Source organism: Podarcis filfolensis (assembly GCF_964270895.1).
Source record: "Podarcis filfolensis genome assembly, chromosome: 8".
NCBI lineage: Eukaryota > Metazoa > Chordata > Lepidosauria > Squamata > Lacertidae > Podarcis > Podarcis filfolensis.
In genome coordinates, this window is record NC_139611.1 from 84,532,613 (window position 1) to 84,675,013 (window position 142,401).

At 47.6% G+C, this 142,401-nt stretch overlaps 4 protein-coding genes across 13 annotated transcripts in view; 2 read left to right on the forward strand and 2 right to left on the reverse strand.

Annotated features, from left to right (window-relative positions):
• Positions 1-22,502, reverse strand: part of SPRED3 (sprouty related EVH1 domain containing 3) — a 40,845-nt gene extending 18,343 nt beyond the window's left edge. The window contains exon 1 of one of the 4 annotated variants that reach the window (XM_083627583.1): positions 22,447-22,502. The gene's annotated coding sequence lies outside the window, so the exon portion shown is untranslated. The other 3 variants (XM_083627584.1, XM_083627585.1, XM_083627586.1) reach the window with 3 other exon arrangements.
• A 4,574-nt stretch (positions 22,503-27,076) lies between these two features.
• GGN (gametogenetin) lies at positions 27,077-37,077 on the forward strand. 2 transcript variants are annotated; one of them, XM_083626970.1, is made up of 4 exons: positions 27,077-27,189; positions 29,383-31,679; positions 35,180-35,382; positions 36,896-37,077. In XM_083626970.1, the coding sequence occupies exons 2-4, from the start codon at positions 29,397-29,399 to the stop codon at positions 37,026-37,028; spliced, it is 2,619 nt and encodes an 872-aa protein (XP_083483096.1). In that variant the 5' UTR covers positions 27,077-27,189; positions 29,383-29,396; the 3' UTR covers positions 37,029-37,077. The 2 variants fall into 2 exon arrangements, with proteins under 2 accessions (XP_083483096.1, XP_083483095.1); XM_083626969.1 differs by having other exon boundaries at positions 27,173-28,015.
• A 1,332-nt stretch (positions 37,078-38,409) lies between these two features.
• Positions 38,410-46,696, reverse strand: PSMD8 (proteasome 26S subunit, non-ATPase 8). The gene is made up of 7 exons (XM_083627866.1): positions 46,359-46,696; positions 44,448-44,520; positions 43,400-43,502; positions 42,926-43,091; positions 41,044-41,144; positions 39,782-39,890; positions 38,410-39,111 (listed from the first exon to the last, which is right to left on the reverse strand). The coding sequence occupies exons 1-7, from the start codon at positions 46,530-46,532 to the stop codon at positions 38,974-38,976; spliced, it is 864 nt and encodes a 287-aa protein (XP_083483992.1). The 5' UTR covers positions 46,533-46,696; the 3' UTR covers positions 38,410-38,973.
• On the forward strand, positions 46,658-94,754 carry CATSPERG (cation channel sperm associated auxiliary subunit gamma). 6 transcript variants are annotated; one of them, XM_083626859.1, is made up of 32 exons: positions 46,730-47,787; positions 48,291-48,976; positions 49,290-49,817; positions 50,684-50,920; positions 51,519-51,572; positions 53,608-53,752; positions 54,973-55,099; positions 55,611-55,680; positions 56,502-56,657; positions 57,029-57,200; positions 58,877-59,014; positions 60,060-60,125; positions 61,711-61,821; positions 63,089-63,139; positions 70,675-70,804; positions 73,553-73,664; positions 74,780-74,944; positions 76,042-76,160; positions 77,900-78,113; positions 80,493-80,555; positions 81,095-81,278; positions 83,325-83,452; positions 84,238-84,318; positions 84,583-84,639; positions 85,940-86,096; positions 86,228-86,291; positions 87,898-87,996; positions 89,152-89,250; positions 90,451-90,543; positions 90,957-91,056; positions 92,937-93,063; positions 93,856-94,754. In XM_083626859.1, the coding sequence occupies exons 3-32, from the start codon at positions 49,812-49,814 to the stop codon at positions 93,984-93,986; spliced, it is 3,456 nt and encodes a 1,151-aa protein (XP_083482985.1). In that variant the 5' UTR covers positions 46,730-47,787; positions 48,291-48,976; positions 49,290-49,811; the 3' UTR covers positions 93,987-94,754. The 6 variants fall into 6 exon arrangements, with proteins under 6 accessions (XP_083482989.1, XP_083482988.1, XP_083482985.1 ...); XM_083626860.1 differs by lacking the exon at positions 48,291-48,976 and having other exon boundaries at positions 46,804-47,058; positions 49,742-49,817; XM_083626863.1 differs by lacking the exons at positions 48,291-48,976; positions 49,290-49,817 and having other exon boundaries at positions 46,658-46,760.
• The last annotated feature ends 47,647 nt before the right edge of the window (positions 94,755-142,401 follow it).

The following is a 142,401-nucleotide window of genomic DNA, read 5'->3' on the forward strand; positions in this document are numbered from 1 at the left end:
GTGATTTAAATCGTGATTAAAATCAATTTGATTTAAATCAAATCCGCCCTGTAAGGATAGTTGTTGGGATACTGCCAGGGAGATAGAGTCCATCTGAAGCTGCCAAGCTCGGTGCCGGACGATCCATCGACCTCTGGTAGTCACGCAGTATCAGCTATTTAGCGACACTAAGCCTGTGGCTTAGAGCACACTATTAACAGCAGAATTCACACAGCAAGAAGTTGCACAGCATGAGAGCAGAACATGCATATTTACAGTTTATTTGGCGTTGGTCATAACAAAAGAAAACATGACCGTCTGCTCCGACTGCTCAGGCATAACAGACAAAAACGAAAGGAACATATAACATAAACATCCTGTGAGACAGGAACTTACGCAGGGTGTTATACAAACATCCTGCACCCTTTTAAGGTGGAACGGAAATATCCTAACATCCTCCCCCTTTCCGTGTAACCTGTAGTACCTGTGGTTCAACCCAATTGCAACCTTTGTGCGTAAACCTTCAGTTGTTCTCTGTTAACAACCTTAGACAACAGATCAGCAGGAATTTCATTTCCTGGCATGTAGGACACCTGAATAAGTCCTTTCTGAATACACTCTCTTGCACGATGTAGCTTAATCTGCAAGTACTTGGTCCTTTGCTTGCAACTCTCCGAGTTCAGCAAAGCCAAACAAGATCTATTGTCTTGATACACTCGTATAGGACATTTCACAGAAACCCCAATGTCCTTAAACAGTTGCATCAACCATTCACAATCCATGAGTGAAAATGACAGAGCATTGAGTTCTGCTTCACAGGAACTTAGGCTAACTGTTGTCTGCTTTTTGCACAACCAGTCAAACAGGCAGTGGTTGTACATGTAGCATACTCCAGAAGTGCTTGTACCATCCGTGGTGTCACTTCCAAAACTTGCATCTGCAAAGATTTCAAGACCTCCAGTCTTCTGACTGGTGAACCTCAGCCTGTAGTGCATAGTCCCTTTCAAATACCGGGCTATGCGCTTCAGAGCTTTCCAATCCTGAACAGTAGGATTGTTAGCATGTCTGCTAAGCAGGTTAGTGCTTACAGCAATGTCAGGTCTTGAACATCTAGCAATGAAATTCAACTTGCCTAGAATGCATCTGTACAGCGTTGTGTCAGAAAACGCTTCAGCAGTACTGTCTACCTGGTAACCTGTCACCATCGGTGTGTCTGCTGGGTTTGCATCAACCAAATTCAACCTGGTTAATACATCAGCAATTTTCTGTGTTTGGTGTACCAGAAAATTACCTGCTTGGTCCCTCTCCACCTGCAGAGAAAGATAGTTGGATACCTCACCAAGATCCTTCATGTCAAAGTGCTCCTTCAGCTGAGCTAGGGTGCTTTGGTAGAAAGCCTGATTCTTCCAAAACATTAGAAGATCATCAACAAAACATAAACAATACAGTTTGTTTTGCCCCTCCTCCTTGACAAACACACACGGATCAGCTTTGCCCTGGTGAAAACCTAGAGAAAGCAACGTTTCAGTGAGTTTTGTGTTCCAACACCTGGCACTCTGCCTGAGACCATACAAGGATTTCCGCAGTTTACAGACCATTCCCTTCTGTATCTGCATCCCGTCAGGTGGAAGCATGTACAGCTCCTCCCCCAAAATCCCGTACAAAAAAAGCTGTATTTATGTCATGATGGGAAACATGCAGTTTCTCCTCCGCAGCGATCTTGAGCATCAGCCGAATGCTCTCATATTTGACCGTGGGTGAGTAGGTCTCGTGGTAATCCTGCCCTGGTACCTGTGAAAAACCTCTGGCAACCAATCTGGCTTTGTGTCTGATAACCTTGCCATTCTGGTCTGTCTTGGCCTTGAAGACCCATTTGCTGCCAACTAGTCTCATCCCTGGGACTACCGGTACCAGCTCCCAAGTCTGGTTCCTGTTCAAGGAATCAACTTCAGCCTTCATGGCATTAAGCCAAGGCTCAGCATCTTTAGAGGTTAACTCCTGGACCTCTTTGAAGCTTGAAGGTTCCCACACCTTCTCTGAGCTACTAAGAACAGCAGTTGCCGTCTTAGCAAACTCATCAGCAAATCTCTTTGGAGGTTTGCCTTTGGTTGCCCTTTCAGACCTGCGAACTAGACGCAAGTCTTCTGGACTCATCTCCTCCTTCTTAGGAGAAAAGTGACCAATGGTGAACAGTGGTTCTTCCAGTTCATTGTCAGACGCATCAGATGGTCTGACTGAGGCCTTTGCGCTCTTGTAGTCTGCTGTGTCATCACTGTCACTGACAGCAGCAGCAGCGCCGCCCACTGAACTGGAATCCGAACTCTGATCATCATCATCATCATCATCATCATCCTCAGTTTCCTCAGCTTTCTCAGCATGATCTGCTTTCTTCACATCACCTTCATCCTCCTCTGGGTAACTCTGGAAAATTCCCACATTTTCCCCCCACTTAGGATTGTACTCAACACTCCTTGTGAACTTTATGGATTTTGAGTTAGTCATCCATACTCTGTATGCACCTTTATCGTACCCCATGAACAAACCATGTGCCCCACGCTTCCCAAGCTTGTTGCTTTGTGGGGTGTGTACCCACATGTCAGAACCAAAGATTCTCAAGTGCTTGGTGTTAGGTTTCTTACCAAACATTTTCTCATAGGGAGTGCAGCCAATAGGTGATGACAGTCTGCGATTAAAAGTGTAAACAAAATTCGAGAGAGCCTCCCCCCAAAACTTCTCAGGGAGGTTGGCATCATGCAACAAGGTTTTTATTCCTTGCAGCAACGTTTGATTTGCTCTCTCCGCAAGCCCATTCATCCATGGCGATCTAGGCGTTGACAAGTCATGCTGGATTCCCTTCTCAGTCAGGAAAGCTTCAAACTGCTGAGAAGTGAACTCCCCGCCCCGATCAGTAAACAGACAGCCAATACGTTTACCATGAGCATTCTCCAACCAAGCACAGAATGCCTTGAACCTAGGAAATGCTTGCAATTTCTGCTCGAGCATAAACACATGAATGTACCTGGAAAAAGAATCAATTAGAACCATGAAGTACCTTGCTCCTCCCAAAGAGGGCGCTAGAGGACCTACCAGGTCTGCATGAACTAACTGGTAGGGTTTGGAAGCCTGCCTGCTAGACTCCTTGCCTTTTGGAGCAACCTTCACCTTGTTCTCTGCACAAGATACACATTTCATGTGAAATTTACAAGGTTTGATGTCCAAACCTTCAACCAACTCAGGCATCTTGGCTAGCGCTTGCCAAGAGAGGTGACAAAATCTGCGATGTGCATCATGAATGCATCCTGCATGAAGAACCTTGTTAGTTTGTGCAACACAACAAGTATCAGCATTAGACACAGCAACATCATCATAAGTTAGACAGAACAAACCATCCAACAACTTTGCATGCAAAAAGTCCTCTTTGCCTTTTCTGATGACACAGACAGTCCTCTTGAAGGTAATTTCAAAACCACGCCCATTGAGCTGTGGGACACTAAGCAAATTGTCCGCAGCTCCTGGAACAAAAAGTACATCTCTGATGGTAGTATGCAAACTTGCAAGTTTCACAGTCCCAACTCCTGCAGCTTGCAAAGTCCTTCCATCAGCCAGGTGGATCTCTCCATCTTGAGGTGTGAAGGAGATGAACAGATGGCGGTCTTTGGTGATATGTCGCGTGCATCCTGAATCCACAATAAACCTGCCTTTGGCTTTCGGTGAAGCAGTGCCAGCAAACAAACCCTTGTTTTCCACTGGCGTGGGCTTTTGCAGCTTGCCCCCCTGCTCCTGGCCATCAGACTTGCCTTTAGCCTTTGGTGAAGCTGTGCCAGCAAACAAAGCCTTGTTTTCCACTGGCGTGGGCCTTTCACCCCCCTTCTGCTTCGGGCCATCTGCAGGCTTTTTCCTTTGTTTACTTCTGGCCTTCCGGCCTCTGCAAAGTTGACCTTGGCTCCCATGGGAAACAGAGCTCTCAGCTGCCGACTCCTTGGCTCCCCCTGGAGGCTGGAATGCTGCCTGGGATGACATCACAGTCAGCTCCCCCTGCAGCTTGCAACCGGTGCCCTCGGCATTCCTGCATTCACTCGCATTCTGGGAAACAGCCAGGACCTCCGATGCATTCAAACTCTGGGCTGGGATTATTGGCTGGTGGGCCTTTTTCAAAGCATCCCACATATTACGTGCCGTGAGATTTCCAGCAAGCGTCTTTATTTCCTCCAGAGAGACGGATAAAACTATAATATCCACGGCCTTCAAATTCTGGCCCTGCCATTTCTCTGTCCGAGGAACTGGAGTGGCTTCTGATATAGTATGCCAGACTCCAAACTGACGCAGCAAACTCTCACACCATTTTGCCCAGGTCTCATAATTTTCCCGATTTAATTTTGGGCACTCAGCAGCTTCAGAGGCTTGGAAAAACTCCATTCCACCTCTTAACATCAGCCGTGAGTCTTCTTCACTTCAGAGACTCCTTATCTTGGCACCCATAAATCACGAAGCCTGCTTGGCTCGGCTCCCAGGCCAATTAGGCCAGCCGGACATCAAAGACGCTGCCGCGGCAACAGAAAAGCCTCTTCTTTCGCTTTTCCAACATACCTTTCAGCAGTCTGTCGCAGTCTTACTCTCCTGCAAGTGCCGTGAATCTGGGCCCGAAACCTGTTGTTGGGATACTGCCAGGGAGATAGAGTCCATCTGAAGCTGCCAAGCTCGGTGCCGGACGATCCATCGACCTCTGGTAGTCACGCAGTATCAGCTATTTAGCGACACTAAGCCTGTGGCTTAGAGCACACTATTAACAGCAGAATTCACACAGCAAGAAGTTGCACAGCATGAGAGCAGAACATGCATATTTACAGTTTATTTGGCGTTGGTCATAACAAAAGAAAACATGACCGTCTGCTCCGACTGCTCAGGCATAACAGACAAAAACGAAAGGAACATATAACATAAACATCCTGTGAGACAGGAACTTACGCAGGGTGTTATACAAACATCCTGCACCCTTTTAAGGTGGAACGGAAATATCCTAACAAGTTGGTTGGCATCCATCTGTCTCGGGAAGAGGGCCCCTTTGGGGGGTGAAGTCAAAATGTTGGAAGGTTTCAGCACCTGAGTCTGAAAAATATACACTTCCAAGTGCCAAAAGCCAGGGCAAAGAGATGTGACGATGCTGATGGTTTTATAAGATTGTATTAAAGCTTTTTCATAATGCAATGCAATGCAATAAGCATAATGAGAGAAACTCATCTAAATACAAATAGAAACAGCAAAAGAAAGGGGAATGAAGAGTCATTTTTAAATGTATAGCTTTTCCCACACAGAAACAGGTGGATCCTCTCTGCTCTCCCCAGTGAGATAAACCTTTCTTCTTCCAGTCTCTCACCCTGAAATATCTTCCCTTCAACAAATGAAACTGATTTGTAAAAATGTTACATGGGGGGAAAATACGAGAGAGAGAGAGAGACATTGCACACACTTTTGTAAATCAATAAAATCTTTAATAATAATAAAAAGAGAGTGTCGTGTTTTTAGATCATGGGTAGGCAAACTAAGGCCCGGGGGCCGGATCCGGCCCAATCGCCTTCTCAATCCGGCCTGTGGACAGTCCGGGAATCAGCGTGTTTTTACACAAGTAGAATGTGTCCCTTTATTTAAAACGCATCTCCGGATTATTTGTGGGGCCTGCCTGGTGTTTTTACATGAGTAGAATGTGTGCTTTTATTTAAAATGCATCTCTGGGTTATTTGTGGGGCATAGGAATTCGTTCATCCCCGCCCCCCAAAAAATACAGTCTGACCCCCCACAAGGTCTATGGGACAGTGAACCGTCCCCCTGTTGAAAAAGTTGGCTGACCCCTGTTTTAGATGATTCAAAATGCCTGAAGTAAACAGTTGCAACCATGAGAACGGCCCTGTAATGTAGGTCAGAGTCATGCCCCCTCCAAGCTGCATGTCGTGAGGAGGAACCCTGAGGATGGGAGATTGGCTCGCGTTGATGCACAGAATCAGGCCACGAAGTGTGCTGAAGGCAAAGGCAGAATTTGCATTAGGCACTTCGTAACTCAGCTTCTGAGAAAATCAATGACAAACCTAGACAGCATCTTAAAAAGCAGAGACATCACCTTGCCGACAAAGGTCTGTATAGTTAAAGCCATGGTTTTCCCAGTAGTGATGTATGGAAGTGAGAGCTGGACCATAAAGAAGGCTGATCGCCGAAGAATGGATGCTTTTGAATTCTGGTGCTCGAGAAGACTCTTGAGAGTCCCATGGACTGCAAGAAGATCAAACCTCTCCATTCTGAAGGAAATCAGCCCTGAGTGATCACTGGAAGGACAGATCCTGAAGCTGAGGCTCCAAGACTTTGGCCACCTCATGAGAAAAGAAGACTCCCTGGAAAAGACCCTGATGTTGGGAAAGATGGAGGGCACAAGGAGAAGGGGACAACAGAGGACGAGATGGTTGGACAGTGTTCTCGAAGCTACCAGCATGAGTTTGACCAAACTGCGGGAGGCAGTGGAAGACAGGAGTGCCTGGCGTGCTCTGGTCCAGGGGGTCACGAAGAGTCGGACACGACTAAACGACTAAACGACAACAACAAGAAGAATGTGTGCTTTTATTTAAGATGCATCTCTGGGTTATTTGTGGGGCATAGGAATTCATTCATTCCCCCCCCCCCCAAAATATAGTCTGGCTCCCCACATGGTCTGAGGGACGGTGGACTGGCCCACGGCTGAAAAAGGTTGCTGACCCTAGTCTAACCCATCTTTTAAAACCTCTTTTTTTTTAACGTATCTGGGGAAAGCAGGGCTTGAACCTGGGACGTTCTGCATGCCAAGCAGGTGTCGCGCTTGTGTCTTGGCCGAATGTTAGCAAAAGGCAGCTGGCTTTAGATGTGCCCCCATCACAGTCACTGGAACAGCAGCCTCAGCTGCCGAACGTTATGCAAACTCTGGTCTAATCTGATTCTTAAAGCAAGCAGATGTTTTCTCGGTACCTTGTTCGCAAAGTTAATCATTAAATTGCCTGTGGGTGGGGCAGGCTGGGGGTGGGCTGGAGATGTCGCCTTGACTGGAAGGAAAAAGAGGTAGAGGACGTTGGTTTCGATCTTGTGCAAAGAGGCCTCTGGGTGCAGTCGCTGCGCAGCACATCCAGAGACGTCCTTCATAAGAGAGTGTAAGCAAAAAAATAAATAAAAAAGGGAGAGATACGAGGGTGGAAAACTAGCTGAACATGTGCAATAGCATAAATAAAGGAGGCAGGCAGATGTAGAGCACTGACAGTTCCTGTAGGCAGGCAAACCTTCAGACGACTGTTTATTCAGCGTTCGTCCTCATCTGCTTGCACAAGGCTTGCACAGTGGTTGAAACGTACACCTGTTTATGCCCGGAATATGTGGAATTCAACATTTTGAACACAGGTGAAGATGTGTGTGCGTGGGGTTTTTGCAAGGGTCTTTAAAAATGTGGCATCATTATGATTTATTAAATTTAATTGTGGCTTTTTTTGCCACGGCAACTCAAAGCGACTTACAATATTTTAAACGAACACATACCTACGTTAAACCCAGCATTTTTTTAAAAAAACTTATCTAAAAGAGAATTCTGTTTATTAAAAAGTAGATTGAAACACCCCACTTCCAACAAAAGGCCACAGATAATTAAAAGCAAAAGTCCTGATGGGAAAAAAGAAAAAGCTTTTTCCCGGCACCTAAAGATACGTAATTATTATTTTTAACACTGACTTATTGATTGCTTTCTGAACCACCGTCTCACGGCAAAATAATTAAAAACAGTTCGAAACACAGAAACAAACAAATAACATTGACGACGGGACTGAAGCCCTTAGAACCAGACACTTGGGGTCAAGAACTGTTTATCCAGCTGTGGGGAAGCAAATGTCTTTGGCTGCTTCCAGTAAGAACAGGCAACGGACGTCGGATGTTTCTCCTCAACAGGGATGGTATTCCACAGGGCAGGGGCTGCCACACTAAAAGCCCTGCTCCGAGTTACTGAGTTCTTTGGGACTTGCCGCAGAGACTGTGCTGCAGACAACAGATATCTGCTGGTTGATACAGGGTACCGTATTTTTCGCTCTATAAGACTCACTTTTTCCCTCCTAAAAAGTAAGGGGAAATGTGTGTGCATCTTATGGAGCGAATGCAGGCTGTGCAGCTATCCCAGAAGCCAGAACAGCAAGAGGGATTGCTGCTTTCACTGCGCAGCGATCCCTCTTGCTGTTCTGGCTTCTGAGATTCAGAATATTTTTTTTTCTTGTTTTCCTCCTCCAAAAACTAGGTGCGTCTTGTGGTCTGGTGCGTCTTATAGAGCGAAAAATACGGTGATTTGGTTCCGAATTGCACAGGGACTCACGTTAGTAACAACATATACAGGATGTTATATGCCGGAGGCAGTTTGTCCCCCCCCCCCCGGGCAAGCAACCTAAACACTGCACTCTGCACCAGCTGAAGCCTCCGGACAGACCCCAAGGGCAGCCCCACAGAGAGTGCATTGCAGTAATCCACCTATGAGTGCCATTCCCATCTTGTTTGCCTATCCCCAGCTTATGTGGAGAACAGCACATAGTTTTGTAAAAGCATATCATCATCATCATCATCATCATTTTTTTTATACCCTGGCCTCCCCGGCCAGCACCAGGCTCAGGGCAGCTAACACCAGTAAAATTACAGTAAAAACTTAATAGGGGGAAAAAACCAATTTAAAATATAGTGGTACCTCTGGATGTGAACAGGATCCGTTCCGGAGCCTCGTTTGCATCCTGAGCAGAATGCAACCTGCGTCTGCGCGTGTCACGATTCGCAGCTTCTGCGCAAGACGTCATTTTGAGCGTCTGCGTATGCGCGAGCGGCAAAACCCAGAAGTAATCTAGTCGGTATTGAGGTATTGGCCTTCCTACCGTAGGGTGTGTCCTTTTGGGGGGGTGTCTTAATTTTTTTAAGGGTCTTAAAAATATGCTTTGGGGTATCAGGAATTCAAATCCCCCTTCTATTTTGTGACTGAACAACATTTCGCTTGGAAAGTCTGCGTCTGGCGAAGAAGCATATAAGCTGCTTTAGGAAAAGCAAAGTGTTTTAATTTTACCTTCTGCAAAATGCCAGCTAAAACTAAATAACGACAAGATATAACAGAATTGCAAGCACTTGGCAATCCCGTTTTAACGATCTCTGTGCAACTTTGCGCACATTTTTGACCTGCCAGGCAAAAGCAAATCGTATTCATTTCACCAATGATCTTTTGAATTCCCAAGTCACGTTGCAACTTTTTAGCATTTCCCCCCGCCCCCACTTTGAGAATTTGAAAGCTGAAAAATTCAACGTGCACTGCTCTCTACAGTCACACTACCAAAAAAAAGCCGCCTCCCCCCCCCCCCCCGCAAAAAATTGTGACTTTATTCTGCAAATCCGGAAAAGGAGACATGTGCCCCCCCGCAATCTTGCTGGAATCCCAGACAGCAGAACCAATGGCCAGGGATGATGACTATATATGCATGATGAACATCCGCATTATTCATTGAAGCAGTTAAAACATTATTATTTAAAACACCCCAGAAAAGAATTAAATTCAGTAGTGAGTTAAAGACCAGGTGAAAAGACCTACGCAACAGGGTAAAGGTAAAGGGACCCCTGACCATTAGGTCCAGTTGTGGCCGATTCTGGGGTTGCGGCGCTCATCTCACTTTATTGGCTGAGGGAGCTGGCGTACAGCTTCCGGGTCATGTGGCCAGCATGACTAAGCCGCTTCTGGTGAACAAGAGCAGCGCACAGAAATGCCGTTTCCCTTCCCGCCGGAGCGGTACCTTTTTATCTACTTGCACTTTGACGTGCTTTCAAACTGCTAGGTTGGCAGGAGCAGGGACCGAGGAACGGGAGCTCACCCTGTTGCGGGGATTTGAACCGCCGACCTTCTGATAGGCAAGCCCTAGGCTCTGTGGTTTAACCCACAGCGCCACCCGCGTCTGCGTAAACAGAAATGTTTTTAGCAGGCAGGAAGAAAGGCTGCAGTGAAGAAGAGTGCCAGGTGTCCATCGGCAGGGAGTTCCAAAGCGTGTGCACTAAAAATAGATACACAAACATGCACACATGCCAAGGCCCGTCCAGCCCAGCCAGAGCACAGGTTGCCAACTTATGGCGTGGTGGTGCTCTTGTGCAGCTCCCACTCGTCTCAAAGGATCCTGCTTGGAAGGGCTACCTGGTGGTGGATCAGGCCCTTGATTAGAATGCCGCTCGGTTTGTATATAGGGCTGGCGAAGCGGGCGTCGTTTTGCAAAGCATCTACCTGCCGGCAACGCGATGGCACGGCGCCCAAGGACTCTGGTACAGTGGTACCTCTGGTTACGTACTTAATTCGTTCTGGAGGTCCGTTCTTAACCTGAAACTGTTCTTCACCTGAAGCACCACTTTAGCTAATGGGGCCTCCCACTGCCACCACGCGATTTCTGCTCTCATCCTGAAGCAAAGTTCTTAACCCGAGGTACTATTTCTGGGTTAGCGGAGTCTGTGACCTGAAGAGTCTGTAACCTGAAGCGTTTGTAACCCGAGGTACCACTGTACTTGATTTCTCCGCGGCTTTACCTTGGCTGCTCTGCAGCGCCACCCCTGCAGGTGGCCGAACAGGGTCACTGCAGCTTCCAGGCCTGCAGTGAACAGGTAACACAAGGAGCCACCAGTGTAATAATAATAATAATAATAATAATAATAATAATAATAATAATAATATTTTATTATTTATACCCCGCCCATCTGGCTGGGCTTCCCCAGCCACTCTGGGCGGCTTCCAAAAATATATTAAAATACTGTAATACATAATAATAATAATTTATTATTGTACCCTTTAGTGTACCCTTTTATTAGTGTACCCTTTAAAAAGCTGCTGCCTCTGGCCTGGTCCCTTAGCAAGAGGATTAAAGTGGGTCTCTGTCAGCCCCAATACCTGGTCCTCTGCTTGTTAACAGCCCCCCCCCTTGGGCCACCTTCAAAACGTTCTACCTGCTTTTGCACAACACAACCTGAGTCTCTTGCCCATGTGTGATTGCTACTGATGAGGATCAGAGCCCAGAGAAAAACAGCTTCCCAAGCAGGGCCATTTTGACATCCTTCTTGGCTCACGGACGACAACAACGAAACACTGGAGACAGCACACTGGGGTGAAACATCTACGGCTTGCCTCAGCTCCCCAGGAACATCTATCTGAGAATGCAATTTCTCCAAAAAGCTAAGACTGGAGAAATTGCATTCTCAGATAGAAGAGTATCAGGGACTTCTAGAAAACAATGGCCCCAGGAACATCTGGCTGACCACCGCCGGGAGCAGAACACTGGGTTTGATGGTGTTTTGGTCCAGCTCTGCAGGGCCATTTCTAACAACCTTTCAACCAATTTAAGCCTGGCGTACGGCTTCCGCAACGGGATGTCTGTGGATCAAAAAGCAACCCCGAGAAGGTCTTTAATCCAGACGAGAATCCAGTCCTAAGAGGCTAGTCCTCAAGAATGTCGCGGGCTGGCTCCGCACAGCAGTGCTCCTAAACCAGCCTCCACCCTGGGTTTAAAGCATGTGCCACTTGCAGGCGGCAAAATGTGCAGTCGGGAAACGGCTGCGTTCAGATTTATTCCACGTCGGAAAAGTCAGCCGCCCTGCAGAAGTGGCCCTCACCTGTTTCGGAGACTGAGAATTAGTATTTCTCTGAAAAGCATCATCTGCAGACCCCAGACAGCAAGCGTGGGAAATTCCTGGTGCTACTGACATGCGCCTAACTCAAGAGCAGGTTTGGAGTGATTCTGCACCAGCCGACGAATCGGTTCCAAAGGGGGGGGGGCTGGCAGGTTCCACCACCCACCCCTAAAAAGCCCTAACCTGCCACCATCACGCGAATCAAAATCTGGAGCCGCCCATGGATGAATCACCCCAATTTTAGTCGATCAAAGACAGCCACGTACCACCCGAATCTCGACAGAAATGCCCTTTTCGAAATACTGAAGGAAACGGGAGAGAGAGAGAAAATGTACAGTTTGATAAACAGAAGAAAACTGCTTGCCGTTAGAAGGAAAGGCCAGCTAAAGGGGCGGGGGACGACATTTTCCATTACAGCAACGCTTTCAAATGGACATACAGCCTCAGTAACCATATATGTGTGGCTTTCAATTTACAGATTCCCTTCCCTCAAATAATCAGCCAAAGTTGCCCCTTTTTAACACAAACACACACTCCATGTTCACTACACAAAGTAGTTACCAAAGCTTGCCGTCTGGCCAGGTGCCTTGCAAAGGCTTCTCCATCCCCAAGCCCTCTTTTAAATTATTATTTGATTTCTCTTATTTTTATTTTTTAAAGGCAAGGTGCCCCTCTGCACACCCAGTTGTCTCCCCTCGTACTTTCCTCTTTCTGGCATCTTCACACCCCCCCCCCCTGCTCATCACAACCTGCAAAACAATTTTCTTGCGCACATTTGAAATTCTCCCTCTCCCCCCCCCCACTAATTTCTGTGCACTAAAGTATATTTAGCCACATTTTTAAAGGGGTGCCACATATTCATTCTCCATCTCTCTCTGATGAAAAGAACAGCCCAGCTTACTGGAAGAGGAAGCTTGCATGTATGGTAAACAGATTTAAAATACACCCCTGCACAGATCACGAAGCCTGCTGCATGCAGCGATACCAAGGAACAATGCATTAAGAGGCAGAACGCGAAGGAGGGATGAGGAGGCAACTTGCCGCCTTCCTTCTGCTTCAGTGTAACGGCAGCAAGGAGCAGACTTCTGTTAAGAGGCCTGGCAGGAAGGTTTAAGGGTGTAACAGGCTGAATCGCCTGGCTCGCAAGTTGTCCCTGGGAAGAACAGGACGCTGCGGCCTCTATAGCAAAAGAGTAGCAGCTTTTGCTAGATGCTGAGCATCTTAGTTCTCAGAGCTAGGGATTGTTGTTTTTTAAATTAAGAAACAAGGCGCTAGTCCTTATGAGCGCTTGACAAAGGGAAAGGAAAGGAAGCGAGGCTAGTTTCTGTCAAAGAATGACACAAAATGCAAAAAAAGGCATATGGTATGCATATTTTTACAGGCACAGGGTAAACAGGGAGGTGTACTAAGGCTTTTGAGAGCTTGGGGGTGGGGGAGATGATGTACCTTCCACAAACATACGACCTAAACTACTCATCGCATTTGACCCACCGCAACAGATATTTGTCATTTCTCCACAATCCCCCCCCCCAAATCTGTCAACCTTCCAGTTCCAGATAATAATATAACCAATTTATTCCAGCTGCAAGAATAGGGGTGTCACTGCACACTGACTCCAATATATTTTCTGCGGAGGGTTTTTTGGGGGGATTGGCTCCATGGTCTGTGGTTCAGGAAATCCAAACCCGAACTCCCCTGAAACCTGAGCAGCCAAGGCAGGTGTGTGGGTTTTTTTGGGAAGGCAATTTCAACCAGATCCATCCTTCCTTCTCAAACCTTTATATATTTCTGAAGCGTCACAGGACGTTCCAGGAAGCGGTTTCTGTGCCGGAGTCAATTTTAGGAAGCAAAGGTACACAAGACGCCAGAGAAAGTTTTGTGATTTAAAAACCAATACCCAACAGCTTTCTGATTTAGCCAGCTCGAGGTGCAGAGGCTGGGTTGTACCTACGCAACACCGCACAGAAGGCCAACAACCGTAGCTTAGCGAGGATCCCTTGTGCTAAGATAAAATAAAATAAATCTCTCTCTCTTGCACACAATTACAGTCCTAGAGGGGACTCTATGAAACCAGCAAGGGGTGTATATACACCGCACTGAAACCCAGGATTGGATTCATAAGCTGTTCTTTTCCTTGGTGCTGTGTACAACGCTTACCCAGTTGAACTGCGGTCCGGCAGACTCTGTAACAGGCCGTCGTCACCTGCCCCTTTCTTGGGGAGTCCAAAAACTGTTGCCACATCAAGCACCTCACCCACACCCCCTCTGGAAATCACCGTATTTTCCGCTCTATAAGACGCACCAGACCACAAGACGCACCTAGTTTTTGGAGGAGGAAAACAAGAAAAAAAATATTCTGAATCTCAGAAGCCAGAACAGCAAGAGGGATCGCTGCGCAGCGAAAGCAGCAATCCCCCTTGCTGTTCTGGCTTCTGGGATAGGTGCACAGCCTGCATTCGCTCGATAAGACGCACACACATTTCCCCTTACTTTTTAGGAGGGAAAAAGTGAGTCTTATAGAGCGAAAAATACGGTACATCTCTGTGGCTCAGCCGTCCTCTAAAAGAGAATTGGGCAAATTTGGGGAGGACAGGGCTATCGAAGGCTACTAGCCACAATGGCTTAAGAATGGCAGAATTGTAGAGTTGGAAGAGGGCACAAATGTAATCTAGTCCAACCCTCTGCAATGCGGGAATCTTTTGCCCAGCGTGGGGGCTCAAACCCACGACCCCGAGTTCCACTGACTGAGTTGGAGGCAGAGATGCTTCAGAATACCAGTGTCTGGAAACCGCAGGTAGGGGAAGAGTGTTTTTGCGCTCTAAACCCACTTGTGGGTTTCCCCACAGGCAATAGGTTGGCCAATGTGAGAACAGGACACTCGCCTGGTGAGGGCACGGGCCTGATCCGCTGGGCCCTTTCCACGTTCTTAATAATAATAATATTTTATTATTTATATCCTGCCCATCTGGCTGAATTTCCCCAGCTGCTCTGGGCAGCTCCCAATTGAATGTTAAAAACAAGACAGCTTTAAATATTAAAAACTTCCCTAAACAGGGCTGCCTTCAGATGTCTTTTAAAGATAAGATAGATGCTTATTTCCTTGACATCTGATGGGAGGGTGTTCCACAGGGCAGGCGCCACCACCAAGAAGGCCCTCTGCCTGGCTCCCTCTAACCTCACTTCTCGCAATGAGGGAACCGCCAGAAGGCCCTCGGCGCTGGACCTCAGTGTCCGGGCTGGACGATGGGGGTGGAGATGCTCCTTCAGGGATACAGGACCAAGGCCGTTTAAGGCTATAAAGGTCAGCACCAACACTTTGAATTGTGCTCAGAAACGTCCTGGGAGCCAATGTAGGTCTTTCAGGACTGGTGTTATATGGTCTCGGCGGCCGCTCCCAGTCACCAGTCTAGCTGCCGCATTCTGGATTAATTGCAGTTTCTGGGTCACCTTCAAAGGTAGCCCCACGTAGAGCGCATTGCAGTAGTCCAAGCGGGAGATAACCAGAGCATGCACCACTCTGGCGAGACAGTGCGCGGGCAGGTAGGGTCTCATCCTGCGTACCAGATGGAGCTGGTAGACAGCTGCCCTGGACACAGAATTGACCTCCATGGCCTCCATGGACAGCTGTGAGTCCAAAATGACTCCCAGGCTGTGCACCTAGTCCTTCAGGGGCACAGTTGCCCCATTCAGGACCAGGGAGTCCCCCACACCCGCCCACCCCGTCCCCCAAAAACAGTACTTCTATCTTGTCAGGATTCAACCTCAATCTGTTAGCCACCATCCATCCTCCAACCGCCTCCAGGCACTCACAACAGAGTGACCTCAGAGCTGAGAAGGGATGTCCTTGCCACAATGGCTTCCGCAGGCTTCTAGTCCTCATGTCGCATTTTGGGGCCATTCAGAAAAGTCATGCAGGAACCCTTTGCCCAACGACCCTGAGATTAAGAGTCTCTTACCGACTGAGCTACCCCGCTGTCCTGCCATTGGCTCTGGCTCCACATATTTTTGATGACACTGCAAGTGTCCATGTGTCCTTGTTCTTTGAGCCAGTGTAGCTCTTAAGACCTGATGCTGGAGACAGATCGCAGACGGAGGGTTGCAGCAGGTGGACCTGTGGTCTGGATCCCGCAGGGTCTCTTTTTAAGGGCCTGCTCCAGAGTAGGGTTGCCTCTGCTCCCAGGCCAGGGGTAACCAGCCTCCGGATATTGTCCGGCAACAATTCCCCATCAGCCCCAGGCAGCGTAGAAAGCGGAGAGGGATGGTGGGAGTTGGCTACCATTGGATTAGACTCTTAAGTACCTTGTACCTACGGGACCGCCTCTCCTGCCCCACGGAGGACCTTAAGGTCCATAAATAGAAACACCCTAGAGGTCCCGGGCCCTAAGGAAGTCAGATTAGCCTCAACCAGGGCCAGGGCCTTTTCAACACTGGCCCCGGCCTGGTGGAATGCTCTGTCTCATGAGACCAGGGCCCTGCGGGATCTGATTTCTTTCCGCAGGGCCTGTAAAACAGAGTTGTTCTGCCTGGCCTCTGGCTTGGAGGCAGTTTGATTCCCTCCCCCTCTTTCTTTTTTCCTTTCTCCTCCTGGGAAGAAGCTGCATCTTAATGTTTTAATGTTGTATTTTAATCTTGTTTTTTAAGTTTTATTTTAATCAACTTGTTTTTATTATTGGTTGTTAGCCACCCTGAGTCCGGTTTTGGCTGGGGAGGGCGGGGTATAAATAAAATTTACTATTATTATTATTATTATTATTATTATTATTATTCAGAACCTAAGATGAGCCTTGCTGGATGAGGCCAGTGGCCCTTATAGCCCAGAGTCCTGTTCTCACAGCGGCCAACCAGACGCCTCAACGGGAAGTCTGGAAGGAAGACTTGAGTGCGAGAGCATCCTTCCCACTTGCAAATGTGTGCAGAAGAAGGCAACCAAGGTGATCAAGGTCTAGAAGCCAAGCCTGATGAGGAACAGTCGAAGGAGCTGGGTATGGTGAGCCTGGAAAAGAGGAGACTGAGACGAGACATGATAGGTAAAGGTAAAGGGACCCCTGACCATTAGGTCCAGTCGCGGACGACTCTGGGGTTGCGGCGCTGATCTTGCTTTATTGGCCAAGGGAACCGGTGTACAGCTTACGGGTCATGTGGCCAGCATGACTTAGCCGCTTCTGGCGAACCAGAGCAGTGCACGGAAACGCCATTTACCTTGCTGCCGGAGTGATACCTATTTATCTACTTGCACTTGACATGCTTTCAAACTGCTAGGTTGGCAGGAGAAGGGACCGAGCAACGGGAGCTCACCCCGTCACGGGGATTCAAACCGCCAACCTTCTGATCGGCAAGTCCTAGGCTCTGTGGTTTAACCCACAGCACCACCCGCGTCCCCCAGGAGACAGGATAGCTGCCTTCAAATATCTCAAAGGCTGTCAACATGGAAGAGGGAACAAGCTTGTATTCTCCTGCTCTGATGGGTAGAAACCATAGCTGTCAACTTTCAGATTTGAAAATGAGGGATCAGCAGCCTCACCTGTCCCAGGGACAGTCTACGGGATATCTAACAATCTGGGAGAGCAGCGGGAAACAGCGCTGGAATAAGGGAATTTCCCGCAAAAAAAGGGAAGGTTGACAGCTATGGTAGGAACCGAAACAACGGCTTCAACTTGCAAGAAAGGAGATTCTGACTAAACACCAGGAAGAATTTTCTGACAGTGAAGACGGTGGAACAGACTCCCACAAGAGGCTGTGGACTCTCCTTCCTTGGAGGTTTCTAAGCAGAGGTTGGATGGCCAACTGTCATGGATGCCTTAGCTGAGATTCCTACATTGCAGAGGGATGGACTAGATAAATCGTGGGGTCCCTTCGAACTCCATAATTCGATGATTCCCAGCAACTGGGATTCAGAGGCATACTGCCTCTGACGTTGGAAGGAGGACACAGCGACTGTGGCAAGTAGCAGGAGACTCTGAAGCTTAGGATCATGTGTTTGAGCCCCACGTTGGGGCCGCATTGCAGGGGACTGGACTACCCTACAAGTCTATTGCTGATCGCCGAAGAATGGATGCTTTTGAATTATGGTGCTGGAGGAGACTCTTGAGAGTCCCATGGACTGCAAGAAGATCAAACCTCTCCATTCTGATGGAAATCAGCCCTGAGTGCTCACAGGAAGGACAGATCGTGAAGCTGAGGCTCCAAGACTTTGGTCACCTCATGAGAAGAGAAGACTCCCTGGAAAAGACCCTGATGTTGGGAAGGATGGAGGGCACAAGGAGAAGGGGACGACAGAGGATGAGATGGTTGGACAGTGTTCTCGAAGCTACGAACATGAGTCTGACCAAACTGCAGGAGGCAGTGGAAGACAGGAGTGCCTGGCGTGCTCCGGTCCATGGGGTCACGAAGAGTCGGACATGACTAAACGACTCAACAACAATAACGACAAGTCTATGATTCAATGAAGTCGTGGGATTTCAGTTGCCCTCAGCCCCAGGTAACACGGTCCATTGTCAGAGACGATGGAAATTAAAAGTCAAGCCATATTGGGAGGCTCATATTCTCTAGCTTATTCCATGGCTCCCCTACAACATTCGCTGGCTTACGGGGTGTTTTCTTGACCACATACAAGACGAGTCCCCAGTGGGCTTCAGTGGTCAAAGAACTAGGCCCGCAAGGAAGTTCACGGATGCAAATCTCGAACTGCGCCTCTTGTTAAAAAGGAAAGGGGGGGTGAGAGAGAGGAGGGCAGGGCAGCATTTTAGAAAAGACAACGCCGGGTTTCAAAGCACCTTTCTCCCCACCGGAGGAGAAGCTTTTAAAAGGAGGGTTTACGTGCCCTGCAAATTAGAACTCATTTTATCCTGCGTCACTGGGGCTGCGATCGCTTCGCCATCGTACCCATTTCACAGGTGGGGAAAAGGCAGGGTTGCTGGCCGACGGAAAGAAACCTGTGCTGATTAATGGATTAAACTCGTGCAATCAATGAATGGAAGCTGCGTGAACCTGCAGGCAAATAAAACAGATCAGGTTTTTGTTTTGTTTTTAAGGTATGTGCTGCTTTTAGATAAGTCATGTTCTTTCCATGTCTGTGCAGACACCATCTTAGAACAGGCATATTCCCTCTCGCGTGAGTCAGAGAAAACGGGCTTTATGTTCCCTCCATGTTTTTCCTATGCCATCCATGTTGCATCAAGCTGCATGTATTCAGGTTTTTTTTTAAAAAAAAAAACCTATTATGAGGCCCAATTAAGCCAGAATATTTTTTTTTAATGAATCAAATAATTTTAATCGTTTTTTCCCCTCCAACCAATGGATCGACCAAATGTTGCACAGTCCAGGGAAATGCGAAGGGAGGACCAGCCAAGGTTACGCAATGAGTCAGCATTGCAAAAGCTAAGGTCATGTCTACATTGCAAACACAGGGCCAGTTCTGTACCATTTTAACCATCATGGCTCCCCTGCAAAGAATCTTGGGACTCTGGGAACGATCAGTCGGCAAAGGGGCCCGAAATTCTAAGACACCCCTAGGCCCAATCACACAGAATGGCAGAACGTCCCTTGCGGCAAAAGATCCGACTCGGAATCCAGTTTAAAGTCAGTTGTGTAGATTTCCTCCAAGAATCCTGACGCCAACACAAGCTCTTCCCAAAACTAGACAACGACACCAGGACTCAAGACTGAATTTGCCTCCAGTTCCTGACCTGACTTCGACCATTAAGCCATATTCCACCTCTGCGTTCAAAACCGACTTGAGAAACCTTCCATCCTGGTACCCTGATGGCTCTAAACATTTCTTGCACGGAGAAAGAAACACAAAACATTCTCTCTTTTTTTTGCAAAACGCTTCACTACAAAAGAAAGCCCCTTCTCATCCTTTGCCAGAGCAAAACCTACCAACTTTTTATTGTGGGGGACAAAAATGATGGAAATTTGGGCGCAGGAAAATAGACGGGTGAGAAAGCAACACCTCGATTCTTCCCTTCCACACTCCATATCGTGTTTCCGCCTTTAATGGCACAAAAGAGGGGTTTGCATTGTAGGTTGAAGGGGGGCAGAAAGATAAGAAAGGTGAAGGGAATAAATAACCCAGGATCCACACTGTGTCATATAGGAAAATCCCCCCCCCCAATTCCCCCACTTCTATCACTAAGAATCTGTAGCAGAGCTGTCCAGGATAAGGCAAAAGGTATATTTTCTATCCAAAAAAAATTTTTTTGGGGGGTGGCATTGCAACGAAAGTCAAAGACAGGAGTATCAGATCCTCACTGCATATAATATAATGTATATATACCTCTCTCTCTCTCTCTCTCTCTCTCTCTCTCTCTCTCTCACACACACACACACACACACACACAGTGTTTTCAACATACAGGTGACATCACAATGCGTTGCCATGGAAAACGACATTAAGTATTACAAGATCAAAGATGTTGAGGCAAAGTAGAGAGATGTATTCCTCGGGTTTTTTTATGTGGCAAGGGGAAGAAATGAAGAAAAACAGAGGGATTGTCTATTTATTTGTGCGTTTTTCTTAACTGACTTTTTTTTTGAAAAAAACTGAAGCATACACAATCTCCCTTTCACGAAAAATGCACAAAACCAGTGCAAATTCCCCATTTTCCAGCGCAACACATTCCCCCTTCCTTCCCACAATATTCTCATATCCCCCCCCTTTTTTTGTTTTCCAAAAGGAAGGTGGGGGGGGGGGGGAAATGTGAATATATTCCATACAAAGTTTTGTGGGGTTTTTAAAAAAACAAATCCTAAACACGTCCAGTTGGATTAAGGACAAATTTAGAGAAAAAACGACACCATTATTATGAAAGGGGGGGGTGAGAAAAAAAATTATATGCTCTCCTCTCGCCCCAACACACAAATACACACAGCATGCCATGAAATAAATTTGATGCAAACACATCTCTCTCTGGCCTTGGCGTAAGCAAAAAATTTATTCTAGTGGGGGGTAGAAAATAAATCCTAATCTATTCTCCCCCTCCCCTGCAGCCACAAATTAACACGCACATCCTGCAGCCCCCTCTGTATGAATCAAATCCCCCCCCCATTTATAATCACATATTTGAAAGAAAATGTGTGCAAACGGCTAATTCCTTTTTACGACAAATATACAGAGATTTCCACCCCCCTCCCTCCACCAGGCAAGGAAGGTTATACAGTTCACATTTCAAATACATACTTCCAGTTTCAAACCTTATTGCAGAACTGCAGTCTGTTGTTGGTGCATATATTGAAGGAATAATAATAAATAAAATAAAATAAAATGAAATTGTGCCCTCCCCACCCCCACCCCTCCCAAGCCAGGTGTATGTTCTAGGCTGTCAACAATTTTTTCTGGAGAGCTGCAGACCCAACCACCCGACCACCTCTCCTGTTTCTCAGCCCCCTACCCCTATCTGACAGCGCTAGGAACGGGAGGGCTTAAGGAAAGGAACGCGTCTCTATGGCCCAGCCGCCTATTCCTTCAGCCCATCTCAACGGAAACCCTGGGCTGGATTTTTGTGAATGGAGGGTCACATGACCTAGACTCGGTTCTTTGTCCCTGTTTCTTGAATAAACAACAGGTGAACAGAGGGAAATTAATACATGTATAACAGACATATGGATTTTTTGTATCAAACTGTAAGGAGGAAAAATAACAGAGAGGCAAGGGAAATTTCATTTCTACCCCCCCACGCCACTCCTATAACAACACCTCCAGCGCTGTAAAAAAACGCAAAAAAACCCCAACAACACCCAGAAGCGATCCCAGATCCTTCCACTATGACACAGGCGGCTAAACAGCCCCCCTCCCTTGTAGCCCCCCTCCCCACGCATCCAAAACTGACAGGCAAGACATGAGAAGCCCACCGCCATGAATCTTCTAGATCCGCACCCTGCCTTTTTATGAATGAATCCAGATGCAAATGGCTTCGATTCACAAACAAATAGACCCCCCACCCTCTTTTTTTCCGGTGGGATTGAATCCCATTCATAAAAAAAGAGAGAGACCCACCTTCGTCGTCTGAAGAAAACGAAAGACTCATTGAAAAAAAACAACCCCAAAACCCACCACGTATATGGACGGAGGAATATCCTTTTTTAAAAAGAAGGAAAACACAGCTAAAGCTACCAAGCACCCGTTGTTTTTTTTAAATAAAAAAGCAGAGATAAAAAAGATTAATAAAATCACCACCCCGCCGCTACCCTGGCAAAAAGGTTTTAAGAATATACAGATATTTTTTTTTATGAATGGGGGTGATGTTTTCTTATCTTTTCCATCCACCTCTTCCATTGCTTAGCAAAGGTGGGGGGCTGTTAAAGCAACCCACGACATGCCCCCCCCTTGTGATTTCTAAATACACATATTCATATAATCGTATATTTGAAAAAGCGAAATATTTAAAGAGGGAGGGAAAAGATATATAAATATATATATATATAGCAGAAGAATGACTCACTGTGAATCGATGGCCGTTACAGCACGTTAGCTTCGCATATTCACGTTGATGGGACTGACTCTCTTTCCTCCTCCTCCCCCCCCACGCCCTCCCCCATCAATTAGAATTTCATATGCATGCCCAGATATATGCATATATATGCATAGGTTGCAATTTATCATCATAAAGAGGATGACAAATTAGCAGCCATCTTCCACCCAGCTAGGACAAATTAGCATCGTTTCTAACAATTCCCCCCCCCTCTATTTCCCCCTACCCACCTCTGCCTACTGTCCTCCCCCCTCCTCCCCAATCCATCTCGCCTCCTTCCTCCCTGCAGCTGTTAAGAATTGCCTGGTCCAAGGCGAATACTAACCAAAACCTGGGTGCAAGGACTGTGTGTCTCTTACACCGATGGTGAAGGCCAGGAGCTGGGGGTGGGGGTGGGGGCGGGAAGGGGGGGGACAGAATCCAAAGATGAGAAAGGAAGAAGTAGACAGCGGTTTCCACCTGGTCCTAATGCCCTGGAATAATCTGAGAAGAGATCAAAAGGCGGGGGGGGGGGGAGGAAGAGAGAGAGAGAAGGGAAAATGTGAAAGAAATGTTATTTGCCCAATCATCTGTCCCTGGGGGGGTAAGGAAGGGCTTGGGAGATGTGCAAGAGAAAGGTTTGTGGCTGGATGGATGTCAAAGCACACCTATGCACAAAGAGAAAACTTTGTTGTTGTTCGTTTCTGATATAGTCGTCTATCTCATGGGTTTGAGCAAACTGCGGGAGGCAGTGGGAGACAGGAGTGCCTGGCGTGCTCTGGTCCAGGGGGTCACAAAGAGTCGGACATGACTAAACGACAACAACAATCTCAGGGGTCAGCAAACGTTTTTCAGCAGACCTTGTGGGGGGCCAGACTATATTTTGAAAAATAATAATGAACAAATTCCTATGCCCCACAAATAACCCAGAGGTGCATTTTAAATAAAAGGACACATTCTACTCATATAAAAAAACGCTGATTCCCGGACCGTCCGCAGGCCAGATTTAGAAGGCCGCAGGCCGGTCTTCCACTGCCTCCCGCAGTTTGGTCAAACTCATGCTGGTAGCTTCGAGAACACTGTCCAACCATCTTGTCCTCTGTCGTCCCCTTCTCCTAGTGCCCTCCATCTTTCCCAACATCAGGGTCTTTTTCAGGGAGTCTTCTCTTCTCATGAGGTGACCAAAGTCTTGGAGTCTCAGCTTCAGGATCTGTCCTTCCAGTGACCACTCAGGGCTGATTTCCTTCAGAATGGAGAGGTTGGATCTTCTTGCAGTCCATGGGACTCTCAAGAGTCTCCTCCAGCACCATAATTCAAAAGCATCCATTCTTCGGCGATCAGCCTTCTTTATGGTCCAGCTCTCACTTCCATACATCACTACTTGGAAAACCAGAGCTTTAACTATACAGACCTTTGTTGGCAAGGTGATGGTCTATTTGTGCTTGCTGACCGGCAATCACAGCCCAGCTGCTTCTGGGGTGACACAGGACAGAAGGCTGGCTACAGCTTTAGACACGCAATGTTCTGTGTAGATTTCTAGATCTGTATGAATGAGGTGTGTGTGTGTGTGTGTGTGTGTGTGTAAAAGCATTCGCCAACCTGGTGCCCTCCAGATGTTTGAGGCTGCAACTTCCATCAGCCTCAGCCAACATAGTGTGGGAATTGGCTATGCTGATATAGAAAGAAAGAAAGAAAGAAAGAGAAAAAGACAAGGCCTGTTGGAAGAGGCCAGTGGCCCACCTAGCACAAGCATCGTGTTCTCACAGTGGCCAACCAGATGCCTGCAGGAAACCCACAATCAGGATTCGAACCCAAGATCCCTCTCTCCTCCTATGGTTTCCAGCACCTGGGATTCAGCTACATTGGCCAGTAGCCATAAACAGCCCTCTCCTCCATGAATCTGGCCATCGCTGCCTCCTGTGGGAGGTAGTGCCATAGTTTAACTCTGTGCTGCATGGAGAAGCCCTCTATTTTATCTGCCCTGCATAGGAGCCAAATCCTAGGGGCCAAGACTCCCCCTCCCATAAAATATTTGAGCCAGGAGGGCCCTAAAATTGATGGGCATTGCCATTCAAATGGCGTGTCCTGTGATAGATTATGTGGGGCAGGGGGTACCTCCCCCCCCCAATATTTTATTAGTTGGCACCCCTGCTGCCCCGAATCTTCCGACATTTGGCTCCGTCGGATATTCACAACTTGCAGCGTTACCAGTGTCTACCTGGTTTTTTTTTGTACAAACAGGTGTTTTAGGTAAAGGTAAAGGGACCCCTGACCATTAGGTCCAGTCGTGGCTGACTCTGGGGTTGCAGCGCTCATCTCACTTTACTGGCCGAGGGAGCCGGCGTACAGCTTCCGGGTCATGTGGCCAGCAGGACTAAGCCGCTTCTGGCGAACCAGAGCAGCGCATGGAAACGCCGTTTACCTTCCCGCCGGAGCGGTACCTATTTATCTACTTGCACTTTGACGTGCTTTTGAACTGCTAGGTTGGCAGGAGCAGGAATCGAGCAACCGTCATGGGGATTTGAACCGCCAACCTTCTGATCAGCAGGTCCTAGACTCTGTGGCTTAACCCACAGCGCCACCCGCATCCCTCACCTGTTATTTGAAAGGTCCCAAACCCTGCAAATTTTCCTCATGGGGAGTAGCTCCACCCCCTTGACCATTTTGGTTGCTGTTCTCTGAAGAATGACATTATATTATCGGCAGATTTATGTTCAATTACTTCCCCAATTAATCCTAGCATGAAAGTTGCCTATTTTAGCGTCTTCACTGAGCAATCCACTACAGCTCCTATCCTATTTTCTGCAACGTTTGAACTCCAATTCCTACTGGCGCTGCTTGGCTTCTTCAATGCAGCACATGGTTCAGCTATGGAACTCCAACTCCTGCAGGAGGTGGCGATATGGCCACCAACTTTAGCTGAGATTCCTGCATTGCAGAGGGTTGGACTAGATGACCAACTCTACAATTCTGTAATTCTATGCAGATGTTAAGGCTTCAATACCAAGCCAGCTTTTTCCTTGGCTGAACATCTTGCTCGATGAAGAGCAAGACTCAAAAACCTGCTTGCTTTTATTTTGGTGATTCTTGACCGGTCCTATTCAAGGGGCTTTGGATTTTTTTCCAGAACAAAAATGGAACTTTACTCCTTAGCCACGATTGCAAATATAATCGACTCCTTCCTCTGATTAGCTGATTTTAAGAAAGCACTGAACTCCAGTGGCTGTGAACTTGCTGTTGTTGTTTAGTCATTTCGTCATGTCCGACTCTTCGTGACCCCCTGGACCAGAGCACGCCAGGCACTCCTGTCTTCCACTGCCTCTCGCAGTTTGGTCAAACTCATGCTGGTAGCTTCGAGAACACTGTCCAACCATCTCGTCCTCTGTCGTCCCCTTCTCCTTGTGCCCTCCATCTTTCCCAGCATCGGGGTCTTTTCCAGGGAGTCTTCTCTTCTCATGAGGTGGCCAAAGTATTGGAGCCTCAGCTTCAGGATCTGTCCTTCCAGTGAGCACTCAGGGCTGATTTCCTTCAGAATGGATAGGTTTGATCTTCTTGCAGTCCATGGGACTCTCAAGAGTCTCCTCCAGCACCAGAATTCAAAAGCATCCATTCTTCGGCAATCAGCCTTCTTTATGGTCCAGCTGTCACTTGCATACATCACTACTGGGAAAACCATAGCTTTAACTATACGGGCCTTTGTTGGCAAGGTGATGTCTCTGCTTTTTAAGATGCTGTCTAGGTTTGTCATTACTTTTCTCCCAAGAAGCAGGCGTCTTTTAATTTCGTGACTGCTCGATCAATACTGATGCTGGGCTGGGGTTGATGGGAGCTGGAGTCTTTGGGGTGCCAAAGGTTCCCTGTCTCAGCCGGCTTTGGGTCACCTGGAAAATGCATTGCAATGTAGCCAACCTACCCAATTCACTGAAGTTATTTGTTTGGTTGTACAGCAAGGTGATTTTAATCGACCATTTGTTTAAATCGGGCCCAATGCATGCTTTTGGGGGGGGGCTCGCGTGTTGGGGGTTAACCTTGTGCAGTGGTGTAGCGTGGGTTGTCAGCACCCGGGGCAAGGCAAGTAATTTGCGCCCCCTAACCCGTGGATTTGCGCCCCCTAACCCATGGAATTGCGCCCCCTAACCCATGGATTTGCCCTAACCCCAGATGTTGCGCCCGGTGCGGCAGGCCCCCCCTGCACCCCCCACGCTACGCCACTGACCTTGTGACCTTGAGTGCAACAATCCCATGCAGCAACAAGACCCATAGGTCTTGAATTGCCCAAGAAAGATGTAAAGGTATTTTTGTATGCCGCAAGCGCTGCTTGAATTTTAATAGCCAAGAAGTGGAAAACACAAGAATTACCAACTGTGGAAGAATGGCAGATGAAGATGATGGACTTTATGGAGCTAGCTGACCTCACTGGAAGAATCCGCCACCAGAAAGAAGAGGAATATCAAGAAGACTGGAAGAAATTTAAAGACTATTTGAATAAATATTGTAACATTAAAAATTAGAAGTTACCTGAAAGTACCAAATAGGCCTAGGATTAAATTAGGAGTTAATAAATGAGATTTAGAATGTGAAGAAAAGTTAAGAAATTTGACTATAATTGGAATATTGTTTTTGAATAATGATATTGGAAAACTGCTACATTCAGTTACAAGGAAATTCAGATGGGAGGGACCAGAGGAAGTCAAGCAATATGTTTCTGAGGTTGGAAGTTTAATTAATTAATAAATTTGTATTGTTTGTGTTTGTTGTCATATCTTCTGTTTTTATTCGCTTTATTTGTTTTATCTGTTTTATTTTTGTTTCAGTTGTTTTATAGTATGTGTTATATTTGTATGAAACTCAATAAACATTACTGTAAAAAAACAAAACAAGAAACAAGACCCATTTTGCATAGCCGGGCTTGCAACACCCGCGCGCAATTACGCATAGGATCGGTGGGCGGGGCTTCGAGGCAGCATTCTTGACAACCCCTCCCCCCCCGCAGGGGAAAAAGGGGCGGAGCGTCCGTTATATCCGTTGCGGCTCCGCCCACTCGTTCCATTTCCCCAGCTCCGTCCGGGAGCAGCCACAAAGCCAGGCGGTGAGTGGGAGGGGCCGCAATTTGGAGGAGGGGCCTGAGGGGCAGGGGGAGGGGCCAGTCCTGAGTGGGTGGGGCAGACTTGGAAACGGGTTTGGGTGGAGACCAGCACACGTGGAGCACAGCTGAGGGCAGGGCGAAGGGCGAGTTGTGTTTCTGTTTGTTGTTTTTACTCACTGAGTAGGAATCCGACAGAGAGGGTTGGGGGGGAGAAAAGCAAAATGCGCCCTTTTAAGCCTGTGAGTTGGATACAGTGAGAAGGGTTTCTGGAGGGATCATTCGTCTGAGCAAAACCCACGGAGGAGGGATCAAAGTGAAAAGGGAGCCACTTACAATAAGGAAAGAGATCCAAAGAGGGGAGGGCTTTTTAAAAAAAAATAAAAAAAATAAAAACTCATTAAGATCCACTGAGCGTAAATCTAAGGAGGAGAGGCATTTATATTTTTAAAATCCATTAAGAAGTGATCCAAACGGGACAGGCATCTATTAAAAACTCGGGTGAGCAAGTTCTAGGGAGGACAGATGGAAAGGAGTTGCAGGTTTTTTGTAACCCAGTGAGTAGCACCCAAAGTTTGAAGGTTAGCGAATGGGATCCAGTTGGGAAGGATCCAATCAAGACTCGTGCTGTCGTCCCGCCCCCCCTTCTAAGAATGGGATCTAGTGTAGGAAGGATCAGTGCTTAAGTAGGCCATTTTAACAAACTCACTGAGAAGAGGATTTACTCCGGATGGCTCATTGCGCGTACCTGAGAGGACTACAAATTAACCAGGAGGCGGCGTGAATATGAACAGTTTCCCCAAGGCTCCGCCACTCTAGGCAGAAAACTCAGGTATCTTGGCTTCTAGGTGCTCCCAACCCCCCCAAACCCCCAGCAACACCCCCACTTCCTTCTTTATAAGTATTAAGCCTTATTCTGTTCCCCCTGCAGAGGAACTTAGGAAGCTGTAAATGCCAAAGTCAGGCCATTGGGTCTGCCTAGCTTATTACTGACAACACTGGCAGGCAGCAGCACCCCCAGGATTTCGGGGAAGGGGTGTCTCTCAGCCCAACCTGGAGAGGCTTCTGGGATCTGAACCTGGAGCTTTCTTGTAGCTCTGGGAGAGCCCAGATGATAGGGCATGAGTCTCTTAGTCTCAGGGATGTGTTTGTTTGAGCCCCACGTCGGGTGAAAGACCCCTGGACTCGTTGACCCCTGTGGTCCCTTCAAACTCTACCATTTTATGACTCTGCCTGCAGAGCAGATACTGCACCCCTGAAGCAATGGCTCGTCCCCAAAAAGAAATAGATCAAGGAAGATATGTAGTTCTCAGCCAACCGCCTGGAGGCCATTCTCATCTTCTGAGATGGCAGGTTGACAGCTGCCCCTTTTAACTGGCCCTGATCCTCTGCTTTTAAGCATCCGTCTGAAGCGCAGACACTTAGGAAGTAGGGCTTCTCAAGGGAGAAATGCATGGCAAGACCCCGTTAAAAGCCCAGGAACCAGCGCTGTGTGTTCAGAGCGGCGGCGCTGAGCCACTTTAGATGGCCCCTCAAATAGTCTGCGGTTTGTTAAGGGTGCCCACTGTCACTGTGAGTCCCCCATCCGCCTCAGAGAGTGGTTCACCTCATCCCAGGTAATTTGGGGCATCATTGCTGCTTTAAAACAGGAAGTGACCAATGCGCAGAGGAGAACGCTACCATTGGCTACTGGTCACATGGCCGCGTTCTACCTCCAACTGTCAGGGCTGTTATACCAGGGCTGCCTCTGAATACCAGTTGCTGGCAATGGCAAACTGGCCCATGACAGCGGATAGTGATGTGGTGTAGTGGTTTAGAGCGGTGGACTCGTAATCTGGTGAACCGGGTTTGATTCCCTGCTCCTCCACATGCAGCTGCTGGGTGACCTTGGGCCAGTCACACTTCTCTGAAATCTCTCAGCCCCACTCACCTCACAGAGTGTTTGTTGTGGGGGAGGAAGGGAGAGGAGATTGTTAGCCGCTTTGAGACTCCTTCGGGTAGTGATAAAGCGGGATATCAAATCCAAACTCTTCTTCTTCTCTTCAGGGTGCTGGGCTGCCCACATGTTCTGCGCTCAGGCAAAATTGGGGCATCCTCCGTGAACCGGCCCATGTATCTCTGTGTCCCTCACACTCCTTGCATCACCTCCCCTAGCCACTGCCTCCTCCTCACACTGGACTTTTTTATTATTATTCCTAGGATGACTGTATATAATGGGCAATGTCCAATCAGAAGCCACACAAGAATCAGAGACTGCCAAAGACGGGGAGGAGAAGGCCAACCCGGACAGGAGCAAGCCAGACCGGGGTGCGAGCAGCGCTAAGCATGAATTGGGGAGCCGCCCCCCGGGTCTCCAGGCCCCTGAGCAGAAAGCTACCAGTCAGCTGCTGAGCACCGAGCCAGGGGGAGGGGACAGGCCGGCGGGGGCTGCTGCGGAGATGGGGAAGAATCATTCCAAGAAATCGAAGCTGAAGTTCTCCTCCATGTGGGCGCAGAACACAGCCAGTGGCGGGATAAAGGAGGCCAGCCTCTGCGACAAGGACCCAGGGGCGGAGAAGCGGGGGCTGGCTTGCCTGAGCAGGGCGGACCTCCAGAGCAGGCCAAGCTCGGCGCCCGTTCCGCCGGAGGACCCCAAGGGGCCGAAAGCGTCTCTGAGGCCTCCCCCAGCGCTGCCCTCTGACCCCAGGGACTTGGGCGCCAAGCGAGCACCGGCAAAGGGGAAGGGCAAGCCAGAGAACGTGCCCCAGGCCAGGGGCATGGGTGGGCTCCTGCTCCAGCCCGAGAAGCTGGTGGAGCTGGGCCCGGCGGCTGAGGTGCCCCCGGACGTGGCGGAAATGGAGGTCTGCTGGACCCAGCACATCAAAGCCAGCGCCAAGGAGCACTTTGAAAACAAGGGGAGGGTGCTGGAGTCGGCTCCCTCGGCCAAGAAGCAGCCAGCGGGCCCAGAACCTCTGAGGGGGGCCGAGGATGTGGCAGCGGCCGCGGCAGGGCCTTGGCCTCTGAATGAGAAAAGCGCCAGCCGTTCAGCTGTGTCCGGCTGTGTGGCTCCACCTGGAGGGAAGAAGGCTCTTCTGTCGTGGGGGTCTGGGCAGAAGGAGAAAGAGAGTCCCGGACAGAGGGACAGCGCCCCTGGCAGCGACGGAGACTCCCGGGGCCTGGCCCTTGCCTCCCAGTTGCCTGCGGATTGCTCCGAGACACCGGGCAGCCCCGGGGAGAAGGCCCAAGGCTCAGGGAGCGAGGCGAAGGCCGGGGCAAAGGGCGAGGCCCTTGGCGCGGAAGGGGTCAACTCGGAGACCATGCAGGAGCTGCTGGAGAAGGGCCTCAACTTCCTGTACAAAGTGACCATCCAGCCGGGGCAGTGGCCGCCCAGCATCAAGGCGGTCAAGCAGAAGGCGGGCGTCATTTCCTCCGGCATCTCCTACGCCGACGTCCTCAAGCAGTGCCCTCAGAAGAAGGCACCCGCTGGCGCTGCCCCGGCGCTGCCGAAAGCCCTGCACCACCTCACCGCAGCGGGCAAGAAGCTGCCGTCCTTCAAAGGGCTGGAGAGGAGCAACCCTGAGGACTTCTCCTCGCTCAGCCAGCTGTTCCTGGAGCACTTCAAGAAGGTCACCCCGAAAGAGCCCGCTGCCCCCCACGCCCCCAGCCAGCAAGTGGTCACCTTTTTTGAGGAGCTGTCCACCGGCAACACCAAGCGGCCAGAGTGGCAAAGGCCCCGGCCGCCCACTCCTTACCCCCAGCGCCGCAAGGGTCAGGGCCGGAAGCTGCCCAAGTTTGGAACGGCCGTGTCCCAGGTTGTCGCCTTCCTGGGGAGCGACCCCAAGTGCGATTGGTTTGTGCACGACGACGGCCAGGTGTCTCTGGATGAGGCTGCGGCGGGAGCTGAAGACGGGGACAAGGACTGTGCCGACCCACCCAGCCCTGGCGAGAAAGGGGCTGAGGCGATGGGCTCCCCTCAGCCCATTGTGGCTCTCTTGGCGGATCACGAAGCAGCCGGGGAGGCTGACGAGGCTGCCCAGAGGTTGCGGAGAAGGCCGCAGGGCCTGGAAGGGGTCGCCAAGGAAACGGGCCCAGCGAAGCCACCGGCCTGTAATGCTGTCCGGGGCGGCCATTCTCCGCTGGCCGTTCCTCCGTTCCCCCAAAAGGAAGACCAGCCCCCGGCGTCCCTGCTAGGCCCGAGGCCTTGCTCTCCCGGGGAGGTGCTGGAGGCCCCCAGTCCAGCCGCCTCTGCCCGGTGCGCCCCCGTGAGACTGATTCCCGACCAGAAGGTGCCGGCTGCAGCCCAGGCGAGGCCCAAGATCCGGAAACAAGGCCCGTCCACCGCAAAGTCCAAAGAGAAACTCAAAACTTCAGGGCAGCCCAAAGTGAAAGCGCCCAAGGGGAAGGGGCAGAAGCAGTGGCCCCGAGGCTACGGGATGAGCTCCCTGAGGTTAGAGGGTGTCCCCCTCTTCCCGCCTTTCGAAAACGTCGCCAGGCCGTTTTATTTTGGCGAGCCTTTGGTGAGTCTCGTGGATTTGGCTGCTCTTTGTTTGATTCATTGACGGCTGCTACCCACTCCCTTCATTTCTTCTTGTTGTTAATGATCTGTTATGGTTCTTTACATCCTTTCCAACCTGGTTTTGGAACAGGCAAAGCCTTGGGTATCTTGAGGCACTGGTCTTCAACTGGTGGGTCTGGTCCAAGGTGGGTCACAATGGGAGCACAAGCACCATGCATATATACAGTAAAAGGTTAAGAAATGAGTCTCCAGAGGCATGTTTGGGTTGGAAATGGGTCCTGGGTCTGAAAAGGTTGAGGATGCCTGCCCAGGGGTGTGATATATCTGCATTGCCCCAGCCACTCTGGGAGGCTCTTCTCCCCCCCCCCCAACAAACAACAACAACACACAGTGAGACATGAAACATTAAAAGCTTCCCTAAACAGGGAAGGCCTGCCTTCAGATGCCTTCTAAAAGTCAGATAGTTGTTTATTTCCTTACATCTGACGGGAGGGCGTTCCAGAGGGCGGGCGCCACCACCGAAAAGGCCCTCTGCCTGGCTCCCTGTAACCTTGCTTCTCGCAGTACGGGAACCAGCAGAAGGCCCTCGGAGCTGGACCTCAGTGTCTGGGCTGAACATTGGGGGTGGAGATGCTCCTTCAGGTATACAGGGCCCGGCAGGGGTCCATGTTAGGTCTACGAGGGATCTTTTCTCAAACCACACCCACCTGCCCCACACCGAACATCATGTGACATTGCATGTGGGGCAGATAAAGGCATGGATGAGACCGGGAACCCCTTAGCACAGCGGTTCTCAAGCTGTGGGTCCCCAGATGTTGTTGGACTACAACTCCCATCACCCCTGACCTCTGGCCTTGCTAGCTAGGGGTGATGGGAGTTGTAGTTCAACAACATCTGGGGACCCACAGCTTGAGAAAGGCTGCCTTAGCAGAATGGGGCTGGCTCTAGGTCCTGATCCGTTGTTGGGCACTGGGAGGGAGCAGCTTCGAAGTCCCAGACGGGCTTCAGAGGGGTTCTCTCACAGTGCCAGTCAGCTGATTGGTGGGGTGAGGAGCTGCCTTGAAAGCAATGTGTTCAATGCCGCTGCCAGCGCACATTCAAAGGAGCTGGTTCTTGGTACCCATCAGCTGATGGGCACCAAGAAGAGCCCCATTGAAGATATCACCTGACCTCATAATGATGTCAGGTAGGGTTGCCAGCCCTCCAGGTCTGACCTGACGCCTCCAGGTTTTCCTGGCCCCCTCCGGGCAGGAGGCAGGCAGAGGGCTTGAATCTCCAGGTGGGTGGGAGTGTCTTTAATAATAAAGAATTATTAAGAAGACTGTGCATATAGCTTGCAAGCTTCAGCCCAGCTTCAAATTATAGCACAGAGACTCTGCTGTGGGGTCTGACCTCCTCCACTCTCCCAATTAACCTCCATCTCCAGGGCTGGCCTGCCTGACATCACCAGGTCTCAGATTTGGGATGTGAAATCTCAGGGTCCAGAATGCTCCTGACCTGCGCTTTCAGTGCCATCGACCATGGTCTCCTGGAGTGGCTGTCTGAGTTGGGGGTGGGTGGCATCACTTTGCGGTGGATCTTGTCCTGCTTGGATGGTCGTTTCCAGAGGATGATAATAATAATAATTTATTATTTATACCCCGCCCATCTGGCTGGGCGGCTTCCCCAAAAATATTAAAATACTGTAATACATCAAACATTAAAAGCTTCCCTAAACAGGGCTGCCTTCAGATGTCTTCTAAAAGTCTGGTAGTTGTTTTTCTCTTTGACATCTGGTGGGATGGCGTTCCACAGGGCAGGTGCCACTACCGAGAAGGTCCTCTGCCTGGTTCCCTGTAACTTGGCTTCTCGCAGTGAGATGACTGCCAGAAGGCCCTCGGAGCTGGACCTCAGTGTCTGGGCAGAACGATGGGGGTGGAGACGCTCCTTCAGGTACACTGGATGTGCTCTTTGGCCCTATGGAGCCTTCAGTGTGGGGCTCTTCAGGGTCCCATTTTATCCCCTATGCTGCTTAACATCTACACAAAACCACAGAGCTGGATTATCTGGAGTTTTGGAGTCTGTGGTCAGCAATATGCGGAAGACACACAGCTCCACTTTACACCTGCAGGTTTGGCAGTGGACGTGCTGGACCATTGTCTTGCCTTGATAATGGCCTGGGTGAGAGCCCAAAAATTGAAGCTCAATCCAGATAAGGTTGATGCTCTATTGGTGGGCAGTACCATAGACTGGACGGCTGGGAGGTTGCCTGCTCTTGATGGGGTTCCACTTCCTCTGAAGAACCTGGTAGCTTGGGGGGCACTTTTGAATTTTCCGCTGTTGCTTGAATCTCAATTGGTGTCAGTGACGCAAAGTACCATCCATCAGCTTCAGCTGGTGGCCCAACTGTGCCCCTATCTGGACTGGGATAGTTTGCCTTCTGTCATCTATGCTCTAGTAACCTCTAGGTTAGATCAGTGTTTCCCAACCTTTGGTCTCCAGCTGTTTATGGACTACAATTCCCATCATCCCTGACCACTGGGTCTTGCTAGCTAGGGATGATGGGAGTTGTAGTCCAAAAACAGCTAGAGGCCAAAGGTTGGGAAACACTGGGTTAGATTACTGCAACATGTTATACGTAGAGCTGCCTCTGAAGACAGTTCGGAAACGTCAGCTGGTGCAGAATTCAGCAGCCAGGTTGCTCACTGGGACAAGACAGTTTGAGCATATTACACCGATCCTGATCCGACTGCACTGGCTGCCCATTAGTTTCCGGTCCCAATTCAAAGTGCTGTTTTTGACCTCGAAAGCCTTAAACAGTTCAGGACCACAAGACCTCAAGCACCACCTCCCCTGATATGAAACTACCTGGATCCTGAGATCATCATAAGCCCCTTCTCCATGAGGGGTCTGGAGAGTGACAACACGAGAAAGGGCCTTTTCTGTGGTGGCTCCCCACTTGTGTGGAATGCTCTCCGTGGCACCTTCGTTACATATCTTTAGGTGCCAGGCGAAAACGTCCTTCTTCAGCCAGGCCTTGGGCTGATTGACACCCTATGGCCTTTTAACTGTGCCTGTTAGGAGCGGGGTTTTATTGATTTGTTTGCTTGCTTTTTGTGTATTTTTGTTTTCATGTTGTGTTTTTTTATGTTGTAAACCACCCTGTGATGAAGAGTGGTACAGTGGTACCTCGAGTTACATACGCTTCAGGTTACATACGCTTCAGGTTACAGACTCCGCTAACCCAGAAATAGTACCTCAGGTTAAGAACTTTGCTTCAGGATGAGAACAGAAATCGTGCAGCGGCAGCAGGAGGCCCCATTAGCTAAAGTGGTGCTTCAGGTTAAGAACAGTTTCAGGTTAAGTACGGACCTCAGGAACGAATTAAGTACTTAACCCGATGTACCACTGTATACAAATGTAAATCATCATCATCCAAACTGGACTTTCCAGTAAGCTGTTTTGAGCATAGGAAATATGATGTGGAAACGTTTTAAGCAAATAAAATCACTGTATGTCCAGGAAACGCCCCCTCCCCTGGAGAAACCCGCCAGCATTGACGAGAATGCAGCTTCCGCCCTGACTGGTCCAGATCCTGGCGGAGAGGCGAGCGGATCCCCCCCGCACCACCACTGGCCGGCTTTCCAGGTGGCAGAATCATGTTCCAGGAAGTGCTACTGCAAACACCAGGAGCAGAGGAAACTGCCCCAGAACGTCGTAACATGGTGAGCAGGCTGAAGCCTCGAGTGCAAATCCCGAGCAGCTGGTCACAAAACAAACTTGGGGGCGGGGGGAGTTATTATTACTATTAATATTATTAGCATTAGCACCCTACATCTTTATCCCCAAAGGCTCCCAGACTGGCTTCCATATAGCCAATTAAAACAAGACAGTCCCCTGCCCCACAGGCTTACAGTAAAAAAAAAAAAGGAGAAAGCGATAGGGATAGGGAGAGAAGAGTGGGTGGAAATCCAACTCTGGCACCAATTCTTAAAGAGGCACGTGCATGCTGCAAATGCTCTTAACTGTCGTGGCTGCTCCTGAAGTATCTTGGGAACTGTAGTTTGAGGAGGGTGCTAAGAATTGTTGGATTCCCTCACAGGTGTTCCCCCGCCCCTCCAAAGACTACAGTTCCCATGATTCCCTGGGAAGTCAGAATGACCCAAACCAGCTTTTTAGTGTGTGGTGTAGCTATGCCTGTAGCATAATAATAATAATAATAATAATAATAATAATAATAATAATAATAATTTATTTATACCCTGCCCATCTGGCTGGCTTTTCCCCAGCCACTCTGGGCAGCTTCCAGCAGAATATTAAAATGCAATGATTCATCAAATAGTAAAAGCTTCCCTAAACAGGGCTGCCTTCAGATGTCTTCTAAATAGTTGTTTATTTCTTTGACATCTGATGGGAGGGCATTCCACAGGGCGGGCACCACTACCAGAGAGCCAGTGTGGTGTGGTGGTTAAGAGCGGTGGACTCGTAATCTGGTGAACCGGGTTCGCTTCCCCGCTCCTCCACATGCAGCTGTTGGGTGGCCTTGGGCCAGTCATACTTCTCTGAAGTCTCTCAGCCCCACTCACCTCACAGAGTGTTTGTTGTGGAGGAGGAAGGGAAAGAAGAATGTTAGCCGCTTTGAGACTCCTTAGGGTAGTGATAAAGCAGGATATCAAATCCAAATTATTCTTCTTCTACTGAGAAGGCCCTCTGCCTGGTTCCCTGTAACCTCACTTCTCGCAATGAGGGAACCGCCAGAAGGCCCTCAGAGCTGGACTTTAGTGTCTGGGCTGAATGATGGGGGTGGAGATGCTCCTTCAGGTATACTGGGCCGAGGCCGTTTAGGGAACAGCAAGAGTCGAGAGCAATAAGCTGTGTGTGAAAAAGGCCAGTTGTCTCCCGACCCAGATTATCCCGTGCGGTCCTAACTAGCATGCCACACCCAGGCAAGGAGGGGTTGCCGAACTCTGTTTCTCAAAGGCAGAGACTAGCTGTGCTGGCTGCGCCTGATGGAAACTGAACATCCCAAGTACTAAAGGTTTTTACTCTCGTTTGTAAATTTCTTGTTGTTTAGTCGTGTCCGACTCTAATCCATTGAGGCTCATCCTGGGTATTCTTTAACCAGCTGCCCTTTTGCAGTTGCATTTCAATGAAGCCATTGTAGAAGGCCTAACTCTGCAAAGCTCTGCCCCGCTCACCTACGCTTCTGCTTCCCCCTCTCCCCCCCCCATTTTACAGGCTCAACCCTTCCACCAACCATCTGACCGAACCGCCCTGGGTCGCCACCGCCATGCTGGCCGTCTCGCTTGTTGCCGGGACCAAGTTCTGCCTGGACTCTTACGAACAGCAGCACATTGCCAATGAGGACTGAACCCCCTTCCCCAGGCTTCTGCAAAAAATAAACCCTGTACATCACACCAGCTTGGCCTGTGGCTTCCGTTTCGTGCGGCGGGGGTCCCTGCAGTCTGCCGGGACTTCTCCTCGAGACCTGAAATTGGAATCAAACGGGTTTCCAGTTCTGCAGATGGGTTTGGAAACGGGCCACTTTAGAGCTCTGGGGATTGTCGGGTAGATAGCACCTGTGCATACGAGCCCAGCAGAGGCAGCGAAAGTCATATGGCTGGCATGCAACAGAGACCAGAAAGAATGGGGATCTGTCCATTACTGTGCCCAGGCAAGAGGAGATGACAAGTCCCTATGAACCACCTCTGGAACTCCATGGGCTGCCAGCCCTGTGGATTCTATTGGTTCTCCTGGATCTGTTACCAGCTGCAGGGAGTTCTGGGCCAACTATGAGAAGTACCAGAGGTGGCCTTCCAGGTGTTGCTGTGACTCCCATCTTCCCTGCCCATTGGTCCTGGTGGCTGGGGCTTTTAGGAGCTGGAGGTCAACAAAATTTGGAGGGTCTCCCACTCCTCATATATGCCAACAATCTGGTCAGTGTGGGTGCTCAGGGATTCATTGGTTGCGCCCAGGGCAGGTCCAAAGCACAAGCGCTTCTGATGGTCCACACAGCTAATGCTGGCAGGCAACACCTGCTAAGGCCGGCTATAAAGCAGTGTTTCCCCAACGTGGGTCTTCAGCTGCTTTTGGACTACTATTCCCATCATTCCTGACCACTGGTCCTGCTTGTTACGGATGATGGGAGTTGTAGTCCAAAAACAGCTGGAAACCCAAGTTTAGGAAAAACTGCTATAAAGTGAGAATAACCCTACAGGTGTTGTCTTTTGCTATTCAGCGTCTTTTGCCTCTACTGAGCCTGTGGAAATGTGTGATTACGGAGGACACAGCAGCCAGGACAGCAGCAGGTATAAGGGCAAGTTAAGGCTCATCTCAATAACTTGATTCCTAAGTGTGCATGTGTGCCTCACTGTTAAAACTTCCTTTTTTATCAGTTGACAACCGTAATGCACCAAACCAAGGCAACATTTAGTAGTCCAGTTCTGATGTTCCCCTATTACTGCTGGCACCCTGCTCAACAAAGTCACAGGGACCATTCTACTGTAATGTTAAACAACAAGCCTGCTCTTCCCTTCTTCAGCACGTCTGCAGGGAAATCTAGAACATTTTGTTCAGACAAAATGGACAAACCCCTGCTTAGCTTAAAATGTAAGTGGTTGTGTGGCTGTGGAAACTTATACCTGAAACACTACTAAACTATGGTTTTGCTTCATGTCCTGGTTGGGTCTGACTAGCTGAGCCTTCCTGCATTAATAGCTTTCAAGTGCACTTATGACAGTTGGGAAACTGCATTTGTAGAAGAAACTGTGTTTATTTAACTTACAGTCAATCCTTGTAAGTGGCTTGCACCGAAAGGCGACAGCAAGTTACCAAATAAAAACCAAAACCAAAAGTCAGATCGTAATTCTGGGAGGCCAGTTTAACCCTGCGCTGACCAGAAAGCAGAGAAAAGTATCTGTTTCCAGTGCAACCAGTTCCTGGCATTAATTTTGAACAATTAGCAAATGACAGGCTGGTCTATGATGCAAGGAAAGGGGGGGGGGAAGAGGCAATAATATAGGCTATTTCCACCCCTCTGAGGTCAGAAAAGGCCATGAATCACCAGCCCCCACCTCCCTTCCACATCCAGAACATCTCTCCACCTAGGACCAAGGAACCATGTAATTGTTAATGACACAGGGATAGGCACAATTTTTACTCTGGCATCCCAGGAGAAAAAGATGGGGCAAAAGAGCCCCCCGCTCTTCCTATATAAGCAAATTGACTGCCAGCTGTATGGGAACTGGATTACAAATACTAAAATGGGGAGGGGGGGAGAAGAGTAACCCACAGTCCCAGCCCATGGTGGGGGCCCGCTAGACGATCATCTCCAGCTGCCGGGCATATTCGATAACTTGTTTGGCTAGCTCTGTTGAAGGGATGGTGGCATCTTCCGGCTTCTGCTGCTGGCCCGTGAAACAGTAGTGGCTGTTTGGGCCTAGAACCCAGCCTCGCTGTAAAAGGGCAAGAGGACATTATATGAGATTCTTTGTTTTTTTAAACAATGCTACAAAACCATGAACAACAAGGCTTGTTTCTCCAGCAAAGGTCCCTCCCTCATCTTGGCCTTGTAGGAAAGTTGAAAATAGTGCCAATATATTTCACATCTGGCAACCAACCCTTGGGTTTCAGATAGTACATGGGTAAAGGTAAAGGGACCCCTGATCGTTAGGTCCAGTTGCAGAAGACTCTGGGGTTGCTCATCTCGCTTTATTGGCCAAGGGAGCCGGCGTACAGCTTCCAGGTCATGTGGCCAGCATGACTAAGCTGCTTCTGGCGAACCAGAGCAGCACACGGAAACGCCGTTTACCTTCCCGCCGGAGCGGTACCTATTTATCTACTTGCACTTTGACATGCTTTCGAACTGCTAGGTTGGCAGGAGCTGGGGCCGAGCAATGGGAGCGCACCCCGTTGTGGGGATTTGAACCGCTGACCTTCTGATTGGCAAGCCCTCGGCTCTGTGGTTTAGACCACAGCGCCACCCGCGTCCCTCTAGTACATGGGTAGAGGAGTATAAAAAGCCTGGTACACAAATTTCCACGCCCCTCCAGCAGCTACAATGGTTCATTTACCAGAAGTAATGTATTTAACGTTAACTCTGGAAGTCTGTACTCAAATTCTCACCTTCTTGGCATAGTCTGTCATCTTCTTGGGGGTGAAGAAGAGCATGCGAGTGGCCTCATTGAACAGGATCTTCTCATAGGCCTTCTCAATGCAGCTGGCAATTTCATCCCTGGGGTGGGAGGGAAAAAACGGAAGACAAGCAGGTCAGGTCACCCAGACAGAATTCTTGGCACACAACTCGGCTGCTGCTAAGCAGGGTTAATAATAAAAATAAAAATAAAAATTTTATTTATATCCCGCCCTCCCCAGCTGAAGCCAGGCTCAGAGCGGCTAACAACAATAAAAGTAACACAGTTTACATAAAATCACAAATAATTACCGTATTTTTCGTTCTATAAGACACACCAGACCACAAGACGCACCTAGTTTTTGGAGGAGGAAAACAAGAAAAAAAATATTCTGAATCTCAGAAGCCAGAACAGCAAGAGGGATCGCTGTGCAGTGAAAGCAGCAACCCCTCTTGCTGTTCTGGCTTCTGGGATAGCTGCGCAGCCTGCATTCGCTCCATAAGACGCACACACATTTCCCCTTACTTTTTAGGAGGGAAAAAGTGAGTCTTTTAGAGCAAAAAATACGGTAATTGAAATACATTCTAAAATCAATTCAGAATCAAATTAATGGCAACCATTGGGCTAGAGTTCTATGAGGATTACTGAAGGAGAGAGGGGGTCAGACTGTACTTTGGCCAGAGGCCTGGTGGAACAGCTCTGTTTTGCAGGCCCTGCGGAAAGATGTCAAGTCCCGCAAGGCCCTAGTCTCTTGTGACAGAGTGTTCCACCAGATCGGGGCCACAGCCGAAAAAGCCCTGGCTGAGGCCAGCCCAACCTCCCTGTGGCCCGGGATCTTAAGCTCCACTGATGTCAGGAGACGTAGGGAGGTGCTGAATTCTCTCCCCCTGAGACTGATAGGGGATTTCAAGGTGCTTTAAGACATGGCTGGGCTGTGAGGTTACAGGGTCTATAGGGTTTAAAGCACATCACATATACTCAGTAATCCTCACAGCTGCTGTATTGGTCTGTATTAACTACCATATTCCACAAATGGATGGGATGGTGTCACAGAGGCAACTAGGTGGGAACAAGGCAAGTTTCTCAGGCTTTTGATAGGGGTTTTTTTTTTTTTGAGGAATACCAATGGCGGATATATTTCATTCTCAACTCTTACTCCTGGTGTGCACAAGAGGAAATATCACCTGCCCTTGCAGAAGACCTTACCCCATGTTTATAAAACGAGTCTGAGAGAGCTAAGAGAGCATGACCCACCTGACAGTGTCCAACAGGATGTCGATGAAGAAAGCATAACTCTCTGCTGGGATGTTGCCTTTTGCCAGGAAGACTTTATTGTAACTGCCTTCCATCAGATACTAAGGCAGGAGGAAAGAGGAAGAGCACCACAGAGATAAACAATTTATTAGTCACCTTTTCAAGGTAGCTGACCAAAGCCACATACAACTGATAATGTAGCAATCAATACACAATAGAAAGAAAGGTGTGGTCACTGAAAATTTTGGAACAGCATGTTGTCTTAATAAGGTTTTATCCAGTGATAGAAACTCAGATAGCCACCAAATGGCTCCTTAAACCAGGGTTACAGTCATCAAAATGGGATGTCTAGTTGCCATTTTGGGGCCAGGCGCCTGGAAAGTCCTATTTTTAAATACGACTTTTTGGTTCCTGAAATTTGTTCTGATTGTGCTGATAAAATATCACGGATAGAATTCTACAGGATGTGTTGTTAAGTGTGTGAAAAGAGTCACGATCCAAGGATCCCCAGGCATGCACCTCCAGGTGGTGGAGATGTCTGGCACCTGGGCATCTTCACCTGGTCCCAAAGGCCCAATAGCCAGGTGCAAAATGTCCCTGGCGAATTTCCAATGCTGGTTTTATGCAATTATTAATGTATTGCATTAGTTTTTGTTGTGTTATGTCTGGAACTCCCTCACAGAACTCCTCCAAAGCAGCAACCCTCTCCTCACCTTCAACTCTTCCCTTTCCAGGATCCAACCCACCTTTTCTATTAACCCTTTGGCACACCGCTTAGGGAGAATACAGCGGTACCTCGGGTTACATACGCTTCAGGTTACATACGCTTCAGGTTACAGACTCCGCTAACCCAGAAATAGTGCTTCAGGTTAAGAACTTTGCTTCAGGATGAGAACAGAAATCGTGCTCCAGCGGCGCGGCGGCAGCAGGAGGCCCCATTAGCTAAAGTGGTGCTTCAGGTTCAGAACAGTTTCAGGTTAAGTACGGACCTCCGGAATGAATTAAGTACTTAACCCGAGGTACCACTGTATATCACTTTTTCAGCTACACACACAGCTTTAGAATGGGTGGCCTAGGCCCCCTGTTATCTCAGGAAAACCTTCTCCTCCCATACAAGGCTTCTTCCCACAGCGGGTTTTTAAGGTCCACGAACAAGGCTTGCTATCTTGGAAAGCCAAGACTGGCTTCCACAAGAAGCACAGCCTTTTCAGACATAACGCTCTTGTGAGGACTGCAGTTTAGCCTTGTTTCATAGAGCACAGGAATATAGGAAGGTGCCTCATACCAAGTTGGAGCATTGCCCCCTCTTGCTCAGTACAGCCAACACTGGCTGGCAGCGGTCTACAGGGCTTCCAAGAATGAGTTGACTGAACTTGGGACCCTTTGCATGAAAGGAAAGTGCTCCTCCTACTAAGCTAAAGACCTTCCCAGAAACAAGCAGAGTTTTTAAATGCATCTGGAAGGTGCTTTTGTGTTGTTTTATAGCTGCAATAGAAAATTGCTATATTTCATTGTTTACCTGGGGGAGGTAGGGGGCACACAGTAACTAAATACAGTGGTACCTCTGGTGGTGAATGGGATCCGTTCTGGAGCCCCGTTCGCAACATGAGCAGAACACAACCTGCATCTGCAGGCTGCGATTGGTTGCGTCTGCGCATGACGTCATTTTGCACATCTGCACATGCGGTGAAACCAGGAAGTAACCGTTTCTGGTACTTCCAGGTCGCCATGGGACGCAATCTGAAAACATGCAACCTGAAGCCAACGTAACAAGAGGTATGACTGTATACCTCCTCTCTACCCAATTAAGGGCACTTTGCTAGTTAAGCACTTATTCACAGGGCCTGGGAAGGAGAAAAGCAAAGAGAAGGAGAGGCGTCACCTGCTCCAAAGATACAGGGTGCTTGATGTAGACGTTGGTCTGAATGTCCTTGGCTGGCAGCCTTTCAAGCTCAGTGTGGAACTCTGCGACACGATTCTGAGACAGCAGGAAGAGAAGGTTCAAGCCCAGCAGCTGATGCATGTAGGCTGACTCCGGTAACTCATCTCTGAGGAGGGAAGGGGGAAGAGAGAGATGCTGAATTTGTGTTACGGAGTGCTTTAGCCAGAGACACCCGAAAAGGCACAGGAGCAATAGATAATTAGAGCCAAAGGAATGATTTTGCCTCTTCTGCTGCCCCACCTCACGGTGCTCCCATCCCCTGCACATCAGAGGAATTATGGGGTTTTTGTTTCATTGAGGAAAAATTATAAAAAAAATATATCCTGAAAAACATCAGAGTTGGGTTGGGTTTGGGGATAAAAACCCTGATGAGTAAAACAATTATCTGAAAGGGTTCAAGGCAGGGATACTTACTTGTAATCAAAATAGTAGCACTTCAGCTGGGCCATGTACCTCTCAAAAGATGGGATGTCTTTCTTCAAGATACTCCACTGTGCTCCGATTTCTAGAATATCTCCTTGCGGGGCAAGAAGGGAAATGAGGGGCAGAGCATTAGCAACAACAAGCAGGGGAGTTGCAATGTTAGAGCAGGGCAAGCTGATCAAGCTGGTATCTTGCCTCCAAGTCTGGCGAAGATTACTAACAGATTTCTAACAGTAAGAGCTGTTCGACAGTGAAACAGATTTCCTTGAGAGGCTGTGGACTCTTCTTCCTTGGGAGGTTTTAAAGCAGATGTTGGATGGCCATCTGTCGTGGATAGTTGAGATTCCTGCATTGCAGGGGGCTGGACTAGAATGCGCTCTGGGTCCCTTCCAGCTCTTATGATTCTAGGTGGCTCATATAAGAACTGGGAGGGAGGCCTACAACATCTCTACTCCACCAGCACCTCCTGCATCTGCCACCAGGACCAGGGGCTGTGAGAGACAGCAGCAGCAGCCATGCAGTGAGGAAGTTCTGGCCTGTATGGCACTAATATTTTGCTGCTTCAATTGTTGGTTCCAAGGCAGGAGACTCAAGGGGAGAAAATTAATATACACCTTTGCCCCCCTGCTGTAGTGACTCTTGTATCATTGCCTATTTGTCGTGTTTAAAACATATTGTAAACTTCAGTTAGTGGGTGAGGTACAAAAACTCCCAAATAAACAAATAATATGAGGCAGAGCTTAAAACACAACAAACCAACAAATAATGGTACATAGAGAAGGGGAAAGTCTCGTCAAGAGCTTTCTTGCTCTTTTCCTTTGCCCACAGTGTGATTTTGTCACTTTCTCCCAAGTCTGAGGGACAGGTGAAGATGCATTCTTTAAATAATCATCAGAAACAAGGACAGTGGCTGTTCTTGAGAACAGAGACCGTGTTGGCAGCCAAACGGCAAACTTTTGAGGGATGAATTTGCCTTACAGATTTCTCTCTATGTTAGGAGATTCCTATCAACTTTGTGCATGGGTCGGATTATACTCACTTGCCAAGATAAGCTGCTGTTTAGTCAGTTTTGTGCCTGTTGTGGGCAGAAAGTTGAGTTCAAGCAGAGCTAACTGGAACAGAGCAGAGAGAGGGAGAGATAGGTTACTGCTGGGGCTGATGAGATCTCTAGCACCTGGAGGGCACAGGGTTGGCAAAGCCTGGTTTAGAGCTATTGCAGTCTGACTTAACATCTTACTACTGATGGCTGGTGGCTTGAAAAAATGAAGAATTGGACAAATTCAGGGAGCTGGGAGCTGTCAATGGCGATCAGCTAAGGAAGGAAGGGAGCATTCCAACCTTAGAAGCATAATAATAATAATATTTATTCCTTGCCCATCTGGCTGAGTTTCCCCAGTCACTCTAGTACCAGAGAGGCTGCAACCCTTCAAAAGTTGTTAAGACTCCAGTTCTCATCAGACCCAGAAACCATGGCTGATGGGCAAGGATTAGGCACCAGGAAAAAGCTTTATAATCAGGCCTTTGGCATTTAACTATCTGTGGTCTTTCTAGAAGTGGGTGGGATGTTTTAGTGTATTTCTTTCTCTCTTGGTTTTAATGTACCTATGTGGGTTTTTATGGTATGTTTGCTTGTCTGTCTAAGTCACTTTGGGTTATCCTGGGCAAGATAAAGTGACTAACAAATTCAATACATAATAATAATAATAATAATGGGATGATGGCAGTTGAAGTCCAAAACCAACAACTGCATGCTCTCGCTTTCCCAACCCTGCTGTGTACCCTTGTTATATGATGCTTTTGGGATAGTGCATGAATGCTGTGCATAGCTGTCAACTTTCAGATTTGAAAATAAGGGATCAGCAGCCTCGAAAACAAGGGATCAGCAGCCTCACCTGTCCCGGGGACAGTCTATGGGATATCTAACAATCTGGCATAGCAGCGGGGAAGCGGCGCTGGAATAAGGGAATTTCCCGCAAAAAAGGGAAGGTTGACAGCTATGATACTGTGCCGAATTGTTTTGTTTGAAATCTCCATTGAGGCAGCTGGCTGGCTGCAGCTGGAGACCGGATGCTGTTAAGGACTGCCTCAATCACGGCAAGGCTCAGCGACCTGACTCAGCCGAAAGAGAGAGAGGCTCCTAAACTGGTTTTCAGCTCAGGCAAAAACATCTCCGCTGAGTCACTGGCCTCCTCTTCCGGCAGCAAAGGAGCCCGGCACCCAGAGGCTTGCAGGGACAGAGCCACCTCAAACAGGGGCACAGGAAACTGCCCGATGAGGAATGAGGTCCTCTGCTCCATCTAGCTCAGTACTGCCCACACTGACGGGCAGCGATCAGGCACAGAGTTTTCCCCACTCCCGCCTGGAGACATGCGGGCTAAACATCAGGAAGAACTTCCTGACAGTAGGAGCTGTACCACAAGTGCTGGTGGGCTCTCCTTCCTTCGGAGGATTTTAAGCAGTTCCTGCATTGCAGGGGGTTGGACTGGATGACCTTGGGTGCCCCCTTCCAACTCTACGATTCTGTCATTCTAATGCACAATATTTAGGGATGGGTGATCGGCCTCTGTTTTCCCTATTTCATGCCCCAGTCCCCGCTTTTCACCCCTCAGTGCAAACCGCTGGCTCTCCCTGCCTCCCAGACGCGGGTTTCAGCCCTCTCTGCCCGACCTTCTCTCGGAACAAAGGCTTCCCATTCCCCTTCCTCGCCCCCCTCCCCAGCGCCTGCTTCCATTAACCCCCTCATTGTAAATGGCAGTCTCTCCCCGGCCACGCTTTCGCTGCAGCCCTCGAGACGGCATCCCTCTTCCCCTCCTTGCCTCCCTTTCCCACTTCGAGGGCGGTTTCTAGTGGCGCCGCGCCGCCCTCGGCGGGGCTGTTTCCAGGCTCCCCCCCCCCGCGTCGGTTTCTCGGGCCCCCTGCCCGTTTCAAGCGCCCCCGCCGGCCCCCTTGCCTTGAGGCGGCCCAGCAAGTCTCCGCACTTGCTCAGGCTGAGATTCTTGCGGTTCCACTCGGCCCTCAGCTGCTCGTACATGCCCGCCGCCTCCTTCAGCCCCGCGGCGCCCGCGTCCGCCCCGTTCAGCACCGGCCCTCCGGCCGCCGCCATCACAGTCACTCCCGCTGCCATGAATCGGCAGCCGGCTGAGGAGGAGGGGAAGGAGCCGCGGCAGCAGCTGTCACAAAAGCCCAGCGCGACGTCCTCGCTTTGCGGCCGCCCGCGCGGTCTCCATGGCAACCGGCCTCGAGGCCGGCGCGTGCGTCGACGACGCACCAACGGCTCCGTTCCCGATTGGCTGGAAGGTTTTTGGAGCGCATGCGCGAAGCGGAGTAACGGCACCGAGCGAAGCGAGCGGAGGTGTTTGAAGCGGGGGCGCTGAGGCGCTAATTTGGGGAGCTCGATGTAGGGGGGTTTTTTTGGGCGGCGGCGAGGGGGAGAAGGTATGAGCGCTGAGGAGAACGTTTGGGAAGCGTAGCGTCTTGAAATAGCTGTTGGCTTTCAACGTCACCGGGGTGACGTCACTAGTAGGGAGGTGTCTACGTGAGGCCCCGTGACGTCACCAGCCAAGAGGCTAGGCGTATGATGCCAAGCGTGAGAAACGGAGGCCAATGACACAAGCAACCTAGTTCAGTTGCTTGAGAAGTTTATTTGACAGGTTTAATTTGTTTTGTTTTTTTAAATAAATGTTTATTAGATTTTCCACAATGATAACAAAAACCACAAAGCAGAGTGGTACACAAAAACAGAAAAAGAAAAAAAAAAGAGGGGGGAAAAGAACAATAAACAGATAAACAATAACAACAAACTTAATTCTTCACAAATCCAACCTTTTAAGCATCTTAGTTGACTTCCTCAAGTCCCTCCCTTCTGAGTTTCCTTGTAGTTAAAAGTAACAGCTTCCAATATCATTATTAAACTAAAACAATTTCCAATTATAGTCCATCTTATTCACTTTTCTTAACATTCTAAATCCCATTTATTTAATTATAACTTAATTTAATCCTAGGCCTATTTTCTTTCAAGTAATTTCTAATTTTTTATGTTGGACGGGTTTAATTTGTTATTAAACACACAACAGAGTTTATGCCAGATGTAATAGATTGAAACAGGCATTGAGAATGTGGTGCTGGAGTCTCCCATGCTGGTTGCAATGAGCAATTTAATATCCTGGCCAAAGCCACCCTGTTGGGAGGACTTCCAGGCCTCCATGACAACTATGGGGTTACCTGCAAACGATCATTTTCAGCAAGGCACCAAGGAGGGTAAATGACGAAGTACAGAACATGATTGTTAAAGCCCCCACAGCCAGGCCCCCATGAAGAATCCAGAGATTGCGTTGTGTATTATTTTATATACATTGATAGACCCTGAAGAGCAGCCGCACGTAGTGGAATACTCAATTTATTCAGAATGGCATAACCACAGTCCTATGCAAAGTTTCCTGGAAGAACCCAATACAGTGGTACCTCGGGTTACAGACGCTTCAGGTTACAGACGCTTCAGGTTACAGACTCCGCTGACCCAGAAATAGTACCTCGGGTTAAGAACTTTGCTTCAGGATGAGAACAGAAATCACACGGCGCAGCATTAGCTAAAGTGGTGTTTCAGGTTAAGAACAGTTTCAGGTTAAGAACGGACCTCCAGAAGGAATTAAGCTCTTAACCCGAGGTACCACTGTAGTGCTAACTTTTGACTGCATAGCTTCAACGTGAAAAACACATTTGGCTTTAGCAAAAGATAAGCCAGCTGAAATGCAACCTTTAGCTTTTAACTGAAAATACAAACTATCTTACAAATTGACGCTTAAGGTGACACTTAAGGCACGGCTAGCCAGGCTAGAAGCAGCGGTTCAAGTTTTAAGAAGTCCAGCATCGGCAATGAGTTCAGAACTACAGTGGTACCTCGGGTTAAGAACTTAATTTGTTCTGGAGCTCCGTTCTTAACCCGAAACTGTTCTTAACCTGAAGCACCACTTTAGTTAATGGGGCCTCCTGCTGCTGCCGTGCCGCTGGAGCACGATTTCTGTTCTCATCCTGAAGCAAAGTTCTTAACCCGAGGTACTATTTCTGGGTTGGCGGAGTCTGTAACCTGAAGCGTATGTAACCTGAAGCGTATGTAACCCGAGGTACCACTGTACATGGAAGCAATGGTGTAAATTTCATGGGGTGGCATGCTTACCTGCCAAGCTTTGAAAGACTGGGCAAGTCAAGCCCAATCTGGTGAGTGTACAGATGTTCACCATATCTGAATGGATGCATCTGCTCCCAGTGCTGAGTGTTTTGGACCTGGGTGACCCGGCTGTGCCTTTGCTTTCTGACTCTGGTCCTCCACTCTCAGTAGTTGGCTGATGCCCTCGCCAGATTCTATTTCCACACTTCTCCACCCAGCAGGGAAGAATGGAGGTGAAAGTCCTGCTTCCCCCATCCAGAGCAGCTCTAGGAGAGGAACGTGCCTACCCTCGCCTTTGCTCCCTGGTCTCGGGCCTCCCTCTCCCACCATCCTTTTCCCCTCATGCGTCTTGGTCTGCCACTCTACTCCTGAGCCCATCAACACTTTGGGACTCGTGACATGCAGTGGCGTAGCGTGGGGGGTGCAGGGGGGGCCGGCCGCACCGGGCGCAACATCTGGGGGTTAGGGTTAGGGGGCGCAAATCCACGGGTTAGGGGTGCAAATTACTTGCCTTGTCCCGGGTTCTGACAACCCACGCTACGCCACTGGTGACATGTTATGAGAGAGAAAACCTTTTCTCTATCCACTTTCTCCATAGTACTGTGCATAATACTACTACTACTACTAATAATAATTTATTATTTATACCCCGCCCATCTGGCTGGGTTTCCCCAGCCACTCTGGGCGGCTTCCAACTGAATATTAAAAACAATACAGCATCAGACATTTAAGCAGTTCTATCAAGTCACCTCTTGTTTCCTCCAGACTGAAACCCCCAATGCTGGCACCTATCCTCATAGGGGAGTTGCTCCACCCCCTTGATCATCTTGGTAGTTCTGAACTTTTTTCAATCTCTACCATCAGCTTTTTGAAGTGAGGCGATCTGGAACATGTTATCTTGACATTTAGAAGACATCTGAAGGCAGCCCTCTTTAGGGAAGTTTTTAATGACTGATGTTTTAATGTATTTTTAATCTTTGTTGGAAGCTGTCCAGAGTGGCGGGGGTAACCCAGACAGATGGGCGGCAAATAAATAAATAAATAAATAAATAAATAAATATTCCAAATGCCACTGCACCATAAATTTGTATACAACATTATTAGAAAGTCACTTTCATTTTTAATTTATTTTCTAATGGTCCCAAGATTAGAATTTGCCCTTTTCACAGCTGCTGCACACAGGGTCACCATCTTTATCAAGCTATTAGCCCTTGGTCAGACACTGCCAGTTCAGACCCCATGAAAGTATAATAAGTGAAATGAAGATTTTTTTTGTTCCAATGTGCATCACTTCAGACTTGTTTACACTGGATTGCATTTGCCATTTTACCACCCATTCCTAAAGTTCATATAGGTTCTTTTGGAGCTCTTCACTTTTTGTTTTAACTGCCCTGAACAATTTAGTATTATCAGCAAACTTGGCCCCTAACCGTTCACCCTAATTCTCAATCATTTATGAACAAGTTAAAAAGCACAGGTCCCACTACCAGTCCTTGGGGGACTCCATTCTACATCCTTCCAATGGGAGAAATGTCCATTAATTCGTCCTTTGATTCCTGTTAATCAGCTCTTATCCACAAAAGGAGAAGGCCAGTTGTGTTGTTTATTGTTTCTATTTACTTGGCAATTTTTAAGTCTTTGGAAACTGCCCTGAGCACAGTTTCTAGAGTGGAAAGGTTGGCATTCACCTATCTCAGGAGACAAAGGTGTGTGCCTGTTACTACACACAAGAGGTTAAGGCAAAAACCAGCCAAGCGAAAAGGGCCATGTGACATGTTTCTTCCTTTGTGGAATCCTAGAGGAAGGCTAACAGCCCAGAACCGACTGGTTTTGCCTTCTGTTCCTCTGGAGTATGTTCCTCTGGAGTGAATAGCAGCTATTCACTAACACAGGAGAAAGCAAAGGTGTGTATTCAAAGGACAGGATTCACGTAAGACTTCAATATGCTTTTTTGACTCCGTTGAAGCTTACCATGAAATATCAAGCCAGTCCCTCTGTGGAAAGCCCCCTCTTAGGTTAGATAGAATATTGGGAAGAGGCTTGCTTATTTAGAACACCTGCATAAAAGGGTTAATTAAAAAGGTAGGGGATTGTTGTTGTTGTTTTGGCAGGTTCCTTTGCAAGGAGCATCTGTGATGTGGCAACTTTTCGCAGCTACCTTGTCCCTTGTTTTCCTGTGCATGAAACATCTATTTGCATCAGATTGCAAGTGGGTAGCTGTAGTCAACGATTTTGCTGACCTTGGGAGCGACCGAAAGATTTTCTTTTCCCAGCGGGAAATTAAAAGGGTGGCTGAGATCTTCAAGGAACTCACAGACTCAGCTATAGACCCTGATGACAAAAATGCAGTGAGTACAACATGCCTGGGTGTGGGAGAGGAGATCTTCCTTTCCTTCCATGACTAGCAAGGGCTCTTTGGGTTCCATGGCTCTTGAGCTGGAGCTGTTAGGAGGGTGGGCAAGAGGTCACTTAGAGAGCCCCTCGAACCAAGGGCTGAAGGGAAATCAGACAAACAGCAGTCACACACATCCTCAAAAGTCTAGGCTTAACAGAAGAGGCCAGGGCTGATTGCATCCCAGGCAAAGGCCAAGCCTGACTTGGAAGCTTTTATAGTGGAGGGAACCAATGGGCTGCCTTTGTGGGTAGCGTCAACCTAGAGTTTAGGGGGAGATCCCAGTTGTGAGACCCTCTCAAACTGCAGACCTGACCAGCTCACCACAGCAGTGTATAAATCTGGAACTTCTGCTTTCATCCTTGGAGATTCCTAACAGGCACAAGTGCTTGAATCCCTTACGGTCTCAGTTACTTTGGTTTATTTTATTAAATCAACTGTTTTATTCAGGGCTGCTGTTGGCTTTACTGGTATACTAGTCAACCAGAACTTTCAGCTTATTGCTCTTCAAGTGAAAAGAGCTATTGAAATACCGTAACTGTCTCTTTTTACAGAAATACCTGGGATTTCCATACTACCTGAAAATTAATCTGAGCTGCACACTTCAGGTAAGAGAAGAGCCACATGCTTTGTGAGGGCAAGGGATACTTACACATTGTAATTGAAGGGGCACTTTCCCTTGCTCCCCTGTTGCTTCAGCAATGGACAGATTTGCACTATGGAAATAAATTTGTTTTAAGCCACTGCTTTAAAGTGGCATTGATGTTTCATCTGTTGCTGAGATGCATGATAATCTTGTGAGGGTTTTTTTTGGGGGGGGGAGTTGAGGTCAGCCTGCCTGATGCCCATGTCCTTTGTAATTCCTGGGGTCCTGGTTCCACCAAGGATTAAATTCAAATGGAGGATTCCATTGCTGATTTAGCCAGACAAGGCTCATAGTTGCCAACTCAGTATGGTCCTTTGTATAACAAAGGAAGCTTCTCTGTGCCAGAGGACAAATGGATGGGCCTCGCAAGAGGAAAAGAATCCGTTCCGCGAGTCTCTTCGTCTTGTGGTTTTTTCGTCTTGCGAAGCAAGCCCATTAGCGGCTTAGCGGCTTAGCGCTATTAGCAGCTTAGCGGATCAGCTGATTAGCGGCTTAGCGGATCAGCTGATAAGCGGCTTAGCGGATCAGCGGCTTAGCGATCAGCTGTTTAGCGGCTTAGCGGCTTAGCGGATCAGCTGTTAAGCTGCTTAGCGGCTTAGCGGATCAGCTGATAAGCGCCTTAGCGGCTTGGAAAAAGGGGGGGAAAAGGAAAAAAACCCCGCAGGAACTCGCAAGACATTTTCGTCTTGCGAAGCAAGCCCATAGGAAATTCGTTTTGCGAAGCACCTCCAAAACGGAAAACCCTTTCGTCTAGCGGGTTTTCCGTCTTGCGAGGCATTCGTCTTGCGGGGCACCACTGTATTTGGCTGCCAGTAAGACAGACAAAAGCCAAGATAGTTGTGTGAGAGAGAGAGCTGGGCTAGAAGCAGGCTGCTGACATAAGCCAGGGAGTCAGAGCCATGCTTGATTTCTGCTGGAATCCAAGGCTGTGTCTATGGGAGAAACAAGACCACTTGGGGTGTTAATGCTGTGAGCCCCTCCACTGTAGGTTTAGCTTGCATATGTGTGTAAATAAACCACATGTCATAAAGAAACCACAGTCTCCGCTGTCTCTTATTCCAAGGAAACCAAACCCTGGATAAGTGACTGGATTGGAAAAGAAAAGAAAAGATAAGAAAAAGGGCTTCTTATTCTGTGTCTTGTCAGTTACATAAAAAGAATTATTTGAACATTCCCTCCATAATAACAACCCACTTTTCTTCTTTCTTCATTTTTCCAGTCCCTTGTTCCATTTCATTCATTTCTGGCTTAATTTCATACCTCATTTCAAACGCTTTTGGGTTATAAACTATTCTTTTCCAAACTAAAAAAATCTCCTGGAAACCTTGTTGCTGAAGAAGCCCAATGGGCGAAACAAGAGTGTATCCTGAGAACTGGTCTATCATCAGCTGCCTTATTGTTACTAAGTAGTTCTGTTTGTTACACTCTCAAGACATAGGACTATGCAGAAGGATGATATCAGTATGAAATGGCATTGCCAACAGGAACTGTACATTGTAATCGTTGGACTTGACTATCCTTGGACTTTACAACAATAAAAACATATAGAAGGTTAATAGTAACATGATATGTTATTGCGGGATAACATATCACTGCGGGAGGCAGTGGAAGACAGGAGTGCCTGGCGTGCTCTGGTCCATGGGGTCACGAAGAGTCAGACACGACTAAACAACAACATGTTATTGCCATCAGGAGCTGTGCTTTGCATTTTTTTGATATGACAGTTACAGTTTTAGTATATATAATGTTATGTTGCTTTACAGCCAGTTACGTGTGTGTTGTGGTATTCTGAACATGATTGACGTAATGAGGCAATTGTGTGTGTTGACTGTATCATCAAACACCGACAAAATCTGCCATCTTCTCTCCCCTGTAAGTTGCAACACTAATGTAATAGTTGACAGACCTCTGCTTGGATTGAGTCAGCACAGGCAAGTGACACTAGAGTGATTTTGTGACAAGGGCTCTGGGTCAACAAACTTCTTTCCTCCTTCCAGAACTCAGAATGGGCTATTCGGACAGGCCACTACACTGGACTGAGGCCGATTGTGACTGTCACTTTTTCAGAACCCGTCCACCCTGTGCGTCAGAAACAGGAGCAGCTGCAGATCGAAATGAGGGCTGCTCCGTATAGGAATAAAGGTATTTCAGCATGTCATCCCCAAGAGGCAGTGCGGAAGCAGGAAGCACAAAAGGAAGTACCGTATTTTTCGCTCTATAAGACGCACCAGACCACAAGACGCACCTAGTTTTTGGAGGAGGAAAACAAGAAAAAAAATATTCTGAATCTCAGAAGCCAGAACAGCAAGAGGGATCACTGCGCAGTGAAAGCAACAATCCCTCTTGCTGTTCTGGCTTCTGGGATAGCTGCGCAGCCTGCATTTGCTTCATAAGACGCACACACATTTCCCCTTACTTTTTAGGAGGGAAAAAGTGAGTCTTATAGAGCAAAAAATACGGTATCTCATTAGAGAGTAGCTTTCTTTTGAGGAGCTTTGCTCCCTTCGGAATTTTTCAGCTTCAGAAAGCAAATTTTGGATGCCACTAATGGCCACAAATAAGCAGACAGACAGATTGGACCCAGTTTGGCCCAATTCACTTGTGAATTCTCTAAGCTTGCATTGGGGAACCTCTTAATAGATTGCATTGTAGGTTAATTGGCAGAAGGGAAGGCAGCAGTTGGATTTTCTGCCTTGGATGATAATAGCTCATTTCCCTGTTGCCTCCAAATTGTGTGTGTGTGTGTGTGTGTGTGTGTGTGTGTATTGGCAGAGGTCAGAACAAGAATCACCATCCAAACACCTAATTTAAATAGCGGATAATATTTTGTCTCACTCTTCTGCCAACATGAGTATGATCCTGCCTACACTGGGTGGAGCAGGCATTTATTGGGATGCAGCCTCTCCCTACTTCTAGTCCTCCCTCTGTTTAGGCTTTTGGAGGGGATTCCTGCTCTGCCACTGAGCCTCTTGGGCCTGCCGATCAGAAGGTCGGCGGTTCAAATCCGCACAACGGGGTGAGCTCCCGTTGCTCTGTCCCAGCTTCTGCCAACCTACCAGTGCATACCACTGCAAGTAGAGAAATAGGTACTGCTTGCTCCTTCTGCATTGCTCCTTTTTCGTAACACTGCTGTGGCAGGAAGGTAAATGGTGTTTCCGTGTGCTCTGGCTTCCGTCATGTTCCTCCGTGCACCAGTAGTTTAGTCATGCTGGCCACATGACCCGGAAAGCTGTCTGTGGACAAATGCCGGCTCCCTTGGTCTGAAGTGAGGTGAGCGCCACACTCCACAGTCGCCTTTGACTGGACATAACCGTCCAGGGGTCCTTTACCGTTTGACCTTTCCATGCCTTCTCTGCCTCCAGCAAATTGTGACAGTGAGGAAGTTTGCCAAATGTGCTGGTTCACGCCGATGCCCTTCTTGAACGGCACTGTTGTGTTGGATGTGTTGGTGGAGAGCAACGGCATCGGTCTCCCTGTGAAAAACAGAAGGTGAGGGATACGTTTCTAGTTTGTAGACCCAGCAAGAACATTTTCACGCGTGCCAGTATCTTGCTTGTGCCATATTTTGAATGAAACCTAAAACAAAGCAAAACCTGAAACCGTCAATCTATTACAGAAAGAGAACTGGCAGCAAAGCTCTCTTGATCAGCTCAGCAGAACTAGAACCATCTTCCACCAGTGACAGTTCCACCTGGCTGTGTCTATGGGCCAAGGGGACACAGCGAGGCCTGTTCCATCCTCCTGGCTGGAGCCGACTGCCGTGTGGCTCCTCCCCTCCCAGAACTGTTTCCTGGACTGACAGTTCCATTTGGCCATTATGTAACAATTACATGAATGTGTTGGTAATTGAACTGGCTAGTTTCCCCCTCCCCCCCTTTTGTATCAAGTCTCTCTGACAGCAAACCATTACAGTATTTTGAATGGAATTGACAGCTTTTAAGAAAAAATATATAAATGTAGCAAAAGAAAACACATATATTCTTTTTCTCCTTATGTATAGGTTTGCCATAAATATCAATGGCTATGTGGGAATTGTTCAAAATGAGGTGAAGATCAAGATTGGAGAAAAGGTAAAATGCTGGGGTTGGTAGCGATCTCAAGTGGCCTTACAGCCTGCTAACCACTGCTACTTGCAGTCTGTAGATGTGGTTGCATTTGCCTGTGGGGGTTAAACAGAGTTTTAGGATCCCATCTTTGGTAGCAGAAAAGCATAGGAATTAGGCTGCAAAGTCTCCTTTTGAGCAAGTCCAGCTATGAAGTAAGCTGGCTTCCTCTTCCTTACCCTGCTAAACAAAGAATCGGGCAACAACTTGCAAAGTAAGTTTCAAAATTAGATTTACTTACTTTATAATCATGCACTGGCTCCTAGTGACAGTAGCAGTAAAAACTCTGCAGTCTGCTCTTTTCATCTCTCTGCATATTCTTAGAGACTGGGGGGCGAGGCGGGGAGCTGGTTGCAGTGTGTGTGTGTGGGAGATTCCCTAGATTCTTCTGCAGCTTCTTGACCCCCCTCCTCTTCAGCCTCTGCTTCAGCCTCAGAGTCTAAACTGTACTCTGGAACAGACTCTTCCTGCTCACTAAACCCTGTTGCCCCTCTAGCCTCCGGCACCTCCTCCCCGCAGTCTTCTTCCTCTGACCACTCATCATCGTCCCACCACCAGGCCCCTGGCTCTGAGCCTTCTTCCCCCGGGAGTTCCCCGGCTGGTGCCTCCCCCCACTCCTCAGCATCCAGCCAGTCCTTGACACTCCCTGCCTCTGCCCTTATGGGTGGGGTCTGGCACGGTCCCCCTGAGGTTTTACCCTTGGATTCTGTAGAAGGTATCTGTTGGTCCGCAGTGGCTTTGGTGTGATAGACAGACTCTCCTCTCTGGTCCCTTCTTACCAAGCACAGCTAGATTCTTTGAAGAATGTCCTGCAACTGAGAGACCCATCGCGTCCCTTGTGGTACACTTACGGACAAGCCCCCGTGCTCATCCTTGGCGGCATTCCCCGGAGCAAGATTGTCTTCATGTCGGACTCGATGTTTTTGGATTACATTCCAATAGAGGTAAAGGGGAAACGAGCCCTCTGCATAGCGCATCTCTGACATGGCATCTCTCTGTCGGCCGGGGTGGGGTGGGGCTGGAACTCCCCCAATAGTTCACACATGAGCTTGGTGCTGGCAAGTGAAGTTGTAGCCGTCCAACGGTGGTGGACCTTGACTTCGGCAGACCGCATGTTTTGTGCGTAGTGTGTCCCAGGTTAAGTCCCCAGCATCTCCAGTTGAAAGCAGCTCAAGAGCTGACACCCTTAAACAGAGAGGATTCCCATTATAGCTAACAAAGCACAGCATTGTGGGAATTCCTACACAACTCTTAACCTAGTAGGAGCTGAGCCTGTTTCCACCCTTGTCTCTCTTTGTCTCCTTTTCTGCTACAGGTGGGCATTGACAGCTGCTGGATTGGCTCCCTCTCATGCCCACAGGGTACATTCTCCTCTGCCATTGTTGATGCCATTAGTACAGAGAGCACCCTGTTCATCCGGCAGAACCAGCTTGTCTATTACTATACGGGACATTACCCAATCTTGCATGTGAACACCTCTGGGTCTGGTATGTGAGCCTGAGAAGCCAAAAGGCACAGTTTTGTATTGGTTTTATGCCACTTTAACTGTCATGCCTTCCGTTATGGAACAGATGGAATTCTATGAGAGCTATGCTCTTCCGTTTTCTCTGGGGGCAGGGAATCCTTAGTCACGTTAACTGCCGTCCTGCCCTCAACTTGCACTGGCTGGACAAGGATAGAATATGGACTAACCCCTGGCTGTGGCAGTGCATCTTGAAGGTGTGCCACTGTGGAGGGCCCACCCCCATGTAGCACCATGGTTATGCCACAGTAACTGCATTGGCAGCACAGTGCTGACAATGGAAGGGGCAAAACAGCACTGACCGCCAATTAGTTTCTGGGCCCAATTCAAACTCCTCTCTATCCTCTTTTCTATACTATGCATAATTTTATACACCTCTGTCAGTGACAGTCTTTTAGGAAATCACTAACATCATCATGCGGTATTAAGAACAGCACAGTGCTGTTAAAAGCCCTTTCCTTAAAAACAGCCAGTTTCCCAAAACCTGCCAGAATTAAACAGTATTCACCCGATGGTGGAAGGTGGCAAGGAGCTAGTCAGTCTAGCCTCTCTAGGAAGGGAGCTCCAAATTCTGAGAGGTTCTACCAAGAGGGCCCATTGTTATTGGCATCCATCTGTCTCAGGAGACAGCGGAGTGTGCCTCCAGGAGTGAATTCAAACCGCTGTATGAGCAGTACCGAAGTGACCTCCTTGGGGCACAAGCCTGTGTATGGAGGTCCTGGGCTGCCCAGATGACAAGATTCCCTGAGCAAGATGTTTGGCAGCAGCTTGACTGCAGGAGTTGCCAAAAGGAAGCATACAAGGCACCATCCAACCGTCTTAGGGATTCCACTCCAGATTCGTGTGGGGTTCATTCCATAGCTGTTTCTTCTCCTGAAGATATCCCACAAGGCAGTGGAGGTTGAGGATCAGTGTTTTCCTTCTCCTAGATGGGCTACCTTCCCAGGTTGATGAGCCGCATCTGCCCCTCACTTCCCTCTATAGCATGTGCAGAAACCTCCTTTTTGACTGGTTGAGTCCACTTAATCTGCCAGAGTCTGTCTGCGCATACAGGGAAGTCCCTAACTCACTGAGGGCTTGAGACCCCTCACCTGGTTTAGCCAGCCTGTTGAAGATGTTCCCAGGGTGTGACCGCTGTCACAGGTTGACAGCTTCTAGGAGCCACAGGTGAGAGCTGAGTGCAGGGTGGGGACCAAAGTACCCCAGAAGGAGCACGACGTGTCCCCCACCAGAAGTACTATCCCTCTCCTAACACCCCATACACCCCCTCATTACATTATAATCTGACAAACCATCTGGCAAACAAGTCTCCTGTGCCTTTGTAAGGTGCTTAGAGTAACTGATTGGGACTATCTCTCTCTGGAATGCGCTACCACAAGATGTTGTCATGGACTGTCATAAAGGGTATAGATAACTTCATGGAGGATAGCACTGCCTGTGACCACTAGTCGCGATACATGACCCCAGAATGAGAGGTAGGATACCTTTGGATACTAGTCGCCGGGAAACAAAAGGCACAGAAGGGTATTTAACTCATGCCCTGCTTGTGGGTTTCCCAGGGGCCTCTGGTTGCAGGATCCTGGGCTAGGTGGGGCTGATCTAGCTGCCAGGCTCTTCACATGTTCTCTTATATTTCTTTAGAGCTCTGGACACGCATATTGAACCATGTCTGCGTGAGAACCTTGAACCCAGTCTTTTTCCCAATGAATGGCTCTGAATTTGTGATTGCCCTTGGTGGCGGCTGGCAGGAAGGAGAATTCTTTCTTATCACGATTAGAGGTATTTATCTTGCCCCACGTAGGACTATAGGACAGAATGGATGGGGGCTAGCTTGAGGAGGGACATGCTCTTCCGTTGTTCTGTGCAACGGGGTGTTGAGCAAGACTTGAATGGTGTGGTCTCAGCTGGATGATTGATGGACCGTCCTCAGGTTTTAAGCTACGTTGCTGATATGCTTGATAATTTTCAGGTATTATGGTAATTCATAATTGCCTTATTTTAATAATAATAATAATAATAATAATAATAATAATAATAATAATAATAATATAATAATAATAATAATAATAATAATAATAATAAAATTATTTATACCCCCCCTACCCAGCCAAGGATGGGCTCAGGGCAGCTAACAAGCAATAATAAAAACAAGTTGAATGAATACAACTTAAAAACAAGATTAAAATACAACATTAAAATATCAAAACATTAAAACATTAAAATGCAGCCTCATCACAGGAGGAGAAAGAAAAAAGAAAGAGGGGGAGGGGATCAAATTGGCTCCAAGCCAAAGGCCAGGCGGAGCAACTCTGTCTTACAGGCCCTGCGGAAAGAAATCAGATCCTGCAAGGCCCTGGTCTCATGAGACAGAGCGTTCCACCAGGCCGGGGCCAGTGTTGAAAAGGCCCTGGCTCTGGTTGAAGCTAATCTGACTTCCTTAGGGCCCGGGACCTCTAGGGTGTTGCTATTTATGGACCTTGAGGCTCTCCGTGGGGCATACCGGGAGAGGCGGTCCCGTAGGTACGAGGGTCCTAGGCCGTGAAGGGCTTTAAAGGTCAAAACCAGCACCTTAAATCTGACCCTGTACTCCACCGGGAGCCAGTGCAGCTTGTGTTTTAAATCGTGTTTTTACTGTGTGGATGACTGGGAACATTTCCTGACAAACTGAATAAAGAAAGTGGGTCGGTTTGGGGCAGAGCATGACTTCTGGATCATAAGGAGGGTATACATGTGCTGGCAGTGGGAGGCTTTGTCCATTGGAGAGTGGGAAGGGAGAAGCAGTCCATTCATTTTAACCCTACCCATGGTTCCTTTTTCTTTATAGATGGGATTGTGAAGGCTTCTGGATCCTTGAGGGAAAAGGAAGAGACAGTATGTGATTTTGTAAGGGGTACGTCCATTTTGATTTTTAAAACGTGCCTCCCCCTGGGTAGCCTCCACAGTCTCGTGCCACTATTGCGAGCTTTGTAGTGAGGGAGGTAAAGCCAGAATGGGCCATATATGTCTTTGTTTCCCTAATCACAATTCAGGACCCAAAATCCAACAATGTACCTGTACAACATGGAATGCAGCTGGGTTGGGGAGAGCTAATTTTCTCCGTGACTGTTATTTCTTTTTAAAATTTATATCCTGTCCTTCCGAAGGAATCCAAAATCAGCAAAGACAAAACAAAAATCTCTTAAGAACAATTCTAATACAGATGCAGACCAGGAATCGTTTATTTATTATGAATAACTATTCTGGGCATATCTTATATATATCTTGTTTATATTGTAAAGCACCCTGCAATCCTCAGACGGAAGGCAGCCCTGTTTAGGGAAGCTTTTAATGTTTGATGTATTTTAATATTCTTTTGGAAGCCGCCCAGAGTGGCTGGGGAAGCCCAGCCAGATGGGTGGGGTATAAATAATAAATTATTATTTATTATTAAAAAAATAACTGTATTCACTTCTGACAATTATTATTTCATAGAATCATAGAATTGTAGCATTGGAAGGGACTCCAAGGGTCATCTAGTTAAACCCTTCTATGCAGGTAACTAAAGCATCCATAAGAGATGGCCCTCTAGCCTGTCCTTCGAAAACCTCCTTGGAAGGAGAGTGCACCACCTCCTTTCCACTGTTGAACAGCTCTTACCATCAGAAAGTTCATCCTGATGTTTAGTCAGAATCTCCTTTCTTGTAACTTGCACCCACTGATTTAGTTCCATTACTATGGAGCAGGAGAAAACAAGCTTGCTCCATCTTCCATGTGACAGTCTTTGAAATAATTGATTTTGGGTTCGGTCAGTCAACCACCTACAAATCCACCTAACAGTTGCGTTGCCCAGATATTCTCTGCAAGGACAGCATGTGGGACTTTGTCAAAAGCCTTACTGAAATCAAGATACACTACATCCACAGCATCCCCCTGATCCACCAAGCTTGTAACTCAATCAAAAAAAGAAATGAGATTCGTCTGGCATGACTTGTCTTTGAGAAACCCATGCTGGGTCTCAGTAATCAAAGCGTCCTTTCCTAAGTGCTCACAAACCAACTGTTTAATCTTCTGTTCTAAGACCTTTCCTGGTAATGACATCAAGCTGACTGGTCAGTAATGACCTGGGTCTTCTTCCCCAATTTTTGAAGATGGGGACAGCATTTGCCCGCCACCAGTCTGCAGGGATTTAGCATTCATTTCCTCTTCCCAGGAAATACTGGAAATTGTAGTTCCATGGGAACACCACTAAAGATTTCACCCAGTGTACTTAATTAGCTCCACTAAAGGATGATTCCCAGAGTTCTTTGGAAGATGACGTTTAAGCTGGTATAAAAATTAACATATGGGTAAACAGAGACATGGCATAATAGTAGCAGCAATGTGGTCTGTTCAGAGTGGCCAGCAGGAAGATCTGCTCATGCCACGAATGCAAAACCTACAGTGACATCTCTTTAAATAATGCAATTTTTCCATTGCCCCAATCTTCTCCCTTCTAGCTTCGGCGTGCTCCATCAAATGGGCCACTTACTCCTTGGCTGATAACCGGATATATTTGCTGGTGCATGAGACGGGAACAGACAAACACACCATTGTGGTATACTTACTAGGTTAGACTGGCTCTCTTAAGCGTTATTCGTATTGTTTATTGTACTTGAAATTCAACTTGGTGGTGTTAAAAAAATCAAAATCAAATCTATTCTGGCAGGAACCTGTCTAACAATCATGACACAAAAAGAGAAAGGGACAGATAAATAAAGAGTAAAATGAGCAAATTCAGGTGCACTGAAGTTACCCCGCCACATGCTAGAAGTGCCAAAATGTGATTTGGGGGCACAGGGGAATTGAAGGAAAATAAAATAACATTTGGAAAAGATGTTGAAATACTGAGACCCTTTCCACTGCGCTGTTGTCCTACTATATTGTCTGAAAGACATTATAAGGAGCGATTGTGCAGAAATGGTTTCCTGTTCGTGGGTTAAACCACAGAGCCTAGGGCTTGCCGATCAGAAGGTCGACAGTTCGAATTCCTGCGATGGGGTGAGCTCCCATTGCTCAGTCCCAGCTCCTGCCAACCTAGCAGTTCGAAAGCACGTCAAAGTGCAAGTAGATAAATAGGTACTGCTCCGGCGGGAAGGTAAACCGCGTTTCCGTGCATTGCTCTGGTTTGCTAGAAGTGGTTTAGTTATGCTGGCCACACGACCCGGAAGCTGTACGCCAGCTCCCTTGGCCAATAAAGCAAGATGAGTGCCACAACCCCAGAGTCGGCCACGACTGGACCTAATGGTCAGGGGTCCCTTTACCTTTACCTCAGTTTTCGAGCGTCTCGGAAGTCAAACGTTTAGGCTTTTGAACGCCAAAAACCCGGAAATAACTGTTTTGGTTTTTGAACACTTTTTGGAAACCAAAATTCTTCCGGAAATGCATGCTTTGGTTTTTGAATGTTTCGGAACCGTGGTTCCACTGTGCATGGGAAAATGGAAAGTGGCAAATGTACCATCAAGTAAAGATTGGTATGATAAATTAAAGAGCTATGCTTTTCATGGCTGAATAAACCTACTTTATTAGATTTAGAGAACAAAATCAAAGGCACGATATCCGCAGGCAAAAATGGATTAATTTTATCGATCATGAGTTGTTATCAAATGTATGGATTCACTGTATTCTGATAGAAGGAAGCATATATTAGTCCAAGTCAATTGCTGTTGTGCTCCGTAGAAAATTCAGTTACAAGCATAATTTCAGTCCAACTAATTGTAATTACCGGTATACCATCTGTTACATCCTTTTCTTTTCCCCCAAGCTTATGCATAAATGGAATAAAGTAAATAAGTAGGCAATTTTAACATTTGGATGTTTTCTCTGCTCACTTTGCAGACATAAAGCATTTTGAATTTATTTATCATATCCCTGAAAAAGTTCCCAAGGGTAAGTTAGGCCGCAGAATCTGAGACAAGGCAGAATCTGCTGCTACTTGCACTAGACAACACCTGTGCACTCTGTGTTAAGCCACAAAAATTAACACCCGGGGCTCCAAATTTGCTAATAGAATTTGCAGCTTCCACTTCCCCCTTTATTGTGCATTCAAAGGGATGGGGGCGGGGATGGCAACGAAACCCTTGACCCTTCTGATTGCAAGTACAGGAGGATAGTTAAAGGGCAGACAAGTTGGAAGGGGCTTTGAGTATGTATTAATCCTGGAACTCTTTGTCAAAACCCCAAGTTCTGAACTGAAGGGAATTCATAATTGTCAGGGGTTCAGGAGCAGAAGGGACGGATGGAGAGGAATCGGAGGGAGAAGTTAGCGACGATAGCCGACCAAGGTCCCTAAGTCTCTCCAGCGAATCGGAGGATTCACAGAAAGGGGCTCCCGTGGGCAGAGCTGGGGGGTTGCCAAGAGGGGCACCTCAGGAAGGAGGGACCAGAGGGGATTCAGAGAGCAGCAGCTGGAGATCCGGACCAGCTACGCCACCAGAGAGCAGCAGGGGGGAGGAGTTCCAGGCACCAGCGACAGGCAGCTCTCCGGCAGCAGCCACGCCTGCGTCGGAGAGCGAGGAAACGGTAGAGAGGAGGGTCGGAGACAGCGCGCGCGCGCCAAGTTCAAATGTAACAGAGGGAGGCGCAATGAGCAGCCCGGAAAGGGAGCCAGGTCCTAAAGCCCGCCGAAGGGAGGGGGAGGAATCCGAAGGGTCCGCATCCGAGGCATCCAGGAAGGAAGGAACCCCGGGGGGTGGTAGGACCCAGAGGCGAAAGGAGAGACGCAAAAGGTGGAGCAAGGCTAGGGTCTTGAACTGGTGTACAGGAGGCGGAGATTCAGATGGGACTTCGCCGATCTAGGGAATAGACGTAGAGACGCACGCTAAGATTTGGAAATGGAAACTATACTTCAATAAAGACTTTATACCGTTCTACCGGCTAGCGTTGGTCCTTTGTGAGCCGGGACCTAGAGGCAGTCTCTGACAGTAAGTCCCATCTCAAAAAGTTTTCATCAGTTCTCTTTGACTCAAGCGGCGTGTGGGGAGCGAAGCAGGGAGGAAAGAGGACTGGTGCCTTGGGAGCTCACAAGAGTCAAGCGACATGTCTACTGAAGAGCAAATTGCTTCCCTGCAAGAAGCGGTAACGCAGCTCAGCGCAGAGATACTCGCCTCCAGGAAAAGAGAGGATGAAGCGGCTGCTGCATGCCGAGATCTCCAAGCCAGGTTGGACGTGCTTACTAAGCAGGCACAAACGGGGTCCAGATCCGAGGGGATCGGGTTGGGGAGGAGAGGAGGCAGCATTGTATCTCACTTCGATGGGAATTTACAGCAGTACCCCAATTTCCGAGCAGACGTGCAGTTTGCGCTGAAACTGCTGGAAAAAGAGTTTAGAGATGAGCAGGAAAAAGTGGGGTTTATCTTGTCTCATTTGCATGGAGACGCGAAAGCATGTCTGCGCAATCTGTGGAGAGATATGGACCCAGCGCTCCAGAGTTCAGCTGCATTCATTAAAGCGATGGATTCTTGCTTTCTATCGAAAATAGACATTGACATTGCCCGTAAGGACATATTTGGGCTGAGACAAGGGAAAGCCAGCGTGAGGCAGTATCACTCCCGCTTTTTTGCATTGGTCAATGCCTTGGGGTGGGACAAGGAGTCCCCCCCCGTTAGAGATCTTTATTGGGAAGGATTGAACCCCCAAATCAAGGATGAGATAGCGCGGGGGGAGAGACCCAAAAGCACCCAGGAAGTGGTGGACAGATCGCTCGCAGTGGGGGTGAGGCTGGAGGACCGCCCATGGGACAGAGAAGAAGGGCGTTGGGGACGCACACCAGCCAGAGCGCCCTCCCTCTTGCCCAGGGATGTCGCGCGTGCGCAATCAACGCCTCCGCAAGCAGGGGGGGAGGAGCCAATGGAGATCGGCGGTGCTAGAGCTCAATCAGCCACCAGAGCCTTAACACCGGGAGCAGTCAAAACAAAGCAGCCTAGAGGGAACAGGAAGTGTTACATCTGTGAAAGTCCTAAGCACATGGCGAAAGAGTGTCCCCAGAGGCTCCACAAGCACACTGCAGCTTCAATGACAGTAATGGGAGCAACTCAGCAAAGTGAACCACAGCAGGGAAACGAAGGAGTCTGGCTGGAAACAGAAGCACTGGGGGCCAGCCAGGCGAGTCAGTAAAGAAGTCCCCAGAGATTTTGAAGCCCACGGATCCCCTCCCGCCCAAACCAGTGGTGCAGCTCACCGCATCGCTCCAGCTGCCCAGTGGTCTCACTTTAGAAGTGCCGATTACGATTGACTCTGGCAGTAATGCGGACTTTATCGCACTGGAATTCCTTCAACAACACAACATAGCGCTACTGCCAGCCACACTGCCCCTGAACGTTGTCACAGTGGATGGCAGGGAACTGCTAGGGGGGCAGGTGGTACAGCAGACACCACCTATGGTGATGCAAATTGGGAATCACCGAGAAATAATCAGCTTCAACGTCACCCAATTGTCGGACACGCCAGTAGTTCTGGGAATGAGTTGGCTACACAGGCACAGCCCAGCATTGGCATGGTACCAACGCCAACTGACTTTTGGCTCCTCCTACTGTGCGGAACACTGCATTCTGCCTAGACCAGAAGGGGAGGAGGATGACCCACAGTTACATTTGGGCACGCTGCAAGCTGTACCTCTCAAGTATTCTGAATTTTTGGAGGTGTTCTGCGAGAAGGAAGCGGACAAGCTACCCCCCCACAGACCCTATGACTGCAAGATTGATCTCCTGCCGGGGGCGACGCTGCCAACAGGGAAACTGTATTCCATGTCTGAGGATGAACTGCAGGAACTTAGGGAGTTCATAGACCACAATTTGAAGCGCGGGTTCATCCGGGAGTCGAAAGCTGTAGGGGGCAGCCCAGTATTCTTTGTGAAGAAGCGAGACACGCCCCAGAAGAGGCTTGTAGTGGACTTTCGAATTTTGAACTCGAAAACCAAGCCCTCGTCCTTCCCCATGCCCAAAATAGACGACCTGCTCGCGACGGTAAGGAAAGGACGCGTTTTCACCAAGTTGGATCTGCGAGGCGCGTACAACCTGATTCGTGTGCGGGAGGGCGACGAGTGGAAGACGGCCATGTTCACACCACTGGGCACCTACGAATACAGAGTTATGCCCTTCGGATTACAAAATGGCTCTCACTGTTTTCAAGCCTTTATGCATCACGTGTTGGCGGGACTCCTTTACAAGAAGTGCGTATGCTTCCTGGACGACATCCTGATATTTTCTGAGTCGCGAGAGGCGCACGAGAGGGATGTCAGGGAAGTTCTGCAGAGACTAAAGGAGCACAGGCTGTACGCCAAGCTGGAGAAATGCCAGTTCGACGTGACGGAGGTGGATTTCCTGGGCTATAAACTGTCGGACAAGGGGCTCGCCATGGACAGCGCCAAGGTTCGCTCAGTATTGGACTGGAAAAGCCCGCGCAATCGGAAGGAAGTCCAGCGGTTTGTCGGCTTTGCCAACTTTTATCGCAAGTTCATCAAGGGGTTCGCTATGCAAACGGCGGCCATCACCGACACGCTCAGCTCCAAGAAGAAGAAGTTTCTCTGGACGGAGGAAGCGGAGCAGTCCTTTCAGAAACTCAAGCGTCTCTTCGCGTCCGAGGAGCAGCTGCTGCATGTGAATCCCAGCAGACCAATGAGGGTGGAGACAGACGCCTCAGACAGAGCCGTGGGAGCTGTACTGTTGCAACAAGACCAGCAGGGGGACTGGAGGCCGTGCGCCTTCTACTCAAGGAAGCTCAGCAAGTCGGAGCAGAATTACACCATCTGGGACAGGGAGTTGCTAGCCATCCATGCAGCGTTCAAGGCGTGGCGGCACTTCCTTATCGGAGCCAGACACACAGTGCAGGTCCGCACGGACCACAAGAATCTAGAGTACTGGCGCACGGCGAGGTTCCTGAATCAGAGGCACATTAGATGGGCAGAGTTCTTCGCGGACTTCGACTTCAAGATAGAGTACATCCCGGGTGACAACAACATCATGGCGGATGCCTTGTCCAGAAAGCCGCAATACCTCGAGGAGGAGGCACCGTCGGCAGCCAAGCACATTTTCGCACCGGAAGCGTGGGCTTGCGCTTCGGCGACCGTGGATCTGGACGCCGTACGTCGAGCGTTGCAGGAGGACCCCTTCGCGCAAGCCAAGATGGAGGAGGTGCACAAGGGCACGGTGAAGGACGACGAGTTCCAGATCAGAGACGGGTTGCTCATCCGCAAGGGAGCACTCTACGTGCCGGGGAATGACCTCCGCGCGAGGGTGCTGCAGCAGCTACACGACGCCCCCACTGCCGGGCACTTTGGCAGAGAAAAGACTGTAGAACTAGTGACCAGAGACTTTTGGTGGCCCAAGATGCGGGGGGAAGTAGCGGATTACGTCTCGAGATGCGACACCTGCCAAAGAGCCAAGTCAGTGCACAAACCGCCGGCGGGATTGCTGGAACCGTTGCAGACGCCGTCTGAGCCGTGGGAACGGGTGGCCCTGGACTTTGTCACGGATCTGCCCAGTTCGAGGGGAAAGACGGCAGTGCTTGTGGTGGTGGACATGTTTACCAAGATGGCACACTTCATCCCGTGTGCGAAGGTGCCCACGGCAGAACAGACCGCCAGGCTGTTCATAGACCACGTGTTTAAGGTCCACGGTCTGCCACGATCTATTCTATCCGACCGGGGGCGGCAGTTCATCTCGAACTTCTGGCAAAAGTTGATGGGCATCCTGAACGTCAAGATCAATCTAGCGTCGGCGAGACACCCGCAGACCAACGGACAAGCGGAGAGGGTCAACGCCATCATGCAGCAGTACCTGAGATGCTACGCCAATCAGCAGCCTAACACGTGGGTGGACTACCTGCCCCTCGCAGAGTTCGCTTACAACAATACGAAGCACGTGTCGACGGGGGTGACGCCGTTCTTCGCCAACAACGGGAGGCATCCCAGAACCTTCCCAGGTTTAGAGAGAGTGGGGGAGGGGGAGCCGCAGGCAGCGGAAGACTTAGCGTCAGAGTTGCAGGAAGTCCACGAACAGCTTAGGAGGCAGTTGGAACTGGCCAAGCACGCATACAAACTGCAGGCTGACAGACACAGGAGAGTAGGGGAAGACATACAGGTGGGAGACTGGGTCTGGTTAGCAGCGCAAGCAGTGCCGACCAAATCGTTGGCCAAGAAGAAGCTAGGGCATAAGCAGCTAGGGCCTTACCAAGTCCAGGCACAGGTCAATCCAGTGGCCTTCCGGTTAGCGCTTCCGGAGGGTTCCAGAATGCATCCGGTGTTCCATAGATCGGTGCTCACGCCCTACAAAGCACCGCATAGATTTCAGGAGCCAGGCACAGCACCAGATCCGCCCAGAGAAGGACCCAGGGAAGGGGGGTCGCCAAGAGGGGAGCGCATCAACGAAGCCACAGAGATTTTAGACTCGAGATGGGGGGAAGAGGGAGTAGAATACCTTCTTGCCAGAGAGGATACCCCGGCCAGCGCCAACAGTTGGGTGCCGGGCTATGCCTTGGACGAGCCTCTTCTCAAGGAAGAGTTCCATGCCATTTTCCCACACAGGCCCATGCCAGCCGAGTATTTCGACGACTGGCTCTTCACACCCACACTTTCAGGCAGCACGTTCCTGGGGTTCGACTCGGACGAGGAGACGGCACCACACATACGCTCTCCGGAGGGTTCAACCTCGGGTTCTGCCTCAGACCGCTCCTATTGGTGGGATACTCAACCAGAGGAGCAGTGGCGCAGGAAGTGGCTGGGGGGTCCCTGGCAGGCATCACCCTCAGAGGGGAACGGGGGAGAGATGGACATGGACGTGTTGGGGGAGGACGTGGGATTTGAACACGAAGGCAGGGAGATGGAAGCAGAGGAGATCGACGTCGACGAGCGCACGGAGGAAGAGCCAGACCTGCCCGATGTGATGTACGACACGGGGGAAGAACTGTATCCGGCACTCACCCCCGCCACGACGGAGCACCCAGAACCCACACCGGAAGGAGGGGAGGGGGGAAGGGGGGGCTTCGAGGGGGGGATGGATGTCAGGGGTTCAGGAGCAGAAGGGACGGATGGAGAGGAATCGGAGGGAGAAGTTAGCGACGATAGCCGACCAAGGTCCCTAAGTCTCTCCAGCGAATCGGAGGATTCACAGAAAGGGGCTCCCGTGGGCAGAGCTGGGGGGTTGCCAAGAGGGGCACCTCAGGAAGGAGGGACCAGAGGGGATTCAGAGAGCAGCAGCTGGAGATCCGGACCAGCTACGCCACCAGAGAGCAGCAGGGGGGAGGAGTTCCAGGCACCAGCGACAGGCAGCTCTCCGGCAGCAGCCACGCCTGCGTCGGAGAGCGAGGAAACGGTAGAGAGGAGGGTCGGAGACAGCGCGCGCGCGCCAAGTTCAAATGTAACAGAGGGAGGCGCAATGAGCAGCCCGGAAAGGGAGCCAGGTCCTAAAGCCCGCCGAAGGGAGGGGGAGGAATCCGAAGGGTCCGCATCCGAGGCATCCAGGAAGGAAGGAACCCCGGGGGGTGGTAGGACCCAGAGGCGAAAGGAGAGACGCAAAAGGTGGAGCAAGGCTAGGGTCTTGAACTGGTGTACAGGAGGCGGAGATTCAGATGGGACTTCGCCGATCTAGGGAATAGACGTAGAGACGCACGCTAAGATTTGGAAATGGAAACTATACTTCAATAAAGACTTTATACCGTTCTACCGGCTAGCGTTGGTCCTTTGTGAGCCGGGACCTAGAGGCAGTCTCTGACAATAATGATAGCAAGTTATGCAAATATGTGGAGTGGATTCATGGGGTGGTTTTACATTTCTTTGTCATGGTCCCTCACAAAGCAGCGCATAGTTTGCAGAGGGTCATCAGAATTCCCTGCTTAAGGGACAAGTCCCTTGTGTCATTAACGTGTACCTGTTTTCCCCTTTAAATATCAGCTGCAGGAGAGGGGCAGGGTGAGGATCAGGACTCTTTAACTCAGGGCGGTTCCCTTCCCTGGTTTCCCATGTGTCAGTAATGGGGAGCCCCTGGACGGCAACTCCATCAGGCCCATTGAGCATGGCCAATGGCTAGGGATGGTAGGTGCTGCAGTTGAGCAGCACCTGGAGGATCAAAGGTTCCATACACGGGGGATGGAGGTTGTCCAGCAACAGCTGTCAGACCACAGCTTCCTCAACCCTGCCATATGCCACGTTATTACCACAATATTATATTATCCCTCATCTCTAGAGAACCAACCCAGGAAAAGGCAGTCCATTGAAATGTGTCTCTCAGAGAAGCAAAGAATGCAAAACTGTGCAGTTTGCTCCTGTTTCAAAAACTCAAGCTGAATCTTCAAATATGGAGTGGGAATATCTGGGGGGAACAGAGACGGTTTCCACCACTGCATCCTTTTTTCTAGTTACTCTCATAACTGCTATCACCCCCATTTACAACATCCATTGTAGTCAACTTCTCTTCTTTTTTCTGTTGCAGCCTCTGATAAAGGGTTTGTGTTGTTGCTAGGACTGGAGCATTACACAAACACAACCCTTATACCAAGAGGTTTGGCTTTGAACCCCTTCAGTAATATATTTTACATCTGGGGGAATGCTATCTTGCAAAGGTAAGATTCCCCACGCAAAGCCTGCTGGTGTGAATATGGTTCCAGACACCTTTCTGTTTATATTACTTTCATCTTTAGAAAATACTGAATCTAAAGGCGACCAGAAATTCCAAAGAGATTGGAGTAAATTTATTGAGTATTTGAAAGATTATTGCAAAAAGGTGAAGACACTGAAATAAATCTTGTAACATAATGAAGGACAGAAAACTGGCAGTTGAAATGCGCATACAATTTATTAGAAATGGGAAAGCCAGTTGAAGGGAAGGAGGGAAGTCATGTGCTCGGTGGAACAAAAGTATTTGATATGTATTTGAAAGGTTGTTATATTCTGTGTTTTTGAAAAAAACAAAAACAAAAAAGTATGTCAAAAAAAGAGAAAATACTGAATCTAGTGCCCAGAAATCTAAATCTGCACCCTAGTAGCAGTAGACTTTCCTACGATGTCGACCATAATTTTTGCACTCTCTTGGCTTATCTTCAGTTTTCTCACAGTGCTGTTCCTATAAAGCTTGGAATAGACCAAAAACAACAGTATTGTGGCACCTTAAAAACTAACCATTTTATTATGGTATAAGACAGGAGCTGCCAAACTGATCCTCATTCCACCAGTGGTCCTCAAGCATCATTCAGTGGTCTGTGGTGTGTCTGTGGATTTGTGGTTGAAGACGGGAGACAGCTCATCCATTGCATTAATATTCATATAGATTTTATTTGTATTTTTATTTCTTATATTTCATTACAATTTGAATTCTATGGTATTCATATTGTAATGCAATGCAATGCACTACAATATATAAGAAATAAAAGAGCCCATAGAAATTATGCAGCTTCTAGCTCGGTGTATTACAAATTGGTAGCACTAGCAGAAAATGATATTAAAGGCTCTGCTAGGATCTGCAAAAGTTTTCAAGTGGTCGGGGGAGGGGGAGAAGTTGGGGAACTGTTGGCATAATGTTTTGTGGATCACAACCCACTTCATGAATGCATGAAGTGTACTGGCAACGATCGTTTTGCGCGGAAGTTGCGTGTCTAACTGCTGTGTGCATAAGTCCATCTTGAATCCATTCGCCCCCTTTTCCAACCTCTTCCGGATTGCAGCAATTTTTGCTTGTTCGTTAGGTGCGCGTAAAATGGTTGTTGCCTCTGTTACAAGAAAAAACCTGCTCCTTTTCCCTTATGGGATACCCAAGAGCCCATCTAGAGTCATTATGTAGGTTCTTTATCGGTAGGAGAAAATAACAGAGGCCAGCCAGAGAATATTGAGAAGCAAGCAGCTACTAAGCCTGATCTTTATTAAACTGTTACAACAGGGTCCTCACTCACCACATGCAGGAGGGAGGAGGAACCCAGAACATTGGTGTGCAAGCTCTTACATAGACTTTTGAAATTGCCCACCCTGGAGCCCAAGACCACCCCCCTGAAACATCATACATACATCACAGAAGGAGGCGGTCAACAGCAGAAATCCTGTTTGCCAGGGTACTTGATAATGGTCACCTGAATCCAGGTTACAGTCTCACCCAGTCATACACAGATACGCCTTTAAGACAGGATTTGTGAGCAAAGAGACAATGGGGAGGTTTTCCCATTTCCTTTGTCCTTGCAGAGAAACATTTGAGGTCAATTTCGGGAGAGTCAAAATGGTTTCAGAACTTTTTTCCTGTACTGTTTCAGACGTGTGGTTTATATATTTATGTATGTGTTTGCCTGGTCCATTTATGAACATTTATTTTATGTCTTAGACCAGGGGCCAGCGACCTTTTTCAGCCATGAGCCAGTCCACCGTCCCTCAGACCATGTGGTGGGCTGGACTATATTTTTTGGGGGGAAATGAACGAATTCCTATGCCCCCAAATAACCCAGAGATGCATTTTAAATAAAAGCACACATTCTACTCATGTAAGAACACCAGGCAAGCCCCACAAATAACCCAGAGATGCATTTTAAATCAAAGGACACATTCTACTCATGTAAAAACGCGCTGATTCCTGGACCGTCCGTGGGCCGGATTCAGAAGGCGATTGGGCCGCATCCGCCCACGGGTCTTAGGTTGCCTACCCCTGTCTTAGACCTTATACTTCTCATAACACCTCTTAATACCAGCTACTGCCCTAGATTGCTGCTTAGAATCACTTGTTAGAAGGGTTGACTTATTGCATCGTTTCAGTTTTGAGCCTAGCGCAGGGTTGACCCTGACAACCTCCTCCAATATTTACACTATTAAGAAAGGTTGTATGAAACACTCTTCAGTAGATAAGCCAGGCTGTCTTGGAGGGCTCTTCCACACTTCGCTTTTGCTTGTGCAGTGCCTGGAAAGCATAGGTCCGAGCAGTTTCCCGCTTGCTCCCTTCCTTTCCAAGGGAAAACTTTAGTGATAGATCAGAGCAAATGTGAATCTGGAGAAAACTCAAAACTGCCATTTGCTCCGACTGAGCAGTAAAGCAGCAGGAAGTGCAGATAAGCCCTAAGTCAGGGTGGGCCAACTTTGGCAAGTAGTTGGGGTAATAAAGACTCCAGATGACAACTTGAGAAGTGTCCTACCAGTCATAATTAGGCCAGTGGACTGGATTGTAAGGCTAACAGCTGCCCCCGTGTTTGACTTGATACAGTAATGGAAGTAGGTTCACAAGGTGGGCAAAATAATATGTTGTGACTCCTATTTAAATGCATACATTTGTTTTTGCTCCAATCAAAATGTTGTAGGAGGTGGGGATTTAAAACAAAGATCTCTTCTTGTTTTCTTTACAGCAATGACAAGCAGAGTTATATATATCTCTCCAGCTTCCCGGATGATTCCCCCATCAAATATTTCGTTCAGTCGTTTACTGGGGAAATTGCCTTTGTGACTGACCGAGAGGAGGTATGTCTGCTTCTCTTTCTCATGGATCCAGTGGCTGGCTGTTCTAGAGCAGGCATGTCAAAAAGGTCGATCGTGATCTACTTGTCGATAGCGAGGTGTCCCTGGTCAATCCTGGTTGATCTTTGGACCCCCTGATTGATCTCCAAAGAAAGAAAAAAAAGCTCAACAGCTCTGGTCAATCGTCTAATGGTAGATCACTGCCAGTTCTTTTATACTGTGAGTAGATTGCAGTCTCTTGTGAGTTGGACATGCCTGTTCTAGAGGAACAAGGCTTAATATTGCTGAGGAACGTATGATTTCTTTCTTTCTTTTTTCATAACCTTTATTTTGAAATGCAAAACAATACAAACAGGACAAAAGGCATCGGCCAACAGGTACAAAACAGTTACAGAAAGGTAGCCGTGTTGGTCTGCCATAGTCAAAACAAAAAAAAATATTTTTTCTTTCCAGTAGCACCTTAAAGACCAACTAAGTTAGTTCTTGGTATGAGCTTTCGTGTGCATGCACACTTCGTCAGATATGTCTTTAAGGTACAAAACAGTTTATTTAAACTATTTGTAGCCTACCTTTCTGTCCTTGTGGAATTCTCAGGGTGGCTGACAAATAACACACACAGACACACCAAACTAATGAAATTATAGCAGAACAGCAAGTGGCAGTAATAAAGGACATTTTAGGAATTTATGTTAGAGCCATTATATAAACCAAAGATTTCATAGCTTGTAGTGTATAATCTAGCCCTATTCATATTTATTCAGAAGGAAACCCCAGTGATTCAAACAGGATTTTTTTCAGGTGTTGTGTTCCCCAACCATCTGGCTGGGTTGCCCCAGCCACATTAAATAACTACCATACACAGGGCTGCCTTCAGTTGTCCTGTAAAGGTTGTATTGTTACTTATCTCCTTGGCTCAGGGGTCGGATAACTATACCTTCCAACATTTTTCTGATGAAAATAAGGACATGTTAATGCAAGTGAGATTGCTAGTCTCTTAATCATTCTGCTACATTATCAACCCAGCTGTGTGTGTTTGTGTGTGTGTACACACACACACACACACACACACACACAGAGCACTACATCGCTTGAGCATTACTTTCCCTCCCTCTTTCTAGATTTGGGTTTCCAAAGAACTTGGCACAGAGATTAAAAAGGTATATCCATCAGAAGCCTGGGATGTGTACAATTATTTGCAGGTGATGAGAGGCTCACCACATTATAGCTTGACCCTGAAACATTCCATACTCACCATTTTCTATGTCGATGGACATTTGGAAGAGGTGAGTGCATTAGGCTGTGTTTGCCTTGACGGGTAATCCGGGAGGTAGCTGGTTTGAAAAGAGAGCCATGTCACCACTCAAGGCATGTGTGGTGGTGTGGAGGCGCTCTCTTGAATCTGGAGTCACCAGTGCTATTTTTCTAGAAAAAGAATGCCAGAACTCTCCGTGAATGGCTCCCTTGTTCTCTTATACAGTGGTACCTCGGGTTAAGTACTTAATTCGTTCTGGAGGTCAGAACGAAACTGTTCTTAACCTGAAACACCACTTTAGCTAATGGGGCCTCCCGCTGCCGCCGCACTGCTGCTGCACGATTTCTGTTCTCATCCTGAAGCAAAGTTCTTAACCTGAAGCACTATTTCTGGGTTAGCGGAGTCTGTAACCTGAAGAGTATGTAACCTGAAGCGTATGTAACCCGAGGTAGCACTGTAATGACAATGGCACCCATTGGACAGGTGCCAGAACTGATTTCCAGCTGAAAAAAGCCCTGGATGTCACTGCTGTTTATTATTGAATAAATAATAATAGCTGGCTGAGGCCGAGGCAAGGCCTTGGTGAGATTTAATTAGGGGGCACTGGTGGGAGTGCTGATGCGGTCCCCACGAATCCCCAGCCTTGCCATTGCCCCAGCTCCAAATAAGTAGGAGACATCTGATCAACAGCCGTTGTCAAGAGAGCAGCTCCACCCAACTCACCACTGCCGCTCACATACTGATCTGTAACATTTGGAATTGAAAGTAACACTGTGATGTACACTCTTGCTCTTACTGCCATTGCTGTCTTGCTTGGATTCTCATCATATTTGCAAGACAAAGAGCTGGCCAGCTGCTCAGGTTGATGGCAAGGTTTTCCTAGCAGCAGCAGAGCTGCTAGGGCAGTTAGGGACCAAAGGTGGACAAACTACCCCAGAAGGAGCATCATGTGTGTCCCCCACCAGAGATACTACCCCTCCCCTAACACTCCATACACGTACATCCCATTACATTATAGACGTACATCCCATTATGTAACAAAACACTAGAGGAAAGGTGATAAATTTAAAACGTGTTTTGTGTACTTGATTCCTCTAAATCTGTTAACCCGGACTTCTTTTCTTTCAGCTGGTTTATTTGGCGGATACTGCAGATAATGGAAGATTAGTCAGAAGGCAATTCCCTCTGAGTCATGTCCTTACCTATGACCTGTTGATAACAACCCCTAACAAAGAGATGAGACACAAGTGAGTGGAACACACAAAGTGTGGTATCATCACCTTTGAACTTTTCTCAAACATCTGGCAGGGCAGAAGTAGTTTTGCAAAGGCTCTTCAAAGTCTCAGGCCTTCTGTCTCATTCATTTGCAAGGTACCTCGGATCCATTTCCTCTCTCAAATCTTTTTTCTATCCTCTCTCTGCAGCTTTTGCAACAGCAGACTATGGATGATGGGGGCTCTTTACCTTAGATTAGAGGCCTTGCTCAGGTCTCCAGTGCTTCTCCTCAACCAGGGGAAATAACTGGTTGCAGGAGCAGCTAGCAGCGAGGGGTATCATCTCACACCTGACCTCCAGTCAGCTGCAGCAATGTACTTTACTGGGAAGGGGTGGTGATAGCAAGCTTGGCAAAGCTTCTGCTTTCAGCCATGTTAGCTAAGACGATCAACTTTTATTTCACTGTAATTTGTAAGTATTTTTCTGCACACTACTTTGCTGTATTTGCTGCCTGCATTGAAATGTAAGTAAACCTTTTTCATTTATGTAACTAAAAATGTGTAGTTCATTCTCTGCTATGGGGATGAAGAGGGGAAGGTCAGCAGACCACATAAGAAAGAGCTAGAAAGGTAGAACTGCCTAACTCACAGGCTTTAATAAGCTGCAAAATTATAAGTGTTCTTACTCTGCTAAAAAGGATTCACTTTTTTTATTTCTCACAGAAACATGGGATAGGAGGTTTAGATCTAAATCTATGGATTTAATCCTTAACTCATCTCCCACAGTATTATGCCCTGAAATTTTTGGATAGAGGACAGAGGCTATAGAGCTTGGGGGTTGTGTTTAGAATGTTCTTTTTCTATGGGAATTTGCAGTCAAAATAACTTTGCTTGTTTTGGTGAATAAGGATATGAAGGGGTTAAGACTCACAGAGTTCCTGATGACAAGAGAAGGCAGTGTGTGACATCACTTCCTTTGAGTTCTCTGGTGTGATAAAGGCAAAAGGGTTTAATCTTTTCTACTTCCCCCTGCTTCAGAACTCAGCCCACCATGCTTCTGAGGCAGACCTCTGTTTGGTCTCTGCTTCTTTTTGAATTAAAATATGTATTTTGTAGGGATGCGGGTGGCGCTGTGGGTTAAACCACAGAGCCTAGGACTTGCCGATCAGACAGTTGGCGGTTCGAATCCCCGTGACAGGGTGAGCTCCTGTTTCTCAGTCCCTGCTCCTGCCAACCTAGCAGTTCAAAAGCACGTCAAACTGCAAGTAGATAAATAGGTACCGCTCCAGCGGGAAGGTAAACGGCATTTCTGTGCGCTGCTCTTGTTCACCAGAAGCGGCTTAGTCATGCTGGCCACAGGACCCGGAAGCTGTATGCCGGCTCCCTCGGCCAATAAAGCAAGATGAGCACTGCAACCCCAGAGTCAGTCACGAGTGGACCTAATGGTCAGGGGTCCCTTTACCTTTACCTTTATGTATTTTGTAATCTAGAAGTAGAATTGGCCTGCCTTGTTTTCATCACTGTTAACTGCTAGAATCAGGTGCAAGACCTTATGTAATTAACCACTATTTCATAATCTGCAGCCTGTTGCGTGATTCTTTTAATTAAGAGGGAAAGGGAGAAAATCCAGCCTAAATAAATTGCAACAAGGCTACACAGCCTAGTCCCAGATTTTCCACTTTAATGCTGCAAGGGATGGTGTTTTAAGCTCTCCTAACATTTGAACTTTCTACTCACACCGCTATAAAATCCATCCAACTGTTTGTTCTTAGTGGATTAGACTACATCAGATTCGCCCACCTTTGCCCATTTGCTGTTGTGCGCTATGTGAACCTACCTCAGCCACAGGAATTCACCCGGATGGAACATTATTTTGCTATGCCTCCTGAGATCATGGAAAAAACTGGCTTTCATGATGAGAAGTCGCTGATTGTGTACCAGGGACTCGTCTATCAGCTGCTCCAGTTGCACTCATCTTACCACAGAGTGAGGATACCTTTTGTTTATTTGTGTTTCTCTTTTGAGGGGCTGAAAAGTCGCTGGCCTCAGAACCCCCACAAGACACAGGCTTTAGCTTCTGTCTGGCAGCAGAGTCCTCAAAGCTAAGTCCCACCCCCCCCAATCCAAAACAGCTGTTGAAACTAACAACGATAAGCCAGCAAAAAGAAAATTGTGTGAAGGCCTTTATTTTTTTAAAACCAGCTGCCTAAAACAACCAAGTGATTGCATTCTTCATGGCAAAGCATTCTGCTGTTTGCGCCACAAGTGCACATGTTGCTTATGCAAATTAAAGTAAGCAAAATAAAGGTCGCTATCCCTTGGACTTACTATTTAAACACAGGCCTCAGCCAGTGGAACCCCTGATCCAGCATCTATTTCTGGGCACTCAAGCTCAATTGTAACATTCCTGAAGAGCAGGGGTCGGTACGGTTTACCTCGCCTGGGCCGGTTCACTCCAGCAGAGATCCCTCTGTGGGCTGGATTGTGTGTGTGTGTGAGCACGCGCGCCTGCAATTTCTGGTGTCTGCGCAGGTGCGATTTCTGGCGCTGCAGAAGCGAGTCCTCATGCCACGCTGTGCCGGTTTAGCACAGCACGCAGGGACTCGACAAGTGGGAGGCTTGTGGGCCGGTTAAACGACCCCCGTGGGCCGCTTGTGGCCCATGGGCCTTAGGTTGCCTACCCCTGCTGGAGAGCATCCCAGGATGTTTTGGAGAATGCTGTCTGACATCATAGAGGGAGATCCAATGTAGTAGCCCCCCCCCTTCTGACCCTGTCTTCCTCTCTGAAGCCCTGGCTCAACTGGAGTTAATATTTCCTCCATGTAGGGAAGCAGCTGGAATCTGAAGCCCCCCTGCTGCTCTGATTTTTCCTCCCCCTCCTTGGGATAAAAATTTAACTACACATTTGAGCACCTCTAAACTGCTCCCTCTCTTTTCTTGCTAATGGAAGGAAAAACATTTGAAAGCTTTTAAAAATGCTTTCTGCAAAGGTCCCTACTGTTTGCTTTAGTTCAACAGTGTTGGATGAGGCAGTTAAATGACCTTTGGATTTCCTCTCCCCACCCCCCACCCCCGCTTTTGATTACATCCTTCTTGTCCAAGTGAGAGACGCTTCACTCATCATCATAAGCATATAAGAATCTTCTGTCTCCACTGTCTCCTTAAATAGCACAGCAGGCATCCCACTTCCAATAGTCAGAGGGAAGGCCTATGTAAAGTTCTAGCCTCCTATAACTCTAGCGTGTTTCAATCTAATAAGAGCATGAAGGGGTTAAACCATAGGCTAAGCCTGGAGAAGAAATGGGTGACCAAGCCTTTGGTATCTTTCATTCCCCATGTGGACTTCAGTATGTAAGGAGCTCTGAACTGGTCACTCCAGCCTCATGACTTTAACCAGCACCCTTTGTTTCATAATAGTAATTAATAATAATCGTAGTAGTAGTTGTTGTTGTTCAGTCATTTAGTCATGTCCGACTCTTCGTGACCCCCTGGACCAGAGCATGCCAGGCACTCCTGTCTTCCACTGCCTCCCGCAGTTTGGTCAAACTCATGCTGGTACCTTCGAGAACACTGTCCAACCATCTCGTCCTCTGTCGTCCCCTTCTCCTTGCGCCCTCCATCTTTCCCAACATCAGGGTCTTTTCCAGGGAGTCTTCTCTTCTCATGAGGTGGCCAAAGTATTAGTAGTAATACTAGTTTATTTATACCCCGCCCATCCAGCTGGGTTTCCCCAGCCTGCATTCTCTCTAGCATTTTATTCCTCTAACAATAGTTTAGAAACTTTTACCTTCTGTAACTACACAGTGTTTTAAATGCCTGTGCATATTTTCTGACCGCTGTATGGAAAAGCACATGAATCTGACCTTTGAATTTTGTAAGTAAACCTTTTTATGACTTGCCAAACATGTGGTCTGGCTCTGTGCCAGGGAAGTGGGACAGATGGAAAGAGCTTCTAGAAGGGGACATTTTGGGACTCAAAAGGGCATATTTTAAAGGTTTCACAGACTATATTTCTCTCCGGCATGTTTTTGTGATGTTAAATCTCTGCTGGGCTTCTCCCACCAAACTTGGGTCTTGGCTTCCAGGATTCCAACATGCCAGCTTACTATCTCTCATGCCACCGTCTGTCTTTCTTCAACCCCTTCCTCTTAGGAGCTGCCACCACCTGCCACTTCATCCACCCAGATCGGTTGCCATGACCTCTGCTTGGGTGGACCATAGCAGGGAGGTTTCTATGCTGTCCCACACTAAATAAAATTGTATATTATTTCTGCATTTCTAAACAGGTTTTGCTGCTAATTTAGTGATAGTTTCTGTGCCTGTCTGTCTTCAAACTCACCCTTACCAATTCTTTTTTCTCCCTAGGCTTATGCTGACCCGGTCCATGACCCCACATGGAGATGGTGGAAGAACAAGAAAGAGGATGCGGTAAGAACAAAAAATTTGAAAAGCATTCCTTAGAAACAACTGCCCTCACCACTCCATGATTAACATTAACCTGGTCTTAAACTTTCTTTTTTAAGTAAAAAAACCAAAATAAAGTGATTTTGATATTCAAGGAGAGAGAGGAATACTGTTGTGTTTCCTGAAGACACCATTTTTTTTTACTGCTTGCTAAGGGATTTGACAGTCAGCTGATGTGTGATAGACACACATGCAATATGAATCATTTAGTAAAGAAACAGTCATAATTTTGATGTATGAGTGTTTCCTTTTCGTAACCAACATGCTTCACCTTTAACTGCTGCAACACCCAAGTTTGCACCTGAGCTTTGCCCCTGTCTTCACTGTATGCCTTACCTTAGGCAAGCCAATACTTACCAATCACACTGTCAATGGATAGCAATACTGGCCTACTTTCCAGGGCTGTTGCAACCATGACTAAGGTACAGTTTATGGAGCACTTGGAAGGAAGAGACAAAGGGTGGGGGCGGGGAGTGGAAGATGACCATTTTCTTGCTTCCCAGGAATACTACACCTATGTGGCAAGCAACTGGAACACCTCGGCAGGCATCTATGTTGACATGGCCAACTACATCAAGATGTACGAGCAGATGCCTGAAAACTTACTGCCTTCCAAACTCTACCTGGACAAGCACACCGAATACACCTTCTCTCTGTACCTGAGCATGAGAACAACGAAACAGAGCAGTAAGGGGTGTTGAGCTCAGGAACTGCTGTGATGGAGGAAGGGAGGGGTGGATCTGTCACATAAAACACAGCAGTTACAGGGCATCTCCCACACCCAACTGAGAATGTAATGTTGATATCTACTGTGAACTTCTTGTTTCTTGGGCATGTGGTGATATCTAAGGCCACACTCAGTGAAGCCATGATGTCAACACCACCACCCCATAAGGTGTTACACACACACACACACACACACACACACACACGGTGAGTCGTTTAAAAGAGGTCCTGTGGATACAGAGTACACATGTTCCATGCGGCCTCTTTTAAAAGACTCACCCTGTATATGTGGATGTTTTGCTTTTCTTCTGATTTCTGGTTCTACAGTAGCACAGACATGGAACAGAACTGAGGGGCTGGCAGAGGGGATGTCATGGATTGGCTGGACACAGAGGAATGGGCGGGGGGGGGGGGGAGGAACCAAGTGGGGAATCCCCAAGGGAAGGAGGCTCAGAGCCCGGGAGTGGTGGTGGGGCAAGGATATACGATATACGATAAATATACACAATATATATTATATACGATATACAGTATCTTTATTGTCATTGTCCCATACAGAACAATGAAATTGAAAAACTACATAAAACATTCAAAAAGCCCTAAAAACTCTGAAACCCCATTTTAAAATACAATATACTATGATGAGTGGTCAGAGGGAGTAGACTGGGAGGAGGAAGCTGAAGAGGTAACAAGGTTTAGTGAGCAGGAAGAGGTGGTGGCAGAGAGTAGTCCAGAAGTAGAGGCAGAAGCGGAGGCTGGAGAGGAGGGAGGGGCAAGAAGCAGAGATGGGTCAGGCTGGTGAAGAAGCCAGGGTGTCTCCCCCTCTTGCTGTGACCAGCTCTCCTCCTCCCATGTCTCCCAGAACCTGAAGAGGGTGGAGCAGAGACAAACAAGGCGGAGAAGGCTCAGATTGCTTGGGAAGGACCTGGGGCAGGAAGCAGTGTAGGCCACTGTGGGAAGACAGGGACCTTCAGTCCTTGTAACTGCCTCATTGGGGCAAGATCTAACGGGAAGAGTTGCTGTGCTCACTAGGCCTGGTCTCTGGAGCTCTTTGTTTCTCTGAATAAAAAGTTAACTTCACTGACACCATGTGAGTTATTACTGACCTGCTCCTGGCACCCCACCCCAGACAGGAGAGGTCTCCAGGAAAACCGTGATCACAGGTTTTCTTCTCAGCAATGTTACTTATTTACAAGATTTATGTTCCATCCCTCTTCAAGGGATCTTATGGTGGGCCACAACAATTCAAAAAACAATAAGAACAAAATGGAATATACTAGAATAGAAGGGACGCGGGTGGTGCTGTGGGTTAAACCACAGAGCCTAGGGCTTGCCGATCAGAAGGTCGGTGGTTCGAATCCCCGTGACGGGGTGAGCTCCCGTTGTTCCGTCCCTGCTCCTGCCAACCTAGCAGTTCGAAAGCACGCCAAAGTGCAAGTAGATAAATAGGTACCGCTCCGGCGGGAAGGTAAACACTGTTTCCGTTTGCTGCTCTGGTTTGCCAGAAGCGGCTTAGTGATGCTGGCCACATGACCCGGAAGCTGTACGCCGGCTCCCTCGGCCAATAAAGCGAGATGAGCGCTGCAACCCCAGAGTCGGTCACGACTGGACCTAATGGTCAGGGGTCCCTTTACCTTTACTAGAATAGAATAAATAGAATACAGTAATCCTCTGCCTACTAAATACAATATATCAGATCGAATAGCCATGTGACCCAGTAGACAGACAATAGCCCTCAGGCTCAAAGCAGCCTGCTCAAAAAGCCTGGTGGAAAATGAGTCTTCTGCTGGTGCCGAAAGATAACCAACTTTGGCATCAGTCAGAGCTCGAAGCAGAGAGTTTTCCATAGCTGGGGTGCTACTGCCAAGAAGTAAGAGGGGGTCATATCTCACATGGTTGCTGCATGCCCAGCGAGAAGAATATTCATGGCAAGCACCAACATTCTGTTCCACATGTACATGCCCTAGTCTTTTGCATTGGCTGATAGCTTTTTCATTTTGCTTGCAGTGGGGGAGTCAGCAGATGAAAATTCTCTCCAAAACATATGGCTCACTCTCATCTTAGCCCATCCTGAATATATTCATACACATCTACATAGGCAAGAGCTCATCAGCAGAGGTTCAGTGCGATATGTGGTAAGGGCCTCTCAAATCCTAGATGATGAAATGAGGCAAAATCCTCTTTGAAAAGTCAGAAATGCAGGCTTGCTCCGTTCAGCATGTTGAAATGTGAGAAACCTGAACCCCATTCTTATTTTGAGACATATTTGAAACTATGCTTGCAAACTTTTGTTTGTGCAAAATTTCTGGCATCTCTGAGCGTATACAGAGTGCCTTTTTGCAAGTGTAAAGAAGGCCTACAAATATTTACTTTCTTGCGTGCCACCCCAGTCTCTGAGCTTTGTGTGATTCCAGGCGCTTACCCAAGGTTCAGGTTCCTCGGAATGTGACGTCTTTATGTCATATATAGCTTATTTACACACACACACATCCTGAGTCTACGATGGAGGAGCTTATAGCATTGCATCCCAGAAGGTCTTGTTTCTTCCATAACCACATTATATGATTTATAGCCTCTCTTCACCTTAAGGTTCCAGGATGGAATACAAAATATATGTTAAATCACAGGATTATATATCATTAGAGCCAATATAAACAACAGTCAGCAATGTCAGTACTGCTGAGAAGAAGCACCGTGTTATTTAAGGGTGCATCACTGGGAAGCAAACAAAGATTCCTGACATGCGCTTAGAGGGTGGCAAGATTTGTTATTATGAGTATTCTTGGCCATCCATTCTGCACCATTGAGTGGCTCACAAGGGGGAAATGCCATTAGAGAGCTGGTTTCTTATTAAAACTGATTCCATTTTAAACTCCTGTTTCTTTTGCCCCACTGCATCTCTTCGTCCTCACAACAACAGATAGAAATTCATGACAAAGGTGTTTACCCGTATCAGCAGCTGAGTGGGAAGAACCTTCTGAAGAGTTCTTTTGGCTTAAAGGTAAGAAGGCAGTCTTTGCTGAAGTTCCAGGGTCTTGTCTTCTATCACAAAATTGTTGCTCTTGGGCTAGGATAGGCCACCCGGAGCTGTTTCAGTGTACCAAAGGTGGCACATGAAATCAGTCTCTTGCCACATTGCTGCTTGTTTCTGATCTGCTTCTGATCTTCTTGTTTCTGGTCTGTTGAGTTGTACTCCTCTGGTATACAAGTGGCTAGAATTTGCCTTTCCCCTGACATTTGCTTGGCTTGTATTTACTTTCCCCAGGTTGCACACTCGGGAATGAACTGCTACGAGTACACATCCAACGGACCACGGATAAGGGTAAGGGTGGCTTGGATCGCTTGAAGGGAAGATAATTTCTCCCAATTCTCTCCTCCTGGTAGCAGCCCCGGAGGAGGCAGTTGGCACCTGATACTCAGGATTTCCAGTCTGAATCCCTCCCCACCATAGTACCAGCTTCCTGTACCAATGCTGAAAATTTTTGAAAGCTTGTCTGGGAGAAGCTCGGTAATTCTGGAAAGGCAGCTTGTTTGCCATGAATAATCTTCCTCTGGAGCCTACAGCTGTGGGAATTGTTCAGAAGGGTGGCGGCCACCTGGACTGGCCTTGCTTTTGTGCCTTTGTTGAGTGGCAAATTAAGCAAGCCATGTTTTTCTTCTCCAGACTGTGGCATAATGCGAGGGGGACGAGGGGGTCCGTAGTCCCAGGTGCAGAATTCTGAGGGGGCGCAACCCGGCGCCCCCATGACAAGGCCACATGGCTGCCATCTTCTGGAGCCACGGGGAGGTAAGCCGCACCCGAGCGGTGGTGCCTCTTTCTCCTCATGGCCGGCTAAGGGGTGCTCACCCCGGGCAGAACTCCCACCAGCTGGAATCTGGACTTTTCTGGCCTGCACCACTCCTTCCCCAGGGCCTCCCTTGGCTGAGGCATGTGCCCTGCAGCAGGAGCATAGAAGGAAAGCTGCCCGCTCACCTGGGACCCGCTGGCACCTGCCCTTGTGCTGTGCAGCCAAGGACAGGCGGCCGGTAAAAGGCTGCACTTGGCATCTCAGCCTGGTCTCCACTGCCCTCCCCGTAGGCCTGCTGTAGCTGCAGCTCTGGTGCTGCTGAGACACCACCAAGCCAGCCAGGGATCATCAGATGCCGCTCCCACCAGGGGCTCACCAAGCTGAGAGGGCAAACACTGTGACCAGCGGGCAACCTCTGCGAGGAGTGGCCACCGCAGGGGCACAACAAAGTCTGCCTGTTGCCTTCCGTGTGACACCTGTCAGGAGGCTCAATCCTTGCCTTGCCTTGCCAGAAAAAAAAATCCTGCAGGCCAGACTTCTGTTCCAAGGCAGAGGAGCAGAACTAGTACGAAAACATGGTGAGTCCTATCGGGTGTATTCTAGAGAACCCTTCATGAAGGTCAAGTGAAGGTACCTTAGGCATTGACCTGAGGTGTCCTCCAAGGAGATGCCTATCCAAATTATCAATTATCCTCTGCAACATGCAGGGATTCCGCAGCAGAAACAGAGGTGAAAAGGGGTCCTTTTAAGAGAGGGAGTTTGCAATCCAGTGTTCTAAAAAAGAAAGAAAGAAAAAAAGGCCACTTTTCTTTTCCAATTTACTTGCCCCCGCAGGGCAGTTATGTGTCGACTGTCTACATTGGATGTCCCCCAGGCAAGAGGCTAGCTTTTGACATTACTTCCACTAAGAATGAGACTACCGTCAAGAACAAGCGCTACTTCGATTGTATCAAGAAAGACCCCGAGATGCCTTGCTTCTCCTTCAATGATGGTAAGGCTGGGGTGAAGTGGGGTGTCTGGGTGGGTCAGATCTTTGAGGCTCATAGATGAAGTTAATTAAGGAATGATGGGTGCCAGGCAGAAGACAGATAATGATTCCACACCTGCTTGATTCATTTGCAGTGTTTTACCCTTCTTTTTTGATCCAAGATATGGTGACAGGAGACTCGGGACGTTTCAATGGAAGGTAAGGGCCGAGCTGTGCTTTTGATGGCATTTTGTCGCTTTGCTGAACTGAAATCAGTGGACCTCCACTGAGCATATTGTTCAAAGGCCAGGGGGAAGCTAAGATGGAGGCACCTAGGTCAATGCCAGGGTACCCAGGCCTTTGGGGCTGGTATGACCCAAGACGTTTTCGCTGGGGACTTCCAGGTAAAGCTGAAGGCCAATCAGAGGAAGCCCTATTGTCGCTAGGGAAGGACAGAGAAGACTGTTTCTGGTCCCTTCCATTTTTGTATTTGTTCGAAAGCCCATTCCACCCCATGTCCACATTAATTTGCAAATCTGCATCTAGATATATGTTTTTAATACATTTTCTCTCAAAATATGCAATTTGATGCATTTTCTTTTTGAACTGAGAACTGCATCGTGAACTCTGGAGAGGTGTGGTATCTGAAGGATAACTTCTGATCTGCACCTTGGTTTGAGTGGTGTTGCTTGGGTCAGTATGTATCAAAATGCACCAAGAACAAATTCCTCAAGAGTCCCTAGCTGCTATGTGACACCCTTGAAGGCAAGAAAATTGTCTGGCAGGTATACAATTCTACTAACAGTAGACCCCAACTGATCTAGCATCATGGCTAAGGACACGGCCGGGAAACCTCTGCCATGAGCTTAGCTTGGTGGCCAGAGGCAAGTCTTCACTTGATGGGACACACAGGAGATCCATGAATAGGACATCCTAATTTTTTAAAAGGGAAAGGTGCCTGGGAGGATTGTGGTGGCCCACGTACCAGCATGCCCAGAGGAAATGGGTTATTTCGACCCATTTTAATTTGGTTTCAGGCCTAGGAATGGCTCTAAAACTGCCCTGGTTGGCAACCTTTATCAGGCGAGATACAGAAGGAAATGCTCTTGTTGATTTCCCCTGACCTCTCAGTGACTGGTATCCTCTGGGAGTGGGTCCCCGGCTTGTTTGTTGTGGGGGAGGAAGGGAAAGGAGAACATTAGCCGCTTTGAGACTCCTTAAAAGGTAAAGGGACCCCTGACCATTAGAGGTCCAGTCGTGGCCGACTCTGGGGCTGCGGCGCTCATCTCGCTTTATTGGCCGAGGGAGCTGGCATACAGCTTCCGGGTCATGTGGCCAGCATGACTAAGCCGCTTCTGGCGAACCAGAGCAGCGCACGGAAACGCTGTTTACCTTCCTGCCGGAGTGGTACCTATTTATCTACTTGCACTTTGACGTGCTTTTGAACTGCTAGGTTGGCAGGAGCTGGGACCGAGCAATGGGAGCTCACCCCGTCGCGGGGATTTGAACCGCCGACCTGATCGGCAAGCCCTAGGCTCTGTGGTTTAACCCACAGCGCCACCCACAGTACCCACTCCTTAGGGTAGTGATAAAGGGGGATATCAAATCGAAACTACTACTACTACTACTCTTCTTCTTCTTCTTCTTCTTCTTCTTCTTCCTCCTCCTCCTCCTCCTCCTCCTCCTCCTCCTCCTCCTCCTCCATTAACCTTGCTGTGATAGGAGAAATGGCAGTTTTGTCCCAGCTGTTTGTGAATGGGTGTGGGGTTTTTTAACTGTTAAAGCTTGTGCAAACTCACCTCCATCTTGCTTATTCTGCCGGCAGCTACATCTTCAGAGTAATTGGTGGGGGACCATTTTCGATAGAAAACATCAGATACTTCAGTGAGGAAGAAACCTTTAACTACAACACAATGAATGGCAGGTGACCACATTTTTTCAGACTCCCACAGTGCCTAGCATTGTGACCTTAGCTGTTTAGCATCTATGTCTTATTCAAATGCAACATTTTTAGTCAGTTTAAAAGACCCCCATTTGGGACCAGTCTTTCCAAGTCTGCGCACCAGGGCATGTGAACATGCCCACATAAGAAAAGTGCTGGCTTGCCATATGAGAGTGAGAGAGCGCAATTAAATAATCACAGGCTCCTGCGGTCCTCCAACTGCCTATGCACAGAGGAGGCTGATCCTCCAGCCGGTTCACTCCTTCCAGATGATTAAGGTGAAGCAATACCTCAGCAGTGCTAAATGGCCCTACTGCAGAAGCAGCCAATGGCTGCCTTCTCAGAATCGTGGACAGAGGAAACTGTCTCATACTGCAACAGACCATTGGATTATTCAGTCCAGGGACTGGGGACTTGCTGAATTCTGACAACATCTGGAGGGCCACAGGTTCCCCATGCTCTATAGAGCCCACTATTGCCAGTGCACTCTGACTGGGAATGTCTCCACAGTGTCTAAGGAAAGGGGAATCTTTCCTGGTCCTTTTAAGGAAAGGGGAATCTTTCCTGGTCCTTTTTCCTGTAACCATTTAACTGGAGATATCAGTGCTCAGACCTGGACCCTTTTGAATATGAGGCATGTGCTCTGCCTACTGATCTGTGGCCCCTTGGGTTGTGGCTTACAAACAGCCACTTGTCTGGTCTGTGATGAGAATTGCCTCTACTCTGGGGGATAGAGCAGAGAAATAGCTGTGAGCTGCAGTGCTTTTTTTTCTTTAAAAATGTTTAGGGGTACTCTCATTTTGACTCAAGAAAATCACCATTTTATTGTTCAAATTGGGAAAAATAAATACAGCAAATAGACAAAAGTACAAAGATTCACAAAACATGTAGGGGTATGCATACCTCAGCGTTCCTCCAGAAAAAAAGCACTGGTGAGTTGTAAGAGATTTGATTCCCCCCCTTCTATTTTGAAGCTGATAATGAGCCATAGCTGATGAACATAGGAATGTAAAAGCTGGCAAGGGTGGGTGGGTAACAATGGGCTATTAAGGATGTGAGTGGCCTGGTAACCACTTTAGGCTTCCTTGCAAAGCTTAGCTGTCTTAATTCATGGTTGATTTCATATTCTTTTTCCAGTGGAACATCAAGTCTGATCTGGCTTAGGGCTGAAACGCACGAAGATAAAGTTGATTCCGAAGGTTTCCATATCCTCTCTCAAGCTGAGTCTGGGATTTTGTAAGGAAACATTTGCTGCGTCTTCGGGTGTGGGTGTCAGTTTCTGATCTAAAACCTCCCAAATTCTTCTTCCCAAATGAAATGTTTTATTTGGTCAGCAATAAAACATAAGAAGAGCCATGTTGAATCAGATCAAAGACCTGTCTAGTCCAGCTTCAGATTGTCATGGGGCCAACCAAGTGCTCTTGGAAGCATTCAAGAAGCGTTAGGGTTGCAGCCATTTTCCCACTTGTGCTTTCCAGCAGCTGGCATTTAGAGACACATTTGTCTCCAACGGCGGACATATAACATAGCTATTGTGGCTAGTAGCCACTGAATTTGCCCAATTCCCTTTTAAAACCATCTAAGTCAGTGGACATCACTACATCGGGTGGGAACAAGTTTAACCCTGTGCTGTGTGAAGAAGGCCTTTCTTCTGCCTGTCCTGAATCTTCTAACATTCAGCTTCCTTGGATGTCCACAGGTTCTAGTTGAAACAAAATAAAAAATTTCCTTCCAGTAGCACCTTAGAGAAGAACTAAATTTGTTATTGGTATGAGCTTTCGTGTGCATGCACACTTCTTCAGATACACACGAAAGCACATCCCAATAACAAACTTAGTTGTTCTCTAAGGTGCTACTGGAAGGATTTTTTTTATTATTTTGTTTTGACTATGGCAGACCAACACGGATACCTACCTGTCACAAGTTCTAGTGTTATGAGGGAGAAAAACTCCTCTCTGTCCACTTTCTCCAAGCCATGCCCAACTTCATGTCCCTCTTATCATGTCCCTGCCTCTTACTTGCCCTTTTCCCAATTTAAAAAGGCTTAAAAGTTGTAAACTTTCCTCACAGGGAAATTGTTCCAACCCCTAAATCATTTTGGTTATCCTCCTCTAAAAATGTTACGGCGCTACTAGTATCCTTTTTAAGGACATGTGCTTTGTTTCCCTTCTGTTTCTTTCTTCTTTGGGTCACCTGCCATCTGTCAAAAAGTAAAGGCAAAGGACCTCTGGACAGTTAAGTCCAGTCAAAGTTGACTATGGGGTTGTGGCGCTCATCTCCACTTTCAGGCCGAGGGAGCCGGCGTTTGTCCACAGACAGCTTTCCGGGTCATGTGTCCAGCATGACTAAACCGCTTTATTGTCCCCAGCTAGGGACATGAATTGAAACAGCCTACCATGTAAGACATCATAAGGCAAAATCCCTTTCCTCCCACAGGTGGGTTTGCCAGACGAATTCTCCATGCTATGATATTGTCCCCCAGGGTCTGGCTGCTCCTGATTATTTCTTTGTGGTGGAAGTATCAAACAGGTAGGTTTGAGTTTTTAAAATGTGTTTGGTTCATTTTAAAAAGAATTAAATTAATTTACAATTGAACTGAAATATACTGATAAGCTACCTTTCAGCCATAAGAACTCCTGAGCACAAGTTAAAACAATTCACAATCAAAAGGTGGTGTTCAACTTGAGTTTTACGCAGACTAGACTCATTGAAATTAATGGCCTTACTTAGTCATGGGGACGGGAGAAAGCACCACTCTGAAAGCATGGAGAAGAAACATGGTTTGGAAGGTAGTGGACCAGGAGATGAATGTTGTGAGAAACCAAGAAGAGCCTATGTAAAGATCTAAGCACTGGGACAGCTGTAAACAGCAATTGACCAAAGCCAAGCTGGCCTGCTCAGACCAGTAGTCAAGTGACGTCCTGCCTCTTTTGCTTCCATAGGGGTGTCGACGAATCCACCTACTGTGATTATGCCTTGGAGTTCATTATCCATGTCCATGGCTTGCGCCTCAGCCCCACCCGGGCCATCTTTCTCTTGAAGGTAACAGCCGCCGTGCCTTGAGCATCTTCATTCTTTCTGTATGGAGGCTTTGCTTGATGACCAAAAGGACATCAGGGTCAACACCATGCAAGTCTCCCTGTAGAGGGCATATATGGAGTGCCACACTTGAAAAAGCCCCCCCCCCCCCAGCCATCTAGTCATGACAGACCCCCTATACTTCAGGGGGGCTCAGGTGATGGCCAGCTTAATGTGGAATAAAGTGGCCCTATGGATACCCAAGTTCAAAGACCTTCCAAGTCCCGCCAGGACCACATAACACCAGTTCTGAGAGATCTGCATTGGCTCCCAGTACGTTTCCGAGCGCCATTCAAAGTGTTGGTGCTGACCTTTAAAGCCCTAAACGGCCTCGGTCCTGTATACCTGAAGGAGCATCTCCACCCCCATCGTTCTGCCCGGACACTGAGGTCCAACACCGAGGGCCTCCTGGCGGTTCCCTCATTGCGAGAAGTGAGGCTACAGGGAACCAGACAGAGGGCCTTCTCGGTGGTGGTGCCCACCCTGTGGAACACCCTCCCATCAGATGTCAAAGAGATAAACATCTACCTGACATTCAGAAGACATCTTAAGGCAGCCGTGTTCAGGGAAGTTTTTAATATGTAACGCTGTATTGTTTTCAACACTTGATTGGGGGCTGCCCAGAGTGGCTGGGGAAACTCAGCCAGATGGGCGGGGTATAAATAATAAATTATTATTATTATTATTATTATTATTATTATTATTACTTCAGGCTATAAAGATGAGAACCAGCTGTGCTTGTAGCATAGCACCGTAGAAGACTGAATGAAGGCAGTATACCTCTGAAAACCAGTTGCTGGGAATCACAAATGGGGCAAATGCTATTGTCTTGCCTGGGGGCTTCTCATTGCCATCTGTTTGGCCAAAGTGAGTATAGAATTGTTCTTCTCACCATGGCCAACCAGATCTCCCTGGGAAGCCCGCAAGCAAGCATAAGAGTTGCCTCCCCACTTGTGATTCAAAGCAAATGGTATTCAGCGGCTGGTTGCCTCCAACAGTGGAGGTAGAAGGTAGCCGCCGTGGCCAGTACCCACTGACAGCCTTATCCTGCATAAATTTCCCTACCCTGTTTTAATGTTGGCGGCCATCAGTATGTCTTGTGCAAGTGAATTCTGCCGTGGGAACAAATGCCATAGTTCTTACCACGCTTTGTGCCGTTTAGGAAAAGGGAAGCAGAATGGCAGGGAGTGAGAATAGCTGGCCAAACCCAAACAGAAACAATCGTTCTAGGAGGGAGGATACACTGCAACACCCTTGTTGCTGATCCCCTTGGTTTTATCTTTTGCTAGCCTGAATAACCTTCATCCGCAGAAGGGAATGAACATTTGTGTGCAGTCCCACATTCCTTTCTTGCTCCCTCTCCTAGCAATTTTTGAGGTTTCTGTTCACATACAGGTATTGCTAACAATTAGGAATTAACACTAATTGTTAATTAGCGGGGACGCGGGTGGCGCTGCGGGTAAAACCTCAGCGCCTAGGACTTGCCGATCGCATGGTTGGCGGTTCGAATCCCCGCGGCCGGGTGCGCTCCCGTCGTTCGGTCCCAGCGCCTGCCAACCTAGCAGTTCGAAAGCACCCCCGGGTGCAAGTAGATAAATAGGGACCGCTTACCAGCGGGAAGGTAAACGGCGTTCCGTGTGCTGCGCTGGCTCGCCAGATGCAGCTTGTCACGCTGGCCACGTGGCCCGGAAGTGTCTGCGGACAGCGCTGGCTCCCGGCCTCTAGAGTGAGATGAGCGCACAACCCTAGAGTCTGTCAAGACTGGCCCGTACGGGCAGGGGTACCTTTACCTTTACCTAGGAATTAACAACCACCTTCTCTCTTTCCCCCCTCTCCGCTCCAAGGTTACAGTAGCCATCATCCTTGGCTTGCTTCTTCTATACATAGTGGTTTACATGACGGGCCCCTTGGTCAAGGCCTTATTCAACAAAACATTCCGGAGATTGGAGGAAGCTTTAGCTATGCGAATAGGTGAGTTGGCAACAAGCAGGGGCACTAAGGAGGACAAAACCTCCTTGAGACTTCTGTTAGGGAACCATCTGATAGGGAAAATGTGATCTCTTAGCAGGAAGGCCAATTTTGGTTTGCCTTAAGGACGTAGGTCTGCCAGTCTCAACAACATGGGAAGATGTCATTTGTATCTTGAGGAGGCAGGGATATGGCTAATCCTAACTCACCAAGAGGGGAGAGGAGAGGAGGCTGAGGGAACACATCACAAGAAAGGGTGTTTGAAATGGGGTGAGGGGCTGCCGGCTCTGCAGGCGAGGGGTGACATAGCTGGGCTTCAGAGCGTGTTTCTCCACAGGGTTGCTGCAGAAAGAATGTAGTTGGTCAAGGGAGCTGTGGACTCAAAAAGGTTGAGAACCTCTGCCCTAAACTGTTGGAATGGTTTAAAAGGGCATATTCAGTGTAGGAGAGGCTGGGCCAGTGCAAATAGGAATGAAGTAGAAAGAGTGAACAATCTCCTGTCAGTTGTGGATTTTTGAGGAGACCCTCATGGGAGCCATTGGTGACCCTTGGCCTATGGTCACCTAATGATTTAGCTCAACTGTACTAGGGCAGGCAGGCACACTTTCACAGATGCTGTACCAGGCCTGCCTCCCTCTTTTTTTGCTTTGCTAGTCCAAAAACTGAGACTACGCATGCTCCATGGAACCAGTTTAACAGTCAACGTATTGAGCCTCTCAGCTTCTTGTGAGTTACATCTTCAGCTATTTCTGGAACCATTTGAATCTCTCTCTCTCTCTCTCTCTCTGCTGCCAGAATCCAGCCTCACCTTCTCATCTTCATTCACCAGTCAAGGATCCCTGCAGCACTTGGCCTCTGAACTCAGCGGGATCAGTTCACCACAATCACAATCCCCGAAAGGGCCTCCCCAGTCAAAAACGCGCTAATGTCAGCTACAGCTTCCAGGCCCTTTCTGCCATTAGCCCTGCACTGTGTCTGGGTGCACCATCCCTCTGTGATTCTCCTTCCTCTGATGAGCTTGCAAAGGGCTCCTCTTTGCTTGCAGTGTCCTGACATGGAGCAAACAACAGCCACCTTGGACATAACAACTGAATGACATCTGAATCACAAAGCTTTAAAAAAACCACAAAACACGGTGGTCTGTGAGCAAGTTGTTCAGTTGGCCCATTTGCAAGATGCATGGGAACCGTTCCAGAAAACTGTGTCAGTAAAACCACCAAGACCAGTTGGTGGGAGATACCCAGAGACTACCCAGTTTCAACTATATCACCCTAGGCAGCACCTTTTTGCTATTCCTCAAACCCCTTTAGTCATCTCAGGTCAATATGTAATGTATTCCATTGCCCTGATGCTTTCTCAGCTGCTGTGTATCATCCTGACGCTAGAAAGCAGCTGCAGAATTAAACCGGACAGGCCAACTTAACCAAAAAACCTGATTGATCCACCTTACACATGACAAGTGCCTGATCCTGTACATGAAACTCCAGGCCTGCTTTCAGCTTAACATCTGCCTGTGTAGAGGCAGTTTGTGAATGAATGGAAAGCCATTGCACCTTTCCCCAGTCATTTCTTTAAAAAGGAGGCAGATAATCCTTTTTACCAATTTTCTTATCTGTCCACTTAATGTTGTTGTTAGTTTTTGATGGTCATTCCAAGACGTTACATGGTTCATTAAACATTTGATTGCTGTGCAATTTGGTTGGTAAGGAGTATCTTTTGTCCTCCAGTGAGTGCAGAACATAAAGGTGGAAAGTCATCAACTTCTCATTGCACAGGTCTGACCTGTGAGCATGTATTGACACACACAGAGACACCCCAGTCAGGACAGGAGCAAGGATTGCCGCCCCCCCCCCCATGCACTCCCACATGAATTTAAAAGCATGCAAGTTTCATTTTATAGGCAAATTCTTGGGGATCAGGAAACTGCAAGAGGGTTAGCTTGCAAGGTGGAAGGGGATAAAGCGGGGAGAATATCAGGCTCAGCTCGCATTTTCTCCCTCCTTGTAATCTGGTATTAAAATGGAGAGGAAAAAGGAATCATGCAGAAGTCCTGAGAGCAGCTCTGTCTCTCACAAGGGGCTCTAAATTCATCTTTGCTGACCTCTGAAAGCTGCTCAGGACAGAGGCTGCCTGCATGCCATACATTTAAATCAGATTTAGATAAATTTATTGTCATTGTCCGTATATACACAGTATACACAACAACGAAAATCAAACACCCCCCCAAAGACCGGGTTCACATACACATTTACACGTATCTCCAACACTCTCATCCTATTCAGACATAATCTATAAAACATAACATAATCCAGAATATAACATAACCTATTTAAAGGCATAACATAACCTAAAACCTATCTCATTCCTTCCTACTCCCTGCTTGCTATTTCTTGCAACTGGCCCTGAGATCATTATTTAGTGCAATCAGAGCTCTTGGATAGAAACTATTCAGAAGGCGTGTGGTTCGTGTTTTCATTGTCCTATATCTTCTGCCCGAAGGCAACAGTTCAAAGAAGTTGTGAGCAGGATGGGTGGGATCTCTCAGGATATTGTGTGACTTCTTCAAAGTGCGAGACGTGAAGATCTCATCCAGGGTTGGTAGTTGGAGCCCAATAACATTCTGGGCAATTTTAATTATTCTCTGTAAAGCTTTTTTATCCGTTTCGGAGCTGCTCCCATACCACGATAATACACTATAGGTTAAGACACTCTCGATGGTACTGTGATAATAGGACAGAAGTAGGTGCTGAGATAGATTCAGTCCCCTGAGCATTCTCAGGAAATACAACCTCCCCTGCACCTTCCTCACAACCATATTAATATTTGCAGTCCATGAGAGGTCCTCAGAGATATAAATGCCCAGGTATTTAAAACTACCAACCCTCTCCACCTCCTCGCCATTTATGTACAATGGTAAAAATACACTTTTCTTTCTCCTAAAGTCAATTATGAGTTCTTTGGTTTTTTTGGTGTTAAGCATAAGATTGTTTTCTTTACACCATTGAATTAACCCCTGTACTTCTTTCCTATAAGCAGTCTCATTGTTCTCACTAATGAGCCCCACCACTGTTGTATCATCCGCAAATTTGATGATTGTGTTGGACTTATACAGTGGGGTGCAATCAAATGTGTACAGGGAATAGAGAAAGGGACTTAGCACACATCCCTGAGGGGCTCCTGTGCTTAATACTAGAGTAGAAGAATAGTAAGGTCCCATTCTCACTGTCTGCGGCCTATCAGTCAAGAAATTCCTTACCCACAGACAGATCTTCTGATGTATACCCAAATTGGTCATTTTAAGAAATAACCTGTCTGGCAGAATTGTATTGAAGGCAGAACTGTAGTCCACGAACAACAGCCTTGCGTAGGTTCCCTGTCGTTCTAGATGACTCAGTACAGTATGGACAGCGATGGAAATAGCATCATCAGTAGATCTATTTCTTCTGTATGCAAACTGGAACGGGTCTAGAGTGGATGGAAGACCAGCCTTAATATGATCTAGCACCAATCTCTCAAAACATTTCATAACAACAGATGTTAGAGCTATTGGTCTATAGTCATTGAGAGATACCACCACTGACTGCTTGGGGACTGGCACTATAATCGATGTCTTCAGGCAGGTAGGGACAGAACCCTGCAACAGGGATAGGTTAAAAATGTCCGTAAATACCCCAGCTAATTCTGCAGCGCAGTCCCTAATAACCCGTCCCATAATTCCATCCGGTCCAGCTGCCTTCCTAATGTTAATGCTCCGAAAGGCACGTTGTACGTCAGAGGTCTGTAATAAAAATGGTTGTCTATCAGTAGTAGTTTCTGATGATGTGCTGGTAGCCAATGCTGTAGTGACGGTAGTTCCAGTTCCCACCTCAAAGCGACTAAAAAATTGATTCAGTTGATCAGCCAGGTGCGCACTGCTACTGGCCAGTTCGTTTTTAATATTTTGCCCTGTGATTTGTCGCAGGCCTTGCCATACTCGACGAGGGTCGGAGCTCTCAAAATGTTTTTCAATCCTCCGGCAGTACATAGCTTTGGCATTCCTAATGCCCTTTTTCAATTTGGCTCTGGCTTCTCTATACTGTTGCGCATCACCAGAATGAAAAGCAGCATTTCTTGCCTTTAACAGAAGATACACATCCCTGTTTAGCCAGGGCTTGTTGTTAGGGAACACCCGTATTTGTTTGGTGGTAGTGACAACATCAATGCAGCTTTTAACGTAGAACAGTACTGTCGAAGCGTATGTGTCCACATTATTCTCCACAAAAAGCGACCACTCGGTGCTCCGAAAGCAGTCTTGAAGTTGCTCAGATGCACCTACTGGCCACACTCGTATCTCTCTAGTTGATGGTCTAATTCTGCATACGAGAGGTCTATATGATGGTATCATAAGTAAAGATATGTGGTCTGACTGCCCCAAATTGGGCAAGGGCTTGGTCTTATATCCATGCATGATGTTACTATATACTCGGTCCAGGGTATTTCCCCCCCTAGTGGGACAATCAACATACTGGTGGAACTTAGGAAGCACAGTCCTTAAATCACACAACTTCGCTAAAATAATTCTGGGAACCATAGCTTTTAAAGGGGTGCTGGGAATCTAGCTTTGTGAGGGGTAAGCTGCAGTATGTGGACCGAGTACTCCCAGAAGTGCAAGCTGGATTTCGAAGGGGCGGAGGAACCAGAGACCAAATTGCAAACATGCACTGGATTATGGAGAAAGTTAGAGAGTTCCAGAAAAACATCTACTTCTGCTTCATTGACTACGCAAAAGCATTTGACTGTGTCTACCACAGCAAACTATGGCAAGTTCTTAAAGAAATGGGAGTGCCTGATCACCTCATCTGTCTCCTGAGAAATCTCTATGTGGGACAAGAAGCTACAGTTAGAACTGGATATGGAACAACTGATTGGTTCAAAATTGGGAAAGGAGTACGACAAGGCTTTGGAAACCATTTTCCTGGGTTAAAAAGTTGTCTTATACGCCGGAACATATGGTAAATGTGCAAAGGATTCTTTTAAAGCAGTAGTATTCATTAGGTGCCTAAATGCAACTAGAGATTATACTTTAAGTGGGGTTGTGCTTTAATTCTAAGTATCCTTGCTCATAGGATTGGACTTTGCAGCTGGCTGCTAAAACCTGCCAGGGAAGGCTAGCCACAGTTTATAGAATGCAGAGGCTTCTTCACCCCATTGCCTCCAGTCCAGCTAGATAGCAGCTAGACAACAAATCCCACACAAACCCTGGACTTTCTCCAAAGTATTTTCAGTTCCATACCCATTCCAAAGGAACTCAGCAGTACAGCTCTGCCCCTCTTACTTCGCAGAGTGAATTAGGTAAATTCTTATAAAGAGCCATTTCCCCCAGAAAGAGAAGCGCTGCCTCCCCCCCCCCCGCCCCAGTCCTCATTCCTGATTTTTCTACTCTACTCAGCTCCCCTTGTTTCAGAATTTATGAAACACACACTATTTATTTATTTATTTATTTATTTACTTGCTTGCTTACTACACTTGCACTGGGCATGGAGCCTTGAGGATGCTGAAACTATGATTTAGAATGGTGTGCGAGAAGCAAGAGGAGCGTTGAGCTTTGACCTTGCACAGGTCACCCCTGAAACTTGAGACCCCCAAGGTCCACCTCCGCTAATTGTTGCCCATCCTTGATAGTAATAATAATAATAATAATTTATTATTTATACCCCGCCCATCTGGCTGGGCCTCCCCAGCCACTCTGGGCGGCTTCCATAAAAACCAAAAATACAATAAAATATCACACGTTAAAAACTTCCCTGAACAGGGCTGCCTTAAGATGTCTTCTGAATGTCAGGTGGTTGTTTATCGCTTTGACATCTGCTGGAAGGGCGTTCCACAGGGCGGGCGCCACTACCGAGAAGGCCCTCTGCCTGGTTCCCTGTAGCTTTGCTTCTCGCAATGAGGGAACCGCCAGAAGGCCCTCGGTGCTGGACCTCAGTGTCCGGGCAGAACAATGGGGGTGGAGATGCTCCTTCAGGTATACTGGACCGAGGCCGTTTAGGGCTTTAAAGGTCAGCACCAACACTTTGAATTGTGCTCGGAAACGTACTGGGAGCCAATGTAGATCTTTCAAGACCGGTGTTATATGGTCTCGGCGGCCGCCCCCAGTCACCAGTCTAGCTGCCGCATTCTGGATTAGTTGTAGTTTCCGAGTCACCTTCAAAGGTAGCCCCACGTAGAGTGCATTGATAGGTTCCCACAACGTGCTATATCAAGAAGCTTTCACCAATTAACACATCTCCAAGCTATTAACAAGTCCATGGCTCTGAACAGCTATTGCCTCAGGCAACCTACACTTATGACTCTACTTACAGAAATCAGATAAGAAAGCCCAGGACAATATGGATAAAGTATTAAGGAAGTTGCATTTCCTTAAAACCAGTTTTTCTAGTTAAAAAAAATAAATGCAGTTTTTTAGATCTGTGCTACTATGGTAATCCACTAGAGGGCAGTCTGCACCCGCTGCAAACACCAAATCATTTATTCCTGAGCTTGACTGCATTGTGGGAAATAATTTATTTTGCAAGCGTTAACAAGAAAACAAGAGAAAAAGAAATTTCCCCAAGAGTGAAGGGAGCTATAAATGTATCTGATTGCCAAAACTTCTGATAGGTGACAGGGAGGGCTTTTTTAAAGCCAGAACTCAGTTCTGGCACCTCTCAGGTGGGCACCATTGCCATAATAAGAGAACAAGGCAGGTGTTGATGGTGAGTTCTGGCACCTCTTTTTCTAGAAAAATAGCACTGGTGACAGGCACTTCTTTTCCCTGAATTGAAATTGAGAATTTGCTTCACACATACAACTGAGAGTCCCATTCTCAGGGGCAGCCCACCCCTGAGGCGAGGTGAAGCATTCGCCTCAGGCGGCAGATCCAACCCCCTTCCGTACTGTCTCTCATGAGCTTTGCAAGCAATATCAAAGTGTATCTGATGAGCACTCTTCAACAGTGGGTAGTTAGAGATTGCAACATGTGGAAACCAATTTTTGCTTCAATTTTGTGTCTCCTCACATCATGCTATACCAAGCCATAGCTTAGTGTGAGGACCAAGAGGTCCTCCTGTAGAGGAAGGGCTGCAGTTCAGTGACAGAGCACTTGTGTGCTGGTCCCGGGGGGGGGGGGTGTTACCGTGCGCTGTGGTCTGAGTCCGGTCCTGGGTCTGGAGGCTGTCCATCAAGGGCGAAGCGGGGTCCAAGGCAAGGAGCCGGGCGTGGTCAGGAACTCCAGAAGAGCAGGTCAGAGTGCCGGCAGGAACAGGTTTCCAACGATGTTGCTCCCGCAACCTGGGACTGGGCTGACTGGCCTTTATCTCCTCTGAGGCCTAGGGCGGTCCCGGCCCACAGGTGACTCGCCTCCCCTGGCCTGGAGGCGAGCACTCCTCCTGAGAGAACTTAGTTCCCTCCGCCTCTCTGCCCTGAGCCTCTGCAGCTCAGGTGTGCTGGTCCCGGGGGGAGGTTACCGTGAGGCGTGGTCAGAGTCCGGTCCTAGGTTGAGGGTAAGGAGGCTGTCCATCAGGGGCGAAGCGAGGTCCAATGCGAGGAGTCGGGCGTGGTCAGGAACTCCAGAAGAGCAGGTCAGAGTGCCGGCAGGAACAGGTTTCCAACGATGTTGCTCCCGCAACCTGGGACTGGGGCTGACCGGCTTTTATCTGCCCCAAGGCATAGGGCGGTCCTGGCCCACAGGTGACTCGCCTCCCCTGGCCTGGAGGCGAGCACTCCTCCTGAGAGAACTTAGTTCCCTCCGCCTCTCTGCCCTGAGCCTCTGCAGCTCAGGTGTGCTGGTCCCGGGGGGAGGTTACTGTGAGGCGTGGTCAGAGTCCGGTCCTAGGTCGAGGGTAAGGAGGCTGTCCGTCAGGGGCGAAGCGAGGTCCAATGCAAGGAGTCGGGCGTGGTCAGGAACTCGGGAGAGCAGGTCAGAGTGCCGGCAGGAAACAGGTTACCAACGATGTTGCTCCCGCAACCTGGGACTGGGCTGACTGGCCTTTATCTCCTCTGAGGCCTAGGGCGGTCCCGGCCCACAGGTGACTCGCCTCCCCTGGCCTGGAGGCGAGCACTCCTCCTGCGGGAACTTAGTTCCCTCCGCCTCTCTGCCCTGAGCCTCTGCAGCTCAGGAGAGGCTGGAGGGTTACTGGACCCAGAGGCAACCTCACCTTCCCCTGACAGGGCTGGGAGAGGAGCACCTGCAGGCAATGGGTCCTCCACCTCCACAGCCAGAGAGGATTCATCTGGTGCCTGCACCTGAGGATCCAGCACAGGTGAGGGTCCTTCAGGTTCAAGCCCTTGCCCCGGCTCAGCCGGCCCTGGAGGCGGGGACTCCTGTGCAGGCTGGGATTCCTCCGGTTCAGCCTCTGAATCAGATTCCCAGGCCATCACAACTTGCTTGGCATGCAGAAGGCCCCAACTTCAATACCTGGCATCTCCAGCTAGGGCTGGGAGACACTCCCTGTCTGAAACCCTGGAAAGCTTCTGCCAGTCAGTGTTGACAGTACTGAGCTAGATGGACCAATGGTCTGACTCAGTGTAAGGCAGCTTCCAGTGATCTTTCTGCTGCTGCACAGCCATGAGCTAACCTGTATCTTGCTCCAGATGACTAATGAAGGTAGGTCAGCTGTCGCAGGACCATGGAGAGCTCCAAATGAGCAACTTGCTCCCACATGGGCTGGAGGTGAGCCAAGGCCTCCTGAGCCTCTGAATGTAGCCTGCCTCTGAGGACTAGAGGTTTTTTTAAGGACCAACTCTCTGGCCTGAAGATGTGCACTTCTCTCCATGACCTCCTGTATGCTGTACTCCTTGTGCTGTTTGACTGGAGTAATATTACTACTACTACTACCAGTACAGTGGTACCTTGGGATGCGAACAAGATCCGTTCCAGAGCCCCGTTCTCTTCCTGAATGGAACGTACGACGCATCTGCACGTGTGCGGGTCAGGTTTTGCCACTTCCACGCATGTGTGTGACGTCATTTTGTGGGCATGCGCATGCGCGAGCGGCGAAACCCGGAAGTAATGCGCTCCGTTACTTCCGGGTTGCTGCGGAGCGCAACCCGAAAACGCTCAACCTGAAGCAGTGGCGTAGCGTGGGGGGTGCAGGGGGGGCCGGCCGCACCGGGCGCAACATCTGGGGGTTAGGGTTAGGGGGCGCAAATCCATGGGTTAGGGGGCGCAAATCCATGGGTTAGGAGGCGCAAATTACTTGCCTTGCCCCGGGTGCTGACAACCAACGCTACGCCACTGACCTGAAGCACATTCAACCCGAGGTACGACTGTAGTAGTATACCACCCATCATCCACAGATCTCAGGGCAGTTCACAACATAAAAATACAACCTAAAAGCACAAAATACATGATAAAAACAACGACAAACCCCACAAACTAATGTGGTGTTTCCCGCCGTTTTGGAGCCCCCACCAAGTCACTAGTACGCCACTGAGGAGGAATGGTTGGCTGCTCCCAACTTTTACCTCAGTGAACCACAACCCAAGGGGCAAGATGTCCCACAACGAGGAACGCCTGGTAAGTTCTGAGGAGATTTAAGGGGCAAAGAGAACCGCCTCAGTGAAATACGGAGCACCGTGAGGCAGCACTGAGGAGATTTAAGAGACGAGTCAGCTCCTAACTCGGCTTCCTCCGAGGAGAATTCAAGAGGCAAGCCAACACGTGAACTGCCCTTGAGCCAAGCGACATGCTACATTACTCACACATTTTTAGAAATGTGATTAAGCTGGCCATTTTTATTTTGAGGGCCTGGTCCAGAACCTGCTGAAACCAGCTTTCTGCTGAAAATCACCCCCTCTCTGGCTGCCCCTGAAGGAGCTTTAAACAACACTTTGGGGGCACAAATAGGTGTGTGTGTGTGGTGATTTTCATCAGGAAGCACTGAAAATATTTAACGTAACATATAGTTTGGGCCCTGAGTAGCCAATGGCTAAGTAGTGAGGAGATATGAGGGTCAACTGCTGATATAAACTGAGCCCACATTCACATTCACATGCTATGTGAAATATACTCAGAGTCGCAAAGTGATTTCATGCTCTTTATTCAGCTCATAGTGGTGAGGAGGAATGAATGAATGTCCCCTCAAAGTATCTGCTTTATATACATTATTTACACAATGGGCTGCACATGATTGGCTAATTCCGGGATTCTACTGTAAGCCAATCAGGTTGTGGATTCACTTCTATCTGGAGCATGATTGGGTGGTTCCTGCCAACCAATCATACTGCTGCATTGTTCTAGGACCAACCAGACTGCTGCATTCTGAATCCTATTGTTCTAGGACCAATCAGACTGCTGCCTTTTGGATCCTATTGTTCTAGGACCAATCAGACTGCTGCAGTTTGGATCCTATTCAACTCAGTACATAACACTATGATACCACTTTAAACAATCATGGCTGCAGTTTGCTGACAGTTGTTAGGAGACGCCCACCATTCCCCTCCCAGAGCTACAATTCCCAGAGTGCTTTCAGTGTTAGAGGGGTTTTTTTCTCTGGTGGCAGATGAGAGAAACTATGACACCACGAGACTGGTGTAAATCCAAATCGAATAAAGGTTTTATTACAAAACAACAAACAACAAAGCTTGTGGGTGTTTTTCCTTGCAGGCAAAGTTCAAACAACTTTTCCTGCTTTTGTAGTCACGACCAGCTGTACCCAATCTGCCCAAAGCTCACAGAAACAGTTTTTAAAGGTACAAACATCTTTACTGCTTCTTTGCAGAATGACTCCCAACACTGTCTCATTCGAACAGAAACAGAAGCGAAACAGTACTTTAAACATATACAAAACATATTTATACATCATGCACAACAATTCCTAATTTTGTCACTAGTTCTGCATGTTTCTCAAAGTTAGTGCTTTCGTAAATATATCAGCCACATTTTGCATGCTCTCACAGTATTTTAGCATTATCAGGTTTTGTTTAACATTTTCAGTTACATTTTGATACTTAATTTCTAAGTGTTTGGATTTATTTTTAAACTGCTCAGACCCAGCCAAAGCTATTACAGCTTTATTGTCTTCCCATATTTGAACAGGATAATCACACTGTATATCTAAATCATTGAGGATTTGAACGTAAAATTTTATTTTGTTGCACAACTCCCAACATTCAGCACCTGCCCCTCTTCACAGGGGACTCTGGGAAATATAGTTCTGTCCGGGGAATAAGGGTCTCCTAGCAACTGTCAGCACCCTTAACAAACTACAGCTCCCAGAATTCTTTGGGGGAAAGCCATGACGGTTTACAGTGGTATCATAGTGCCTTAAATGTATTGTGTGAGTAGTATGCAACAACAGCAGCAAGAATACTTATTGCAAAGTATTGGAAGACACAAGAGTTACCCACCCTGGAAGAGTGGCAGATGAAGGTGACGGATTATATGGAATTGGCGGAAATGACTGGCAGAATCCGAGACCTGGGAGAAGAGTTGGTGGAAGAAGACTGGAAGAAATTTAAAGACTATCTGCAGAAATACTGTAAAATTAATGAATGTTAAAAATGATGTTGGATTGAAAATAAGTGGCATTAGCAACAGAGTTAATAAGAATATGCAAAAATGAATTGATAATGGATGAAAATATAGTTATAATATGTTAAGATACAGAGTTAAGATAAATGAAAGAGGGTAAGGATTTGCTGATTTGATTATTTAAATGGGAATATAAAAAGGGGAGGTGTGAGGAGGCCAAGGAAATAAGCTAATGAGTTCAAAGTTACAAAAAACGGATTTGTTTTTAATTCTTTTTTTAGCTATTTGTCTTTTGTCTTTTGTATTTTTATTCATCTTTTTTCTTTTTCATGTATTTCTCTATGTTCTTTTTTTGTGTCTTTTTCTTATTATATGACCTTTTTTCATTTTGTAAACTTATGTTTTAGTGAAACTTCAATAAATATCTTTTTTTTTAAAAAAAATTAAATGTATTGTGTGAGTATGGCCAGAGTGCAACATGACCAGGGATGTTCGCAGTGAGGTGCTGCTCAGAGCCACCAAATAGATTTAAGGGACAAGTCTACGAAGATCCACCTCAGTGGTAGTTTGCCCAGTGAGTGCTAGTGAGGGGATCCTCACAAGGCTTATAGAATCATAGAATCATAGAGTTGGACGAGACCACAAGGGCCATCGAGTCCAACCCCCTGCCAAGCAGGAAACACCATCAGAGCACTCCTGACATATGGTTGTCAAGCCTCTGCTTAAAGACCTCCAAAGAAGGAGACTCCACCACACTCCTTGGCAGCAAATTCCACTGTCGAACAGCTCTTACTGTCAGGAAGTTCTTCCTAATGTTTAGGTGGAATCTTCTTTCTTGTAGTTTGGATCCATTGCTCCGTGTCCGCTTCTCTGGAGCAGCAGAAAACAACCTTTCTCCCTCCTCTATGTGACATCCTTTTATATATTTGAACATGGCTATCATATCACCCCTTAACCTCCTCTTCTCCAGGCTAAACATGCCCAGCTCCCTTAGCCGTTCCTCACAAGGCATCGTTTCCAGGCCTTTGACCATTTTGGTTGCCCTCCTCTGGACACGTTCCAGTTTGTCAGTGTCCTTCTTGAACTGTGGTGCCCAGAACTGGACACAGTACTCCAGGTGAGGTCTGACCAGAGCAGAATACAGTGGCACTATTACTTCTCTTGATCTAGATGCTATACTATTGATGCAGCCCAGAATTGCATTGGCTTTTTTAGCTGCCGCGTCACACTGTTGGCTTAAGTCAGGAGTCGGCAAACTATAGCCCCCGGGCTGGATCAGGCCAGCAGGCTTCTTTTTTATATATATAACTTTTTTTTATTCAAAATTAAAACAAAAGATATTATCCAGAAACATCATCATATTATCATCCTTATTTATTTATTTATTTATTTATTTATTTATTTATTATTTACATCCTTATTTCCCCCCCATTTTTCCTCCCTCCCCTCCCTTCCCCCACAGAACTCACCCACCCTTACCCCCCCGACTTCCCTCAGTTCCAGTCTTTGATTTCTCTAAAAATTGCTGTTTTCTGCATGTTACACAGTTGTATAGATCCTCAAACTATTTAGCTGATTCTTATCAATAAAAAGTTTGTGAATGTTTATTCAAAACCAGCCAAGGAGTCCAGTTCGCTTTGTTGCGTCTTCAGATACTTTGTAAAGGGTTCCCATTCACCTTTAAAGTCACAGGTATCCTTGTCCCGTAGCTCATATGTCAGTTTTGCCAGTTCTGCATAGTCCGTCAATTTTTCTTGCCATGATTCTTTAGTTGGGGTTTCTTCAGTCTTCCATCCTTGTGCTATTAAAACTTTCGTGGCCGTTGTCGCATACATGAAGATGTTTTTCAGCTTTTTTGGCATATCTTTCCCTACAATCCCTAATAAAAATGCTTCAGGTTTTTTAACAAATGTTAAATGGAACATTTTCTTCAATTCGTTGTATATCACTTCCCAATTTTTTAAAATTTCCTTACAATCCCACCACATATGATAAAAAGGCCCAGCAGGCTTCTAAATCTGGCCATTTGCCACAAAGCCGAGACTCGGGCCACGCTGAGGTAAACCAGGTGCGGTGTTTGATTGGCAGAGCCGCCGCTTGGCCTCTTCCTCCCGCCGCTGCCGCCCTGGTGCTCCTGTGGCTGCTGGCGCTCTGCGTCCCTGTGAGGGCGACGGCAGTGGCGTTCCTGGAGGAGGACAGCCAGCCTGGGCTACGGCTCGGCAGGGCCGCCGCCACCGTGCTCCCATTGGCAGCTGCCGTGATGGTGGAGGACGATGAGGCCAGCGGTGAAGTGGCCCAGGTGGTGGCCTTCACCTCCAGGTAGCAGGAGGACGAAGGGGCATGTGTACCATAGATTCCGGCGTATAAGAGGTTAAAAAGTCGGGGGTCATCTTATACGCCAGGAGAAAGCCGCCCAGCATGGAGCCCACCCACTGCTGCTTCGGAAGCAGCAGCGGCCGGCGGCAGGCTCCGCTCCGTGCTGCACCGGGTGGCTTTCTTCCGGTGCGGAGCTGCCCAGCGTACCGTATTTTTCGCTCTATAGGACGCACTTTTTCCCCTCCAAAAATTAAGGGGAAATGTTTGTGCATCCAATGGAGCGAATGCAGGCTCTTTGGCTTCAGCGATAGCAACGCGAAGCCTCCAAAGCGCAGAGGGAGCGCTCCCTCCGCGCTCCGGAGGCTACACGTTGCTTTCGCTGAAGCCTGGAGAGTGAGAGGGGTCGGTGAGCACCAGTGAAGGCTCCCCGTGCCCTGCGGAGGCTTCGCACGAAGCTAGACCAGCTAGAGGGAGCGCTGCACAGCTATTCTGGCTTTTGGATGGCCCCATGAAGCCTCTGCAGGGCATGGGGATGAAGGCTCCCCATTCCCCTGCGGAGGCTTCGTGCAAAGCTAGGCCAGCTATCCCAGCGGCTGTCCCAGAAGCCAGAACAGCAAGAGGCTATCCCAGAAGCCAGATCCCTCTTGCTGTTCTGGCTTCTGGGATTCAGAATTTTTTTTTCTTGTTTCCTCCCCCCAAACTAGGTGCGCCCTACCGTCTGGTGCGTCCTATAGAGCGAAAAATACGGTATATATAAATAAAAAACAGCCACATATCCACATAGCATGTAAGAGGTTTTAAGGTGAGACATTGTGTTCCTAATTTGGGATTCCTCTTGTATTCCTCACAGCAATGACTTCGAAGCCCTTTGCTCCTGCTCTATCCCTTTTCCTCCTCTTTACATTTTGCCTGCTACGGAGAGAGACTACAGGTGAGAAGCTGCAAGGTTCTGGTGGACTTTGAGGGAAACCACAGCGTGTTCTTTAACCAGGATAGAGAGATACCAACATGCCTGAAAACTTTAAGGAGCTCCACGGTAGACCCAGGAATGCTGTAAGTGCTGATTGCTGTAGGAGGGTGGCAATAATGGTTGGTTTAAGAAGTAGACTTTGTTGGCTGGAATATGTCCTGGAATTGGGATCCTGCTTCTTGCATGCTTGGATGGAGACTGAAGCATTGTGTGTGGGGAGGTGCTGAAATCCCTTTTGCCTGGCTGGAATATAGGAAAGTAAAAGAGTCACATCCGTTACTCTGCTTGCTTTTGTACAAGCTTCCTCAACCTCGGCCCTCCAGATGTTTTGGGACTACAATTCCCATCATCCCTGACCACTGGTCCTGCAAGCTAGGGATCATATGAGGGCCTTCTGGTGGTTCCCTCGCTATGAGAAGCCAAGTTACAGGGAACCAGGCAGAGGGCCTTCTCGATAGTAGCACCCGCCCTGTGGAACGCCCTCCCAGCAGATGTCAAAGAGAAGAACAACTACCAGACTTTTAGAAGACCTCTGAAGGCAGCCCTGTTTAGGGAAGCTTTTGATGTTTAATAGGTTATTGTATTTTAGTGTTTTGTTGGAAGCCGCCCAGAGTGGCTGGGGAAGCCAAGCCAGTTGGGCAGGGTATGTATGTATGTATGTAAAGGTAAAGGGACCCCTGACCGTTAGGTCCAGTCGTGACCGACTCTGGGGTTGCGGCGCTCATCTTGCTTTATTGGCCGAGGGAGCCGGCGTACAGCTTCCGGGTCATGTGGCCAGCATGACTAAGCGGCTTCTGGTGAACCAGAGCAGCGCACGGAAACGCCGTTTACCTTCCCGCCGGAGCGGTACCTATTTATCTACTTGCACTTTGACGTGCTTTTGAACTGTTAGGTTGGCAGAAGCAGGGACCGAGCAACGGGAGCTCACCCCATCGCGGGGATTCGAACCGCCGACCTTCTGATCGGCAAGTCCTAGGCTCTGTGGTTTAACCCACAGCGCTACCCGCATCCCATGTATGTGTGTGTGTGTGTGTGTGTGTGTGTGTGTGTGTATATATATATATATATATATATATATATATATATAATAGGCCGAGGTTGAGGAAGCCTGCTTTTGTCCCTGGCCCTGTCTACCTCTGGCCCTATCCACTACTCTGCTCCCCCCCTCAATCATTGGCATGCAACCCCTGGAATGCTGACCATGAGGAAATGCAGCCCTTTGACTGAAGAAGGTTTGATATCCTATAGAGCAGTGCTTCCCAACAGGTCTACAGCTGTTGCTGGACTACAACTCCCACCACCCCCAGCTAGCAGGACCAGTGGTCAGGGATAATGGGAACTGTAGTCCTAAAACAGCTGGAGATGCAAGTCTGGGAAATGCTGCTATAGAGCAGGCATAAGCAACCTCGGCCCTCCAGCTGTTTGTGGCCAGATGTTTTGGGACTACAATTCCCATCATCCCTGACCCCTGGTCCTATTAGCTAGGGATCATGGGAGTTGTAGTCCCAAAACATCTGGAGGGCCGAGGTTGCCTATGCCTGATATAGAGTAACGTCTGTGATCCCTGGGAGCTCTCCAGGGTCCTGCAGCTCCTGCTATCTGACACAGGCTGCTCAATTCCCTGAGATCTGCTGCTTGCGTGCATACATGTTCTGTTCATGAACCGTTACTCTGACTTTGTAGGCTTGATCCATCCTGGTATAAGGTACACTGCCACTCTAGCTCCAGTGCAGAGCCCAGCATTATTACTTTAGATCTGTTCCAAGAGTAAAGCTCTCTGGGTAGTGACTCCACCCTTCTCAGGGTTTTTCTGTTTCTTGCATCCAACTGCAGCCTAGATCTCACTGACAAGATCCCTCAGAACTGGCTCTGGCTCTGTGGGCCTTGGTTTTTATCTCTCGGCAGCAGTGCTGAATCTTCGCTGGCAGATAGCGACACTGCCGGCCCTGGAGACCCAAAGCGAGAGAGGGAGGTTTCTCCATTCAGCAAACCCTTTCAAGGGCCAGCTCCTTTTCATCGTTGGTTGCCATTTATTAATCCGCAGCAGTTCCTAGACAGATAAAGGGCCTGGGAAGGGCCTTTCAGACAGCCCTCTGGTAGCTCCTTTTTAGTCTCCTTTTCAGCTAGAATTACGAAGGTCTCAACTCCCCAAAGGAGGAGAGAAGAGAGAGAACGTGAGAGGAAGCAAAGATAAAGGACACCAAGTCTGCATTGCATAATTCTGTCCACCAGCACTCCACAATTCCTCCGGGGCTCACGGCCACCGGATCAGAACTTTTAATCAAGACAGGATCATTAACATTGCTGCTGGATGTGGAGTCTAAAAGAAGAATCCAGAGAAGGATGAGGAGAATTTCCAGGGAGCTTTGGGCTGGTGGCAACAAGTGACCCACTCGCCGCCCCCTTTGTGCCCATGACAGACACTTCCTTCTCAAAGCAAATGGGCTAAAGTTTACCGTATTTTTCGCACCATAGGGCGCACCGGACCATAGGGCACACCCAGTTTTTAGGGGGGGGGGAATCAAGGAAAAAAATCCCCCCCCAGCCCCAAAGAGCAGCGTACAGGCTGTGCACAACCTCTCCCTGCCGGAGGGGTTGCGCGCAGCTATGGAGCAAGCAAAGCAGCAAGCGGGATGGATCCCGCTCGCTGTTTTGGCTTCCCCTTTAGCCCCGTGCAGCCTCTCCCTCCCGGGAGAGGCTGCGTGCGGCTAAAGACTCCATAGCCCCGTGCAGCCTCTCCTTGCCGGAGACACTGTGCAGGGCTTTCCTGGCTTTCCTGGGAGGTGGGGGGATTCACCCACCTCCCGCAAAACCGGCAGAAGCCGCGCAACTCCTTTAAAGAGATCGCGGCTTCTCCTGGCTTTTCTGGGAGGTGGGAGAAGGGACTGATGCGGCCAGTCAGTCCCTTCTCCCTCCTGTGGAAAAGCCCGCAAGAGCGCATGGAGCTTGTGTGCAGCTCTTGGGGGCTTTTCCCGCCTGCCTCCCCCCTGCATTTGCTCCACACACATTTTCCCTTGCTTTTTAGGAGGGGAAAAGTGCGTCCTATGGTGCGAAAAATACGGTAATTCGACTACTCAGTAAGTGCCAGTAATTCAGTGTTAAGGGGCCACCTGCTTATTTGTTTACACTATTTCTGGTACTGGTGTGTTCTGTTGTAAATTATGGCTCAACATAAATAAGAGATATGCAGACGACACAACCTTGATGGCAGAAAGTGAGGAGGAATTAAACAACCTTTTAATGAGGGTGAAAGAGGAGAGCGCAAAATATGGTCTGAAGCTCAACATCAAAAAAAGGAAGATCATGGCCACTGGGCCCATCACCTCCTGGCAAATAGAAGGGGAAGAAATGGAGGCAGTGAGAGATTTTACTTTCTTGGGCTCCATGATCACTGCAGATGGTGACAGCAGACACGAAATTAAAAGACGCCTGCTTCTTGGGAGAAAAGCAATGACAAACCTAGACAGCATCTTAAAAAGCAGAGACATCACCTTGGCAACAAAGGTCCGTATAGTTAAAGCTATGGTTTTCCCAGTAGTGATGTATGGAAGTGAGAGCTGGACCATAAAGAAGGCTGATCGCCGAAGAATTGATGCTTTTGAATTATGATGCTGTAGGAGACTCTTGAGAGTCCCATGGACTGCAAGAAGATCAAACCTCTCCATTCAGAAGGAAATCAGCCCTGAGTGCTCACTGGAAGGACAGATCCTGAAGCTGAGGCTTCAATACTTTGGCCACCTCATGAGAAGAGAAGACTCCCTGGAAAAGACCCTGATGTTAAAAGGTGAAAGATTTATACGATCTGAAGAGAAACCAGTGCTATAAAAGAAAATGTTATGAAGATGATGTATTGATGTTATATAACCCCCGTAAAGTTAGCAAAAATGTATAAGATAAGTAACAAATGTTGGAAATGTAAAGAAAAGGAAGGCACTTTCTTTCATATGTGGTGGGAGTGTAAGAAGGTAAAATGCTTCTGGGAAATGATTTATAATGAAGTGAAGAAAATGTTGAAATATACATTTACTAAGAAACCAGAAGCGTTTTTACTAGGTATTACAGAGAATGAGATAAACAAGAAAGAGAAGAAGTTATTTTTATACGCAGTGACTGCAGCAAGAATATTGATGGCCCAGAAATTGAAACAAGAGGAGCTGCCTACGATAGAAGATTGGAGAGCCAAAATGATGGACTATGCGGATTTGGACAGAATGACAGGAAGGATTTGGAATCCACGAGATCAAAGATTTACAGAAGATTGGGAGAAGTTTATTCAATATTTGCAAAAACTAAGTGATAACCAGATTACGTTTGTAAGTTTTAAGGAAGCTCTGTGATGTGAAAATCTAATAATAAGTATAAACAATGAAATTGAAGCTACCAGAATAAATAACAATAAGTAGGACTGTGTTAAAAGTTATAAAATGAAGGAAGTTCAGACAAATTGAGGGAAGTCAAAAAAATGGAATTAAGAGGTAATTAAGAAGTTTGAATGTACAACTTTGTTTTCTTTTTTTGTATTTGTAAACCAATAAAAATATCATTCAAAAAAAAAAAGAAAAGAAAAAGAAAAGAAGGCTCCAATACTTTGGCCACCTCATGAGAAGACAAGACTCCCTGGAAAAGACCCTGATGTTGGGAAAGATGGAGGGCACAAGGAGAAGGGGACGACAGAGGATGAGATGGTTGGACGGTGTTCTTGAAGCTACCAGCATGAGTCTGACCAAACTGCGGGAGGCAGTGGAAGACAGGAGTGCCTGGCGTGCTCTCGTCCATGGGGTCACGACGAGTCGGACACGACTAAACGACTAAACAAGAACAACAACAAATAAAAGATTTCCATCACACACAGCCTTCCCCAATCTGTCAGTGTAGTCATATGGCCTGGGGCTGATGGGAGTTGTATTCCTAAACATCTGGGGGGGGGGCACAAGGCAAGGAAGGCTGAGCATTTGCATGTGTAAGGCACTTCATGCTTCCTTTAGAATTTCAAGGAGGAATCTATATTGAGAATTTGATAGTCAGCAAATGTATTTAAAATTATTTAACAAATGGATTAAAAGGCAGATGATTAGACAACTAAATTGGGCTGAATTAGGCCCCATTGGCTCTAGCCATTTAAAGAAGCACAATACCATTTTAAACAGTCATGGCTTCCCCAAAAAGAATTATGGGAACTGTAGTTTATTAAGGATGCTGAGAGTTGTTAAAGGTAAAGGTAAAGGGACCCCTGACCATTAGGTCCAGTCATGGCTGACTCTGGGGTTGCAGTGCTCATCTCGCTTTATTGGCCGAGGGAGCCGACGTACAGCTTCCGGGTCATGTGGCCAGCATGACTAAGCCGCTTCTGGTGAACCAGAGCAGCGCACGGAAACGCCGTTTACCTTCCCGCCAGAGCGGTACCTATTTATCTACTTGCACTTTGACGTGCTTTCGAACTGCTAGGTTGGCAGGAGCAGGGACCGAGCAACAGGAGCTCACTCCGTTGCGGGGATTCGAACTGCCGACCTTCTGATCAGCAAGTCCTAGGCTCTGTGGTTTAACCCACAGCACCACCCGCATCCCAACATACTTTGCTTAAATATAGGTACTACTTGGTTTCAAACAAATTGTAGATTGCAATTACAACTGAACTTAGAAGATGTGGTTTGCACTTGCCCGCCAACCCAAAGCTGCAAACCAGAATCCAGTGGTGAGGTGGCAATTGTGCATCACATTGTAGATTGCTTCACACTTAAGAGGATTCGTGATCTTTAAAATGCATCGAGAAGTTCTAAGTAATCTGAGCCCCTTCTACACAACAATGGATCTGCCAACTGTTATTCATATACATCAGGGCTCTGTTCCATCAATATTATTGGATAAGGGGAACTCAGACCCTTTCCATTCTTCACTGAAGTTCAAAATATTATTATTTCTGGGTACAAGATATTGTGTGAAAATGTCCAAAAGTGAAAAATTCACCCAGATAGATAGGGTCTGTGTAGTTGGAAGTTTCAGCTCATCAGCAAGCCTTGCTGCTAGACCTTATTTTATTTACAAGGCGCCTCATAAAACAACTTTTCTGGGCATCGTACAATAAAAGGAGAATAAAAATATAGCAGTAGAACCATACAAAAATAAAACCGCAATAAACTTAAGAGACAACCCGCGTACAAACTCAAATGCAAAACCAGTACAATAAAACGCTAAGGCACTATCAACTACATACAAGATACAAAGCTGCCAGTTGCAGCACAGAAACTTAACTCCCCCATCCCCAGATCTTTAAAATTCTCTGAAAATTCTTAACCTGGTTCGGAAAAGTCAGCGTTGGCACCTACCGTATTTTTCGCCGCATAAGATGCACCTGACCATAAGACGCACCTAGTTTTTAGAGGAGGAAAACAAGAAAAAAAATATTCTGAACAAAACAGTGGATGTATGGTTTTTGTGGTTCATGCTGTGGCCACAGACATGTGATCTGACGGTGAATTTGGGGTGAGCCAATGCAAAAATCCTGAGGATCCGTGTGGATCCGTGCTTTGTAACTACGTTTTTGCGCCATTGCGGCCCCACGAAACAGTGGTTGCGTGGTTTTTTTGGTGCAGGCTGTAGCCATGGACATGCTATGTGATCTGATGGTGAATTTGGGGTGACCCAATGCAAAAATCCTGAGGATCCATGGGCTTTTACCTCCCCCCTCCCAGGCAGCCTCCTTTATCGCTAGCGTCCCTTATTTCTCTCCTGATCCCACCGATCAGCTACTTCCTTTCAACACTCCCTTTCCTCTTGTTTGCCTTAGTGTCTTTTCCTTAGCTGGAGCAGTTTTTTGCTCCTCCTTTTCTTCTAATTTCTCTCCTCATTGCTTGTTTTAGTATTCCTGTCTCCTCTCCTTGCAAGTATGCTGTCTTTACCTCCCCCCTCCCAGGCAGCCTCCTTTATCTCTAGCGTCCCTTATCTCTCTCTCCGATCGGCAAACGATCAGCGGCTTTGTTTCAACACACCCTTCCCTCTTTCAAAAAACCCCCACCATGATCTGCTTTTTGTCCCTGGGCAATTCGGCTCCAGGGACCACGCATTCGCTCCATAAGACGCACAGACATTTCCCCTTACTTTTTAGGAAGAAAAAAGTGCGTCTTATGGAGCGAAAAATATGGTAACTGGCTTCCTTGCGGGGTTTTGGCAGAAAATTTGCCAATGGCTTTGTCTACATAGCCTCTACTAGAAAGTATTCTTGGTGTCCAGGGAGAAAATCCATTCACTTGATGGTAAACAAAATAAGGGAGCACTGAGTTCAGGAAGACTGCGCCCTCCAGAAAACACCCGCAGGCCCTCAAAAGCCACTACCTTCCACCTCTCCCCCAGGATGAATTAGGGAAGAATGTATTTTGCTCTGTGTTCCTACTGAGGTCCTTACCGGCAAGCTATTTTTAGCTGCTATTAACCTCCTGCCTCCCACTGTTAGGGCCTCTCCGCCGTCACTGGAGGCCGCGGCCAATTTGTCTAATTAAAGAGAATTAAGGAAGAAGTGTCCCCAATTAAAGCAGGAGAAATCGCCTATTTTGAAGGTAGGTTTTTGGCCACGGGTGTCAAATGGAATTAGCGGAGATGGAGACCTGTTCCGGCTTCGGAGGGTTCAAAGGAAAAGAAGACTTCGCTGCCTTGAGGAGGAGGACCTGGACTAATTGGAGATGGGCTTGATTTGCACAGGAAAGAGGCCTAGTAGGTTATTTCCAAGCAAATCCCAAAGGCAAGCTTTTTTTAAAAAAAAAGTATTTGAAGATCCTCTTCCCAAACTGCACCCAATACATGGAGAACAATATTTCTGTTTGTGCCGAACTAACGTGACATCAAGACTCTGGGGCATAAGCTAAACTCAAGAGAGTCTCAGCTAATCTCAACAAATTGCAGATTAACTACATCTTAACATGGTTTAATCAGCATTCTGTGCTCATAACCAGTCCCTGGCCAGTGAGCTGCAGATATGCATAGAGTCATTTATTCTTATTCTTCTTTTTTTACCTTGCCCTTCCTCCTAGGAGCTCAGAGCAAGACAAATAGTTAATCCTCGCAGCCATTTTATTCCCTTGGCAACCTAGTACGGCAGGTTAGGCTGAGGAAGAAAGTGTGTGAAAGACCCAAGGTCATCTGGTCAGCTTCACAGCTTGATGGGAATTTGAAGCTGGGCCTCCTAGTCTGACTCTCTAATCACCAGACCACGCTAATTCCTGGGCCTGCAAAGGATATCGTGCTCATTTCAATGCAGCAGGGGTGATCGTCTGTGCAAAGGATCGTGATTGTGTACGCGTGTAAATGAGCAGATCTGACCAAAGTTGCACAAGTCTATCCTCTCAAGAGACTCTCGAGAGTCCCATGGACTGCAAGAAGATCAAACCTATCCATTCTGAAGGAAATCAGCCCTGAGTGCTCACTGGAAGGACAGATCCTGAAGCGGAGGCTCCAATACTTTGGCCACCTCATGAGAAGAGAAGACTCCCTGGAAAAGACCCTGATGTTGGGAAAGATGGAGAGCACAAGGAGAAGGGGACGGCAGAGGACGAGATGGTTGGACAGTGTTCTTGAAGCTACCAGCACAAGTTTGACCAAACTGCGAGAGGCAGTGGAAGACAGGAGGGCCTGGCGTGCTCTGGTCCAGGGGGTCACGAAGAGTCGGACACGACTAAACGACTAAACAACAACATCCTCGCAAGCTGCACCAAGACGTTCTAGAATGTCCTACTGTTCTCCAAGTGAGGTGTAAGCAAATGCCCCAAGGAAGACGTTTCACCCACAATCTTTGGACACACAGACAGGAGAGGTCTGTAAGGTAGAAGGGGCTCCAGGAGCCGATAAAAGGGCAAAACAGAGCCCCGAGGACTGGAAAGAGGGTGAGAAGCTAAGAAAAAGAGGTCAGAGCAGGAAAAGGGGGCTACTTTGGAATGGCGTTGCTTCTGCATCCCACCAAATGTCAAGGTCATCCACCCACCCATACGTCACTGACCTCAGCATCCACCCAACTCCTTTCATCATTAAATCTGTCCACCAGCTCTTACTTTCCCAGATGCACCTGTGTAAAAAGGAAAGGACCAAAAGCACTTCTGGTCAACCCAGGCCTAGTGAGAAGAGAGACTCTCAGTTGCTAGTAGCTATTCTACATTTAGCCACTGGAGGTCTCCCACAAACCGTGTTTTCCATCTGGAATCCCAGAAGTCCCAGAACAGATTCAGTTTTGCCTAGCACTTGGAAATCCAAGAGAGTTTGGCTGAGAGAGGTTACTTCCCCACTGCCAATGAAAACAGAAACTAGATCATGCCGTAGTGTGATCATTTGGATCCGTCCTGATAAAGAGAGTTGGTGGATATATGGCATCGCATGCCCCATATCTCTGGGGAAATTATGCTAACCATGGTCCCAGAGAGGGTCTTGCTGGGACCTCTGATGCTTAAACCAGGAATCTGCAAGGTCAGAAGTTGGGAACTAGCTAAGCAAGTTCCCAGAAGAGTCCAAGCCAGAGAGCCCTCTTTTTTGGGGGTGTTTTCACCTCACTTTTTTACCCTCCCCAAATCCCAGAGCAGCTTAAAATAAGAAGACAGTCCGTGTCTTCAAGCTTAGAATCTAAGAGACATAACACAAAAGGAAGGGGGAGTGGATTGGGCAAAAGAGGGGAAATTATACCCAGGCGCTAGTTCTTAGGTACAAAGTTCTTGCAAGTTAGAGGCAGGGAACATTTCTCAGCGCAACAGCCACATTCTCATCTAGGATAGCATTCAGGAGGTGGGAGTGGAATGGCACATGCCAATGATGGGGGGTGGGCAGCAGGAAAAGTGGATGGAGCCATTAATGTAAATGTTGTACCGTAGACTAGATGTTACCTATCCACGCCCATGATATCCTCCATCCCCAGGGTGCAGGACACATTCCAGCCAGGCAAAAACGTTCAAGGAGGGTGCAAAGCAGGTCTGGTGAGGGGTGTGCATGATACCCCACTGCCCTGTAAACAATTATGGGGTATGTCTTCAGAGGCGAATTTAGGGGAGTGTGACCGGTTCGGTCACACTGGGCATGGAGCCTTGGAGGGTGCTGCAACTATGACGTTTCTGAAAGCAGCTCTGTATAGGGAAGTTTTTAATTTGTAATGTTTTATTATGTTCTTATATACAGTGGTACCTCAGGTTAAGTACTTAATTCGTTCCGGAGGTCCATTCTTAACCTGAAACTGTTCTTAACCTGAAGCACCACTTTAGATAATGGGGCCTCCTGTTGCTGCCGTGCCGCCGGAGCACGATTTCTGTTCTCATCCTGAAGCAAAGTTCTTAACCTGAAGCACTATTTCTGGGTTAGTGGAGTCTGTAACCTGAAGCGTCTGTAACCTGAAGCGTATGTAACCCGAGGTACCACTGTATTTTGGAAGCTGACCAGAGTGGCTGGGACAACCCAGTTAGATGGGTGGGGTTCTATTATTATCACTGTTATTATTATTATTATTATTATTTAGAATGGAAGGCGAAAAGTGGGGGGCACAAAACTTTGGTGTTCCACAGGGCACCGTTGAAATTTGAGGCACCAAGGTCTGCCACTGCCGTCTTTGCTGGGAAGGAAAACCACCCTCCCTTTTTTACACACACACACACACACACACACAGAGAGAGAGAGAGAGAGAGAGAGAGAGAGAGAGAGAGAGAGAGAGATTTGCTATCCATTCCCTGAGCTCTGCATTACTTTAAATCAGCCAACCTGGAGCCTTCCAGATGTTTTTGGACTATAATTCCCACACAAGTAGCTGGTGGGAATTGTAGTCCAAAGCTTCTGGCCATGGCTTAAGGGAGTTGTAGCACAAAACAACTGGCTGGCGCTTATGAGTTTTGTAATCCCAAAGGTGTGGGGGGCACTGGTTTGGGGAAAGCTACTTTCAAGAGCAAACCATCTTAAAAAGCAGAGACATCACCTTGCCAACAAAGGTCCATATAGTTAAAGCTATGGTTTTCCCAGTAGTGATGTATGGAAGTGAGAGCTGGACCATAAAGAAGGCTGATTGCCGAAGAATGGATGCTTTTGAACTATGGTGCTGGAGGAGACTCTTGAGAGTCCCATGGACTGCAAGAAGATCCAACCTCTCCATTCTGAAGGAAACCAGCCCTGAGTGCTCACTGGAAGGACAGATCCTGAAGCTGAGGCTCCAAGACTTTGGCCACCTCATGAGAAGAGAAGACTCCCTGGAAAAGACCCTGATGTTGGGGAAGATGGAGGGCACAAGGAGAAGGGGACGACAGAGGATGAGATGGTGGGACAGTGTTCTCGAAGCTACCAGCATGAGTTTGACCAAACTGCGGGAGGCAGTGGGAGACAGGAGTGCCTGGTGTGCTCTGGTCCAGGGGGTCACGAAGAGGCGGACATGACTAAACGACTAAACAACAACAACAACAACTTTCAAGAGCCTTCTCCACTATGACACTTCCTTCTCCCTTAGCAAAGTCTGGTGAGATCTCTCAGAGCTGGGTTGTGTGTTTGGTTTCCCGGCACAGGTAAAAGCAGGGCATGTCATGACAAAGAAGCCTAATATAATGGCCTGGGGCTGGTGGAGTACTGCACGGAAAGGGCTGTGTCTGCTCTACAGAGCCCTGCTGCTGCTTATTTACATTGCCCCAGGCGGACCCTGGGGAGAAGAATAAAAATTACTGGGAAGGTGGCGTAAAGGTGCAGGCACCCATGTCTCTGAAAGGGTGGAGGTCTGTGCCGTAATGCAGAATTAGTAGCCCTGGTTTCCACCACAGCCTCACCCAGTCAGGGAAGGGACCTCTTCCCTTGTGCAGAAAGGGGCCTATCTAACTTTTACTTACCGCAGCCAAATGGAATTTCCGCATTCAGACAGAATCTACCTCTGAATGCCAGGCGCTGGAGGTAAACAGTGAGAGAAGGCTTTTGCTCTCATGTTCTGCATGTGAGGATGCTAGATAGACATTTTAAGTCTTATCCCACAGGACTACGTATTCTGAAACTCTTTCTGTGGCATTTGGTCTTCTTCTTTTTTATATATATAAATTTTTATTAGTTTTTTAACATATCATTTTCAACAGTAATTAAACATACTTTTACATCTTATACAATTTTGTTGACTTCCATCACATCTGAAAATTTTCCAATCTAATCACTTAATATACGTTTCTTACTTTCACTGTTACATTTAAATCTAATAACTAATATCTCTATGCTTTTTCACTTTGTAATATTTCATATATTTCTCCTTACAAAACTTCTTGTAGTCCTACTAATGTAATTTGTTGATTGCAGTTGCTCTTCAAATAATTCGTATATTTCTTCCAATCTTCTGTGAATTTCTGGTCCCGCAGGTTTCGATTCCTTCCTGTCATTTTATCCAATTCTGCGTAGTCCATTAATTTTGTCTGCCATTCTTCTTTCGTCGGTATGTAGCCCCACCCACTGTGGTGTAGTGGTTAAGAGCGGTGGACTCGTAATCTGGTGAACCGGGTTCGATTCCCCGCTCCTCCACATGCAGCTGCTGGGTGACCTTGGGCCAGTCACACTTCTCTGATGTCTCTCAGCCCCACTCACCTCACAGAGTGTTTGTTGTGGGGGAGGAAGGGAAAGGAGAATGTTAGCCGCTTTGAGACTCCTTCGGGTAGTGATAAAGCGGGATATCAAATCCAAACTCCTCCTCCTCCTCCTCCTCCTCCTCTTCTTCTTCTTCTATAACACCACCCACCACTGGCCCCTCCCATCTTTGGACAGGCACTTTCTTTAAACCTTCATCCATTGTCTGTTCCTTTAAAGTTTAAAGGAAAAGAAAATTAACTCCAATACGTTATAACACCAAACCAGAAAGAAAATGGTTAGTTACTTATTTCTCCTTGGGTGGGGGCATTCAACAGACACAACTAAAAAGTGTGTTTGTGTGCACATGCTGTCAAGGGTTCTTAATTCTCTTTTTCGTTGGTTGGTTTGAAATATTTATATCCTTTCTGCAGTATGATCTACCAGGCAGCAAGCATCAATATAAAACATGAGTTTAAAACACACACACATGCACACACCAGTGAAAAAACATGAAGTACATCCAGAAAGCAGCAACAGCTAAATATTTATAAAGCTAAACATTTATAAAACTAAAAGGGATTTGATGAAGACAGAGCATGGGGCAACCAAATATCTTTCAAGAGACTCTTCAGTAGCTCGGGGGCTACCACTGAGAAGGTCCTGTCCCTGGTAATGATATTTCTGACATAGGCAGTCTCCACCCTGGACGAAGCCAAAGACGATGGTCCCAGAAAGTGTGTGGGTTCATGCCAGAGGCGATGGTTGTGCTTTGTGCTTAGGCTCACCAGTGTTCACCACTGACATCTCTTTTCCCTACCAGGGTTGAGGCTAGATATAATGAATGGATGGCTTTGGTTAGCATGAAGGAAGGAGGAAGAAGGCAAGCAGGCGGGGGGAGAGAATCAGTTCATACTTTCCAAAGCAATGCATGAACTGGAATGTAGCTAGCCATCAAAATCCACACTTCTCAGAATTTTGCAGTGCAGTTTTTCACACACACACAAACACCCAAAAAGTGTACAAAATGCATACATTGTGGGGGGGGGGGAAGTGTACGTTAAAATGCACATTTTAGAGAAAACAACACACCCAAGTACATTGTATCAGGAGTAAATTGCTGCAAAAATATTGGGGAAAATTGGATATAATAATGTGTATAATAGGAGAAGTGCAAACGTAAGATGCGGACAAAATTTCTTGGAAACTTTTAAGAAAACGCAAACTGGTGTGGAAATGTGGAGACCTGAATTTGAGACTGGAAAAATGTCAAATTGTGAGGAACCAAAATGGGGGCAGATGCATCCATCCTTAGACCAAGGGAGGGCGGCTCGCCCAAGTTCACCCAGTGAGCTTTGCAGCTGAGAGGGAGCTTGAAATCTGATGTCATTTCTTTCTTTCTTTCTTTCTTTTTCTTTTTTTTTTAAATAATATTTATTACTTTTAAACCTTACAAAAAAGAGAAAAGAAAAGAAAAAAAGAAAAAGCAAAAGAAAGAAAAAACAATACAGTACAATATATAAACAATACACAACACAACATTAACACATTAAACAAAACGAAAGCCAAAACAATTAATAAAAAAAACACACATCATACCATCTCAATACCCTCTCTTTCATTCCCTTGTTTCATCGACCTCCTCTCACCTCCCTTTTTGTATTCCATTTCTATTAATTGTTTCAGCAAATCCTTTCCATCTTTCTCTATTTTCTGTCATATGGTTATCTTAACATATTTTAACCTTATTTTCCATTAATACTATAGTACTTATTTATGCTTAATTCATTATAACATTTCTACTAAAGCCATATAATTCCATTCCATCATTTTTCTAACACTCATTAATTTTACATTATTTCTATATATAAACTTTAAACTTTTTCCAATATTCTTCCACCGTCTCTTCTCCCTGGTCTCGGATTCTGCCAGTCTTTTCCGTCAATTCCATATAGTCCATCAACCTGGTGATCTTCTGTCCGAGGCTCTTAACTCTTTTCCAAGTCCCTTCTGCAAGTCTTCTTCATATTTATACATGCACTTTACTTTGTCTTCTCCTGATCTTGTTCTTATTTTCCTTCCTTTGATGCTGAAGAGTAGATCTCGGGGAAATTCCCACCTAGCAATGTTTTTATTCCTTCTCGACAGGTCAGCCAAATCTCCATAGTTAAAACTAAGATTCAAAAGATATTTCAGAACATAGTTCAAAGTTCCTCCAAATCTGGAGGTCCCCACAACTCCAGTCTCCTCCTGACCCAAGTCCAGGTCCCAAAGGTCAGTAAATCCCTGCATAAAGGGATCTATCCAACTTTCCTTCTCCAGTCCAAGCGGGGCTCCAATCCTCAAAATCTGACTATCTCTAAATTCACTCATAAATAGCATCAACTTATAGTCATCAAATTGCATCTGTGAGGCTGGGGCTCTCTCCCTCTCCACTTGTGCTACTTTAGGTTCAACAACAACAACTTTCTCTCCTGCCTTCTCCACAATTTGCCATGTCAAAGTAGATCCCTGTATCGATTCCTGAATAGTTTCTGTTATAATGTTCACTTTTTGTCCCAGATTAGTCACTTTTTGTGCCAAGTTATCAATTTTTATAGTCATCACGTCCGTCTTCTTATGGAGCTTTTCCAGTGAATCATTTATCTTACATAATGCAACCAGTTACAGATAGGTAGCCGTGTTGGTCTGCCATAGTCAAAACAAAAAAAATTTTTTTCCTTCCAGTAGCACCTTAAAGACCAACTAAGTAGCACCTTAAAGACCAACTAAGTTAGTTCTTGGTATGAGCTTTCGTGTGCATGCACGAAAAAGCTCATACCAAGAAGTGTGCATGCACACACTGAAGAAGTGTGCATGCACACGAAAGCTCATACCAAGAACTAGCTTAGTTGGTCTTTAAGGTGCTACTGGAAGGAAAAAATAATGCAACCACTAAGGCTTCTTCTGTCAACATTCTTAGCGCTCCAAGGTCAGTCCCAGATTCTCACAGTATTTTATCTTGCAGCTGGAAATTCCCCCAGCTCAGCTCATGTAACAATTTCAAAGGCTTCCTCTAGGGGGAAACAATTTCTATTTGTATCAATCCTTTTAAGCACAGTTCAAGCAATAAAGTTAGTTTCAATTTTCAGTTACTTTTACTCCTTTTTAAATGCAGAAGGAGACAATGGAAACAATGTATTTCTCTTATTTAACTAGATGTCAACGAACGATCTATTCACAGTCAATAAGCATTTCCAAAACGTCAGTCTTACTAGCAGCCCGTTTCCAGGTTCAGAGCGGTGGTAATTTGACTTTCTTCACTCTCTCCTGCAGGCTTACACGATCCAAAATTTCCCCCCTCTTCTCCTGCTTCCAAGGGGGGTTTAATAATTTTAGCCGATGGAAGTTTAATCCTTTACGGAAGGCTTTCCAAGACTTTAGCTTGCAGCCTCTTTGCTTCAGTCTATTTACAAAAGGGGAAGGCGGACTTCCTGTTTGAAACCTCCCCGTTTCGGTGCCAAATTAAGACGTTTAAAAATCCAATTTTCCGTTCTACTCACGGGTAGTTGTTTTAAAATCAAATTGTCCACAGGAAAAAGTCAGCGCTCTCCGGCAACAGCAATGCGGCTTCACTCCGTGAAATAAACAGTCAATTCGAAGCACCGCGCCACTCACCCCACGTCGCTCCGGATCCCCGAAACCGGGTTTTCCCGCGAGTAGAGGAGGCGCAAAAGGTGCCAGCCGAATCCCACGTTCACAGGCATCTCCCGCCTGTGATTTTTTGTGGGTCCCCGCCTTCGCCGTGGCAGCCAGACCCTAATTTCCACGAAGCAAATTCCTCCCGATCAGAGGAATTCTGCCGTTGTCCGGAGGCACCAACCCGGAAGTCATTTCTTTCTTTCTTTCTTTCTTTCTTTGGAAGATTTATACCCTACCTTTCAATCCAATGATTCTCAGGGGAATTTAAAAGCAACAGGTAATAATATAAGCAACCACCAAACTCAGTCCTATGACCACACCCACCCACCCACCCACACCATACCAAATCTCGATCAGTTATGCTTTTACAGATTATGGGCAGGCGAAATAAAAACCCTTCTTTGCACCTCACGCAATGGAGTTAAGAAATGTGCTCCCATGAGATGCAGTGAAGACCATTGATTTGGATAGCTTCCAAAAGGAAGCCACACAAACCCACGAAGGATAAATCTATCAGTGGGTACTGACCGCAGTGGCCATATAGAACCTCCATGTTCCAAGGCACCATTGGCAAGGGTGGCAAGAGCAGGAGAGGGCGACTGCCATTGAGTCCTCCCTATGGGATCCCCAGGCAGGTGTCTGGTAGGTCACTGTGGGACAGAGGATGCCAGATCAGATGGTCTCATCCAGCAGGGTTCTTCTGATGACTCTGAAGAGGTTTACACCCTTTGTCCAGTAATGAACTGAAGGAATTCTAATCGGGGCGTTGCTAGAGGGTTGCCCCCCTGGCAGAGAGCCCCAGGTCTCTCCCTAAGTGACACAAGCATTTCTGGGTAGGTTTGAGAGGTAATGCATTGGGCAGTGCTCTGAATTACTGGGTAATTACTCTGAATTGACCGAATAATATACTTGGGAATCATTTGGATGGGGAATTGGTTGGTTCTGTGACACTTAAATCCTAAATTTCCACCTGCACATGCAAATTAGCACATGCAGATTTTATGCAGATTTGTGCCTATGGGCCCGAATCATAGAATTGTAGAGTTGGAAGGGACACCGAGGGTCATCTAGTCCAACCCCCTGCAACCAGGAATCTCAGCTAAAGCATCCATGACAGAGGGCCACCCAACCTTTGCTTAAAAACCTCCAATGAGGGAGAGTCCACCACTTCCCAAAGGAGACCGTTCCTGCCTTTTTTGTATTTGAACTCTGCAGCTTTTTGGGGGCAGAGACCTTTTTATAATAATCTATATATTGTGCCAGGGACGCGGGTGGCGCTGTGGGTTAAACCACAGAGCCTAGGACTTGCTGATCAGAAGGTCGGCAGTTCGAATCCCCATGACGGGGTGAGCTCCCGTTGCTCGGTCCAGGCTCCTGCCAACCTAGCAGTTCGAAAGCACGTCAAAGTGCAAGTAGATAAATAGGTACCGCTCCTGCGGGAAGCTAAACAGCATTTCCGTGCACTGCTCTGGTTTGCCAGAAGCGGCTTAGTCATGCTGGCCACATGACCCGGAAGCTGTACACCGGCTCCCTCGGCCAATAAAGCGAGATGAGCACCGCAACCCCAGAATCGGCCACAACTGGACCTAATGGTCAGGGGTCCCTTTACCTTTACCTATATATTGTGCCGCATTCTCCATTGAGGTGCTGCCATTAATTCTTATGCTGCTATAAATAACGTGACAGTACATTGTGGCCATCGCTTTGCTCCCAGGCTTTGCTTCCAAAGAATGAGGGGTTTCCTTCTTCAACAGACAACCACCTTTCCTGGGCAAAATACCCCCTCTCTGTCTCTCCCTCTCCCTCCTCTCTCTCTCTTTCTCTCTCCCTCTCTCTCCAACCTCCTTGCTAGACCTGATTTGTCCTCTGCAAGATTCTTTTCTGTCTCTCCCTCCAGCTCCGTCTCACCCCAGCTTCGTATAACACGATAACGGTGGGGACCTCTGGCAACAATAGGGGGATTGTGAAGCCAAGAGAGACGAGGAGGGAGATATAATAGAGACATCTCGGAGGGATATGATTTTGCCGACATCCAGGGCCTGACCTCCATAGCTCCTTCTATTGTGAGCTTTTATGCCCAAAATATGATTTCCAAGAGGGATTAACAACTTCAAAAGGCAACCAGGCTTTGATGCCGGCGCTCCTAAAACCTTCATTCAAATCTTTTTAGTGAGGTTCTATATATATTTTATTTCGAGCAAACCTGATTAAAGTTCCCCATTGTCCTTAATGACATGCTTCTGTCCTCTCTCTTAAAAAAATAATTATAATATTAAAAAGTGATGGGGAAAACTTTTCCCCGTTTCTTTTTTTCTTTCTTTTTTTTTTTTTTTAAAGGAACTAAATACTGTTTAAATCGATAGCAGGTTATATTTGAGTTGATGCTTTTCTGCCTTCACATTGCATGATTGCTAGTAAAATCACGAGAATCTGGAACACATTCCTTTCCTTTTGCAGGTCCTGTAGATAATGGGCGGGTCTTCCCCTACCCCTAGGGATGGACAAATTTGTCAATTTTAGTTCCTCTCAATTTCTAATTTCCCTACTCTTTGGTTCTCCATGTTTTCAGATTAGTTCATTTATTTTTAAAAAAAGAAATCCTCATGAAAACTTGTCGGCATCTAAGGGCAAATTTATCCTGACATGCACATTCTTGCAGGCAGTTTCCCCTAACTTAATGCATTTTATATAGTATTTCCACCAAGACACACATCGCTAAGCACACTTTCCCACAGCAAACACATTTTTTGTGCACGTTATTTGGTTGGAGAACTGCATCACGAAATTCGGGGTGTGAATTTCAAGCGATAGCAGTGTTTCGGTTAAATTAGATTCGCATTAAAATCCCAGCCAAACTGAACTTCTCTCCCTCCCCAGAGGTTTTCGCAACTGCATCTACAGTGGTACCTCGGGTTAAGTACTTAATTCGTTCCGGAGGTCTGTACTTAACCTGAAACTGTTCTTAACCTGAAGCACCACTTTAGCTAATGGGGCCTCCTGCTGCCGCCGCTCCACCAGAGCTCAATTTCTGTTCCTATCCTTAAGCAAAGTTCTTAACCTGAAGCACTGTTTCTGGCTTAGTGGAGTGTGTAACCTGAAGCGTATGTAACCCGAGGTACCACTGTATACAAAGCCAACTTTCTAAACTGTAACAGCCCTGAACAACCACAACTACACGCCCTCCAACATTTCTCTGATGAAAATAGGGACGTCCCATTGCATAATGACAATTTTACTATTTACAGTGGTACCTCAAGATGCGAACGGGATCCGTTCCGGAGCCCCGTTTGCATCCTGAACAGAACGTAAGACGCGACTGCGCATGCAACCGAAAAATACTTATCCTGAAGTGTAGTTATCCCGAAGTATGACTGTATACCCCACACATCTTACTGGGTTGCCCCAACCACTCTAGGTGGCCTCCAACATATTATACATGTGTGTGTGTGTCTGTTTGTGTGTATGTGTATACAAACACACACACACACACACACACACACACACAAAAACCTTCCCTATACAGGATTGCCTTCAAACAGCCTGGGGAGTCAGATAACTCCATACCTTCCAACATTTCTCCAATGAAAATAGGTATGTCCTAAGGAAAAGTGGCATATTCCAGGATCAAATCAGAAACCGGGATGGCTTCTCTAAATGTCCCTGGAAAATAGGGACAGTTGGAGGTTCTGCAACTATAACCACCCTACATGTTCTTTGGCTATGGCCTGAAAGGATCATGAATCATTTTAGATTCTATATTACTCTGGACAATTTGCAGTGTTTTTAAACACTTATTTCTACATACTCCAAAATGGGATGACCGGAATTGCATCCTTGTTGACTGTAGGCTCTTTGGGGACAGAGACTGTCTCTGGGTTGGATAGATAGCCAAGGCTGCTCTGGAGGTGCCAGTACTTTTAGCTAGGACTGCTCAGTCAGGATCAGGCCTGCAGTCCAGTGGCTAGGGGTCAGCTTGGCTGCGTGTAATTGGGAAAGGTCGTATTTCCTGGTCAGGCAGCGTGGACGCAGAGCTGACCTTTCACCTTGGGCGTCATGTGGAATTGATGGCTCCCATATGGGCTGGGTTTGTGTGCCCAAAGATCCCAAAGCCTTTGAGGTTGTCTTCATGCTTTCTTTAAAAAATAAGTGTGCTCCTAAGAATAAGATAAGAGAAGGAAAGAGGGTGCTCAGTCATAAAATGCTCACAGGCCATGACTCTGAAGTTGCTGAGGAAATGCTGGATTGCAGAAAAAAGCATGGAATGTGGACACAGAATTCGGCTTCCTCAGAATATTAGCCTTCCCTCTTTCTAGTGAGAGCCTAGCCCTCAGTGTTCTGGAAATGCATACCCTCCAACATTTCTCCGATGAAAACAGGGACCTCCTATCTTCTTCTTCTTCTTCTTCTTCTTCTTCTTCTTCTTCTTCTTCTTCTTCTTCTTCTTCTTCTTCTTCCTCTTCTTCTTCTTCTTCTTCTTCTTCTTCTTCTTCTTCTTCTTCTTCTTCTTCCTCTTCCCTGCCCATCCAACATATATGAAAACATAATAAAACATTAATCATGAAAAAACTTCCCTATACAGTGGTACCTCTGGTTAAGTGCTTAATTCGTTCCAGAGGTCCGTTCTTAACCTGAAACTGTTCTTAACCTGAAGCACCACTTTAGCTAATGGGGCCTCCTGCTGCCACTGCACCGCCGAAGCACGATTTCTGTTCTCATCCTGAAGCAAAGTTCTTAACCTGAAGCACTATTTCTGGGTTAGCAAAGTCTGTAACCTGAAGCGTATGTAACCTGAAGCGTATGTAACCCGAGGCACCACTGTACAGGGTTGCCTTCAGGTGTCTTCTAAAGATGGTATAGTTACTTATCTCCTTGGCTCGGGGTGTGTGTGTGTGTGTGTGTGTGTGTCACATAACTCCATACCCTCCAACATTTCTCTGATGAAAATAAGTACGTCCCAAGGGACGCGGGTGGCGCTGTGGGTTAAACCACAGAGCCTAGGACTTGCTGATCAGAAGGTCGGCGGTTCGAATCCCTGCGACGGGGTGAGCTCCCGTTGCTCGGTCCCTGCTCCTGCCCACCTAGCAGTTCAAAAGCACGTCAAAGTGCAAGTAGATAAATAGGTACCGCTCCGGCGGGAAGGTAAACGGCGTTTCCGTGCGCTGCTCTGGTTCGCCAAAAGCGGCTTAGTCATGCTGGCCACATGACCTGGAAGCTGTCTGCGGACAAACGCCGGCTCCCTCGGCCTATAGAGCAAGATGAGCGCCGCAACCCCAGAGTCGGTCACGACTGGACCTAATGGTCAGGGGTCCCTTTACCTTTAAGGAAAAGATGGCCGTTCCGAGATTGAATCAGAAACCGGAACGGCTCCTGTAAATCTGGGACTGTCCCTGAAAAACAGGGACACTTGGAGGGTCTGGAAATGTGCTTGAAATTAAAGAAGCACCGCTTGCGGAAAGACTCCTGGATTCATTTCCTCCACCCCCTTACCTCCCAACTTTGGCCCAATCATCTCTTATGTGGCTCTTCTATGCCTTAGTGACACCTTCATCCTGTTGTTGACTGTCTTGACCCTGGTGTTGAGCCAGATGGCACAGCGGCACCGTGGCTGGGTGGGTAAGGAAGTGTTTGCCCGAACCCTATGCCATCACGTAATTGCCCTGCTTCTGCCAGACTAAATACAGGAAGCAGAAGGTCAGGCCTGATGACCGTGTGCCGAAGCAGGCGACGAGGAGAAGTCGGAGAGGCCTGGGAGTGACCCCCAGGCGTTAGCTCCTGCCCCGGCTGGCTCCATTAACTGCCAAACCAAACAGTACAAATAGCATCATTTAGGAACCGGCTGAAATCCAAGCAACCTCCCCCCACCCCCACCCCGTTGCAAAGGGCAGACACTGCACAATTAGCAACCGGGGGGGGGGGGGGGCAGCTATGAGAGGAGAATATTCGCTCCCCTTAACAAGTCCTATTGCCCTTGTTCAAAAGGGCTATTGTTTCAGCCAGGGCGCCAGAATCTAAAGCGGGTGTGTGTGTGTTGTGCATGTATTTGTGGGGCCGTGGCAAGGTGGGGGGGAGGGTAGCCAGACTGTATATATGCATTTATGCATGTGTATCTTCAAACATACATCTTTGCAGGCCTGTGTTTGGATTATTATTATTCTTAATTTTTTAAAAATGAGATGAAGCAATATCTTCAGTTTTCCCAAAAACTGGAGGGTGTGGCAGTTTGCCCTTCACAAATCCCCAATATTAAAAGACCAATTCATCTCCCTAGAGAACAATTGCTAGATTGCGTGTGCATATGGCGCATGGGACACGGGTGGCGCTGTGGGTTAAACCACAGAGCCTAGGACTTGCCGATCAGAAGGTCGGTGGTTCGAATCCCCACGACGGGGTGAGCTCCCGTTGTTCGGTCCCTGCTCCTGCCAACCTAGCATCAAAGTCCAAGTAGATAAATAGGTACTGCTCCAGTGGGAAGGTAAACGGCGTTTCCATGCGCTGCTCTGGTTCGCCAGAAGCGGCATAGTCATGCTGGCCACATGACCCGGAAGCTGTACGCTGGCTCCCTCGGCCAATAAAGCGAGATGAGCGCCGCAACCCCAGAGTCGGCCACGACTGGACCTCTAATGGTCAGGGGTCCCTTTACCTTTACCTTATGGCGCATGAACTAATTGGCACCGATCTTGTTATTCTCTATTTTGTAGCGCAGGCCCCAGGTTTGATCCCCAGCATCTCAAGATAGGGCTGGGAAGGACTCCCGGCTGAAACCCTGCAGAGCTGCTGCTGCTGCTGCTGCTGCTGCTGCCAGTCAGTGCAGGCCATACTGGGTAAAAGAGTGGACTGCTGCCGTTTAAGTCAGCTTCCTTTCTCCATCTCTACGTTATCATCATAAAATTATAGAGTCATAAGAATGGTAGAGTTGGATGTCACTGTCAGTTTGCACAGCGCTAATAATAATAATAATAATTATTATTATTTATACCCTGCCCATTTGGCTGGGTTTCCCCAGCCACTCTGGGCGGCTTCCAACAGAATATAAAAATACAATAACCTATTAAGCGTTAAAAGCTTCCCTAAACAGGGCTACCTTCAGATGTCTTCTAAAAGTCTGGTAGTTGTTTTTCTCTTTGACATCTGATGGGAGGGCGTTCCACAGGGCGGGTGCTACTATCGAGAAGGCCCTCTCGCAGCAAGGGAACCGCCAGAAGACCCTTTGAGCTGGACCTCAGTGTCTGGGCTGAACGATGGGGGTGGAGACGCTCCTTCAGGTATACTGGACCGAGGCCATTTAGAGCTTTGAAAAAGGGGCGGACACAAAGAACTTTGTGGCAATAAATATTTTGCCTGTTGCCAAACCTCCTTCCTTGGAGGTTTTAAAGCAGAGATTGGATGGCCGTCTCTCATTGAGAGCCAGTATGGTGTAGTGGTTAAGAGCGGTGGACTCGTAATCTGGTGAACCGGGCTCGCTTCCCCACTCCTCCACATGCAGCTGCTGGGTGACCTTGGGCCAGTCACACTTCTCTGAAGTCTCTCAGCCCCACTCACCTCACAGAGTGTTTGTTGTGCGGGAGGAAGGGAAAGGAGAACGTTAGGGTAGTGATAAAGCGGGATATCAAATCCAAACTCTTCTTCTTCTTCATGGATGCTTCAGCTAAGATTCCTGCATTGCAACGGGTTGGACTGGATGACCCTGCAGGGTCCCTCCCAACTCTACAATTCTATGATTCTGTTGTGTTCTCTTTTTCCAGGGGAGAGCCAATAACTGGATGACCGAGGATATGCTGGTCGCAGAGAGGGTCTCGGGTTGGGAGCCAGTGTGGTAGCGGAGTGGCTGCAGTTTTGTCCTCAGATTGAGGCGGCTGAATCCCCAGCCAGGCAGGAATTTCACGGGTTGACCTTGGATTAGTTAACTACTGCTCAGCCTAGCCTACCTTACAGGGTTGTTGTTTATGCTGCCTTGAGCTCTTTGGTGGGAGGAAGTGATTAAAAACATAATGATGTTGCAGTGCAAACCCTCCTTCCCTGGGAGTAAACCCCAACGTGGAAGTAAGCCCCATTTAATTCAGGTGGATTTATTCCTGGGTAGAAACAGTTAGGATTGCTACCTCAGTTAAATTAAATCCCTGGCATCGCCACTCAAAAAATGGGGAATCCCAGGTTTGGGTGGTGGGGCTAGAAGACACCATTCTGGGCTGGAGGGACCAGCAGTCTGACCCAAAATATAAACCTGAACCCTATTATTATTATTATTATTATTATTATTATTATTGACATGGGTGGTGCTGTGGGTTAAACCACAGAACCTAGGACTTGCTGATCGGAAGGTCGGCGGTTCGAATCCCCATGACGGGGTGAGCGCCCGTTGCTCGGTCCCTGCTCCTGCCAACCTAGCAGTTCGAAAGCACGTCAAAGTGCAAGTAGATAAATAGTTACCGCTCTGGCGGGAAGGTAAATGGCGTTTCCGTGCGCTGCTCTGGTTCGCCAGAAGCGGCTTAGTCATGCTGGCCACATGACCTGGAAGCTGTATGCCAGCTCCCTTGGCCAGTAAAGCGAAATGAGCGCTGCAACCCCAGAGTCGGCCATGACTGGACCTAATGGTCAGGGGTCCCTTTACCTTTATTATTATTATTATTATTATTATTATTATTATTATTATCATCACCATTCTTCTTCTTCTTAATCTCTAAACAACTTAACCTGTTTTAGCTTCAAACCATCCTCCCCCACCCTTGTTATAGAGAAAACACCCCACCATAGCACTCTTAACCTTACACAGGTACTCCACGCATGGCCATACCTGCTCGCTTTCACCTCTGTATGTTGGTGCCTCGGTTGGTGCTGCTCTAGGGAGAAGTGAGCTTCCCTCCCTCCCTCCTGCTGCGTCTTGGAGCCCTAATCCCAAGGCTGCTGGTACATCCCAAACTTAATCCTGCTCTAAGCTCTTTAGAGATTGTTTGCTGGGGGAATCCTTGAAGTCGCAATTGGGAGAGGCGGGGAACATGGGGTTTCTTGCCAATCTCCTTTGGGTCTTTGTGCGATTTAAGATTTCGGAGTTCTTTCTTTCGCGGCTGTGCTTGACGAGCGACTGAGCAACCCACCACCCACCCTCGCCCCCTGTGCACATCCCTTTCCCATGAGACCCCATCCCCACATGAGGCGTGTTTGCAGCGCAATTAGAGACAATATATGCCCTCTCGCTACACATAAACACATGTGCGCACACATGTCCGATTTGAGCATTCGGTTTTTTCTCTTTGGAATCTTCCTGATTATTGGTTTAATCATTGCTGTCCTCAACATTTGTACAGAGCTTGGGGCTGCACAAAGTGCTTTCACACGCATGAGCTCCCACTTACAATCACCCTGGAAGGTTGGCCAGTTTTAGGATCCCCATGTTGTAGATGGACGGTGGGGAGGAGCTAAGTGATCTTGGCTTACTTGCAGGCCCGTTCAGGCTAGAGGCAGACGGCAGCTTTTTCCTCTGAGAGTCAAGAAAAAGAGAGTCAAGAGTAATTGCTGGTAGGGCAGAAGGCAGGGAGCCCAACAGTAGGTGGCGCCAGAGCCAATGACAGCCAGAAGCAACCAGTTATGGCTTTGTCTCCATCCTGCTGCCTTGCTGAGTTCTGCAACACTGAAACAGAGGAGGAGGATGTTGGCAGCCAGGTCATCCTTTGAACTGGTTATTATAATAACAGTGGTATCTTGGGTTACATACGCTTCAGGTTACAGACTCCGCTAAGCCAGAAACAGTGCTTCAGGTTAAGAACTTTGCTTCAGGATAAGAACAGAAATCGGGCTCCGGTGGTGCGGCGGCAGCAGGAAGCCCCATTAGTTAAAGTGGTGCTTCAGGTTAAGAACAGTTTCAGGTTAAGAACGGACCTCCGGAACGAATTATGTACTTAACCAGAGGTACCACTGTATAGGTGCTTCATTGACTTTCAGAGGTACCACTGTATAGGTGCTTCATCTACTTCTGCTTCATTGACTATGCAAAAGCCTTTGACTGTGTCGACCACAGCAAACTATGGCAAGTTCTTAAAGAAATGGGAGTGCCTGATCACCTCATCTGTCTCCTGAGAAATTTCTATGTGGGACAAGAAGCTACAGTTAGAACTGGATATGGAACAACTGATTGGTTCAAAATTGGGAAAGGAGTACGACAAGGCTGTATATTGTCTCCCTGCTTATTTAACTTATATGCAGAATTCATCATGCGAAAGGCTGGGCTGGATGAATCCCAAGCCGGAATTAAGATCGCCGGAAGAAATATCAACAACCTCAGATATGCAGATGACACAACCTTGATGGCAGAAAGTGAGGAGGAATTAAAGAACCTTTTAATGAGGGTGAAAGAGGAGAGTGCAAAATATGGTCTGAAGCTCAACATCAAAAAAAACGAAGATCATGGCTACTGGTCCCATCAGCTCCTGGCAAATAGAAGGGGAAGAAATGGAGGCAGTGAGAGATTTTACTTTCTTGGGCTCTATGATCACTGCAGATGGTGACAGCAGTCATGAAATTAAAAGACGCCTGCTCCTTGGGAGAAAGGTGATGGCAAACCTAGACAGCATCTTAAAAAGCAGAGATATCACCTTGCCAACAAAGGTCTGTATAGTTAAAGCCATGGTTTTCCCAGTAGTGATGTATGGAAGTGAGAGCTTGACTATCAATAAGGCTGATCGCCGAAGAATGGATGCTTTTGAGGAGGAGACTCTTGAGAGTCCCATGGACTGCAAGAAGATCAAACGTATCCATTCTGAAGGAAATCAGCCCTGAGTGCTCACTGGAAGGACAGATCCTGAAGCTGAGGCTCCAATCCTTTGGCCACCTCATGAGAAGAGAAGACTCCCTGGAAAAGACCCTGATGTTGGGAAAGATGGAGGGCACAAGGAGAAGGGGACGACAGAGGACGAGATGGTTGGACAGTGTTCGCGAAGCTACAAACATGAGCCTGACCAAACTGCGGGAGGCAGTGGAAGACAGAAGTGCCTGGCGTGCTCTGGTCCATGGGGTCACGAAGAGTCGGACACGACTAACCGACTAAACAACAACAACAACCACTGTATACTTAATTTTTAAAAATATCTTATTGATTAATTTTGCATACCGCCCTTCACAAGACAAACACACAAAATATATATTAAAAACAAAACATAACAGACCAATAATCCCCTCCTACAAACACATTTAAAAGGGCATAGGATGTTAGTCAGCCAAAGGCCTGGTTGAAGAGGAATATTTTTGCCTGGCACCTAAAGGTGCTAGCCAAAACTACCGGGGTGGGGTGGGGGGGAGCATTTCACAAATGAGGACACAATGCAGAAAAGGCCCATTTTTCTGTTGCCACCCTCCAGACCTCTTGCAGAGAAGGCACATGAAGAAGGGCCTCAGATTATTATCCACAAGGCCGTAGATTGTTTAATTAGCCAAAGGCCTGGTTGTAAGAAGGCCGGCAGCTGAGGGCTGGTTAAGGGGAGACTGAGGGTGGTGGAGCAGTGTCCCATTTGGTCTAATGGACCACCCACACCTGTGTTGATTCGAAAACTTGGCAAGCGTTTTTCACCAGAGATAACACCCAGATCAGAGCAATGTCCACATGAAGCATGGCAGGCAAAATGTTCCCCAAACTACTCTGAGAAACTTTTGTCCCACACCAGCTTCTGTTCATTTGTGGCCTGCCTAGATTTGAACCCAGCACTTAGAGTCATAGAATTGTAGAGTTGGAAGGGACCACAAGGATCATGTAGGTCCAACCCCTGCGATGCAGGTATCTTTTGACCGACGTGGGGCTCAACCCTGAGATTGAGAGTCTTATGCTCTTACCAACTGAACTATGTGAGTTAAAGTTTGATCCCTTTGGCATTAGGCTGCAAACATTTATCAAGTAAAGTATTTTTTAGCAAGAATGCTGCCAGGGCACCCGAACTTTTGCTGCTGGCTGATGTAGGCCATGAATCCCCCAGGAAGTTCTCAGAAACAAGTCTCATCACCCTTGCACAGATCCTTTTCATTGCAATGGGGTCTGTGAAGAAGACTCACTTTTAGGTGGGTTTTGTGCCCCAAGATCATCTCTGTCTATCCCTTCTGCTGCTTGTAATGGCATCTAAGAATAGGGATGTAAAGGAGGCAGTGATCTGCATGCTATCCTAGGTTCACTGCAATCATCACTATTTCTGTTCCACTACAGTTTGGCTTCTGCTGTAGCCTATATTATTTGCCTCGCTGTCCGCTGAAACATGTAATTACTTATGCAATAAATCTGAAGGAGTTTTATTGGGAGGAAAGCAATGCGTTAAGCAACATAATTCTTTATGCAACATTGGTGGACTAAAAGAACCAGTGATAGTGAATGCTGCTCATATTCCCTTGCATAATTTCCTTTCCTGCCCTCTGATGAACATGTGAACTGTGGGACGTACAACTCCTGTTTCTATTTCCAGCAGAATCCCCCAACACTGTTTTCCGAGAAACACCAGCAGAATGCAACCGTCCCACATTGCCTCGTGACCAAGCCGCCCTGGTCAGTTCAGGTCCCAGAAAGCCCCTGGTTCAAGCTGTCAGGTACGGCATTAGAGTTTTCTCTGTTGTTCCCACTTTGCAGCTAAAACAACTATGGCTGAGAGGCAGCGAAAACAGCTGAGCTGGTATTTGAGTTTAGGCCTTTTGGATTCAAAGCCCAGACCCTCCAAGTGTCCCTATTTTCCAGGGACAGTCCTAGATTTACAGAAGCCGTCCCAGGTTCTGATTTGATCCCGGAATGTCCTGCTTTTCCTTAAAGGTAAAGGGACCCCTGAGCATTAGGTCCAGTCGTGACCGACTCTGGGGTTGCGGCGCTCATCTCGCTTTATTGGCCGAGGGAGCCGGCGTACAGCTTCCGGGTCATGTGGCCAGCATGACTAAGCCGCTTCTGGTGAACCAGAGCAGCGCACAGAAATGCTGTTTACCTTCCTGCCGGAGCGGTACCTATCTATCTACTTGCACTTGGACGTGCTTTCGAACTGCTAGGTTGGCAGGAGCAGGGACCGAGCAAAGGGAGCTCACCCCGTTGCGGGGATTCGAACCGCTGACCTTCTGATCGGCAAATCCTAGGCTCTGTGGTTTAACCCACAGCGCCACTTGCATCCCTCTGCTTTTCCTTAGGACATCCCTATTTTCATCAGAGGCATGTTGGAGGGTATGGAGTTATACAGCCCCCAAACCAAGGAGATAAGTAAATTACAGTACAACCTTTAGAAGACATCTGGAGGCAGCTCTGTATAGGGAAGATTATTTTAATGTTTGATGTTTCATTATATTCTGTTGAAAGCCGCCCAGAGTGGCTGGGGCAACCTAGTCAGATGGTTGGGTATAAACAATAAAATTGTGATGATGATGATGATGATGATAATGATGGAATAGGATGTCCCTATTTCCATCGGAGAAATGTTGGAGGGGATGAAAGCCTATTGCATGACCAAATATGTTCAAATATATAAAAGGATGTCACATAGAGGAGGGAGAAAGGTTGTTTTCTGCTGCTCCAGAGAAGTGGACACGGAGCAATGGATCCAAACTACAAGAAAGAAGATTCCACCTAAACATTAGGAAGAACTTCCTGACAGTAAGAGCTGTTCGACAGTGGAATTTGCTGCCAAGGAGTGTGGTGGAGTCTCCTTCTTTGGAGGTCTTTAAGCAGAGGCTTGACAACCCTATGTCAGGAGTGCTCTGATGGTGTTTCCTGCTTGGCAGGGGGTTGGATTCGATGGCCCTTGTGGTCTCTTCCAACTATGATTCTATGATTCTATGACCAGCTTCCTGACCCTTCCTTTCTCCTTCCATTGCAGTTCCTTCTTTTCCCTGCTATGTAAGATTGCAACTGCAGAGTCACTACGGGGTTCTGGAGCCTCCCCAGGCAGGCCTCCTCAAACCTGAAAGAGATGGGTTGTTTAAACAAATAATTCCCTCCCATTGTATCTGAACTTCTTGGGTGTTGTGAAGAAAGTGAGTGTGGTGGTCCTTTTGGAAGTAGGGTAGGCCCTTTTCCAGTCTCAGGATCCCAACCTCACCATCCTCCAGAGCTGTACTTGTGTCGCTTCACCAGGCTTCCGGCTTCTCTCCAATTGTGTATAATCCGTAACCTACTTCCGATTCATCTCTGGAGCTCCTTAAGAGCTGCCCCTTTTCGAAGCTTTCCTTTTTTCACTCTCTCTCCATTTTTTTTTTTTTTTTTTTGGTCTGGACTTATCTCTTATTGTTACAAAATCTTCTTCCTCTTTTTTTTTTTAAAAAAAAGTAAAATGATTATTATTAAAGGACAAGAAAAGAAGAGGGCTGCTGTGGCTTTAAAGGAAGGAGGGGGGAAAGGCAGACTTGCAGCTTTGAGGCACCTGTCAAAGGTTTTCAGAAGGCGGCTAAGAAAAATGGAAGTGAAAACCGCCTTCATTAACATAAAGCCATTTAGGTGATCAATGGTCCCCAGCCGTAAACAACGATTTCAATCCATAGAGCGGTTGATTGGGCTTTGCCGCTCTCTGGCTCAGTGCGATGGCTCGGCTGACAGTAGGGAAGAAAAATGTTGCGATTGACCCAGGAGTTGAGCGCAGCCTGGAAAATTAAAAGTGCCGAGGAGGGAGAAAGCGAGAGGGGGCCAAGAGGTTGGAGGCAAGGAAACAAGAGGCTTGGGGGGCTGGAGTGAGGCGTTTTTGCCTGGACCCAAGCCTCAGTGGGTCTTGCCCCAAAGAGGGGCGGGCAGTCTTTAGGGAAGGGCGAGTCCAGCCTGAACCACTCTCTTCACCTTGTTGTGTCTTCAGTCGGGATGGGCAAATCTGCATGGTTCGGTTTCCCTCCGTCTCATTTTTCCAATCTTAAATGTTCAGTTCACATCAGTTTGTGAATTCCTTTTAAAGCAAATCCTCATGAAAATTCACCAGCATTTTATTGGGGAATCTATCCTAATAGACACATCTTTGCATGCAGCTTTGTCTAATATGCACATTTTTCACATTTCCAATATAATGCGTTTTTGCGCAGAAAGCCTTGGGCGCATTTAACTTGGGCGCATTCAGCTTTATGCTCTTGGCCAAAAAAATCGAATCAATTAGGAAGGAGGCGAGGTTCCAAGGGAAATGACTTTGGCAATACCACCTGACATTGAACCCAACAGGTTTTGACTTTGTGCGATTTGGGCTTTAGGCGCAACCCCTGGAACATAACCACCACGTAAATTGCAGGCCTACTGTATGCTATTTTCATGAATACAGTGGTACCTCGGGTTACAGACGCTTCAGGTTACAGACTCCGCTAACCCAGAAATAGTACCCCGGGTTAAGAACTTTGCTTCAGGATGAGAACAGAAATCGTGCTGTGGCAGCGGGAGGCCCCATTAGCTAAATGGTACCTCAGGTTAAGAACAGTTTCGGGTTAAGAACGGACCTCCAGAACGGATTAAGTTCTTAACCCGATGTACCCGAGGCACACTTTGCCTCTGTGAGTGCCTTTTTGGCAGGCATTATTCAGCTGGAGAACTGCCCTGCGAAGTTTGGAAGAGTGCGGTTTTCGAACGATGACTGTCTTTTGGTTCTCTAATTGCTTCAGAAAGTGCGAATTATGTACATTTGCCTTTAAATGTAAACTGAATCGAGTTCCCCCCGCCATCTTGAGTTCCCACCACGTAGTGCTATCTCAGTGTATTGGGCTTTCAAAATGGCCGAAACTTGAGGATCCACTTATTGGAGTTGGGCTAACTGATTATTTATCTAGCTGCCCCTCCAGACTTTGATCTGATGGTGTGGTGAAATTTTCCTTCAGTTTGGCTCAAAAGGAAAAGAGACCCACGCCTGTCTATTTGCTTATTGAAAAATATATATTCCATACTTCAGTTTTAGTATTTTTTAAACTAACTAACTAACTAACTAACTAACTAACTAACTAACTAACTAACCAACTAACTAACTAACAGGTGCCTGTCTTTTGTTGGCTTTCAATAGTATAATTGCATGGCTTAGGGCTTCTCTCTGTACCTCAAGGTTTTCCTGGGAAGAACTGGGGTATTTTTGCCTCTCCCCACTGATATCACTAGAGGTTGGAAAGATAACCGAGAGGCCCCATTCCTCGATGGAATGCTGGAGCTGGGACAAAGGCCCCAGGCCCTGCATACGTGTTTCTTCTAGGGATGTTGGGATCAGGGGGAAACACATTTCCTATGCCTCCCAGTGTCCTGGGATGTGCTACACACCCAGAGCGCCAGAGCACTATCCAGGATCTCACCTAGAGCTGTCAGCCATCCCCAGAAAAATGGGATTGTTCCGTTTTTGGACAAAAGTGTCCCCTGTCCCATTTGAATGTCAAACGAGAAGCCTTTCCCTGCTGTATTTGAGCTCGGCCGGCCCCAAATTGCGGTTGCATTGCCGTTGGTGGATCCAACAAGGAGCCCGGCCTGACTCAAGCAACAATAGAGAGAAGGGGGAAGGGACAGCTTCCTCTCCCTCTCCTTCCTTCCCTCTCGCTGGTGCTCCTCCACAGCCACCACCCGGCAGTCTAGCATGGGGAGGGTCAACTGCCACTTGGCCACCTCCGCCACGCTGTCCTGACCTCCCCCTCCATCTACCCCTAGACCCTGCCCAGCGCAGTCTTTAGCATATGTGCCGCTGGGGTGCAAAGATCCGCCCAGCGCCCCCAAATTTAGTTTAGCCCCCAAATTAACTTTCATTATGCTTATGTCAGGGACGTGGGTGGCGCTGTGGGTTAAACCACAGAGCCTAGGACTTGCCGATCAGAAGGCCGGCGGTTCGAATCCCCGCGACGGGGTGAGCTCCCGTTGCTCAGTCCTTGCTCCTGCCAACCTAGCAGTTCGAAAGCACGTCTAAGTGCAAGTAGATAAATAGGTACCACTCCGGCGGGAAGGTAAACAGCATTTCCGTGCGCTGCTGTGGTTCGCCAGAAGCGGCTTAGTCATGCTGGCCACATGACCCGGAAGCTGTACGCCGGCTCCCTCGGCCAATAAAGCGAGATGAGCGCCGCAACCCCAGAGTCGGCCACAACTGGACCTAATGGTCAGGGGTCCCTTTACCTTTATGCTTATGTCAGACACCACGCTTACGCCTAATCTCTTGTTTACAAAAGAAGGGAGGAAAAAGAAACAAACTTTTTTATTTGCTCATTTATTTACAATACACTTATACAACACCACCACGCTTAAACTTATAAGTATTGTTTAGGCACCTATTTAGGAGAAACATCAGTCGTGTCTAAGGTGCCACTGACCCCGCTGCCGCGTAACAGCGCAGCTCAATACAATACGTAACATAATATTTTGATGTAACAGTTAATTTCGTGCGCACGGCGCCATTGAGAATGACAAGTTCCGTCGTTGAGTCATGCGCCGCCGTTGTGAATGACAAGCGCCGCCGCTAGCGCACCACGTCTTTGGTAAATGAGCGCACAAAGTCGAAAGTCCTTTAGTGAAACAGTAGATATACATTTCAGTAATACCTAGGTATATATGTATTTTGTTTTTCTAGCTTGATCAAAATTATTTATTATTTCACAACACGTAGATAGTTAAGAGTTTAGGTGGCTTCAGCGGCGGGTGCCTGGCGCCCCCTAGAATTCGGCACTCAGGTGCCCCACACCCCTGACCCTGCCCATCTATGAGCATCAAGGGGAAGACCGGGGCCAGAGTGGTGAAGAAGGCAGGAGTTTGAATGTGAGGAACGCCCCTCCACAAAGGGGCGTTTCGTGTCATTATAGTGTGTGTGTATATCTCCCAGTTGCCACCCCGACCTGTTATTTAGTTTGCCCAACCTGTCCAATGTTTCACCTGACCAAAGGCGCCAACCCTAATTTCACCCCTACAGCAATTGTGATGACAGCAAATTGAATACTTTCTGCTGTCACCCCCACCCCACCAAGGCAAAAGCTTGAAATTGTGATCTGCTCTGTAATCTTTCGATGAAGGGCGGTATACAAATTTAGTAAATAAATAAATGAAATAAGGCAGCTACCTCTTTCCTACATTTCAGAATTTGTTGCCTCCTGTCACTTAAAGAGTAGAGAAGCGGGTGGCGCTGTGGGTTAAACCACTGAGCCTCTTGGGTTTGCTGATTGGAAGGTCAGCGGTTTGAATCCCCGTGAGGGAGTGAGCTCCCGTTGCTTGGTCCCAGCTCCTGCCCACCTAGCAGTTCGAAAGCATGTCAAAGTGCAAGTAGATAAATAGGTACCACTCCGGCAGGAAGGTAAACGGCGTTTCCGTGCGCTGCTCTGGTTCGCCAGAAGCGGTTTAGTCATGCTGGCCACATGACCCGGAAGCTGTATGCCTGCTCCCTCGGCCAATAAAGCAAGATGAGGACCGCAACGCCAGAGTCGGCCACGACTGGACCTG

Bases quoted from the DNA above. Each gene is read 5' to 3' on its own strand.
- PSMD8 (XM_083627866.1), bottom strand. From the start codon at position 46,532: ATGGCAGCGGGAGTGACTGTGATGGCGGCGGCCGGAGGGCCGGTGCTG. The intron at 41,145-42,925 runs GTGACGCCTCTC...CTCCTGCCTTAG, and splicing joins ACCCTGTATCTTTGGAGCAG to TATCTGATGGAAGGCAGTTA. The intron at 39,891-41,043 runs GTGGGTCATGCT...CTCCCACCCCAG, and splicing joins ATCCTGTTGGACACTGTCAG to GGATGAAATTGCCAGCTGCA.
- GGN (XM_083626970.1), top strand. From the start codon at position 29,397: ATGGGCAATGTCCAATCAGAAGCCACACAAGAATCAGAGACTGCCAAA. The intron at 31,680-35,179 runs GTGAGTCTCGTG...CTGTATGTCCAG, and splicing joins TTTATTTTGGCGAGCCTTTG to GAAACGCCCCCTCCCCTGGA. The intron at 35,383-36,895 runs GTGAGCAGGCTG...CCCATTTTACAG, and splicing joins CCCCAGAACGTCGTAACATG to GCTCAACCCTTCCACCAACC.
- CATSPERG (XM_083626859.1), top strand. The intron at 61,822-63,088 runs GTTAGACTGGCT...CTCACTTTGCAG, and splicing joins CATTGTGGTATACTTACTAG to ACATAAAGCATTTTGAATTT. The intron at 89,251-90,450 runs GTAAGGAAACAT...TTCCTCCCACAG, and splicing joins CAAGCTGAGTCTGGGATTTT to GTGGGTTTGCCAGACGAATT.